The sequence below is a fragment of the Rhinatrema bivittatum genome, chromosome 6 (assembly GCF_901001135.1).
Source record: "Rhinatrema bivittatum chromosome 6, aRhiBiv1.1, whole genome shotgun sequence".
In the NCBI taxonomy this organism is placed as follows: Eukaryota; Metazoa; Chordata; class Amphibia; order Gymnophiona; family Rhinatrematidae; genus Rhinatrema; species Rhinatrema bivittatum.
In genome coordinates this window covers 340061698-340205876 of record NC_042620.1, presented here as the reverse complement: position 1 = coordinate 340205876, position 144179 = coordinate 340061698, and the positions used below count along the sequence as shown (strand labels likewise).

The following is a 144179-nucleotide window of genomic DNA, read 5'->3' as shown; positions in this document are numbered from 1 at the left end:
TCAGTCTCAAGCATCTCCCTTCCCCTCCTCCCGCCGATCTCTCACCTCCCATGCTCTCTTTCTTCAGCCACCGCGGGTTGGACTCCATCGGTGGATGCGGCCTCTCTCTCTCTCTCCTCTTCTTCGGCCGCTGGCGGGTTCACCTCCACCGGTGGCTCTGCGGCGTCTCCTCCTGCTGCTTGCCCGCCGCTCCTCCAGGTGTTTCCGCCCCGTGCACACACCCAGTTAACAGCTGGGTCTTCCAAACACCCTCTGGCTGAATACCTTTCACTCCCCCCAGTTACCCCAACCCTTAAAAACCCCTCAGGTATAGCTAGGTTTTTTTTGTTTTTTTTCATCTGTCACCTCATCCCCAGCAGAAGTAAACTCACGTGCCAGGGGATCTGGGCAGCACGCGCGTCTCTTGGCCACGCCCTGAAATGCCGATGTCCTGCATCCGGGCGGCTTTTAAAATCGGGTCGGCACGTACGAGCCCGGCTTGTGTGCGCACTCCCCCCCACAATTGATCTGCCGTGCTGGGCTTTTTAAAATTCCACCTTAAAAGTTTTGAAAATTCACCCCCCTTGTTTGCCGAAAAGAAATCTGAACGAAAATTTTGGGGGGGTTGGTTTGACAAATTTGTTTCGTTTCATACGAAACAAAAATGGACTCATTTAGTCTGGTGTTTTCCATTTTTTTTGTTTCAAACAAACGCACAATCCCACCGGCGACTGCGCCAGCCACGAAAACATAGGGGGGAGAGCCTCTTACCCTGCCAAAGCAGAAATGGCTTTAATCAATGGTAAAACCACTCAACGCAGAGAAGTTCATTCATAACTGCCCATTTCTTCTGCAAGCCCTCTGTGAGCGAGTGGCTGTATTCACTGCCCTGAAATAAAATGTTATGAATTACTCCGGTGCTTAGTGATTTGTCATTTATTTAATGCAGTTCTACTCCAATTTAGCAGCTTATGGGTCCCATAGGTATATTTCTGCCGTTGTCATATTGGGATTGTACCTGGATGACCAGGGCTATTGTAAATGGAAATTAGATGCTGGACTTGGGCAGGTTGTTTCATTTTCCATTGCCCAAGTGTGCCCGCCTTGGTCCACACAGTAATAACATTGCTCCTTCTACATTCTGAAATATATTTTAGTTTTGCTGTAATGAAAAAGCTGACATTAATCATGAAAATGCACCCATATCCAATTATAATACCCCGACTTTTTATTTAGAAAAAAAGTTAATGAATTGCCCTGCGTATGAGTGGAGAACTATTTATCCAGAATAGATAATGGATTTTTTTTTCCAGAGTCTTCCAATAAAATAATTTTAGGTTACGGAAGGAGTGGCCTAGTGGCTAGGGAAGTGGGCTAAAATCTATTGCCGCTCCTTCTGACAATTCACTTAACCTTCTATTGCCTCAGGTACCCACTTAGGCCTAGATTCATCATTTTGCTATAAAATTGTGAAAAATAGCACCCATGATAAAAAAAAAAGGGGTTGTGCTTAGGGTAATTTTCCAGAAACTGCATAGCTATTTTACTGCAATGCGCTCACACCTGTGATATTTTCACCTTGCAAGTTGAGAGGTGCTGAGGGAGAAAGAGAGAGAGAGTCTTTATAAGGCTCTCATATAAGGCTCTCATAAAAGTAAACTATTTATACCACTGTAAGAGGGGCAACTAGTAACTCAGGATAAGGTTCTGGTGGTGGCCTAGGTCAGGGGAGGATTGGCCTATCGGGGGATCGGACATCCCCCGGTGGGCCGATCGCTCCAGTCCCGTGGTCTGCGTGCGCGGCCGTGGCAGAGCCGCGCTCGGCAGACCACGTGATGTGTCCTGGGCGGAGCATACCCGGGCCGGTCCGACATCGTGAATCCGCCACTGGTCTAGGTTTTGGGGGGCAGTTTTACATTGCACAATCAGAGGTACAGACAGCACAGTACACATCAGTGAAGATTTGATGTAGATTGAACTCTCAACCTAGCTTGATGCGCTGCATCACTCCAAATCACATCAAATCTTCATTGATGTCTACTGTGCTGTTTGTGATTCTGACTGTGCATGTAAACTACCCCCCAAAATCTCAGCTACAACCAAAACCTCACCCCAAGTTCAGAATGGTCTCTCTTACAGTGGTATAAATAGTTGCCTAATATGTGTGCCTCCCCAGAGGCTCTCTTTCTCTCTCTCCATTACTCTCTCCTACCTTCCCCTCTCCCCCTCTTATCCCCCCCCCCCCCTCCCTTCCCAAAACAGGATTTGCAAAGTTTATTGCAAATCCCATTTCGGGCATAATGCACAGCATAACGCCAGGAAGAAAGGTTTCGTTATTTCCAGTGTTACATCCCATAATATCGTGCCTTCCCTGAGCACATCGGTTAAGGATGTGACTCTTAAAATGGTTTTTTGGTAGCAATCTGTTCAGACTTGAACATTTTGGAGGTGCAGGCCCTCTCATGGTAGGTATTAGTAGCACGGGATCTTCTTGGTGTTTGGGTAATTGCCAGGTTCTTGTGGCCTGGTTTTGGCCTCTGTTGGAAACAGGATGCTGGGCTTGATGGGCCCTTGGTCTGACCCAGCATGGCAATTTCTTATGTTCTTAAAACTGTCCAGTTAAGATGGAATGGAGACATTTTAGGCAAGAATGAAGGAACCATGCAGAGATACTGACTCCTCTATCTCTGCATGGTTCCTTCATACTTGCCTAAAATGTCTGCATTCCATCTTAACTGGACAATTTTTAGAACATAAGAAATTGCCATGCTGGGTCAGACCAAGGGTCCATCAAGCCCAGCATCCTGTTTCCAACAGAGGCCAAACTAGGCCACAAGAACCTGGCAATTACCCAGACACCAAGAAGATCCCATGCTACTGATGCAATTAATAGCAGTGGCTATTCCCTAAGTAAACTTGATTAATAGCAGTTAATGAACTCCTCCAAGAACATATCCAAGAACCCAGCTACACTAACTGCACTAATCACATCCTCTGGCAACAAATTCCAGAGCTTGTGCATTGAGTGAAAAAGAATTTTCTCTGATTAGTCTTAAATGTGCTACTTGCTAACTTCATGGAATGCCCCTAGTCCTTCTATTATCTAAAAGTGTAAATAACCGATTCACATCTACTCATTCAAGACCATATCATATCCCCCCTCAGCCGTCTCTTCTCCAAGCTGAAGAGTCCTAACCTCTTCAGCCTTTCCTCATAGGGGAGCTATCCCAACCCCTTTATCATTTTGGTTGCCCTCCTCTGTACCTTCTCCATCGCATCTATATCTTTCTTGAGATGCAGTAACCAGAATTATACACAGTATTCAAGGTACGGTCTCACCATGGAGCGATACAGAGGCATTATGACATTTTCCATTTTATTAACCATTCCCTTTCTAATAATTCCTAACATTCTGTTTGCTTTTTTGACTGCTGCAGCAGACTGAGCCGACGATTTTAAAGTATTATCCACTATGATGCCTAGATCGTTTTCCTGGGTGGTAGCTCTTAATATGGATCCTAACATCGTGTAACTATAGCAAGGGTTATTTTTCCCTATATGCAACACCTTGCACTTGTCCACATTAAATTTTATCTGCCATTTGGATGCCCAATTTTCCAGGCGTTCAAGGTCCTTCTGTAATGTATCACAATCCGCTTGTGATTTAACTACTCTGAATAATTTTGTATCATCCGCAAGTTTGATAACCTCACTCGTCGTATTTCTTTCCAGATCATTTATATATATATTGAAAAGCACCGGTCCAAGTACAGATCCCTGAGGCACTCCACTGTTTACCCTTTTCCACTGAGAAAATTGACCATTTAATCCTACTCTCTGTTTCCTGTCTTTTAGCCAGTTTGCAATCCACAAAAGGACATCGCCTCCTATCCCATGACTTTTTAATTTTCTTAGAAGACTTTCATGAGGGACATTGTAAATGCTTTCTGAAAATCCAAATATACTACATCTACCAGTTCACCTTTATCCACATGTTTATTAACCCCTTCAAAAAAATGAAGCAGATTTGATAGGCAAGACTTTTCTTGGGTGAATCCATGTTGACTGTGTTCCATTAAACCATGTCTTTCTATATGCTCTACGATTTTGATCTTTAGAATAGTTTCCACTATTTTTCCTGGCACTGAAGTCAGGCTCACTGGTCTATAATTTCCTGGATCTCCCCTGGAGCCCATTTTAAATATTGGGGTTACATTGGCCATCCTCCAGTCTTCATGTACAATGGATGATTTTAATGATAGGTTACAAATTTTAACGAATAGATCAGAAATTTCATTTTTGAGTTCCTTCAGTACCCTAGGATGCATACCATCTGGTCCAGGTAATTTGCTACTCTTTAGTTTGTCAATCTGGCCTACTACATCTTCACAGTGATTTGGTTCAGTTTGTCTGACTCATCACCCTTGAAAACCATCTCCGGAACTAGTTTCTCCCCAACATCCTCATTAGTAAACACGGAAGCAAAAATTAATTTAGTCTTCCTGCCTTCACAAGGGAGTCATGCCCGGAGCACTCTGTAGAGCTTTGTTATTTGGATGTTTGCAGGGCTGTCATCTGGTATCTACAGGTGACTAATCCAACTCCCAGGTCCCCTTGCATGCCTTTTTATTAACTTTTCTAATAATCCACACAGCCACCAAAGCTAACAAAGCCATTGTCCAAAACATTTGACCTCTCCATGCTCTTTAAAATTTGGGGGTTTGACCATGGTCAGTCTATGCAGCTTCTCCAGTGCTACCTTGGTAACCCAATGCAGTCTTGTCACCGCTCTTAGGTCTCCTTTTAAAGATCCAGTGTTAAGGTTTGTGGACCCTTGGCCCGAGATGAGAGTTGTTGCCACCTGTGGGGAGGAGTTCCACAAGTCCACATTGTCGGGAGGTGAGGTCAGGCACAGCAGGGAGCTCTGGGTGAGACTATGGAGAGGTCCCGAGGAGCCAGGAGGGATTCCCACAGTAGGTAGACAGACTGGAGGTAATACCTAGGCAGAGACTCCTAAGGGGGAAGGCACTAGGCAGGCCGCAGAGTGGGAGGTGCGAGACTGGCCGTGCAGGAGGTTTTCCGGAGAAGAAACCCTGAGGGGCGGAGCTGCGCAGCGAAGGAGGTGCAGATCCAATGACTTAGGCCAACCCGCTGAGCAACGGAGCCCAAGTCAGGTCTCCAGTGATGACTTGTGCTCAACCCTGAGGAGCAGGAAGCACTGACAGTCTCTGTAAAGCATGGAAGCACTGCCCTGGGGAACGGGACAGTCTCTCTATAGCACGTAAGCGCAACCCCGAGCAGCGGGGAAGCACGGACAGTGTCAGTATAGCACGGGAGTACTGCCCCAAGAAGCGGGGAAGCGCTGACAGTCTCTTGTATAGCACGTAGGCGCAGCCTTGAGGAGCGGGGAAGCGCTGACTGTCTTTGTACAGCACATAGGCACAACCCTGAGGAGCAGGGAAGCACTGAAGTAGAGCTCCTGAGTGGTAAAGGTGTTCCAGGGGGCAGTCCCATGGAGTGGGGAGCCTTGTAGGATAGGACTTCCAGAGGCGCAGGGCCAGCCCAAGGAGCAGGGGAGGCCAGGAGACCAAGTCCTCGTAGAGTGTGCACACTGGCCCCTGAGGAGCGGGTACCAGACAGTCCAAAGTCCAAGGAGTCCAACAGCGTAGCCACAGGAACACGGAGGCAAGAGCTTGTAAAGATGTACAGAACTCATTGCCAAGTTGGCTAGCTGGGGGCGAAGGTGGAGCTTAAATATCTTGATTAAATGACTTCATCAATCTGGGATGCCCCGAGGTTACTGCCGAAGAGACTTCAAAGGAGGGCCCAGTGGTGTGCATGCGTGCCTAGGAAGGGCCAAAATTGACTTGGGTGGCGGTGACATCTCGGCTGCCACGAGGAGCCATGGAGAACATGTGCACGCGATCCAGTATTCAAATTAGGGCCGGCGGTAAAAATAGGTAAAAAGAGGCGCTAGGGACACTAGCGCCGCTTTTTGGACAGGAGCGGCGGCTGTCAGCGGGTTTGACAGCCGATGCTCAATTTTGCCGGCGTCGGTTCTCAAACCTGCTGACAGCCACGGGTTCGGAAACCAGACGCCGGCAAAATTGAGCGTCTGGTTTTCAACCCGCGAGCCGACTTCAATTTTTTATTTTATTTTTTTAAACTTTTTTGTAACATTTGGGACCTCTGACTTAATATCGCCATGCTTCGATCCCTTACTGAATAAGGGGTAACGCTAGCACGTCGAAAATGTGCGTCCAATTGCGGGTTAACAGTGCGCTCCACCGGAGTGCACTATACTGTATCGGCCTGTATATTTGGAAACCAGTGGAATATAAGTATTTTAAATAAATGAATAAACACAAGCCCACCTCCAGTAGATAACTCCCCATACTTCCATGAGCTGCCACCATCCATCTGGTTCCCCCCTTACATTAAATCAAATCTCTGGCAAATCTAGGTTCCCCCTCCTCACCTTATCCCAAAACAGGGCTTGGTGATCTAAGACTTCCATTCCGCCCATACCTTTAAAAGAATCATTGGTGGTCCAGGGTGGGTTCAGAATGCCCCCTAGTTCTGGGCCCAGTCAGCACCATTGCCCATAATTGCATCAACCAGAATTTTTCCCTATCTTGTGGTGGGGCAAAGGCTGGTCATACTAGGATCACTCCAGACCCCCACTACACCACCAATAATTCTTTTTAAGGTATGAGGGGTCACAAGGAGTGGGACATCCCCATGCAATTCTAAGGGCTATTTTTTTTTTTTTATATTCTATGGTCTGCGCTTCCTAGAATGGCAATGGGGGTCTAACTAGACCCCTGGGTGGGACAGTCATTTTGCATGAGGGTGGTAAATTTTGGGCCTTGGGTCCTTTAAAGCATTAGTGGCACCGGCACTGGTGGGCTGCCACTACACACATAGGCCCTATTATTTATGGTGGGTTTCTCCAGTGATAAAAAATTCATGTGGTGATACTCCCACAATATGTTGTCAGTAAGGGGTAAAATATTGCTGGAACACTCCTCCCATCAGCAATATTTCGCATCCTCTCATGATAAAATATTTCAGCTTGATAAATCTTCATCTAAGTTAGGCACATAACCCAAAAGAGTATTCCTAAAATTGTCTGCCTTTTTCCCTCTGGTATCCAAAGATCTGGGGCCTTTACTATATGAAGTTTCATGTCTTTGACATGAATGGTCTCCTTCATCATTACCTCCTCCCTTTCCTCTCTCTCCTCCTTTACCTGCACTATAGTAAACTGTTGAATTCATGGAACCTTGGACGAAAGCGGAGTTGGCACAACCTGCAGGGAGGAGCCCTGCAGGTCCCCACTATCGACAGGTAGACCTGGATGAGGCAGTGGCCCAGATGGAGCTTTGCTTCTACCAGCCCATGTTCCCCTCGGGTTGAACCTTTGGGTGCCGAGGTAGGAGGCCTTAGGTGGGAGCCTCTGCTGATGGTAGAGAGATCTGTTGGGGGTCACTGAATCAGAGTACAAGTAGGTCAGACAAATCCAGAAGCAGGCAGTGGTCAGGTGGCATTCAAGAATGTCCAGGAGGCAGACAGTGGTCAGTGGCAGGAAGCATTCAAGAGAATCTAGAAATCAGGCCAAGGTCAATGCTGGGTATCTGTCAGAAGGGAAGGCAGGATAGATAGCCAGGGCAGGAAGGCAAGGAACAGCATAGAAGGCAAGGCATACTAAAGAACAGAAGAACTGAAGATACGACCACAGGAACTGATGAAAGAAGGCAAAGACCACTGGAAGTTGAGAAAGAGTTACTGGAACTAAAGAAAGACGACATTGGAACACTGGGATCAAAGACAGGGAACCTGACAATATGCACTACTCACAAGTAGTCTTGTTGCCAAGACAAGGAAGAGATGCATAGGCGGGCCTTTATAGGTCATCAGGGGGCGCCACCATGGACCCTTTAAAAGATAGGCCATCAGGACATGCATGCCCTTAGGGGGGAGCCTGGATGAGAGTCAGTGATGTCATGCTGTGCAGAACCTCAGCAGCATCCTTCTGCGTCAAGGCATGGGGTCCTGCTGCTCTGGGGAGCCAAGCAATCTGGCAGCCGAAGAGGATGACGGGTGACGCCCAGCCTGAGGGGTAAGTGCGATGATTTGCGGGAGGAGCCCATGGATCGCCAAATGCAACGTAAGCTTCCTTCTTGTAGCCTCCACTTTCTTTCTAATAATCCCCCTATCCTGCCCAGTATCCCTACCCACACTTTTACCTCTCGCACCCATTCCATAGCCATGCATAGTCCTTTGGTTCCTTCCATGCTCCATTCTCTCACTGGCCACATTGTCTCACACTACTCTTTCAAGACTCTTACGGACAGATTTTAAATGCCCTGCTCGTGTAAATCCGCCCGGATTTACGTGAGCAGGGCCCTCGCACGCCGGCGCGCCTATTTTGCATAGGCCGCCGGCGCGCGCAGAGCCCCGGGACGCGCGTAAGTCCCGGGGTTTTTTTAAGGGGGCGTGTCGGGTGGTGTCAGGGGCGGGGCCGAATGACACGGCATTTCGGGGGCGGAACGCAGCGTTTTGGGGGCGAGACCGGGGGCATGGCGCCGGCCCGGGGGCGTGGTCGAGGCCTCCAGACCAGCCCCGGGTCAGATGACGGCGCGCCAGCAGTCTGCTGGTGCGCGTAGATTTACGTCTGCTTCTAGCAGGCGTAAATCGAGGGACAAAGGTAAGGGGGGGGTTTAGATAGGGCCGGGGGGGTGGGTTAGGTAGGGGAAGGGAGGGGAAGGTGAGGGGAGGGCGAAAGAAAGTTCCCTCCGAGGCCGCTCCGATTTCGGAGCGGCCTCGGAGGGAACAGAGGCAGGCTGTGCGGCTCGGCGCGTGCAGACTACCCAAAATCGGCAGCCTTGCGCGCGCCGATCCAGGATTTTATAAAATCCAGCGTACTTTTGTTTGCGCCTGCTGCGCGAACAAAAGTACGCGATCGCGCTCTTTTTTAAAATCTACCCCTTACTAATGCATTAGACTGATGAACAAAAAAACATGCACTTACCAACAGACCTGGAACAATAGACAAAAAAAAGATAATACATAAAATTAATACAGGACACAAGTCACACAGATGTTTGTTCTTTCCTCTTCTTGATCTCTCTCCTGTATTTTAACTTCCAATCTTGGGGGTTCAGTTTCTCCCCCACTCCTCACCTCAGCACTGAAAACCAGTCCACATATGCTGGACTTTCTTTTGTACTGTTTTCAAGCAAGGAGGCAGATCCATTTAATTTAATTAAAAAGAAATTATAGCCTGTGCTATCTATAAATCTAGGTGAGTTACAAATAATATATACATAATTACATAAAATGAGCATAAAACAACACTAGAACAGCTATCATCAATATCAACAATACATAAACTATCTTGTAGATCAATATTTAGCCACTTCAGATCATGAGGAAAAGAGAACTGAACATGCTCGGTTTTGTGTGTTTGTGCTATTTTGTGGAAGTGTCCATATGCTATTTAGTGATCAACATAATAGGTTAGTGTGCACATTAATACTGCATATGTGCTATGGATGCTATATTTTAGCAGGCACGCTAACTAATGTTCATTAAGTCCCTTTATATGTAAATGCAGATTATAATGAAGCATAGAACTGATGGGCTGAAAACTACCATGACAAAACAATTAATTTTGGACTCAGAGAGCCTAACTTTCAAACGTATCCATGGTACAGTGTTCATGCGTGTAAGCCGATGTGTAGAGATTAATGCTGTGGGAACTGCACAGTTTAAATACCGCATAGTTCTACTCCAAAAGTATACGTGTATGTTGTATCGTAGTAACATAATAAACAATGATTGAAAAAGACCCAAGTGGTCCATCCAGTCTGCCAAGCCAGTTGCCTAGGGAATTGACTGCCTCTCCGTGCAGGTTACTCCAGTTAATTCAGGTTACTCTTTTCTAGGGATGTGCAGAGCAAAATTTTATGTTCATATTTTTTATGTCCGAAAGGGGGTCCCACTTGCGGCCAATATGGACATAAAAAAAATCCAATGAGTTGGGTATATGTACATATGTGCAAAAAAAAAAATTAAACCCCCTCACCCTCCTTAATCCCCCCACCAGACTTACCACAACTCCCTGGTGATCGAGCGAGGAGTGAGGACGTCATTTCTGCAATCCTTGGCGAGAAGCATGTGACGTCGGTGGCACGTCGAGTGACGCGGCGTCACGTGATTCCCGGCTCGTTCGCGCCGGACGGCTCGTTCGGCCCAAAAAGAACTTTTGGCCAGCTTGGGGGGGCCTCCTGACCCCCCCAAGCTGGCCAAAAGTTCTTTTTGGGCCGAACGAGCCGTCCGGCGCGAACGAGCCGGGAATCACGTGGCGCCGCGTCACTCAGACGCGACGTCACGTGATTCCTGGCAAGTTCGCGCCGGACGGCTCGTTCGGCCCAAAAAGAACTTTTGGCCAGCTTGGGGGGGCCTCCTGACCCCCTCAAGCTGGCCAAAAGTTCTTTTTGGGCCGAACGAGCCGTCCGGCGCGAACTTGCCGGGAATCACGTGACGTCGGCGTCACGTGATTCCCGGCTTGTTCGCGCCGAACGAGCCGTCCGGCGCGAACTTGCCGGGAATCACGTGACGTCGCGTCTGAGTGACGCGGCGCCACGTGATTCCCGGCTCGTTCGCGCCGGACGGCGCGTTCGGCCCAAAAAGAACTTTTGGCCAGCTTGGGGGGGTCAGGAGGCCCCCCCAAGCTGGCCAAAAGTTCTTTTTGGGCCGAACGAGCCGTCCGGCGCGAACGAGCCGGGAATCACGTGACGCCGGCGTCACTCGACGTGCCGCCGACGTCACATGCTTCTCGCCAAGGATTGCAGAAATGGCGTCTTCACTCCTCGCTCCATCACCAGGGAGTTGTGGTAAGTCGGGGGGGGGGATTAAGGAGGGTGAGGGGGTTTATATTTTTATTTTGGCTCAACAATCGCGATTTCCCACATATCGAACATATCTATGTTCGATATGTGGGAAATCCAATCGTTTATGTCGAATCAATTTTTTAAGTAAAAAAAAAATATGAGTTGCGTTTTACTAATGCGGTCAATCCGAATGCACACCCCTACTCTTTTCTTCATTTCATCCTTAAGCCATTAGGAATCCTCTGGGTTTATCCCATGCCCTTTTGAATTCCATTACCATTTTGGTCTTTGCTACCTCTCCCAGATGGGCATTCTATGCATCCACCAGACTTTTCATGAAGAAATATTTCCTGATGTTGTTCCTGAATCTATCCCTTTGGTGCTTCAGTCCCTTAGTTCTGAAGCTTTCCTTCTAATGGAAAAAGTTCTATTATTGCGCATCATTAATTCCCTTGTCCCTCCTCTCTTCCAGATTATAAATATTTAGGTCCTTATCTCATAACTCTTCTGGTGCAGACCCATACCTTTTTTGGTCGCCTTTCTCTGGACTACTTCCATCCATTTCCTATCCTTTTTGAGATACGGTCTCCAGAACTGTACACATTACTCCAGGTAATTATTAACTGCAGGTAATGCCTCTCTCTATGCAGCCCAGCAACCCTCTAGCTTTAGCCATGGACTCGTCACACTGCTTTGCCACCTTCAGATCATCAAACACTATCACCCTGAGGTCTCTCTCCCAGTCCGTGGATATCAATCTTTCACCCCCATCACTTAGTGCTCCTTTGGATTTCTGTGCCTCAGTTCACGACTCTGCCAAACCTTTGACCACTCCTCAAGCTTTCTTAGATCATTTGTCATTCTCTCCACTACTTCAGGTGTGACTTCTCTGTTACAGATCTTAGTGTTGTCCTCAAAAAGACAATTTTCCTTCTAACACTTCCACTATGTCGCTCACAAAGATTTTAATCCAAACTGTCCCCAGAACGGATCCTTGAGGCCCTCCGCTTATCACATTTCTCTTCTCATTTTCCACCACTTGCTGTTGTCTGTTAATCAACCAATTTGTAATAAATTCTACTGCCTTGGGAACCCCACCCCCAAGCTTTTCATTTTTATTTATGAGCCTCCTAGCTGGGAGAGTGTCAAAAGCTTTGCTCAATCCAGATTAATCATATTAAGCATTCATTCTTTATCTAATTTTCTATCTAACATAAGAACATAAGAAATTGCCATGCTGGGTCAGACCAAGGGTCCATCAAGCCCAGCATCCTGTTTCCAACAGAGGCCAAACCAGGCCACAAGAACCTGGCAATTACCCAAACACTAAGAAGATCCCATGCTACTGATGCAATTAATAGCAGTGGCTATTCCCTAAGTAAACTTGATTAATAGCCGTTAATGGACTTCTCCTCCAAGAACTTATCCAAACCTTCTTTTGAACCCAGCTACACTAACTGCACTAACCACATCCTCTGGCAACAAATTCCAGAGCTTTATTGTGCGTTGAGTGAAAAAGAATTTTCTCCGATTAGTCTTAAATGTGTTACTTGCTAACTTCATGGAATGCCCCCTAGTCCTTCTATTATTCGAAAGTGTAAATAACCGAGTCACATCTACTCGTTCAAGACCTCTCATGATCTTAAAGACCTCTATCATATCCCTCCTCAGCCATTTCTTCTCCAAGCTGAACAGCCCTAATCTCTTCAACATAACATAAGAACATAAGAAAATGCCATACTGGGTCAGACCAAGGGTCCATCAAGCCCAGCATCCTGTTTCCAACAGTGGCCAATCCAGGCCATAAGAACCTGGCAAGTACCCAAAAAAAGTCTATTCCATGTTACCATTGCTAATGGCAGTGGCTATTTTCTAAGTGAACTTAATAGCAGGTAATGGACTTCTCCTCCAAGAACTTATCCAATCCTTTTTGAAACACAGCTATACTAACTGCACTAACCACATCCTCTGGCAACAAATTCCAGAATTTAATTGTGCGTTGAGTAAAAAAGAACTTTCTCCGATTAGTTTTAAATGTGCCCCATGCTAACTTCATGGAGTGCCCCCTAGTCTTTCTACTATCCAAAAGAGTAAATAACTGATTCACATCTACCCGTTCTAGACCTCTCATGATTTTAAACACCTCTATCATATCCCCCCTCAGTTGTCTCTTCTCCAAGCTGAAAAGTCCTAACCTCTTTAGTCTTTCCTCATAGCCTCTGCTATTTCCTCATAGCCACTGCTATTAATTAGGGATGTGAATCGTTTTTTGACGATTTAAAATATCGTCCGATATATTTTAAATCGTCAAAAAATTGTTAGGGCCACGATACAATACCAATTCCCCCGATTTATCGTTAAAAAATCGTAAATCGGGGGAAGGGGGAGGGCAGGAAAACCGGCACACTAAAACCCCCCTAAAACCCACCCCGACCCTTTAAATTAAATCCCCCACCCTCCCGAACCCCCCCCCCCCCCAAATGCTTTAAATTACCTGGGGATCCGGCGGTGGTCCAGAACGGCGGCGGTCCGGAACGGCCCCCTCAATAGAATCGTGTTGTCTTCAGCCGGTGCCATTTTTCAAAATGGCCGCCGCAAAATGGCGGCGGCCATAGACAAAAACGATTCGACGGAGGAGGTCGTTCCGGACCCCCGCTGGACTTTTGGCAAGTCTTGTGGGGCTCAGGAGGCCCCCCCAAGCTGGCCAAAAGTTTCCTGGGAGTCCAGCGGGGTTCCGGGAGCGATTTCTTGCCGCGAATCGTTTTCGTACGGAAAATGGCGCCGGCAGGAGATCGACTGCAGGAGGTCGTTCAGCGGGGGTTCCGGACCGCCGCTGAACGACCTCCTGCACTCGATCTCCTGCCGGCGCCATTTTCCATAGGAAAACAATTCGCGGCAAGAAATCGCTCCCGGAACCCCGCTGGACTCCCAGGAAACTTTTGGCCAGCTTGGGGGGGCCTCCTGACCCCCACAAGACTTGCCAAAAGTCCAGCGGGGGTCCGGAACGACCTCCTCCGTCGAATCGTTTTTGTCTATGGCTGCTGCCATTTTGCGGCGGCCATTTTGAAAAATGGCACCGGCTGAAGACAACACGATTCTATTGAGGGGGCCGTTCCGGACCGCCGCCGTTCTGGACCACCGCCGGATCCCCAGGTAATTTAAAGCATTTGGGGGGGGGGGGTTCGGGAGGGTGGGGGATTTAATTTAAAGGGTCGGGGTGGGTTTTAGGGGGGTTTAGTGTGCCGGCTCACGATTTTAACGATGTTTCACGATAGTTTACACACCCAAACGGCAACAATACGATTCCCTCCCCCTCCCAGCCGAAATCGATCGTTAAGACGATCGAGGACACGATTCACATCTCTACTATTAATTGCATCAGTAGCATGGGATCTTCTTAGTGTTTGGGTAATTGCCAGGTTCTTGTGGCCTGGTTTTGGCCTCTGTTGGAAACAGGATGCTGGGCTTGATGGACCCTTGGTCTGACCCAGCATGGCAATTTCTTATGTTCTTATGTTCCTTGTTCAATTCCCTACTAGCTCCACACTGTCTTGTTTAATGTAACTTTGTTCTCCTTCTGATTATAAATTGCTGTTCCTTTTGTTACAGTTCTCTATTCCCCGTTCGATGTAAACCAATCTGATATGGTATTTAACCATGAAGGTCAGTATAGAAAAATGCTAAATAAATAAATAAATAGCTTTGCTTCCCCATAGACTTTAATGAGACCAAACTGAATGAGCCAAAATGGATTCAGATTTTTTGAGGACTGCACCCACTTGTTTCGGCCTAGCCAAACAGAACAAAAAAAAATTGACTCATTCAACTCAAATTTAACCCTTTGTTCATCTGATTGTTTATCCCTAGTTTTTGGTCACTAGAGATTTCCCTGTAGTTTCGGGAACCTTGCAGTTCACCTCTGAGTGACTCAGTCTGATGGACTCAACACCATCATACATACATATTTTAGGAGGACAGAGCAGCCAGTCAGTGCCACTTGAGAGGAAAAAGCTTCCGTGCTTGCCAGCAGAGAAAAATCAGAGTCGGTGCCAACACCGCACACTGAAAAGGAGAGGAAAGAAGAACATCTACAAGGATTAAGCAGTGGATTCCAGGTACAAAGAGTAATCCTTGTCCTATGGAAGGAACCTTAAGCCCAAAAAATCAAGAGGGAACCACAGGGAGTGATGTAGGGAAGCACAGATTCACCTATTGAATGTTTCAGTTTACTAATATGGGTGTCACCCCAGATATGAAGCATTCTTCATTAAAGAAGTGCCTCAGTAAAGTTTGTTATGTTGGGACACCACACCTGGGTGCAGGTTAATTATCAGGACAAAAGAATTAAGGAATATGTCAAAATCTTGAGCTCTGAAGGAAAATCCTGACTCTCCCAGCCTACCCCCCACTCATTGGAGAATCCTTCTTTCCTTAGGATGGTTGCATTGGGGAGGGGGAGGGGAAGAGGACTTGGATTCAGAGGATCACCAACAGAGGCCCTGACTTTTATGGTCTGGGGTACTGATACACAGACATAAGGAAAAAAGCACAGGACTGCTTCTATGGCTAAGTTCTTACTGAATTTTCAAGAAGGCTCATCACCCAGTAAAAATGTTGCTAGTGGTAAATTTTTTATGGATTATCATTGTTGGGGAGGTGGACCCTTGGCCCAAGGTGGAGTTGACCCTTCCCATGGGGGAACCCACACGGATCCCCACCGTCGGGAGGCAGAGCAGACCGGGAAGCGGAGGCCGACTGGAGCTTTGCCAATACCAGCCCTCGTCCCCCGCTGGTTGAGCCCTTGGGTACCAGGGCCGGCTGGTCTTAGGCGGGCCTTCGGGTAGTTGATCCCAAGGAAGGTGTTCAGAATAGGGAGCCAGGAAGCAGCTGAGACACAGAGTCTGAAGGAACTGAGTGTAAGACAAGGCCCGGATCCAAAAGCCCGGCCAGGCTGAGGCAGGCTAGAGGACAAATATAAGTTAAGTCCGGGCTTGTAAGTAGGCCGAAGCCTAAAAGAGGCCAAGTCCACATAATCTGCTGGAGGCAGAGACAGGTCCAAGAGCTGGAGTCGGGACAGGCGGCTGGTGACAGAGTCAGGGGCTGACTGAAGTTAGGGCAGGCAGCTGGAGACAAGGTCAAGGTACAAGCACAGGTCAGAGTCTGGAATGTGTCCAAAAGCGTAGTCAGGAGTAGCAAGGGTCAAAGCCAGGAATCCATCCAAAAGGATAGTCAAGCATAGCAAGGGTCAAGCTAGGAATCCATCCGAAGTAATCAGGAACAAGGTAACAGGTACTGGAACTCAGGAACTGGAAACAGGAATGCAGGACTGGAACAAACGAGCACAGGAGAAGGAACAGGAACAAAGGAGTAGCAACTAAGTACACGACAAATGTGGAGACCTGTTGCCAAGGCAAAGACCAAGTGACGGGGCCTGCCTTAAATAGCAGGGCCCGGCAACATTATCATCTGGGGCCGCGGGAAGGTTTCCCGTCGCGGCCCCTTTAAAGATGAGAGAGGCGCGTGCACGACTAAGACAAATGGCAGGAATTACGAGGTGGCGGCATCTCCACTCCGAACAGGTGGGGAGACTCGACTGGGACCAGAGGAGGCCGCGGAGCAGCCAGAGGAACCTGGGGACGTGGTAGGAGCACAGGCGCATAGGCAGCTGCCTACCATTGCTAGATAGGAAGGGCCAGGACTGGGACCCGGGACCCGGGGGTGAGTAGAGCCAGTCACGGGCCTGCTATGGCCGGGACACGCAACAATCATAAGGCTTGGGAATAACTGCACGGAACACGGGGGTAACCTGCACAGTGTGGCAGATACTACCATAGGAAGCTTGCTGGGCAGACTGGATGGCCCATTTGGTCCTTTTCTGCTGCATTACAATGTTAGTATGTCAGGAAGGGGTTACACATGTTTTTGGCATAAGCATGAAGAAATCAACTTTAAACTGGTTTTGAATCCCTGGACTAGAGTAGGATGGACCCATGTAATACTTAAGTTGTTCGAATATACATTTTGTTACAATTTTGTGCTAACTTTAACCCAATTCTTACAATTACTGTGGCAGATCATCAGATTTTTATTTTCTAGCCAGAAAATCCCATTAAAATCCATAAGCTTTCTGGGGACTCCTGAACTTACTGTAAATGGCATTTCTAAAATGGAAGATCAGTATTTGAACTTACTATCATCAGTAAACATAATTAACATTTGTGAAAAATGCTGCAAACCTCAGCTCAGACTGAACTGAGACATAAGCAGGCACCAAATACGAACCACAAATAAGATGAGCCTTCTCTTAATTAAATGGTCTTTTCTTGGTCTGGGATATGCAAGAACGGAGCGGAAGATGGATTGGTATTTATTTGGGTAGGAACAGAGAAAGGATTTAGAGTGAATCTGAAAATATTTGTCTATCCCTGAATTAGATCAATTTCTATATAATAATATACATCTAAGAAGATGTATCTATACATTCTCATGAAGAGATATTAATGCTTATAGTTCATCCTTTGAATAGAGAACCCATGGAGGTAAACAATTACATTTAAGAAATAATCATACAGCTAAATATGCTGAATGGAAAACACTGGCCTTATTGAACATGAAATGCTACAGCTCACGAGCATTGCTCAATTTTGTTGACAATATTAAGTTTAAACCCACATTTTAAAATGGCTATTCTCTAAAGAACGAGCACGGCAATATGATTTATATTTACAAAAGAAGATGATGCTTTCTTACAGCAAATCCTTTAGAAACTGCACTATGCAATCATTTGTTCTGCACAGCGCCATTCTGGTTTGAGGACTACAGTGTTATTGCCAATTCTAATCCCATAGTGCTCTCTACTGGTAATAAATTATGTTAAATCCATCAAATATCTATATAAGGTCCCAGAAAGAGAAAGAGGACAATTTTCGGAGCCATTAATCCAAGTAAATAGTCCTGTCTGAAATCGACCCTCCTCTGCTTGGCTACAGTGTGCCCAGTTTCTATAGGAGGTGTCCTTTAAAGCAGGATTGAGTGGAGACTTTTCCAGATGTGGGGAGAAGGTGGTCTCGGGTCATTTTTCTGCCTTCGCTTATTGAGAGAGCAAAACTCACCGATCTCCTAGGCAATTTTACCTGCTCCGTTTCCTTTTGAAAATCAGCTGCAAGGCCCACAGCCTCAAAGTACTTGTGGACTTTGAAGCTAAACAAGATCTCTGAAAACCGGCCCTCAGACTATCCCTGGCCCAGTATGAAATGAGAATGTTCACTGCTAATCAAGAAATGAAGATCCTGCATGCATCTGATGAATTAGAAATTACTGCGAATTATAAATGCATTCTTCTGTGCTGCATTTGACTGAATACAGGAAAATCTATTAAAGCGACAAGAACAATATTCCCATAGTCAGACAAATGGGAAATGCGGGCAGCAACAGGATGACCATACTGCAGCAGTAGGCAGGCGTGTAGAAAGCAGCTGGACAGCACCTTCAGACACCAAGAAGAAAAATCCAAATAGAAGACCAATTAGTTTTTTGAGATGAAGGCATCATCTATTGATCCAGCTGGGAAACAAAAGATTATTCTTCACGGTGTCCCTTCTTGCTAGTTGACCATGTACTCTGACATGTTTGAAAAGACAGCATGCTGAGTCCCATTTGCAAGTCATATCAGCATCTGTAGCAGAATGAAACTGATATTTTCAACAAGACCAGTGATAAAGAGCAATTATACATTTTCAAGGTGTCCTATGATGAATTGTTTTTTTGTACTGTGGTATAATATGGAGCAAGCATCTACTAATTTATTCAGTTTCTTTTTTGTCCTAATAGATATTGTCCATAAACTTCTGGTTTCAGTGAAAACATCAATGTAGTAGCCATGCAAACAGACCTTATTTGAAGGTAGAGAATGATCTACTGCTTTGAAAAAGATTCTATTTATTTGGGTGGTACTGATGCCAGCCAAGACAGTGAGAAAGGGAGACATCAAAGAGGAATTAAGTACATTCTTAGCGCGCAATAAACTATCCAAGCATGACTGCAGAGATAGCAGATGATGCATTCTCCTGGTCTGCATGTTCACTTCCCTTGATACGAAGCTCTTAGATTAAGCATTTAGCAAAGGCTTTCAACTTACATTGCTTATATTTTTACTGCTTGCACCACCGAACTGCATTCTATTTTGTCCAAACCTCAATTACCACAACAAAATATATTCCTTAAATCTAATTGCTTAGTTAGAAAAGGCTCGGTTTTGAAGAGAGCTTTATCAGAGACACAAGATGGGAGAAACCCTTTATAAAAAGAGCCTGTAATGTACCATTTAATTAAAACAGCAGACTGAGAGGCTGTGACTTCATATTTCAGACAGGCCCAGTCATTTTGGTTTTAGGAACCTGCCCCAGCTGGAAGTGTTTGGATCTTACTACTGTGAGTCAGGGAGCGCTGGACTGATGACAGGGTACTGAGGCAAAGATCTTTCCAAACCTCTAATTATCAGAGGCCACTATAATCACTTCCTCTTCCATTCTGCCTCACAGAACAATTTGAACAATAAAATCTGCTGAAGAAAGGCAGTTACATTGACTCTTCTAGAGTAAATGATCATTCCAGTTACTTTCAAAGGAGCCATACGAACAGACCTAATAGACACGAGGTGGTGAATTTTAAAAGCCCGTGTGCATTCGTTAAGGGACGCGTGAAGAAGTCAGGCTCGGCGCACCTAACGGATTTTGAAAGCCTCCAAGATGCACGCCTATCTCCAGCAATGCGCATAAGCTTGTTTTCAGAAAGGGAAGGCATGGAGAGGTTCGGGTGGAGCATAGGCTTTTCAAGGTGTGACCCTAAGATGTGCACGTAAATACTGTCATGACCCGGAGCGCGGCAAGGCCCCCCCCCCCCGCTATGTAACTGTACTTCTGCTATGGATGCCATGTAAGTTAATATATAAAGAAAACTAGGTAGATCTGGGGGGTTTTAAGAGTCAGCGCTATCTTTGGAGGGTGAAGGTTATTAAACAAAGGGGCATTGGAGGACCTATTTCTGGACAAACAGGGGATGAACTGGTAAAACTGAGAATGGCATCGGTGCATGCCTCTTTTAAAATATCCTGATTGACGAGGTAGAAGTGGGATTTCCGCACACATGCGGGCGCCTTCTTAAAATTTGCTGTGCATGTGCACACCTATGTTATAAAATTCCTGCATACCTGTGCATGGGCTGAAGTATGCGTGCAAATGTGCACATGTGCATTGGTTTGAAAGTTACTGTCTAGGGGTGTGCATTCTTTTTCAAATGAAATTTAAAAAAGCATGTTGAAAAACTCTATTTTGTTTTCTTTGCAAATAAAATGAAAAAAAAAACAAAAACAAAACCTACTGTCAAAAGTCAATTTTTTTCATTGACTTTCATTTCAGAAAGTCAGTGAAAAAAACATTAAGAGCCACCATCATTTTTTAATGTATTTATTTTATTTAAAATCATTTATATTCTGGGGGAAATAAAGATGGTGCCCTGAGGGAAGTTGCATTTGGTGAAGCTCCATCTCCCTTACCATTTTCTTTGGATTTTCCTCAGTTATTTACCTGTAAGTTTGGTTTTCGTGCCTGGTAAGAAGAGGAAGAGTTGACAGGGGATTTCCTCTGCAGCCCTGACTTCTGCCCTGGTGAGAGATACAATGGATCCCTTCCTGGTGCGCTCTGGTGAAGAACTGTGGGAAAGATCGCTGGGGAGTTTGCAAAGGAAGTCTTGCCTGCTTCCTCCCCTAACCTTAGCATTTTGCTGAGTCCCATTTAGAGAACCACTCCTGTTCATCCGATGTTTCGGTGCCTGCCAGGCATGCTGTTTTGAATGATGTCAACAGCCTGAACCCAGAGGCCATGGGGGGAAAAGGCATTGTTGGTGGAAGATAAGTAAGGGGCAGGAACTGTTGGAAGATCTCCGCAGAGTTCACCTCTTTTTGGCGGAGGTAGAATGGATGAACCATAAATCTCTATTGAGACTGGGGAGGCATTTCAACAACGAGGTAAGAAAGGTACTTTTCATGTACAGAAACCTGATTATTTTACCTAGGAAATTTGGAAGGCAATAGTGGGATTGGGTCAATCTCTCAGAACACAAATTTCCTCTATAATTTCGAGACTTCTTTGGCACAGGTTCAAGAGGAGACGAGAAGAATGGACATGCTCAAGTTAGATGCTTGTAAATTGGAGATGGTAAAAGAAGCCCTAGTCAATTCTTGGATGAATATCAAGTTGGAGAATCTATTTCGGCATATATTTCATTCATTTCCCAGGAATATAAATGGTTTCTACTCTTGAGATGTTTAAAAGATATTAAAGGTACCAGAGATATCCGTCCCACCAGTTGCATGAATTTACTATATTCCACCATTTAAGAAAAAAGATTTGGAACAGCCATATCTAATGATACATTTAAATTTGACTAGATTTCTGGACGCTTCTGACGATAAGTTAGTGGAACCAGTGTCTTTAGCTCTGGACCCAGATTAGGGATTGGCTTTTAAAGTTATTCTTCAGACACCGGGATGAGCTCTTTCTGAAAATAAAAGTCAGGGTTTCTCCAGCCACATAAAGAACATGTAAGCAATTTTTATTGTTGAAACCAAACGTTCTTCAGATGGGGACATCCTGAATTTCTCATTCATATATAGAATTGTATTTTTTAAACTGAGCCAATTCTCTTTTTTTTATTAATAAAATTGTTTAGGATATTTTGGTTAATGACCTTCACTCTCTGTCTCTCTTAATGCTCTCTTAGCATGTTCTTTTAAGATATTTGTGACACCTCTGTGGCTTGATTTTTTTTGTTCAGTTCTGAAAATGACCTGGGATTATGGTTTATTTCCCTCTTTTTTGAGGATTGAGTGTGGCTATGTATGTTTATATTTCATTTCTATTTTCTTTGTTATGATAATTAGTACTTAGAGAAGATAAGGCCATCACGGAAAGATTAAATGATTTCTTTGCTTTGGTGTTTACTGAAGAGGATCTTGGGGAGGTTTTCATGGGTAATGATTCAGATGGACTAAACCAAAACACGGTGAACCTAGAAGATGTGGTAGACCTGATTGACAAACTGAAGAGTAGTAAATCACCTGGACCGGATGGTATACACCTCAGAGTTCTGAAGGAATTAAAAAATGAAATTTCAGACCTATTAGTAAACATTTGTAACCTATCATTAAAATCATCCATTGTACCTGAAGACTGGAGGATAGCAAATGTAACCCCAATATTTAAAAAGGGCTCCAGGGGCGATCCGGGAAATTACAGACCGGTTAGCCTGACTTCAGTGCCAGGAAAAATAGTGGAAAGTGTTCTAAACATCAAAATCACAGAACATATAGAAAGACATGGTTTAATGGAACAAAGTCAGCATGGCTTTACCCAAGGCAAGTCTTGCCTCACAAATCTGCTTCACTTTTTTGAAGGAGTTAATAAACATGTGGATAAAGGTGAACCGGTAGATGTAGTGTACTTGGATTTTCAGAAGGCGTTTGACAAAGTTCCTCATGAGAGGCTTCTAGGAAAAGTAAAAAGTCATGGGATAGGTGGCGATGTCCTTTCGTGGATTACAAACTGGCTAAAAGACAGGAAATGGAGAGTAGGATTAAATGGGCAATTTTCTCAGTGGAAGGGAGTGGACAGTGGAGTGCCTCAGGGATCTGTATTGGGACCCTTACTTTTCAATATATTTATAAATGATCTGGAAAGAAATATGACGAGTGAGAAAGTCAAATTTGCAGATGATACAAAATTGTTCAGAATAGTTAAATCACAAGCAGATTGTGATAGATTGCAGGAAGACCTTGTGAGTGGAAAATTGGGCATCAAAATGGCAGATGAAATTTAATGTGGATAAGTGCAAGGTGATGCATACAGGGAAAAATAACCCATGCTATAATTACACAATGTTAGGTTCCATATTAGGTGCTACAACCCAAGAACGAGATCTAGGTGTCATAGCGGATAACACATTGAAATCGTCGGTGCAGTGTGCTGCGGCAGTCAAAAAAGCAAACAGAATGTTGGGAATTATTAGAAAGGGAATGGTGAATAAAACGGAAAATGTCATAATGCCTCTATATCGCTCCATGGTGAGACCGCACCTTGAATATTGTGTACAATTCTGGTCGCCACATCTCAAAAAAGATATAATTGCGATGGAGAAGGTACAGAGAAGGGCTACCAAAATGATAAGAGGAATGGAACAGCTCTCCTATGAGGAAAGACTAAATAGGTTTGGACTTTACAGCTTGGAGAAGAGATGGCTGAGGGGGGATATGATAGAGATGTTTAAGATCATGAGAGGTCTTGAACGAGTAGATGTGACTCAGTTATTTTCTCTTTCGGATATTAGAAAGACTAGGGAGCACACCACGAAGTTAGCATTTGGCACATTTAAAACTAATCGGAGAAAGTTCTTTTTCACTCAACGCACAATTAAACTCTGAAATTTGTTGCCAGAGGATGTGGTTAGTGCAGTTAGTATAGCTGTGTTTAAAAAAGGATTGGATAAGTTCTTGGAGGAGAAGTCCATTTCCTGCTATTAATTAAGTTCACTGAGGGGTAGATTTTCAAACGAGCGCGAACAGCCTACTTTTGTTTGCGCTCCAGGCGCAAACAAAAGTACACTGGATTTTAGTAGATACGCGCATAGTCGCGCGTATCGGCTAAAATCCTGGATCGGCGCGCGCAAGGCTATCGATTTCGTATAGCCTGCGCGCGCCGAGCCGCGCAGCCTACCCCCGTTCCCTCCTAGGCCGCTCCGAAATCGGAGCGGCCTAGAAGGGAACTTTCCTTTGCCCTCCCCTCACCTTCCCCTCCCTTCCCCTACCTAACCCACCCGCCCGGCCCTGTCTAAACCCCGATCCTACCTTTGTCGGGGGATTTACGCCTCCCAGAGGGAGGCGTAAATCCCCGCGCGCGAGCGGGACCCCTGCGCGCCGGGCCGCGACCTGGGGGCGGGTACGGAGGGCGAGGCCACGCCCCCGGACCGCCCCGGGGCGTAGCCACGCCCCCGTACCCGCCCCCAAAACGCTGCCGGCACGCCCCCGAAACGCCGCGCAATCCGGCCCCGCCCCCCGACACGCCTCCCGACACGCCCACTCCGAAAACCCCGGGACTTACGCGAGTCCCGGGGTTGTGCGCGCGCCGGTGAGCCTATGTAAAATAGGCTCACCGGCGCGCAGGGCCCTGCTCGCGTAAATCCGCCCGGTTTTGGGCGGATTTAGGCGAGCAGGGCTCTGAAAATCTACCCCTTAGAGAATAGCCACTGCTATTACTAGCAATGGTTACATGGAATAGACTTAGTTTTTGGGTACTTGCCAGGTTCTTATGGCCTGGATTGGCCACTGTTGGAAACAGGATGCTGGGCTTGACGGACCCTTGGTCTGACCCAGTATGGCATGTTCTTATGTTCTTTTCTTCTCATCTTGAGCTTTACATTTGGAAAAAAATAAAAAGCAAATTAAAAACAATATGGTGTAGATTTAAAAAAAAAAAACGCACACGTCTATGTGGTGCACTACCCGGTGCGCGCACATGGACTTGTGATTTTATAACATGCGTGCGCCGCTGCACACGTGTTATAAAATCGCGGACGGTGCGCACAAGGGGGGGGTTAGACATAGGCCATAATCACATGGCAATGCATCGTCTGGCTTCCCCAGTTCCCTCCCAGTCCGTTCCAATTAAGGAGTGGACTGGGAGGGAACTTCCCTACCCCCTACCCTAACCTCCCTTCCCCTATCCTAGGCTCCCCCCCCAGTTTTTTACCTTATTTTTTGCTCTTGCAAAGGAGCTGTAGCGAGTTGCCTGTGCGTGATCCCCCAGCACAGCGGCAAATGGCCGCTGTACCTGGCACCTCTAGCCCCACCCCCCGGACAACCCCTCTGCCGAGGCCCGACTCTTGTCCTGTGTTTTACATGTGCGGGCCATTAAAAATCCGGCAGTATATCTTTTATATTCTGCCATACTCAGATAAGATGTTAACTCCTTTCAACAGGCAGTAGCTTACCCCATCCATGGGGGGTCCTATAGGCACATATGGGGTAGAAGTGATCCCAGTCACTCCTGCCCTGCTAAGCCTCTGTTGCAAAGTGGCAATGGCCAGCCCTGAGGCCAGCACACTATTTTGTTTTACAGCCTTGCAACAGAACGGTGCCAGGCTCAAGACTGGTTGGTGCCATTTTGAAACTGAGATCTGGTGGGGTAGGAATGAATAGCAATTTTCTTTTTTTTAAATTGTGGCAGTGCTGGGGATGAGGATGATTTGGTAGGAACCATTTCCTTTTCTTTCATTTTTTTTAGGTAAATTTTGTTTCAGCTTTGTGAAATGAAATAAACCCAAATAAAGAAAAAAAAATGAACGAAGAAAATTTTTTTTTTTTTTTGTGCGCAGTAAAATATAAAAGTGTTTTGTGTGCGTGAGCTAAAAATGTAGCATGCATGCAAAAAAAGGCATGGGAAGGGTCATTTTCAATCAACCTGCATAGACTAAAGTCTGGGGGTGCTTTCTACTCACAGACTTTAGTCAGCATTTTAAATGGCGCTTTCTGAGCATAAGAAGGATGTGCATTTGTTTTGAAGGTATACATTTTTTCATAATGAAAAAGTCAATTTTTGTTTCATTCTGAGGGAAATGAATTGAAAATAGACATTTATTTATTTAAAATATTTCTATCCCACCTACTTAGGCAGGTTACAAACAGAACATTCATGTTAACATACATAGACAGGTAAGATAACTTTCAAACAAGTTCATAGGGCAGCATATTCGCCGCGTAGCTTCCCCATAGTATTTTATAACCCACGGGTATGAAACAGTTGTAATTTATAAAACATGCATATCTCTACCCCGCAGCATACGCGCATTTGTATGCTTATATGTGAAGACATGCAATGCTTTGGAACTGCGCACATCAATCCATTGAACGCACATATGTTTCCCACCTATTTTAAAGATGCATGTTTGGATATTTTCGTAGCGTATCGCCACGCGATGGCTAGTTCGGGGCGGAGTTGGCCCTGGAAGAGGAGGAGTCGGGGCGGACGCAGCGGAAACTTTGCTGGCGGCGAAAAGGTAAGAACCCTTTTCGCTGCCAGTAGCGCGCCCAATAGCACCACCATTTACGATGGCGCTATCGGGTGCGAAAGCCGGCAGCGATCGCACCGCGGAGGTGCGATCGCTGCCGGCTATCGCAGGCCCACCCCTCGCTTCGTCCCCCTCCCCCCGTTACCGCCAGATTCTCTAAGGTCTGCGACCTTAGAAAATCCAGGCCTTAGTCCCGATTTATGTGCATCAGCCAATTTTAAAACATGCGTGGGCAGAAGAAAATAACCAGTTTACCATTTAGTCCAGCAGATCTCCTGGTCCTTCTCCAAGTCATCAAGACCTTCTTGGTTTTTCAGCCTGAGCCTCCCGAGTTCACCCAGTGAGTACTGCACAGTAAACACATTTAATAAAGCTTACACCAGATAACTAGCAGATGTAAACATACGCAAGTAAGTTGGAAAATATACATGTATGTCTTTGAAATTGGCAATTTATATGCCCTGGAATGCCCCAGACTGCCCCTTCTGTACATGTGTATATGTTTACATGAAAGCGAAAATCCGCACATATTTTTTGAAACATTTCATTATTATCCAGCTGGCAAGTCGGGATAAAAATCAGTGAGCTGCAACAACAATATGAAGGCTGGTTGGTAAAGGGCAGTAAACGCCACACCAGCAAGTTACCCTCATGTTCTCTTTTCCTCATTATCCCATGTCCCTTTGAAATCTTTCATCATTTTTGTCTTCACCACCTTCTCTGGAAGGGCATTCCAGGCAACATTGGTTCTCTGTCATCCTTCCTGGAGTTTCATTTCATGACCCCTAGCTCTACTGATTTCTTTCCAACAGAGGTGGTTTATTGAACGTGCATCATTAAAACCTTTCAAGTATCTGAAGGTCTGTATCATATCTCACCTGCACCTCCTCTCTTCCAGGGTATATATATTTAGGTCCTTAGCCTCTCCTTATAAGTCATTTGATGGAGACACCCTACCATTTTGGTTGCCCTTCTCTGGACCACCTCCATCCTGTCTCTGTCCCTTTTAAGATACGGTCTCCAACATTGAAATTATCGGATCAATGTGTGGTGGCAGTTAAAAAAGTAAATAGAATGTTAGGAATTATAAGGAAGGGAATGGTGAAGAAAATGAAAAATGTAATAATGCCTCTATATTGCTCCATGGAGAGACCGCATCTTGAAAATGGTGTACAATTCTGGTCGCCGCATCTCAAAAAAGATATAGTTGCGATGGAGAAGGTACAGAGAAGGGCAACCAAAATGATAAAAGGGATGGAACAGCTGTTCAGCTTGGAGAAGAGACGGCTGAGGGGGGATATGATAGAGGTTTTTAAAATCATGAGAGGTCTTGAATGAGTAGATGTGAATTGGTTATTTACACTTTCGGATAATAGAAGGACTAGGGGGCACCCCATGAAGTTAGCAAGTAGCACATTTAAGACTAATCGGAGAAAATTCTTTTTCACTCAATGCACAATTAAGCTCTGGGAATTTGTTGCCAGAGGTGGGTAGTGCAGTTAGTGTAGCTGGGTTCAAAAAAGGTTTGGATACGTTTTTGGAGGAGAAGTCCATTAACGGCTATTAATCAAGTTGACTTAGGGAATAGCCACTGCTATTAATTGCATCAGTAGCATGGGATCTTCTTGGTGTTTGGGTAATTGCCAGGTTCTTATGGCCTAGTTTGGCCTCTGTTAGAAACAGGATGCTGGGCTTGATGGACCCTTGGTCTGACCCAGCATGGCAATTTCTTATGTTCTTATATTCCAGATCTACTGGAGAAAACAAATGTCCCTGCTGACTCTCAGGTCACTTAGCTCAAAATCCCATGCAGGCAGGTTTTCAGGTCCAAGTTCCTCAGCCAATCTTTGTTGCTGCAGACTCATCCTTCCCACTTCGATTCTCAGGATCCTCAGAAACAGGGACAAAAGGCTCTCTTCCCTCCTTTTCTCTCTTTCTCTGCTGCCCAGGAGATCCAAAGCTTGGGTTCAGAGATTCTCCACCTCCTACTGGTATCTGGGGGTCAGCTGACTTCTTGCTATTTGTGCAGCTCCTCCCCTCCCTTCCAGCTTGAATCTTTTTGCCTGTTGACCCTTTCCGGGTGAGTTCCGTAGACTGCAGCTCAAAGCTAAGAAAACAGTTGTTTTAGTTACAGATGTTTTTCCTTCAGCCAGGATGGTGCACGCACAGCCTTCAGTTCTCACCCAACTCCTTTTTCTCTCTCTAATACTATGGCAATTAGAGACCCCAGGCTAAGCAAAACAATTCTGAAACACTAGCTTGGCTTCTTGTCCCAGGTCCTCCTCCTAGTATTTCATAAACTCAGAGGGACAAGGAGGCAACCTTTTGAAAACGGGCTCACATGTTTTTATTTTTCACATTCAGTGCTAGCTCTATCATATCTATTACATGAATGAGACATTGTAAAGCCTCATTAATATTAGACAAAAGAGGCAAAAAGAACTGTATGTTATCAGCATGCCATTTATAACCCAGAGTAAGAGCTGCTAATATCCTGCAAATGGGATGCATATATATTTATTACATAGAACAATTGGTAACATATTTGGTTAACAGAAGAATAATTACATGGTAGCATCTATGATTAACAGAAGAATAATTACATTGTAATACATAATTAACTAGTTAAGTAATACGTAAAAATAAAATGTTAAGAGAAAGGCGTTAACATATGTAAGTTGAACTAATTACAGTTGGTAGCATGTATAGCTAACAGTAAGATAATTAGGTAAGTCAGTCAGTAAGTAATGATGAAGAGTTAAGAGAATATCGATAGCACAAGAGAGTCAGACAGATTTGTGATAGTGTTAAGAGAATGGCCATAGCCTATGTTGGTTTAAAATATGGAAGATTGGGTGGCTGAGGTGTAGGGTTCGGTTTACGTGAGTGACTACTTGGTGGACTACATGATCGGTGATAGATGTTAGTCAAATGCTTGTTTGAAAAGCCATGTTTTTATTTTTTTCTTGAAGGTCTGTGTGGATGGTTCTGTGCGGAGGTCGGGAGGCATGGCGTTCCAGATTGATGGTCCTGCTATCGAGAATGTTTGATCTCTTGTAGAGGAGAGGTATGTGAGTTTGGGGGAGGGTGTGTGGATGGTTCCTTGGTATGCAGATCTGGTGGGTCTGTTGGATGTATGGAAACGTGCAACCAGTGTATGTCTTCATTGAATAGTAGGTCTTTTAGTATGGGGGTGATATGGTCTTTCTTTCGTGTATTGGTGAATATTCTGGCTGTGGCATTCTGTAGCAATTGTAGGGGTTTGATGGTGGAGGCTGGGAGGCCTAAGAGGAGGGGGTTGCAATAGTGAATTTTGGAGAAGATGATGGTCTGCAGAACAGTTCGAAATTCATTGACATGTAGGAGGGGTCTTAATTTCTTTAATACATGTAGTTTGAAATAGCAGTCTTTTAACGTGGATTTAATGAAAGTTTTTAGGTTCAGATGGTTGTCGAATGTGACGCCTAGGTTTCGTGCTTGTGTTGTGAAAGGTATGGGGGTGGGCGAAGCGTTGTAGTTTGTGTTACAAATGGTGGGGGCATTAGGAGATATGACGAGGATTAATGTTTTGGTGGTGTTTAGCACTAAGTTCGTGTTTGTGAAAAGTTGAAAAGTTTTCACAACTATATGTTGAAAAGTGAGGACAGGCCTTACACTGACATGTTTCAGTTGGATTGGAAGGCGACCCTCAGAAAAAGAGAGGTTCTGAGGTAAAGCTTTTGCAAAATTTTTGTGCAGGGCCAATCACTGAGCAGGAGTCTAATGTACATGTTGAGCTATTCATAGTGAAATTAACTCCTTTATCTTAGGGCTTGAAAACTCCGTGAAGCATTCACATTCACGGCTTAAAGGTCTACTTGAGGATAGGTTCACATCCGCTGAGGAGGAGCAGGCTGTCTCTGGACGTCTGAAAAAATCTGAAAATTTTTTAGATATGCTAGTTTGTTTTGAAAAAAATCAAAGAGGCCCCTTCAGGACCCTCACTGCTGCCTCAGGGCCTTCTTGGGCCCTTCTATTCCTCCCCCACCTTCACCTATAACCTGTGGCCAGGGCATCCCCAGCCTGGGGGGAACTAAACTCAGCCAGGGCATGCCTGGGCCTCTTGACCCTCATGTTTCCCTCTAATAAAACAGGGCTGAAGCCTCTCCAGGCCCCAACTTACACTTTTCATGGGGAGTCTTCATTCTAGAAAGGGGCAGGAATGATTGATGCCTAGTCATTCGCACCCTGCTGACTTCCCTTTAAAAATGGCCCAGCCAAATTTGACATCTACAAAATGACCCTGGTCTCCAGGCCAGCTGACATTATTTTATTGTACAACCATGCAAACATAGAAACATAGAAATGACGGCAGAAAAAGACCAATTGGCCCATCCGGTCTGCCCAGCAAACTCCCATACTTATTTTCCCATACTTATCTGTTTCATCGACCACCAAGTTCAGGGCCCTTGTTGGTAACTGTTTGTTTCAAATTTCCTGCTACCCCCTGCCATTGATGCAGAGTAATGTTGGAGTTGCATCAAAGGTGAGCATAAGGTTTAATGGTTAAGGGTAGTAACCGCCGAATCAAGCAATGCTTGTTTACCCAGACTGCACAGATCAATGCCTTGTTGGATGCTGTCTGAATGTAAATCCTCTTTTCCACATTTCCCCCTGCCGTTGAAGCGGAGAGCAAAGCTGTATATGCGTTCAAAGTGAAGTATCAGGCTTAATTGGTTTAGGGTAGTAACCGCCGCAATAAGCAAGCTACCCCCATGCTTATTTGTTTACCCAGACTGTATAGTTCAGTCCTTGTTATTGTCTGAATGCAAATCCTCTTTTCCACATTTCTCCTTGCGTTGAAGCAGAGAGCAATGTTGGAGTTGCATTAACCATGTGAAGGCTTATTGAGTAAGAGTAGTAATCACCAGGTATTAGCCACCATTCCAGAAAGCGACCCCCATGGGTCTTCTCTTCATTCCCATCCTCTAGCCTTTATGGATCCAGTGTATATCCTATGCCCCTTTGAAATCCTTCACAGTTTTAGTCTTCACCACTTCCTCCAGAAGGGTATTCAAGGCATCCACCACCCTCTCCGTGAAGAAATACTTCCTGACATTGGTTCTGAGTCTTCCTTCCTGGAGTTTCAAATCATGACCCCTAGTTCTACTGATTCTTTTCCAACACAAAAGGTTTATTGATGACCATGGATCATTAAAACCTTTCAAGTATCTGAAAGTCTGTATAATATCACCCCTGCTCCTCCTCTCCTCCAGGGTATACATATTTAGGTTCTTCAGTCTCTCCTCATAAGCCATTTTATGAAGACCATCTACCTTTTTGGTCGCCCTTCTCTGGACCGCCTCCATCCTGTCTCTGTCCCTTTGGAGATACTAGCACAGTCATACACCCTATGGGAAGGCAGAGCCTCAGCCTCCTTCTTTGAGAACACATCAGAGTATGGTACTGGGAGCCCAATCAGGTCAGCTGCAATGAACCCCAGTCACCAGGGCAAGCCCAGCACGATGGAATGTACCGTATTGTTGTTGATATGAAAGACCATGATCTCAATGTGTAACAAGCCGCTGCTTAGGTGCAAGGGTGCCGTAGTTTGGGTGATCCGGCCAAGGAGAGGATCCCCATGAATCGAGGAGAGGACTAGAGGAATCTCTCTGGTAACCATGGAAAGCTGCAAGTGGTCATTGAGGGCTTTCATTATGAAATTCCCCCTGGCATCTAAGTCCAATAGGGCCTAAGTAGGAAATTATAGATTATTGCCAGTGATAGTCACTGGGAGCAGTAGTTGAGGAGCAGGAGTCATTAAGCCTAGGATTGCATCCCCACCAGATCCTAGTCTCGTTAGTTTTCCAGCCTCAGTGGACAACGCACCAACTGGTATCCAACCTCTGCACAGTAGAAGCATAGTCCCAGCTGACATTGACAGAGCTTTTCTTCAGGGGTGAAGTGCCCCTGGCTAAGCTCCTCCTCCAGGTGCTTGGGCTTGTGGTACCATCCGTATGTATGGCCCACTTGAGTGAAGTCAGAGAGCGAGAGCTATCACAATAGCAGGACCCAAATTATGGACTACATTACCGTTGGAGCTGAGGATGCAGGCAGATTTTATGATTTTTAAATAAACTTTAAAAACTTGGCTATTTAAGAAAGCATTCATAGAAACATAGAAACATAGAAACATAGAAATGACGGCAGAAGAAGACCAAACGGCCCATCCAGTCTGCCCAGCAAGCTTCACACACTTTTTTCTCTCATACTTATCTGTTTCTCTTAGCTCTTGGTTCTATTTCCCTTCCACCCCCACCATTAATGTAGAAAGCAGTGGTATCAGAATGATCAAGATTGTGGCTGGATCCCTTAAGGCATTTTATTTAATTGATTTTTTTAATGTTAATTTTAATAATTTATTTTCTTATATTATACATTTATTTTATTTTATGATTTTATATTATTTATTTTATTTTCATAAATCTTTGTTAACCATCATGATTGAAACCAGAATGTCAGTATATAAAAGTTTTAAATAAATAAATACATACAAATAAAACAGTAGAGAGGGGATGCAGACTGGGGTCTATTATATCCTGCTACCTCCTGGCACATCCCCAACAAGACTGGGGTCAGACTGAGCTTACTTCCTCCTGACATGTCTCTATCAACAATATCGGGGCCTGTGACATCCTGCTTCCTCCTGATACATCCCCATCAGCAACACTGGATTTTGTCACATCATACTACCTTCTATCATATCATTGGGGCCTGTCAAATCCTGCAGCCTCTGAATACATTGCCATCAACAACACTTGGGCATGTCACTTCCTGATGCCTCCTGACACATCCCCAACAAGACTGGGGTCTGTCACATCCTGATGCCTCATGACGTCCTCAACAACAAGACTGTGGTTGGATTCAGCTTACTTCCTTCTGTCACATCCCCATCAACAGCACCGGGGCTTCACTCCTCCTCCTCCTCCTCCTATATACTGATATGTGCCTTTCAACAACACTGGGCCTGTCACACACTGCTACCTTCTGTCACGTCCACATCAATAACACTGGACTTAACTTCTCTTCCTACCTACTGACACTTCCCAACAATAACACTGAGGTTTCACTCCTCCTCCTACCTCCTGACATGTCCCTATCAACAACACTGGGGCTTCCATTTCCTGTTTCCTCTGGACAAGTGTCCAACAACAACACTGGGGCCTGTCACTACAAGGGTCTAGCAGAATATCCAACAGCAGCCTTACACTGCTATACTCCTAAACCAACGGTGCAGGAGTCTGACAGCACATCCAGCAGCAATATACATTGCCATAAACCTCACACATCCTCAGGGGTCTGATATATCCTTCTTCTGCCTGCCTTGTTCCAAGCAACATAGCAGGGTCATAACTCCACTGAGTTCCTCTGCCTGCTTTTCCCAAATCACCACCACTGAGGCATAACTCCACTGAGTTCCTCTGCCTGCTTTTCCCAAATCACCACCACTGAGGCATAACTCCACTGAGTTCTTCTGCCTGCTATGTTCCAAGCACCATCGCAGGGTCATGACTCCACTGAGTTCTTCTACCTGCTATGTTCCAAACATATGTACATATGTAACTGTACAATACAATCGACTGACCAGCACCATTTTGTTGACTTGAAACTTGGCGCCAGTCGGAGGACTAGCTGACGTCCTTTTTAAAAAGGAAGCCGGAGGGGCAGGAGTAACTTCTACCCCTTTCTAGGATGAAGTACCCCCTCGGAAGGGATAGGTGTGGGCTGGGGAAGGCCCCAACCCGGGAAGGGGGGGGGGGGGGCACAAGAGGTGCCATGGCCAGGCTTGGCTCAGCCCAGAAGGCCCTGTACATGGTTATGGATGGATGGATGGTTGGGGAGCCTATGGAGGCCCCAGGATCTGAGGCAGCAGTGGTGAGGCCCGTTTTGATTTTATCTTTTGGTGGGGTTTATTTAATGTTCATTTCAGTTTGGCAAATCAACCGAATCAAAGTAAACATTAGCAAACAAAAAAAATAAACTCCCCACCTTCCAAATGAAAAAATGAATTGAAACAACCTTTTTCTTCCTGCTCATCGCTAATGCATAAATTCTGCTTTGAACATGTGCAGATAACGAGCCCGGACGTACACTCACAAGGTTTGCACTTACTCAGGAGCAGGTGGAGCTTTGTGCAAATATATTTACTGTCCCTACCCATCTATGCCTCCCAGAATGAATGAACCCCTTTAATAGCCAATGCACAACATTTTAGCTTACAACTGCATTAAAAAAAAAAAAAAACGTCTTGGAAGGGATTATACATTATCAGTAGGCACGTTTGCCATAAAAATGTAGCATCTGTGTGGTAATAATGTCTAAGTAATAAATAGCATGAGACTCAGTGTGTGCAAACTAAACTTAGCATGTGTAGCCTTCTTTTCCTCAAGGCCCCTTGCTGGAAACCTGTATAGACGTAAGCCTGGCACATGGGACTGCTTGTAGGCATTGAAAACAAAAAAAAAACAGTGGAGCATCTAAATTGCACAGGAAGAGGTAAAAGAAAAGCCTTCCTCCAGGAGAGGGAAAAACCAGATCGCAGCACAGACCTCAGATGTCTGCCAAAGCGGGTAGGACGTGGTAACAGAAGGGGCCTCAGCCGGGCACATCCATTCCATTAACACCAGGGAGGGAAATCTGCCAGCCTAGCATCCAACCATCCATTTTGTGTGAGCAATGGCACACAGTACCAGAGTAAATGAGGGCAGTTAAAGACCCAATTGGTCCATCCAGTCTGATCTTTCTGAAATTTGTTTTTGACTCCTTGCTTTATATCTCTTTGACAGTCTTTTTTTTTCCACTTGAGATTTTGTCATCATGATTTCGTTCCTTGTCTCATTCAGCTTTTCCAGATATTCTTCCCCGTGGTTCCTCTTTTTCTGGATCCTTTGTACTTTTTAAATGCTGATCTTTTAGCCTTCATTTTTTTTCAGCCATCTCTTTGGAGAACCATATTGGTTTCTTTTTCCTCTTATTTTTATTTACTTTTCTTACATAAAGGTTGGTTACCTTTAGTATAGCTCTTTTGTGTTTAGCCCACTTTTGTTCCACTTCAGCTGTCTTCTCCCAGCCATCCAACTCCTTCTGAAGGTATTTCCCCCATTTTACGGAAGTGTGCATTTTTGAAGTCCAGAACTTTGAACGTCACATGACTTGTCTCTGTCTCGGGCAGTTATATCGTGCAATCTTTGAGCGGTGAGTGCTCAGGTGGGCACAAACCTGGGCATTTGAGATACGGTCTCCATTCGCGTGTATCAGATCCATTCCTTCTCTTTGAATTCCATCGCCGTTTGTTTGGGCTTGGCCGCTCGGAGGTCATCCCCAATCTCTCTACTTCTTACAGATTCTTTAGAAGGGATACACCAATCCACATCCGGCAGATTAAAATCTCCAATGATCAATGCCTTTCCCTTTCCATCCCACATTCTGGATGTCTTTGGCCAGATCTCTGTCCAGTTTCTCTCTCTCTCTCTGAGTCAGAGGCCTGCAGACTACTCCAGTGTAAATGGAAGTGCCATTGGCTTTTTTTTTTAAAGACAACCCACAGTGCTGCTTCTTTTCCCCACAAATTCTACACTTCAGTTGCTTGGATCTTGTTTTTGGCATGATGAGCTACTCTTCCCCCTTTTCTGTCATCTCTGTCCTTCCTGAATCGGTTATAAGCCTATTCATGAGATTCAGTGAGCCATGTCTTTGTAATAACAGCAATATTCAATCCTGCCTCCACTATTAGGGCCCGCAGACCTGGAACTTTATTGCCCAAAGTTTGAGCATTTCTATTCATTGCTCTCTCTCTCTCTCTTTCTTTCTCTGTACCATTATGATTGGTTCTTGGCCTTTTGGCTAAGTTCAAGTATAGCAATAATCAAAGGTGGACAAAACAGAAACACACTACATTCAAATAAAAAATGCATGAAATGATAATCTGAAAGATCAGTGCAAAATCTAGATAACTGAGGAGTATTCCAAAAATATATATTCGCAACATAAAAATAATCATAATCCATATATCATCCTAGAGTACCCCAACACAGCCCGTGTTTCGTTATGGGGCTGTGTCAGGGACAAAGAATCCTAAGATGAAATAAAGGCATGTATTAATGGACAGATCAGAGAAAAAAAGATATATATATATACGGTATGTACCAAAGACTGCAAAAAAGCATATGCAAATCACCTAATGCCGAACAATTTCAATACAGCAGTATCTCAGGTAAATATGAAGGCTAAACAAGCTCTATCATAGTTAGGGAGCAGAGTCCTTTTAACCCTGAGAGTTTATGAAAGGCACCAACAAGGGCTCCCACTTGATCTAACATGGCCAACTGAAACAAGTCCAAGTCCCAAAGCAATACACATAAAATGAGAAACAAACAAAAGCAGTCAAAGTGTATAGTGATAATAGTCTCACAACAAAAATGAGAAGTGCCATATATAAACATAATGCGATCGATCCTGCACTGTAAAAAGGCAGAGCACTCAATCTCATGGATAAGATCATAAGGATGAAGAGACTGTAATCTAAAGATCCAGCATTGTTCTCATTGAACCCAAATTGTCCCCCACTCAACTGCCATGATACCTGACCAATGATAAAAAAAAAACCCCCGAAGGTTAGTAATCTCATATGCACGGCAATGCATTGGGGCCTTCCCCAGTTCCCTCCCAGTCTGCTCTAATTAAGGAGTGGACTGGGAGGGAACTTCCCAACCCCCTAGCCTAACCTCCTTTCCCTTTCCCCTATCCCTATCCTAAATCCCCCCAAATTTCTTGTCCTACCTTATGCTCCTGCTTCTGAGCAGGAGCAAATTGCGCGCGCCGGCACCCTGCTGGAGCGCGATCACCCGGTACAGCAGCAAATGGCCGTTGTGCCGGGTGCCTCTAGCTCCACCCCGCCCCATCCCCGGACTGCCCCTTTCACTAACCCCGGGACTTACACGCGTCCCGGGGGTTTACGTGCGTGGTCGGGCCCTTTGAAATTTGGTCCGGCACGCATAAAGCCCGGCCACACGTGTAAACCCCTAAGTTTCACGTGCGTAAGTCTTTTAAAACCCGCCCTTATGGGTCACTGGAACATTTCCAGCTCTCCAGTAGAACAAAATGAAAAAAACATGCTCTTCACACATCATAAGAACATAAGAACATAAGAAAATGCCATACTGGGTCAGACCAAGGGTCCATCAAGCACAGCATCCTGCTTCCAACAGTGGCCAATCCAGGCCATAAGAACCTGGCAAGTACCCAAAAACTAAGTCTATTCCATGTTACCATTGCTAATGGCAGTGGCTATTCTCTAAGGGGCGGATTTTAAGAGCCCTGCTCGCCTAAATCCGTCCAAATCCGGGCGGATTTAGGCGAGCAGGGCCCTGCGCGCCGGTGAGCCTATTTTACATAGGCCTACCGGCGTGCGCAGAGCCCCGGGACTCGTGTAAGTCCCGGGGTTTTCGGAGGGGGGCGTGTTGGGGGCGGGCCCGAACCGCGCAGCGTTTTGGGGGCGTGTCGGGAGCGTTCCGGGGGCGGGCCCGGGGGCGTGGCCGCGCCCTCTAGACCCGCCCCCAGGTCGCGTCCTGGCGCGCTAGTGGCCCGCTGGCGCGCGGGGATTTACATCTCCCTCCGGGAGGCGTAAATCCCCCGACAACGGTAAGGGGGGGGTTTAGACGGGGCCGGGCAGGTGGGTTAGGTAGGGGAAGGGAGGGGAAGGTGAGGGGAGGGAATGGAGGTAGGCTGCGCGGCTCGGCGCGCGCCGGCTATACATAATCGATAGCCTTGCGCGCACCGATCCAGGATTTTAGCGGCTATGCGCGTATCTACTAAAATCCCGCATACTTTTGCTTGTGCCTGATGCGCCAGCAAAAGTACGCCTATTCGCGGTATTTGAAAATCTACCCCTAAGTGAATCCAACCTATGCAGTCTATGAGGAAAAAGCCATGCAAAAATGGCAAAAGTTACTTTCTACATTTACCAAAGAATAAACAGTCATGCATCAGAATCTTCCCTCTCCTACCTCTTCTGCAGAGGAAAACATATATTTGGCCTAGAACAAATCTCATAGATCACCCTCATTTCAATACAGGAGGCGATGCTCCCCAGAAGACCTTAACAACCAGTTGGATTCACAGCTCCCTCTATTAGATCTCACCGACCCGAACACTGCCATTCGTTCATGGAACAACATAACAGAAAATATAGCTAACAAGCTCTGCCCTTCAACTACAAAAAAAGCTCACACCAATGCCTCCAACAGACAACCATGGTTCACCAAAGAACTTAGAAAACTAAAACAAAGCTTAAGAAAGAAAGAAGTGACTTGGCGTAAAACCCCTTGTGACATTACCATTTCTTCATACAAATCCACTCTATATCAGTACAAAGCCCTCACCTCAAAATCAAAAAAAGATTATTTTGCATCTAAGATTCACAACCTGGTCTTTGATGCAAAAGCTCTTTTCGCTTATGTCTCCAGCCTCACTCAAACCATACCGCGAGAAATCCCCGGCGACATGGCACAGTCTAAAGCTGATGAACTCGCTCAGTTTTTCCAAGATAAAATCAACAATCTTTTAACTCAACTGCCTTCCAATACTGCTGAGGCCCTTCCAACATGTCAACATTCGACCTTCAAAAACTCCAGCCTAAACACTTTTGAACCCGTCTCTTCCACCGAGATACAATCCATCTTGAGAAGAATGAAACCTTCGTCTCATCCTGCAGACCACATCCCTACCAAACTTCTTCTATCTATTCCAGACACAATAACCACATCATTGACTAACATCATCAACTGCTCTCTAGCCCAAGGATCCTTCCCAGATGATCTCAAAATGGCTTCAATCTCACCCCTCCTAAAGAAGCCTAACCTTGATCCGAAAGACCCCAACAATTTCCGCCCCATAGCTAACCTTCCATTCATCGCCAAGATCATGGAAAAACTAGTCAACACTCAACTCTCAAACTACATCGAAGACAACAATCTCCTCTTCGCCCCACAACACGGATTCCGAAAAAATCGAGGCACAGAATCCCTCCTTATCTCTTTGACAGACCATATCTTACTGGGCCTTGACAAAGGAAATTCATACCTGTTGATCTTGCTAGACCTTTCCGCAGCGTTCGACACGGTCAACCACGCCATCCTCCTAAACCAGTTGTCATCCATAGGAATCAGCGGCACCGTCCTTTCCTGGTTTAAAACCTTTCTCAACAATAGAGGTTACAAAGTTAAACTCCAAAATAAGGAATCCTCTAGATTTAACTCTACCTTAGGAGTCCCACAAGGTTCGTCTTTATCTCCGACTCTTTTCAATATTTACCTACTTCCTCTCTGCCAACTTCTCACCGACCTCAATCTAAAGTTTTTCCTATACGCAGATGACATTCAAATCATCATCCCTATCAAAGACACATACTCTAACACTCTTGACTACTGGGAATCATGCCACAAAAAAATCAAACAACTACTCAACAGTCTACATCTCATCTTAAACTCCTCTAAGACTGAAATCCTACTCATCTCTCCGGAGAACACCTCCAACAGTACTCTTCCCACAAATCTGCCTACCACTCAAGCTAGAGACCTAGGAGTAATAATTGACAACCGGCTTAACTTCAAGGCACACATTAACAAAACAACCAAAGACTGCTTCTTTAAACTCCAGGTTTTGAAAAGGATAAGACCTCTGTTCCACGCTCAAGACTTCAGAACGATCATCCAAGCAGTTATCTTTTCGAAACTGGACTACTGCAATTCCCTATTGCTAGGTCTACCTTCATCATACTCCAAACCCCTACAGATGGTTCAAAATTCTGCAGCCCGAATTTTGTCAGGCGCAAGGAAAAGAGACCACATATCCCCCGTCCTGAAAGAGCTTCACTGGTTACCCGTATACTTCCGCATCATGTATAAAGCCATAACTACCACCTACAAAACTATACATCAACTCACCACTCTCGATCTTCAATTCCCCCTCCTAGTACATAATTCTACTAGACCTACTAGAGATGCTTATAGAGGCTCCCTCCAAGTTCCCCCAGCGAAAACGACCAGACACATTACCACAAGAGATCGCGCCACCTCCACAGCTGGCCCTCTTCTGTGGAATTCCATTCCCACAGACCTCAGACAGGAGCCCTGCCTCCTAACTTTTAGGAAAAAACTCAAGACTTGGTTATTCAAGCAAGCTTTTCCGGACACAACCCAATGACACAATCCAATGACTCCAAAAACACCATTCTCTTGTATTTAACATCTATTTTGTATATTAGTTTGTACACTATATTTAATTTGTATATTGTTTAACTATTTCTCTTCTCTCCTTTCTCTTCCTTCTCCAAGTTCGGCTTCCCTTGTTAAATGTAACTGTACCTTCCGTCACCACAGTTCTAGTTTTTGTATATAATGCACTCCTGTTCTATGTAAACCAGCAAGATATGTCTTCATGATTGCCGGTATATAAAAATCCTAAATAAAATAAATAAAATAAATAAAATAAAATCTATCATGTTGCACTCACCGACCGTGGATCCCCTAGGCCAGCTCCTCCTGCCCTTCAGCGCTTCCTTGCTGTGCCACCAGTCCCCAGGTCCTTAGCTGCAGTGGCTTGTCTCCTCTGTTCGGCTCCACTCACTCTCTCTGTTGCCGGGGCCTGCCCGGCCTCGCCAACACATGGAACACCGCCGGCTTCTGGCCTTACCCAGGGTTCCCCTATACATGCGGCTCTGGCCGCGATTTAAAGGGCCAACGGCGGGAAACCAATGCCAGCCCCGGAGGATGACATCATCGACCCGGGCCTATTTAAGGTTCTTCTGGGCTGACCACAGATGGCTTGGCAATGAGTCTCCGTGTGCTGCTTTCTCTTGGGATCCTGTGCTGCTTCCTAGAAGTACTCCAGTTCCTGACTCCTGTTCCAGTTCTTTGCTCCTCGTGCCTTTTCCCTCGGATGGATCTCTCTGGCTACTGACCCTCGGACTGGACTTCACCTCGCCTGCTAGCCACCTGCCACCGAACCTTGGACTGGGCATCACCCTGCCTGCTAGCTGTCTGCCTCTGACCCTCGTCACACTGATCTTACTGTAGAACATCTCCACAGGGGCCCACTTAAGACCAGCCGGCCCCGGTACCCAAGGGCTCAACCTGTGTGGAATGAGGGCTGGTAGTGGCGAAGCTCCAGCTGGCCCTTGTCTTTCTCCTGCCTCGCCTCCTGATGCTGATGACCTGCGGGGGGGGGGGGGGGGGGGGGGGGTGGGTACCCCTCTCGGGTAGCGACAACACCAACTCAGGCCAAGGGTCCACAGTCTACATTGAGGTCGCAAAAGATTGCCAAGCCTATGGACCCAGTGGAGGCCTCTGCCCTGCAGGCCATACTGGGCCTATCCCAGAAAATCTTTGAGCAGCAGAAGGTGCTGGAGTCTCTCGCCTCAGCTAGCGCTTGGATTCCATGATTCATGCGGGTGCGTCAGTTCCTCCAGCGGTGTATTTCCCCACTATCTTGCCTACTGCACGACCCACTCTGCTACTCCTGACTCCTCCACGCTTCACTGGGGATCCCCAGCACAGCCACAGCTTCTTGAATCAGTGCAACATGCACTTTTGTCTCCAGTCCGTACTCTTCCCTGATGACCTCACCAAGACCAGTTACATTCTCTCCCTTCTGAAAAGTAAGGCCTTGGCTTGGGCCTCTCCCCTTTGGGAGCACTCCAATCCAGTGTTGCAAGACCTACAAGGGTTCCTCACACTTTTCCGCACCGTCTTCGATGATCCCGGGTGGCTGACGATTTCTAGTTCCTCTTTGCTTTACCTGCACCAAGGGTCCCGTTCTCTAAAGGACTATGTAATTGAGTTTTGCACCTTGGCATCGGAATTTCATTGGGGCGAGGACTGCCTACGCTCTATCTTCTTGGATGGTCTGACATCCCGGATTAAAGACGAGCTGGCGGCTCATGAACTACCCACCTCCCTGGATGCCCTCATAGATTTGGCCGGCCACATAGATCGCAGACTCCAGGAGTGGTCCTGGGAGCTACACTCTTCTAAAAGACTTCTACTGGCTTCCCGATCTTCCCAGCATTTTCCCTCTCCCAAGCAGGGTCCCGGGCCTACTACTTCCGAAGAACCCATGCAGTTGGGCCACGGTCGATTGACCCCCGAGGAATGCCTCCGGCACCGATTCTCCGGGCTCTGCCTATACTATGGGAAGCATCTTTTGGCTCACTGCCCAATGCGTCTGAGAAACTCTCAGGCCTAGGTCGCGCTGGGGGACTACTTCTAGGCCTGACATTTCCAGCTCCCCTGCTCACTCTTCCAGTATCCCTTTTCATGGGTGAACACGACTTTCACACCCTGGCTCTTGTGGACTCCGTGACAGGGGGCAACTTCACCCTCAAATAGCTGGTCCTCCGGATTTCCACCTGTCTTGCCCTGTTGCCGCTCATGCTCTCCTTCATTTCCGGTGAGGCCCTGCTGGGCAAAGCCACCCACACCACCATTCCTATCACACTTTGCACCGGTGCCCTACATGAGGAGGCTTTAGCATTTCATGTCATAGACCGGGCCATCCATCCCATTGTGCTCGGCTTGCCTTGGCACCAGAAGCACTCCCCTCAATTCGATTGGGCATCCTTGCAGTTGTCTCAATGGGGACTCTCCTGCCATGCCTCTTGCCTGAAACTGCTGACCACCCAACGCTGCCTCACTACCATGCTCATCCCCGCCAGACTGCCGTCCCACTATGCATCCTACGTGGAGGTTTTTTCTAAGCAGGGAGCGGACACTCTACCACCGCACCATCAATACGACTGTGCCATCAATCTTCTGCCCAACATGGAGCCCTCCACCCCACCCCCGGGGCCAGGTCTATCCATTATCTCTCACTGAGACCAGGGCCATGTCCGAGTATGTGCAGGAGAATTTGGCCAAGGACTTCATCAGCAGGTCCACGTCCTCTGCTGGGGCTGGCTTCTTTTTCGTGGCCAAGAAAGACGGGTCTCTCCGCCCCTGTAATGATTACAGGGGCTTGAATGCCATAACCCAAAAGGATCACTATCCCCTGCCTCTTATTGTGGAATTGTTTGGTCGCCTGCAAGGAGCCAGAATCTTCTCCAAATTTGATCTTCATGGGGCCTATAACCTGATTCGCATCCGGGAAGGAGACGAATGGAAGATGTCCTTTAACACTCGTGACAGCCACTAAGAGTACCTAGTGATGCCGTTTGGATTCTGCAATGCCATGGCCGTCTTCCAAAATATGATGAATGAGGTCTTCCATGACTTGTTATACAAATGCATTGTTGTCTACTTGGATGACATTTTAGTCTTCTCCAAGTATCTTCAGACCCATTGCCCGGATGTCGCCCGAGTGCTCCAACATCTCCGACACAACCAGCTGTTCACCAAACTTGAAAAATGCTCCTTCAATAAGGAAAGCCTGCTGTTTCTAGGCTACATGGTCTCTCGACATGGATTCTGTATGGACCCAGAGAAACTCAAGACTATCCAGGATTGGCCACAGCCTATGGGCCTTACAACGATTTCTTCAGTTCGCCAACTATTACCGTACCTTTATCTCCAGTTATGCCAAGCTAGTGACTCCACTCACAGTCCTGACTCACAAAGGAGCGAACCTCAAACAATGACCTCTTGAGGCCGTAGTAGTGTTCCAGAACTTAAAGGCTGCATTTCTCCAGGAACCTTGTCTCCGGCGCCCCAATCCACTACGTCCCTTCGTGGTAGAAGTTGACGCCTCCTCCGAGGGGTTAGGAGCAGTACTGAGCCAGCATTCCTTCACCGGCACCCTCCACCTGTGTTCCATTTTCTCCAAACAGTTCGCTCCCACAGAACATAACTATGGGATCGGCGATAAGGAGCTCCTGGTGATCAAATTCACCTTCAAAGAATGGCACCCCTGGCTTGAGGGGGCACAACACCCCATCACCGTATACATGGACCATAAAAACCTAGAATACTTACACCAAGCCCAGCAGCTGAACCCACGTCAGGCCCGCTGGGCCGTCTTCTTCACCTGCTTCAATTTCATGCTTCACTATTGTCCCGTAGCCAAGAATCTCAAGGCGGACACTCTTTCCTGCTCTTTCATCGCTGAGGATGTCAACGAACCTCCGTGACACATCATAGACCCTGCACGAGTCTTACTTTCCACCGTCATGGCCATTCCTCTGGGGAAGACAGTTGTTCCTCGCAGGCTCCGCAACAAGATCCTACACTGGGCCCATGACTCCCGCATTGCGGGTCACCCCGGTAGAGCTCGCACCCTCGCCTCTGTCCAACGCTTTTACTGGTGGCCCACGATGAGAAGGGATATCCAAGACTACGTAGATTCATGTCATGTCTGCGCTCAGCAAAAACCCCTGGCGGATCGAATGTGGGCCTTATTACAACTGCTACCAGTGCCCATGGAACCATGGTCACACATCGCCACTGATTTCATCGTGGATCTACCACCATCTGAAGGCAAAATGGTCAACTGGATAGTGGTCGACCACTTCTCTAAGATGGTGCACATTGTCGCCCTGCCCAGCCTTCCCTCTGCTCCTCAGTTGGCACAACCTTTTGTCCAACACATCTTCCATCTCCATGGCCTCCCTAAACATGTGGTGTTGGATCGCAGGACCCAATTTACAGTCAAATACTGGCGGGTTCTCTGCAAAACATTTGACATCACCCTAGATTTCACTGCAGCCTATCACCCGCAAGCGAATGGTCAAGCGGAGAGGACCAATTGGACCACTTAAGCAGTTCCTCCATAGCTAGGTCAACATATGACAGAATGACTGGGCGTTTCTCCTTCCCTGGGCAGAATTCGCATTGAACTCTCATTCCTCCTCCGCCACCAAATCCTCGCCCTTTCAGCTTGTCTATGGCAGGCAACTTCTTCCTCTGCTGCCCATACCTCTGACGGTACCCTCTCCAGCAGCCCAGTTGATGGTGCGGGAACTGCACCTCCTTTGGGGGCACACTCAACTTCTCCTCCAGGAAGCCGGTTGGAGAGCCAAGAAGACCGCTGATGCCCACCAGAGACCAGCTCTGCAATTCAGACCTGGCGAGAAGGTCTGGCTCAGCACCTGATATATTTGCCTCAAACTTCTGTCCATGCGCTTAGCTCCACACTATATTAGACCTTTCCCAGTGCTCCGTTGACTGGGACTCATCACCTACCAGCTTCGTCTATCTCCATCCTTAAGGATCCACAACTCCTTCCACACCTCCTTCTTAAAACCGCTGGTGCTATCATGGCCACCAAGAACTCAACCCAAACCTCAACCATTAACCTCAGAGAATGACGCCACCTACCAGGTACTTGACATACTGGATGTGAGAAAAAGAGGTTGAAGGTGTGAATACTTACTCGCCTGGGAGGGCTTTGGCCCAGAAGAGCATTCCTGAGAGCCCACCGCCAACATACTTGATAAGGACCTGATAAAGCAGTTCCATACCGCCCATCTTAGAAAGCCCAAACCTCTGCTGGGGAGACCCTAGAGGAGGGGGTACTGTTTCACTCACTGACCGTGGAACCCTTAGGCCACCTCTTCTTGCCCTTCAACGCCTCCCTGCCGTGCCAGCAGTCCCCAGGTCCTTAGCTGCAGCGGCTTGTCTCCGCTATACGGCTCCACTCACTCTCTCTGTTGCCAGGGCCTTTCTGGCCTTGCCGGCACATGGAATGCTGCCGCCTTCCAGCCCTGCCCAGGGTTTCCCTGTGCACGTGGCTCCGGCCATGATTTAAAGGGCCAATGGCGGGAAACCAACACCAGATCTGGAGGATGACATCATCAAACCGGGCCTATTTAAGACTCTTCCGGGCTGACCACAGACGGCTTGGCAACGAGTCTCCGTGTTTTTGTTTTTTTTTTGGGATCCTACGCTGCTTCCTCAAAGTACTCCAGTTCCTGACTCCTGTTCCAGTTCTTTGCTCCTCGTGTCTTCTCCCCTCAGTCTGGCTACTGACCCTCAGACTGGATTTCACTTCACCTGCTAGCTGTCTGCCATTGGACTGTACTTCACCTCACCTACTAGCTGCCTGCCACCAAACCTCGGACTGGACTTCACCTTGCCTGCTAGCCACCTTCCTCTGACCCTCGGACACACAGATTGTACTGCAGAGCATCTCTGCAGGGACCCACTTAAGACCAATTGGCCCCAGTACCCAAGGGCTCAACCTGCGGGGAACGAGGGCTGGTAGTGGCAAAGCTCCAGCTGGCCCCTGTCTTCCTCCGGCCTCGCCTCCTGACATTGGTGACCTGCAGGGGGTACTCCTCTCGGGTAGTAACAACACCAACCCAGGCCAAGGGTCCACAGTCTAAGTTGAGGTGGCAACATATCAGGGGAAATATTCGAAACAAGCCATTTGGATGGATAACTTGTGAGTTACCTGTCTAAATGGTTTTGAATATTGTCCTCTTCATGCATTCTCTTTTCTTTATTTTGCTCCTCTTTTGACTCAAGGGACAGGCTGCAGATCTGTAAAATTGACCTCAATGCTGCTAATCCTTTCAACATTATTTGTCTTATACTATCAGTTTATCTCCACGTCTAATCCCTTCCCAGTGTATCTTGTGCATTGTTTCCCACGATCCCCACGCCTTCATTGGTTTTGCCCCACCGGACATCATCTTCCAGCATTGTCAGCCCTATTCATCTATTGTTTTATAATATGATGTATTATAGTAATGTGTCATTGTATGCTGGTCATCTTTGATGTATCATAGAATTGTGACATTGTATGCTGTTTTTTGCTTTTTTACAGTTTGTTGCTCTCAGGAAGAGCTTAATATTTATCTGTTCCCATTCTGATCCCAGTTACCTATACCCTTTGTTCGATGTAATGCATTCTCCTATGCTTTTTTTCGTTTTGCTGTAAACTGATCTGATATGTTCTTTTGCACATGAATGTCGGTATATAAAAGCTCCAAATAAATAAATGTAAAATATAAAGGGATCTGTGACAAAGCATAACCTATTTATGATTTTAAAAAGCTCATTTGCCTTATAGCATGATATAATTTTCAAATGTATGTTTAAGTGTTTCAGTTGTGGAGCAATAATAGTTCCTACTTAAAAGTGTAAATTCAATGGTAACAGACTAAATACTACACAAATGCAAACCTTAAAAAGTGCGCTGCCAAACCAATCAGATGACTACTCTCTGTTGCTTGAAAGCAGTGAATTTATGGTAAATTATGCTCATTTTAGTCTTTAATCAAGGAGCAATTTAAATTTCTAAGATTTTTTCTGCATATGGCTGCTTTCGAGAGAAATCCCAGAATGGAATAAATAGCTGGCATTCCAAACGCTCGTATACCTCGGTAAGTCAGCAGGCGCCAGCCACGGCTTGATCTGAAAGAACGTCGACGGTTCTTAGAGACGCAGCACCCCGCCAAAGCCATGCAAAGAAAGGACAGTGCATCAGGCATCCTGAAACAACCTCATTGTTACGTCGGCAAAACATGACTTTATACTGGGGATAAAACCAAAGCCCACTGTTTCTGCAAATAAAATGCACTGTTGCAAAAAATGAAAGTAGAAAACGTCGTGAAATTATTTCTGTAAGCAAAACTATTTTTCTTGGGTAACTTTCTTACAATATGCAGTTCAGCGCATAATAAAAGTGATAGATGCCTAAAACCAATAGCCAAATGTTGGCATATTACAATGGCATTGTCTTGATTCTCTACAGGCAGATGTCATGTCAGCTGCTGTTCACAGACCTCTGCTAGAAATGCTGCTTCAAAGAGCCAAATTATCAAGGAGATGACTACTTATTTCATGCCATCATCTGAGCTCACTGTGGTAATTTTTTTTTTTTCTATCAGTGCTCTTGCTGTTAAGCTTTTAAAATATAAAAATATGAAGTCTCTCCCTCTCTCTATATATATTTAATTAATGTTTGTAATAGCGTCACAGTTTTTTTCGAGGGTGTGCAAGCCCAAAAAACTTTTCATTTTGTTTTGTTTTGTTGGGAGAAGGTTCTCAAACGAATTCTGTTTTGTTGGGGGCTTTTTGGGGGAGTTTCCCATTTTGATCTGTTTTCTTTTGTTTCAGCAAATAGTGTGCACTATTTCTAAATAGCGTGCACTGTTTGCCAATAGTGCAGCTATTCAGAAATAGTGGGATAGATTTTTAAATTTATGCGCGGGCGTAGATTTGTTCGCACAATCCGGCATTAAGAAATCTACGCCCAATTTTATAACATGCACCCGCTGCCGCGTGCATGGTATAAAATCCAGGGTCGGCGCGCGTAGGGGGGGTGCACAATTGTGCAACCTGCGCGCGCCGAGCCGCCTGCCTTTTTTCAGGCCCCACCCCCTACCTTCCCCTCCCGGCCCCCCCCCACCTTCCCCTCCCTTCCTCTACCTAACCCATCCCCCAGCCCTAACTAAATCCCCCCCACACCTTTGTTCAGAAAGTTACGCCTGCCTGAGGCAGGCGTAACTTGCGCGCACCGGCCAGCTACAGGCGCGCCATTCCCCGGTCCAGGGGTTGGTTCGGAGGCCTCGACCACGCCCCTGGAATGCCCCTGGGCCGGCTCCACGTCCCCGGCCCTGCCCCCGAATGCCGCACCGCCCCAACACGCCCTCCCCCCAAGCAAAGCCCCGGGACTTACGTGCATCCCGGGGCTTTGCGCAGGCCGGCGGCCTATGCAACATAGGCGCACCGGCACATAAGTCCTCTGCGCGCGTAAATCTGGCTGGATTTACATGCACAGGGCTTTTAAAAATCTGCTCCAGTGTGTGGTAAAAATAATACATTTAAAAAACAAAATGAAATGGTCTAAACTATGTCGTTGATATTGTCTATGGCACTTCAAAGAGAAACACAACCCTAGTTTCATCCCACTCCTTTGGGCCTCCAGCGAACATCAGAGTTGGGTTACAGTGCCATGAGCCTTCATTTGCAACTACCTGGTTCTTTCTTATTTTTAAATGCCTCTCCCAGCTAAGCCAAGCCATCCCAGCAACAGTCCTCAGTCGGGAGCTGCAAGTTGCAGAGCTGAAATCTGGTCTCTCTGTGCTGCAATCGAGTGACGACAGAGGGTTCCCCTGCAAGTGGTGCATAGATTTCATCCCTAACCCCAGGCTGGCTCTTGGAGCAGAGGACCTGACCTGGCAACTGAATCCAGGTCTCTTGCATGGCAGGGCACAGCAGTAACATGGAACCACCTGGCCAGGCCTATATATATTTATTTTTAGGTATGATATAAAATGTTACAAACATGCTTATGCCTTAAAGCTCCACATCTGGTTTACATCATGAATGCAGTCAAAACAAAAACAAATATTTAAATATATGTATATTTTTTTTATCTAACATAATTAATATCAGTATATTTGTACAGCTCTGTTTTTTCAATTATGTGTTAGGTCAGGGGAGGCCAAATATAGTCTCTGGGAGCCACAAACAGGTCTGGTTTTCAGGATATCCACAATGAATATGCATGACATGGATTTGCAAATTAAAAAGCACTAACAAAAATCTAATAAAAGCATTTGAAGTCCCATCATGGACTACATTTCTGGCTGTGGCAAACAGAGAGATTTCATGCACGGTGTTTATTGTGCAAATTCAATTTTCTCCATTACGATCAATTGCCCAATGTAACTGTACAAAACAAACATATGCAGATTGATACTCATGCCTTCTATACAACATAAAAATAAAAAGGATAACACATTACTTATTAAAAATATAATAGTATTGATCTCTACTATCTAAACAAGATGACACATAGCTGAAATAATGAAATGGAAAGGAGTAGATATCAAGAGGTATTGACAAATCTACTTACCATAAATCAGAGCAAAAATTGAGAGAAGTGAGACCATTAATACTGGATTTACCAGATATAATACTTAGGGCAGGCATTTTTTTTTAAAACTACATGGGGCTGGCAGATCCACAAACACTGCAGAAAATTGTGGGCTGGTGGGGACTATGGGAACAATTAAATCCCAATGCATACTTAGTTTTCTCTACCTAATGCTCTGTTTTTGTATTTGGGGGAAAATATGCACCCAGTGGTGCAGCACATGTACTTTTATTTGCTCTTGTAGGGGGAAAAGATGCAATTTTCAAAACCATTCTTATATGAGTAAGCACAGCTTTACCCACAGAAAACCTTTAAAAGTAATACTCTATATCTATAGCATCATCAGCAAGTATCATCAATAGAGAAATATTCTACATTATGTATTTGTTATAGGGGTCTATGCACTTAAATTTGTGCTAAAAAAATTTTCACTTGTGAATGTGTGCTAAAAAATAAGCATGCTAAAAGATGATTACCATCTTATGCATTAAATTTTAGTTCAAACCTACAAAACATTATCCCCAGAGTGGTCACATGCTATCAGTGTGCATGCTAACTCAGAAAACTGTAGCATCTCTGTGCTTATAGCATGTATACTATGAAGCTTCTACAAAAATAGGAGTGAATTTTCTAAGGTGTTACACTTACAAAAACATTATCCCCATACATATCATAGCATATATATCAAAACAATTTTCAAAAGTCCATTTACACGCATAAAACATGAAATTTCAAAGGAATTAAAAGGTAGATTTTTAAACTGGTGTGCAGGACAGAACTGAGAGGAGAGGATCAATTTACTGGTAGTTGGAAAAAATCAGTAAGTACTGCTTGGAGACATTTTAAAAACTTAAAAATATTGAGGAGAAGTAAACTATTGGGGTATATTATTTAGTGTTTGTGTGTTTTGTTTTAAACAGGTAGTCAGAAAGTCAGGCAACAAACAGAAGTTTGTATTTTTGTTTTAAATAGTCAGAAAGGCAGACAACAAACAGAAGTTTGTGTGTTTTGCTTTAAATAGGTAGTTAGAAAGGCAGGTAAACAGAAATTTGTGTGTTTGTATTTCCCAACCCTCTCAACCCTCTCCCATGCACCCCTAGCTCATCCATTAATTTCTAGGCAGGTGTCACTTTCACACTTTAATTTTTTTTTTTTAAATCAGTCTTTTAACTTAAACTCAGATATTCCCCACACCTTATCAAGAGTTTGATCATTCCCCTGTAGGTCACTTCCAGATATATAGTGAATACACTAATACATTTAAAGGACCCTAATTGTACTCATTCCTACTCCCATAGCAACCTAAAACTTAACTAGGAACTGATGAAATTCCATCTGTGCATCAAGCGCATTTGTTCTTTACTAGGGAGACATCGTTTTCAATTGCTGCCCCAACTTTATGGAATATCATCCCATTTGAATTGTGTGCCTTAGACAACTTGAAAAAATGTAAATGTCTATTAAAAGATTTCCCACTTCACCAGCCTTTAGTGTATTCTAAAGCTTATGAGTTCAGATGTCTAATATATCCTATGGGGCAGATTTTCCAAGGGTTACGTGCGTAACTTACACGCATAACCCCAAGAAAGTGCCCCTGCATGCGCCGAGCCTATTTTGCATAAGCTCGGCAATGCTCGCAAGCCCCAGGATGCATGTATGTCCCGGGGCTTTGAAAAAGGGGTGGGAAGGGTGCGGGGAGTGGGTGGGGTGCTGGTCCGGGGGCGATCTGAGGGTGGGACCGAGGCTTCCAGCACGGCAGCCAGCCAGCGTGCACAGATTACGCCTGCCAGAGGCAGGCATAATGAAGACAACAAAGGTAGAGGGGGATTTAGGTAGGGTTGGGGGGCGGGTTAGATAGGGGAAGGGAGGGGAAGTTGGGGGGGGAGTGGAAGGAAAGTTCCCTCCGAGGCCGCTCCGATTTCGGAGCGGCCTCAGAGGGAATGTGGAAAGCCATTGGGGCTCCCCTAGGGCTCGGCGCGTGCAATGTGCACAAGTGTGCACCCCCTTCCGTGCGCAGACCCCAGATTTTATAACATGCGCATGCATGTTATAAAATCCGGGGTCGGCGCACGGAAATCCAGGGGTCCAGGACCTCCCGCTCCCGGACCCCCGCTGGACCAACAGGGGCTTTTGGCAAGTCTTGGGGGACCCTCCTGATCCCCACAAGACTTGCCAAAAGTCCAGCGGGGGTCCGGGAGTGACCTCCTGCACTCGGACCATCGACTGCCAGTATTCAAAATGGCGCCGATAGCCTTTGCCCTTACTATGTCACAGGGGCTACAGGTGCCATTGGTCTGCCCCTGTCACATGGTAGGAGCACAAGATGGCGCCAGCCATCCAGTGCTCCTACCATGTGACAGGATCCGGCCAATGGCACGGATACCCTGTCACATGGTAAAGGCAAAGGGGCATCGGCGCCAATTTGATTAGTGGCAGCCAATGGCCCGGGAGCGGGAGGACGGCCTGGAGCAGGAAATCGCTCCCGGGACCCCCACTGGACCACCAGGTACCTGTAAAAAGTTTTTTTGGGGGGGGTCGGGAGGGTGGGGGAAGCTAAGGGGTTACTTTTAAAGGGTCGGGTGGGTTTTTTGTTTATTGGCTGGGGCGCAGCCGATAAACAAAACCGCGATTGGGCCCGATGGAAAAAGCCCACATGTGAATCGGAACCGGAATCCGAACCAATTCCGATTCACATCTCTAATATATATATATGTGCCCTATTGTAAACTGTTATGATGGTAAATAACTTAATGACGGTATGTAAAACTTTTAAAATAAATAAATACATTTCTGACCATGCATCTACCAACAGATAGCAGGCATTATAAATAGGAAATTGACTACAGTTTGCTGTCAGGGCTCAATCTAATTTTTCTTTGCAAGCACATTGGATAGCAACTTGCTGGGATAGATCCACTACAGTATTACAATGATATTCTAATTCATCAGTTGTATCTTGATGGTTGGGTGAACAGGCATGGAAATGCACTAGTTTTCATGAAAATAGTTTGGATGGGAGCTAGCAGTAGGAGGAGTGCACATGGAGGGAGGTTTAAACTAAATATTTTGGAAGGTTCAGGCTATTGTGCTTAAAAGTACTGAGATTTTATTAATGTTCTGTTGAAAAGTAGTTTGAATTTATCAGTGCCTGTTGTATTAGTCTACTACAGCCAACAAGATTTAATCTTTGTTCTTTATAAAGACCCACTCAAAAAAAACATTTTTTTTTTGGAAGAAGCCTTTGATAAATGCTGCTTTCGTTCACATTGTAAATTTAATCTGAAATTAACTCTTCAAAAGCTTTTCAATTTTTCTATAAAGGAGCCACTGCTACTGTCATTACCAGCTGAAAACACTTCACCAGCAATTGATGGCTGTTGAATACCGTAGTGTTCTTTGAACATGTTGAGTTAGGTATCACTTGGATTTGGATTTAATTACTCACCTTTCCAAATACGGGCTTTAGATGAGTTAAACTACAAATGCAATAGGTATTTCCTTGCCTCAGTGGGCTCACAGTCTAAGGGCAAGATTCATTAATGCTCTTCTCCCATTTTGTGTCCATGGGAAAAATCCTCATAGATGAATTTTGAAAGCCCGGCATACGCCAAAACCAGGAGATATGTGAGTAAATCCGGCTGGCATTCTCCGAACGAATTTTAAAAGCTGCCCATGTACGTGTGTATCTCCTGGCATGTAAACAAGTAAGAAAGCCCTAAAAAGGGGCAGACAGGGGCATGGTCTGGGTGGGGTAAGGGTGGGACATGGGTGTTCTTGGACTTTAACATGGAATTTGCACATATTTATGCATATAAGCAAGAGCTGGGGTCCCCTGCCATGTGACTTTACTACTGCTATGGATGGCGTGTAACTAATAAAACAAAAACTACTAGGCAATAAATGTGCAATCCGCAACCCATAAGTCCCTGTTCGCTTGATTCGTGGGTTCGCAAAAAGCATGGCGATCCCCCACGAATAAAACATATCATATTAGTTTCATTCTTTTGGTTCGCAGTGATTTCTTAGCGGCCATTTGAAATAGAAGAAGGCCATGTGGGAGTATCCATAACAAAAACCAGCCCTTTCCTGTGAGTCATAAGTGACCTCACAGCCCTGTCATAGAGTGGGTCAGACAGATTGGCAAGGAGACGAGAATGCAACCTATCAGAGCTAGTCACAATGCGAAAATTCAGCTGTGAAAAGAGATTCTTTGAAAAGTGTATGGCACAACCATCATAAATAGCCTCAGAATGCTTGTGGCTTATATTGTGAAGCCCATGATGCTCTGGGCTTGTCTAATCATAGGTAGTGAGAACACTTGTTGTGCAGATACTGTAAAAATTCAATAACTAGTGTGTGCACTTATCTTGATCCACGTGAAGTTAGATGGCAAACAGTCCTGAAGTGCGGGGCCACAGGTCAGGCTCAGCTTAGGACACACAACACAGATCTTTTATTAACAGTATTGAGGAACCACCAGAGGTGGCAGTAGTGAGCAGAGATGAAGCCCGGCTGGGCTTGTAGTCCCTCAGGGCTCTGGAACAGCGATCCCACAATGGCTGTGCTGTAGAGAAACTGAGTACAATGAAGTATATGCAGGGTTCTGGAATAGAGCCTCGTTGGTTGAGTACTCACACAGCAGTTTCTCTCGGTAGGAATCACAGGAGCTGAAATTGAGGCAGGCCCTCAAGGAGCGAGTACCTGGTTCCAGGGAACAGCTCTGAGAGAAGTAGATGGAAACTCACTGATGGTGTAGGCAGCGGTATCTTCCAGGCAGAAGTGAAGTCCAGGTGGCGAGTCCGGGAACATGGGCCCTCGAGGAGTGAGTACTGGTTCCAGACAGCGACCTGAAAGAGAAGAGAGAGGCCCCCGAGGAGCGGGTACCCCAAATAGAGTAAGTCCAATAATGGAGAGGCAGAGTAGCTAGGTACGGAGAGCGAATCCCATCCGTAAGGAGTTCACCAGTATGAATACCTGTTGCTAACTTGATTAGCTAGTAGTAGTGTAGGCTTTTTGTATCCGGGATGTGTGATGTCATCACAGGGGGACGCCCCTGAGGTTCACGTCAAAGAAAGTATTTGAAGCAGGGCCGCACGGCGCACACGCCCTAAGGCAGCTGGACAGCATGGCAGGAGGCAGCGCCCAAGCCGGACCGGGGACGCCAGAGAGGACAGCAGGCAGACGCCGCAGCAGCCAAATGTCCGTCAACCGTGGTAGGAGTCACCAGAGAGGTAAGGAGGGCGGAGTGGAGATGTCGGGCAGCAACAGTCGTAACATGCACACCTTGTAGTGAAGTCAGCTCTGGGGTTGGAGTCCAATCACCAAGAGAATGAATACCTGCATACGTTAATACACAAGTGAAGGAACATAGCAGTGCAATGCCACAGAAGTGTGAAGGCGGGGCAGGTTCTTCGACAAAAGCAGATTGATTTGGAGATGCCACACAAGCGTCTCATTCAAGACATTGCCACCCGGTGGAATTCTACCTATATGATGCTGCAGAGGTTAGTGGAGCAGCAGACACCTTTTCATGACCTTTCTCTGAAAATGGAGATAGGTATGCATAGTCCCCTAGGGCATCATGATTGGTTAGTCATGAGTCAGCTGGTAAACATCCTGCAGCCCTTCAAGGATGCCATGGAGGAGCTGAGTTCCAGAAGCGCCACCTTGGCTGACATCATCCCTTTAGTTAATTTTCTGGAGGAAAATTTGGAGGGCTTTAAACAGGAAGAGGGAATGACAGCAGAGATGCTGCAATGTCCCTCATGAGAAACTTCTTAGGAAATTTAAAAATCATGGGATGTGGGCGGTGTTCTACTATGGATTGCAAACTGGTATAAAGACAGAAAACAGCGCTTGCGGGCCTTAAATTAAACTTAGATACATCTGAAGCAATGATGATAGACAAGTTTCCTTTGAGATGGGCGGGGAATAAAATCAAGTACCTAGGGATATGGCTTACACAGAATATCTCTAAGATGTATGATGTTAATATCCCAAAGACACAAGAGAAAACAGACCTGCTAATCTCATCCTGGTTACATCTTCCCCTATCCTTAATAGGTCATATAAATCTACTCAAAATGATGGTGGATTTATGTATTAGGAGTCCTCCCAATTAAGATATCGAATGCCTCTTTAAAGAAATACTATAAACTGATAACTCAATTTCTGTGGCAGAGAAAGAGGCCACACTTAGCTTTAAAGGTTCTAATGAATCCAATTAGCAAGAGGTGCCTAGGTTTGCCTGATCTTAAGAAGTACAGCCATGCCATTATCCTAAAAGATATAGGGGGCTGGCTCATGCACACGTCTTACTTCTCTGACATATACCTTGAGGCACAATTGGTCTCCCCCTATCCTTAGGATATGTGCTTCAAGTACCATATTCGTTAGTGTCACCCCATGTGCGACCAAACATTCTGCTATTTGGCATTGGTTATTGGCCAAAGCAGCACTGCCATGAGGGGGTTCTCCCTTCTTTCCATTTCGAGGAAATAGGGCCTTTCCTCCAGGGATGAGCTTCTCTATTTTTCACCGGTGGGAGAATATCCCAGGTATTTAATGATGATGGTACTATTATGACTTTTGAAAATGTATGTGCTCATTTTCATTTATCCCCTAAGGATCAATTTTATTATCTTCAGGCACGTCATTATGTTAAATCTCTTCCACAAACAGACTTACAGAATCCAAATTGGAAATTCTTAGTGGACTGGTTCGGTGTGGAAGAACCTGCTCGTCACTCCATTTCTTTCTATTAAAAGTACTTGGGACATACTTACAGGAAGTGGCTGTTGGAAGCGGCATGGTCCAAATGGCAACAAGAACTCCAATGTTCTTTTCCATTAGAAGCTTATACTTTCTCCATGCTATGTACTACAAATATCACTTGCAACACGAATCTCAGGGAAACCAGATATAAAGTATTTCATTGGACGTATCTTTCCCAGCGCTGAGCATACCTAGCCAAGGTTGCAGATACAGACAAATTCTTGAAATGCAAAACAGAAATGTCACATTTGGGGCACTCCCTTTGGAGCTGCACCACACTTCAACCCTATTGGATGAAAGTATTTCAATTCGCTGGCAAGGTTCTGGGCTTCAAGATTCCATTTACCCCGGCGTTTGCACTATTTAGTCTCTTTCCACACACTTTCCCAGGAACCTTAGAGCATAAACTTTGGCTTTCGAAAATTCTTCTTTTGGCAATCAACAATATTTTAAACGACTGGCCTCAAATGGAAGGTCCTTTGATTCAATATTGGCCCACCTCAATCATGCACTAATTAACCATGGAAGAAAATAATCAAAGTGTGGATGCCCTATCTCATGCACATGAGGAACAAAAAAGAAAGTAGCCGGAAGTCCTTCGAAACTCTAGGCCTGAGTTTCGCCTAAAAAAGACTGCTTCAGGGGCTGAACAAACTTTAAAATAGCTTATTCATAAGTCAGCTTGATCGGTTGGGTTACATCACAGGCTTCTTTGAATATCTCCAATGAACTTAGAGATTTATTCTATTCGTTGATTCAAGCCAATGTTATATATCCATCCATCAATCGAGATCTCCTCGATTGTGGTCTAGAGCAGTTTAAAAATTCAATATGCGTCTGGAATCACACAAAGTTGAACCTTTTGTGTGATTCCAGACGCATATTGAATTTTTAAACTGCTCTAGACCACAATCGAGGAGATCCCGATTGATGGATGGATATATAACATTGGCTTGAATCAACGAATAGAGCCATTTTAAAGTTTGTTCAGCCCCTGAAGCAGCCTTTTTTAGGCGATACTCAGGCCTAGAGTCGGGCAACCAATAAAGAATTTTCGAAGGACTTCTGGCTACTTTCTTTTTTGTTCCTCACGGCTTTTCTAGACCGCCTTCCTCTTTGTTTTCTGGGCCTATCTCATGCACATACCACATGCATCCCGGAGTTTGATCATGAATTGTATGGACTTAGTAAATCGTTTTCTATGATGTACATGGGTATCTCAATGTGGTGAAAGATTCAGACCATTTCATATTTCTGTTCATTATTACTTTACCTGGTACTATATGCTTTCCTAGCCTGTTAGCCTCTCAGCAAGGGGGGGAGAGAAGGGGGGGGGGAGAATCTTTTGGGGGATGAGGATGGGTTATTAAGCAAACCTATTTTCACATTCTGTTTACAATCCATGCGGTATGTAACAGAGACCATTATGTATCATGTGGCACTTTGGAATTGCTTTGTTCAATGAAGTGAAATAAAAAGATTGAACATAAAAAGACAGAAAACAGAGACTAGGGCTGAAAGGTAAATTTCCTAATGAAGACAGGTGAATCGTGGAGTGCCCCAGGGATCTGTTCTGGCACCACTGCTTTTTAATACATTTATAAATGACTTGGAAATGTTAGCAATGAGTGAGGTGATCAAATTTGCCAATGACAAAAAATTATTCAAAGTTGTTAAATCATAAGAGGACTGCGAGAAAGTGCAAGAGAGCATTGCAAAACTGGAGACTGGGCATGCAAATGGCAAATGAAATTTAATGTGGGCAAGTGTAAAGTGATGCACTTACAGGTGAATTTTAAAAGCCCAATGCACGCCAAAATTAGGGGATGCACGAATAGGTTGGGCCAGCCCGCACAAAGCAGATTTTTAAAGCCGGCCGCATATGTGCGTACTTGCTGCTATGCGCACAAATAAAGTTTTTAAAAGGGGCAAGATATGGGTGTGGTCTGGGTGGGACATGGGTGTTCCGGTATTGTAACCTAAATTTGCGCATAGTTACGCACACTGGCATGCGCCGGGCTCCCTGCCTTGTAACTTTATTTCTGCTATGGATGGCGTGTAAGTTTTAAAACAAAAAAATGGTGGCAAGTTAGCGGAGTTTTAAGGGTTGGGGCTAACAGGGGGGAAGGGAGGCTATTAAACTAAGGGGATTTGGAAGTCCTATCCCTTAACTGGGTGAACCGAGAAAGAACTGGAAAAACGGCAAATGGAATTGGTGCGCATCCCTTATTACATTTCCCCACTTATGTGATAGATATGGGATTTGCACACACGTGCACGCGTCCGTTTAAAATTGAGAGCAGATGTGGGTGCAGGCCAATGAACACTAGCACGTGTGCACCTGCTCGCTGCTTTCAAAGTTACTGTCCCTGAGAAGAGTAACCCACATTATAGCCACACAATGCAGGGTTCCACATTAGGAGTCACCACCCAGGAAAAGGATCTGGGCGTTATTGTTGAATATATGTTGAAATCTTCTGCTCGGTGTGCAGCAGCAGCCAAGAAAGCAAATAGAATACTTGGAATTATCAGGAAAGGAATGGAGAATAAAACATAGAATATCATAATGCTTCTGTATCACTCCATGGTGCGACCTCATTTGAGTACTGGGTTCAGTTCTGATCACCACATCTCAAGAAAGATATAGTAGAATTAGAAAAGGTACAGAGAAGGGAGACCAAAATGGTAAAGGAGATGGAACAATATCCCTATGAGGAAAGGCTAAAGAGGTTAGAACTCTTTATGTGGAGAAGAGAGGGCTTAGGGGACATATAACAGAGGTCTATAAAATAATGGGCCAGATTTTAAAAGCCCTGCATGCGTAAATCCGGCTGGATTTCTGCGCGTAGGGCACTCGCGCCGGTGCACCTATTTTGCATAGGCCGCCAGCGTGCGCATAGCCCCAGGACGAGCGTAAGTCCTGGGGCTATGCGCACAGATTTACGCCTACCTCGGGCAGGCGTAAATCTGCCAACAAAGGTAGGGGGGTTTAGAGAGGGCCGGGGGGGGGGGGGGGGAAGGGAGGGGAAGGTGAGGGGAGGCGAAAGGAAAGTTACAGGCTTGGCGCACACAGGTTGCATAAATGTGCACCCCCTTGCGCTCGCCGACCCCGGATTTTAGAAGATACCCACGGCTATGCGCGTATCTTATAAAATCCAGCGTACTTTTGTTTGCGCATTGTTTTTGAAAATGTACCCCAATGAGTGGAATGGAATTAGTAAATGTTAATCGGTTGTTTACTCATTCAAAAAGTACGAAGACTAGGGAACATAAAATGAAGTTAATGGGTAATACATTTAAAACTAATAAGGGAAAATATTTTTTTACTCAATGCATAATTAAGCTCTGAAATTCATTGCCAGAGGATGTGGTGAAAGTTATTAGTGTAGCTGCATTTAAAAAAAGGTTTGGACAAGTTCCTGGAGGAAAAGTCCACAAACCATTATTAAAGTGGAGCCAGAAAAATCTACTTCTTATCCCTGGGATACGCAGCTTGGAATCTGTCTACCCCTTGGGATGCTTCAAGGTACTTGTGACCTGAATTGGCCACTGCTGGAAACAGAATACTGAGCTTGATGGACCTTTAATCTGACCCAGTATAGCAAGTCTTATGTTCTTATGACCTTCAACAAGGTTTCAGAGGAAGATTGATGTTATTTCTTAACACTGAGAGATAAACTTTAGGGCTAGAAGGTACTCTCGAAAATAGAAATTGAAATAAAAATTGTGTGAGAATACTATAGGATTTACTAAAACGTTTAGAGTATTATGTAGTGGATATGCAGGACTTGGAGCTGGGAGCTAAAAATTCAAGCTTTCTGTTTACGTTTTTTTTTTTTTAAATTCAAGAATTACTCTTTCTTTCCTGAGGAAGAAATTCTGAGCTATCAAAAGAAACCTCTCTTGACAATAGTCATCATTAATATCCAAGAACAGAAATGAAAGCCAGAAATGTTCCTAGCTCAGACTTCTTGGCTTCAGGCACACTAATCTGAATGTTGACAGTTGACCTTTTCAGTGGAAGCCACACAGGATCTTCTCTTATTACAATGTGAAAGGAATTGCCACTGGGATTAAGTCATTTTGAGCAGTGTGTTGATAATTCATACTGCTGTTCAAATCATTTAAATGAAAAATCAACTTTTATCTGAATTGTAAATTGTGCAAATTAAGAAAAGCTACCCTAATCAAAAGCAAGACACTATTTGGTGTACTTTACATACTACCATGTCACATTCTTAATTATTTTCTAAATATTTAATGTAGTTTTACAACTCAACAATGTCTCGGCTGATCAGACTGTGCTCGGCTCGGCTGTGCTATTTGGCAAATTGAAAATTTCAAAGTTCATAATACAATCCTCCCTCCCCAGATTTCAGATACTGTGTGGATGTGAATTCATGAGAGAATTAAAAGACTGCTACTTACTAAGGGCTGCATTTATCATGCAATTTTCAATGGATATAGTGTGGAAAAAGACCCCCCCAATAAATCAGACCCTAATTAATCTCAGATGCACAAAGTATTGGTCCAAATGTTATCTGAAATGTCCAATGTTATATCTGTTGCACGCACTTCGGAACCAAGCCTATTGGAACTCAAGTATTTTCAAACTAGAACCATCTTCAACCTCCAAATCTTTTTTTTTTTAAATTTTTTATTTATGATATTATTACACTTAACAATCAGAATAAACATGACTGAACAGGAAACAAAAAGTTAGCCTTTCTCCATATTTCAATATTATAACAAACACAAAAATTCCATCCAAATTACCGGCTAACATCGTAGTTCTCAAGATAGGGGGATCCAATTCTCATGAGAGCTCATTCATAATATAACACAACCTCCAAATCTACTGTGACGTTGTAACCCTAACTTTTTGTAACATGCTTTGACCTCTCCCGTTGGAAAGCATGATATAAATAAATGATGATGATTATGACAATGATATGTAAACAAGGTACTAAAGAGCTACCAAGAGATCTGATTTCTAGAAGAAGACTTTAAGGCTTTCTTGTTTTTTGTTTTTTTTTGGGGGGGGGGGGGGTTTGCATTATGGCATTTGCTTCTTGCTTCTTCCATTTAAAAATCAATAAACCACAAAAAGGGTGTCAAAAAGCCAGGACCAGTCTAAAATCTCACATCTGATACCAGATCATTTGTACTGTTACAGAAAAGCTTAGGCTCCTTGTTTCAATAAGACACTGGTTTTCTGACAATATTAATGAATCACTGCTTTAATCATAGAAAAATAGAAATGATGGCAGAAAAAGATCAAATGGTCCATCCAGTCTGTCCAGCAAGCTTAAGGTAGTATCTGGTGCGCCCTGTAGGTTACCCCCATGCTTATCAGTTTCCCAGACCATCAGAGTCATGGCCCTTGTTGGTTGCTGTTTGGGTCCAATTCTCTGTTACCCCCTCGCCATTGAACCAGAGAGCAATGTTGGAGCATCAAAGTACTTATTGGTTAAGAGTAGTAACCACCATATCCGCAAGTTACCCCCCATAATTGTTTCACCAAACCGTAAAATTTGGGACCCTCATTGGTTTCTATATAAATCCTATTCCCCTTTCCCCCCTGTTGTTGAAGCAGAGCAAGTTGTTGAAGCAGAGCAAGTTTTCTGATGTTTCTTCTGAGATGCCCTCCCTGGAGTTTAATTTCGTGACCCTTCGTTCTACTGGTTTCTTTCCAATAGAAAAGGTTTGATGTTTTTCTACATCATTATTATGCTGTCTCCAACCCCGACACATAAACACACAAACTAATTTCCCAAAACATATTATTGACAGCTCAGAACTTCATTACACACACACAAAAGCATTAATGAACTATTATAGTTGGACAGATGTAATCTCGATGTAAAATATAGGCATTCATTCTTATTATAGTTGAGGATAAATGTAAAGCACAGTGGGTTATTTGTACTGACATGGATTTACATGGCTTACCTATGAACTTGACCCTAAAGTCTCACATTCAAAGGTAATTTCAGAAAGATAAAGACTGAGAGAAAGAGAGATCATCATGTTTGAAATAGAATCACAAACTGTTGCATGTGCTGGCCGCAGCAGGCCCGCGGTCAGGCCCACTTACCCCTGTTTGCCTGCTCCAGTGCCTGGTTCCAACTCCCTTGCAGTCGTAGGCAGCCGCCTCCATGCTCAGGCTGCCTCCGTTGCTCCCAGCTCTGCGGCGGAGAGACGCCATCGTCTTGCGCCACGCCTCTCCCTAGGCGAATGCGCGCACAACTGGTCTACCTTTAAAGGGGCCGCGGCAGGAAACCACCCCGTGGCCCCGGATGATGACATCACAGGGTCCCAGTATACAAGGCTGACCTACTATGTCACAGGAGCTACCGGTGCCATTGGTCAGCCCCTGTCACATGGTAGGAGCAATGGATGGCTGGCATCCCTCAGACAGAACATCGCCATCAGACATCTCCTCTGCTGGTTGGGATCATTATCCATCTCTGCTCAGGAGCTAGCCTATTGCTGCAAGTCCCCGCAGGGCTCTGCCCTGTGGGAGGTGCCATCTCTTGCAGCGACCAAGGGCCCACGCTTCAATGTCCAAAGTACAACACCTGGTATCCATTCCTCTTCCTGAGTTCCATGTCTACCCTGCTTGTCTCGCTACTTATACCTGGCTTGATCTCTGCTTCGTCTGACTATGCTACTGACTGATACCCGGCTTGATCTCTGCTTCATCTGACTATGCTACTGATTGATACCCGGCTTGACCTCTGCTTTGTCTGACTACGCTACTGATTGATACCCGGCTTGACCTCTGCTTTGTTTGACTACGCTACTGATTGATACCCGGCTTGACCTCTGCTTTGTCTGACTACGCTATTGATTGATACCTGGCTTGACCTCCGCTTTGTCTGACTACGCTACTGATTGATACCCGGCTTGACCTCTGCTTTGTTTGACTACGCTACTGATTGATACCCGGCTTGACCTCTGCTTTGTCTGACTACGCTATTGATTGATACCCGGCTTGACCTCCGCTTTGTCTGACTACATTCCTGCTTGATTCCTGGTTTGACTTTTTGCCTTGCCTGACAATCCTCTGATTGACTCCTGGTTTGACCCGTGTCCATTTCGCCACTTCTCCTTGCCTGCTGCCTGCCCTGATCTCAGCCTGCTCACCCATGCTTCTGCTGAATCTACTCTGGATTTGGCCTCTCAGGCTTCGGCCTGTTCTTACTTGGGCGCTCCCTGTCTTGCTCCCAGTTCTCCTTGGTGCCCAGGTCTCTGGGACTCTGTTTCGTCTAGACTTCTCTGATCTCAGTCACCGTTGCTGGCCCCTGGCTGATTCTCACATCACTTCTGGGAAGACCTCGGATGGAGGCCCACCTAAGACCAGCCAGCCCCGGTACCCAAGGGCTCAACCTGCGGGGAACGAGGGCTGGTATTGGCGAAGCTCCAGCCGGCCTCCATCAATCAGCCAGATCTCCCTGCCGATGGTGGGGACCCATACGGCTCACCCTGCAGGTAGCATCAATCCCACCTTGGCCCAAGTGTCCACCTCCTGCACAACACAAATTATACTACATATATCACATATTATACAAGACAATCAGATACCACAGCATGAAATGTAATTTTTTACTTCATCCCAAATACAAATATTCTCGAGGGGATGGAACTGGTAGATTTTAAAGCATTGCTTGCGCAAAAACGGCCCTATACATGCATATGTGGACCATGTGCGAACAACGCAAATTTTAAGAAGCCAAGAAGTATGTGCAAACAAACTTATGTGCTCATCAAGAATAAGGAGGGAGAAAAGGGGCATGGCTGTTCCACACACAGAACTCCAAAATATTTGACATGTTACCTGTGTAACTTTACTACTTGTCCTGATAAGGCACAAGTCTGGAGATTTCGGGCCAGAGGGATCTTGAACACTGGGGGTGGGAGGGGGAAAAGGGAGAGAGAGACAATCTGACACTCTATATATAATAGGGATGTGCAAAGGGATGTCATACATTGCATTTGGGATTCGTAATCATTGGGGGGCAGATACATTGCATTTGGCAAGGGGGACCCCCCGATACGTTTATACGTTAATTCCTATTTGTTTCCCCAGGAGCGACTTCCTTCACCCGGCCGTCGGCTGCCAGTAATCAAAATGGCGCCGATAGCCTTTGCCCTTACTATGTCACAGGGGCTTCCAGTGCCATTGGTCAGCCCCTGTCACATGGTAGGAGCACAAGATGGCGCTGATGGCCATGTGACTGGGGCTGACCAATGGCACCAGTAGCCCCTGTGACATAGTAGGTCAAAGGCTATCAGCACCATTTTGAAACTGGCAGCCAAGGGTGTGAGTGCAGGAGATCACTCCCGGACCCCCGCTGGACCACCAGGGACTTTTGGCAAGAATAATTCGGTGAAGATTCGTTGTATTTGTGGGGAATCACGATATGTTTCGCTTCCCCATGAATACAACGAATAGGGCCCTATATGTTGCAGATTCCCAATTTGTAGGGAACGAATGCATACCCCTAATATATAATCTCCCACTATAAGAGGGGCACTTTCAACTCAGGGTGGGTTTTGAGGGAGTGGTGTTGCATTGGCCTGCCTAGGGCGCAAGGGTCTACAAACTCTTGCAACACACTGCTTCCCATAAAAATAAAACGCCCTGAGTTGAAAGTGCCCCTCTTACATTGGGAGATATATAGAGTATCAGATTGTCTCTTTCTCTCCCCCCCCCCCCCCCCCAAATTGTTAGTATGCACGTAAAGGCTCCACACATACATGGTGGTAGGGATATTTTAAATGATATACATGATGCAATTAAACGAGGGACTCGACAGGGATGCCAGCTCTCCCCCCCTATTGTTTGCTCTCTTCCTAGAACCTTTCACCACAAGGATTCGGGGGGCTGCTGAAATACGAGGCATCCTTAAGGGGACCACCCATTTTAAAATCTCACTGTTTGCTGATGATGTCATGCTTACCCTTATGGAACAAGAACTCTCTCTATGGGGAATTATGGGGGAATTAGGATGGTTTATGAAAAATCGGAAATATTTATTTATTTATTTATTTATTTATTTAGAGTTTTTATATACCGACATTCTCGATATACATATCAAATCAAGTTGGTTTCCATAGAACAAACTGTCGCCGGTAAGGCGTTACATTAAACAATAGAGTATTAAACAGATAACGTGCGGTGTTACATTAAACAATCAACATATTATTGAACAAAAGAACATAAATCAATAAATATTAAATATATAAATCAATAAATATTAAAATAAATGTGAAAGATATATAAAATAGACAGTAAAAATTTGTCAAATAACATGAATGAGATAAGATAACTACAGGTAATAGGTAAGTAAGGTTGAGATGTATCGGTGGGGTATACAGATGGCAGTGTTCTATGTGAGGCAAGGTAAGGTTAAATACTTAACCTTACCTTGCCTCACACGAATGTACAAGCTCTCTGCCAGAAATTCCTATTTAAATGGGCCACTACCTCACTTAAATATCTAGGAGTACGATTAGGCTCTCACACCAAACAACTGTTTGACTTGAATTATCAACCACTTCTCACCTCCATAAAAGCAAATTTGGAAAAATGCCTGCAACATACTCATTCTTGGCTGGGGATACTGGCAATTATTAGAGATGTGAATCGTGTGCCAGATCGTCTTAACGATCAGATTCGGCTGGGGGGGGGGGGGGGGGGGAAATCTGATCGTTAAGATATGTGAATTGGAATCGTTTCCAATTCCAATTCACATCGCTAATTTTTTTTTTAGGGAGGCCTGCGCCGCTAAAAAAAAACAACCCACCCGACCCTTTAAATTGACCCCCCCAAAACCTTTTAAAATTACCTGGTGGTCCAGGGGGGCCTTGGGGGGCCTCGGGGAGAGATCCAGGGGGGCCTCGGGGAGAGATCCAGGGGGGCCCCTATTATAGAGTATAGTATAATAGGGGCTGATGAGTAAAGGTGGCCAGCGCCATCTTTAAAGATGGCGCCGGCCATCCAGTGCTCCTACCATGTGACAGGGGCCGGCCAATGGCACGGATACCCTGTCACATGGTAAGGGCAAAGGGGCATCGGCGCCATTTTTTTTTAGAACAGCTGATGCCTGGGAACGGGAAATCTCTCCCCGAGGCCCCCATGGACCACCAGGTAATTTTAAAAGGTTTTGGGGAGGTCGGGAGGGGGGGGGGGTCGATTTAAAGGGTTGGATGGGGTTTTTTTTTTAGCGGCGCAGGCCTCCCTTAAAAAAAAAAGGGTCGGGAGGGTGGGGGGTCGATTTAAAGGGTCGGGTGGGTTGTTTTTTTTTTTATCGGGCCATCGGCGCCATTTTAATTAGTGGCAGCCAAAATGGCGCCAATGGCCCGAGAGCAGGAGATCGCGCCGGGACCCCCCCCCCCCCCACTGGACTTTAACTGGTAACTTAACATTTTGGGGGGGTTCGGGAGGGTGGGGGAGGGTAAGGAATTGGTTTTAAAGGGTCGGGGTGGGTTTAGGGGTTGTTTTGGTGTGCTGGTTTTCCCGCCCTCCCCCAAATAATTCCCTTGCCCTATTTAACGATACAATACAAATGCCCCTGACGATAAATCGGGGGCATTTGTAGTGTATCATGCACTCTAACGATTTAGAACGATTTTAAAATTATCTGACGATAATTTTAATCGTTCAAAAATGATTCACATCCCTAGCAATTATTAAGATGAATGTCCTTCCCCGTCTCTTATATTTTTTCACTCCGATTCCCATAAATATTCCATCGTTCACACTAAAAAATTGGCAGCAAATTATCTGTGGGTTCATCTGGCGTAAGAGGCCTCCATGTGTTGCTAGAGCCATGTTATATCAACCAAACAACAGAGGGGGCCTACAACTGCCCAGTTTGACTTGGTACTATTGTGCGGCACAGCTTCAAGCATTAGTAGCGCTTCATCGCAAGCACGATGTACCCCAATGGGTACAGTTAGAACAGGAACTGTTGGGGAATTTACCAATATCAGCAACCCAATGGCAACCTAAATCCACGAGGGGAAGTTTCACACATTTTCCCTACACCTTGAATACTACCCTTCAAGTTTGGCAGCAGTGGAAGTCACTACTAGTGGGGCAAGAACCATATTCGCTAATGACCCATTTGTTTACTAACACAGTCATACCCGTTTCTGCTCCCTCCAAACCCTCTAAATTATGGGCTGCAGCTGGTATCCAGAGACTGGAACATGTCTTACAACAGAGTGCTATTCTCTCCAGGGCCCAGCTTAGAGCTAACTATTCACTTGATGACATTGACTTTCTACTGTAAGCTAAAGGTTATCACTTCACTCATAAGGGAATTCGGGTGGGTACTATTAGAACAAATGGTACGCTGTTTGAAAACTTTTGTAAACATGCTTCCACACTTAGGGGCATTATATCAAAAATCTATGCCCTTCTTAATGGTAAAAGGCTTGGTGTGCATAAATATCGAACACAATGAGAAACTGATTTTCAGGTCCCCTTGGAGGATCAGGAGTGGGATCTTATCTACACAATGGCTCATAAATGCTCTATATCTGCTGGGTTGCAAGAAAACTGCTACAAATTACTCTATCGCTGGCATTACACCCCAGTATCATTACACATAGGTTTACCCCAACGATTCTGGACACATGTTGGAGGGGATGTATTATCATATTTGATGGACATGCCCTAAGATTATCCTTTTCTGGCAAGTGGTAATTAAGTGGATTTCTCAGGTCCTTCACGTGAACATGGAAGCCAAGCCTTGGCATACACTCCTAGGTCTACCTATACCAGATCATAAGAAGGAAACACATCGATTTGTTCTGCAAGTCTTTATTGCAGCTAGGGCAGAGATAGCATTGCATTGGAAACACTCAAACACTCCAAGTATGGCCAACCTTCACCAAAGATTACATTCTTATTATCAACTGGGCAGGCTTACCGCAGTGCATCAAGACCGATTGGCTACATTTCAAAGTACATGGACACCCTATAAATTATGGTTGGAAACGCAGCAACAGATGTAACACAGCCATAGGACACAATCAGCTGGACTATTATATTATATGATAGTATAAGCTGCACATACCTAATGTTCTTGCTAAACATTGATGCACAGTTGGACTTATGGTCTATATTACTCTCATTCTTTTTCTTATGTTTTTCATCTCTCTTCATTCTTAACGGCGTGAATCCGGTTGTGTGTGTGTATGTGTGTGGGGAGGGAGGGGGGGGGGTGTTGGGGATAGTTTCTACATATATACCACAATGGTCAATCATCTTGTATTAGTGTTTTTTGTAACACTTGTGTTCTAATAATGCTGTAATGTTATCTTGTTGTTACTGTTATGATGTGTATAAATATGATGATATAACTATGATGATATAACTATGATGATGTTCATTGTAAACCGCTAACTTGAAGCGATAGTTACTGTTCATTGTAAACCGGGGTGATATGTATATTATACAGGAACCTCCGGTATATAAATCCTTAAATAAATAAATAAAAATAAATGATATATATAACTATGAATTGACAATAAAAAATTGTTTAAACACAAAAAACACTAAAAAAAAATGCATTCTTTCTTTTGGAATGGGCAGGAGGAGAGGATCTTTCCCTTTCACTCAGTTTATCCTTTGTTGTAGACTTCTTTCTTCACAGTCCTGTGCACAGGTGAAGAAAACTGATGTAAATGTCATCAAGCTCTAGAGCTATAGAAAAATAGACATGAATAAATATCTGTGCAACTAGAGAGAACTGTTGTGTTTCTCTTTGTGATCTGCATTTGTTCCTACTAGACCTGAGCCTCTGTTCACTGGGACCAGGTCTTGGACATTACTGCAGGATCTAATGCGGTGAAATAAGTGATCAAAACATTTCAAATGGCAAGAATTTAAAAAAAAAAAAATGCCACCGAGGCAATCAGGGCGATAAAAAGTAAAACCAAGACCAGGCTGAAAAGAAAATATGTTCCTATTGTGCCATCTTGTGGCTGCTCACAAATGTTTAGTTTCATCATAGGAAGGTAGAATGTCAGGTATGAACATTTAAAAACAGAAACTGGATACATTTCAAAGTGATTTACAAGGATCCAAAGCATTTTACTCATGTCACTCAGATTGGCCGTCTGAAAATGGCCCTCCTTCAATGAGACTAAAAGTCTTTTTTAAAGGAGCCAGTCTCGGGAGTGGGAGGAGCAGGGCTATATTTAGGTTGGGAGAGGGACATGCGTTCATAAGTTGCTTTTTAATGTCTGTGCATGTATTTTTTTCAGCAAATTTCTACACATACCGAAAGCAAGTACAAGTGACCTACATTGCTTTTTTGTCTATGGCAATTTTCAAATTGATAGTGTATGTGCACACTTTTGCTTCAAGAATCAGTGCCAAGCCTGTAAGTAAAAAGGAATGCATGGTCTTTGTCCCAGTAAGGACAGTCTTGACAAGGGCTTGTCATGGAAAAATCGTTGGAAGTGCTTCCAACGATTTTTCCATGTTCTGAACCTCTGGGAGGACACCTTTCAGGCTAATAGACCCAAATTGTCATACCTCCATATCCCTCCTCAATCTCATTCCCTATCTTCTCTCTCACCTCCCAGCCTCCCCTCTTCCTCTTCAATCCTCCTCTCACATCTTCAGCAACTAAGAACATAAGATATTAACATAACTAGGTCAGACCAAGGATCCATCAAGCCCAGCATCCTGTTTCCAGCAGTGGCAAATCCAAGAAACAAGTCCCTGGCAAGTACCAAAACACTAAATAGATCCCATGCTACTAATGCCAGTAATAGCAGTGGCTATTCTCTAAGACAACTTGATGAATAGCAGTTAATGGACTTCTCCTCCAAGAACTTATCCAAAAGTTTTTTTAAACCCAGCTACAGTAACTGCATTAACCACATCCTCTGGCAACAAATTCCACAGCTTAATTGTGTGTTAAGTGAAAAAGAATTTTCTCCAATTAGTTTTAAATGTGCTACTAGCTAATAGAGATGTGATTCGGCCGAACCTTTTGGTTCGGCCTTTCTTATCGGCCTGCTGCAGGAAAGTTCGTTTTCCCGCAGTTTGGGCCAATTTTTTTCGGCCACCCCGAAAAATGAATTTTCCCGAAATTTTGGGAAAATCCACTTTGTACATCGCTATAATCCCCCCTCCCGACCCCCCCCCCAAGACTGACTGAAAGTCCCTGGTGGTCCAGTGGGGGTCCCAGGAGTGATCTCCCCCTCTCGGGCCATAGGCTGCCAGTAATCAAAATGGTGCCGGTGGCACTTTGCCCTTACCATGTGACAGGGGCTAGATGGCGTGAGCCATCCATTACTCCTAACATGTGACAGGGGCTGACCAATGACACTGGTAGCCCCTGTCACATGGTAAGGGCAAAGGGCCACCAGCACCATTTTGATTACTGGCAGCCTATGGCCCGAGAGGAGGAGATCACTCCTGGGACCCCCGCTGGACCACCAGGGACTTTTGGTAAGTCTTGTGGGGGTTTGTAATTAATTTAATTTGAAGGATTGGGGTGAGTTTGGGGGGGTTGTTTTTTTTAATGTGCCCTTTCTCCCCCCCCCCAAAAAAAGATAGGAAAACCACACAAAATTTCGTGGGTTTTCCTTTCGTTTTGTCAGCCCCCCCGAAATGCAACGAAATAGGAAATATTATCTTTATTTCCTATTTCGTTGCAAACGAATGCACATCCCTACTTGTTAACTTCATGCAGTGTTACTAGACCTTCTATTATCCGAAAGAGTAAATAACGAATTCACGTTTATCTATTCTAGACCTCTCATGATTTTAAACACCCCTATCATATCCCCCCTCAGCCGTCTCTTCTCCAAACTTCCCCATGAATACAACGAATATGGCCCTATATGTTGCGGATTGCCAATACGTTGCAAACGAATGCATTCCCCTAATGGTATCCTAATATATGTCATTCCAGATCTTCCTGAGGTTCACCCAATCAACACAGCAATTTCTAGCTTTTCCTTCATTTTCTCCCAGTTAAGAGTAATCTGCGCTTTTTGCATGCTTTCTTGGATAATGAGGTGGGGTTACCATATTGGGATAATTTAGTGTGGTTACCATGTTAGTTCATGTCAATGCTTGGAAATAAAGGTCAATAAGCTATATACATACATCTATATTTATTTTTATATCCCACCAATGTCAGAAGTCCTAGGTGGTGAAAAACAAATACATAATAAGAAAAAAACAAAAAACTTAAAAAAAACAAACAAAAAAATATAATTATTTGATATATGGTGATACCATTTTATTGGACTAAGTTAATACATTTATGGGTAGATTTTCAAAAAGTCGCGCGCCTTAAAAACGGGGGTTTTGCGCATGGCTGGGCCTTGCGCGTGCTGCGCGCGTCTTCAAGAGGCTAAGCCACGCGCGTAAGCCCCGTTATGCGCCAATGTGCCGGGCCCAGATAAAGGGGTGGTCCGGGGGGGGGGGGGGGGGGGGGGGCGCGGGGAGAGGAGGGGCTGGAGGCAGTCAGTAGAGCAGCCATTTGCCACTGTACCGGGGAAGGGAATGCCGGCTCGCACAAGTTGCTACTGCTCCATTGGAGCAGTAAGCCACAAAACAAAATAATATTAAGGTAGGAGACTGGGAGGGATCTGAAAATTGTATAGTTCCACCCCCCCCCCCCCTTGCACACGTGCACGTGGATTATAAAATCCGGGGTGCATGTATTAAAATCTACCCCTTATTGAATAGTTTATGGAAGCTGTAATCTCTTCATCAGGTCTAAACAAAATGAGCAAGTTGGAGGAAAAGATGAGATTGCCAGAGCAATCAAGGGAACCATAGACTACATTACAATGGTGGGGTGAAAGGGAAGGGAGAAAGGTGGAGAGGGATGATGTGTTTGCAGATTGATAAGGAGGTAACAGAGAGACAGCAGAACTATTTCTGGAAGCATGTTGCAAAACTCAACTTTCTGTTAAGTTTTCTTTTTATGTCGGTTCTGAAGTGTTTAATCATTTTAACTTCAAATGCCTCATGCTCCACCTCATCTGAAGCAAAAGCTAGTAAGCTGCAAGCTTCTAGGAGAAAGAAGAAAATGGCGCACATTCCTATAATATACCAAGCTGCAAACATTGCCAGCGCATCTCAAAGGATCCCGAGATGGGAAAGGCTTTCATCATAAAGGAACTCTATTCATATTACTTCTCTATTGGAGAATTATATTATTCAATGGAGAAAATATCATTGGCAAAAATTGGCCAGAAATGTAAAGCTAAGACTGAACCATAACCGACACAAGGCTACACATCACAAAGGCAACACCCCCATGGAAGAAAGCTGTTCATGACCAGGCCAATTCCATGACAACCTTGTGATCAAGGTACTGTATTAAAAGATAAATTCAGAACAGTCCAGGAACATGTGACATTTCAAGTTAAAATGATCAAACACTTATTAGGGTAACCTGCACGGAGCGGCAGTTACTACCCTTAACAGAATGCATGGGGATAACCTGCACGGAGCGGCAGTTACTACCCTTAACAGAAGGCATGGGGATAACCTGCAGGGAGCAGCAGTTACTGCCTTTAACAGAATGCATGGGGATAACCTGCAGGAGCGGCATTTACTACCCTAAATAGAATGCATGGGGTAATATGCACGGAGTGGCAGTTACTACCCTAACAGAATGCATGAAGTAACCTTCATGGAGCGGCAGTTACTACCCTAAACAGAAAGCATGGGGTAACCTGCACGGAGTGGCAGTTACTACCTAAAAGAGAATGCATGGGGTAACTTGCACGAAGTGGCAATTACTACCCTAAACAGAATGCATGGGGTAACCTGCACGGAGCGGCAGTTACTACCCTAAACAGAATGCCTGAAGTAACCTGCACGGAGCAGCAGTTACTACCCTAAACAGAATGCCTGAAGTAACCTGCACGGAGCAGCAGTTACTACCCTAAACAGAATGCCTGAAGTAACCTGCACGGACAGCAGTTACTACCCTAAACAGAATGCCTGAAGTAACCTGCACGGAGCAGCAGTTACTACCCTAAACAGAATGCCTGAAGTAACCTGCACGGACAGCAGTTACTACCATAAACAGAATGCCTGAAGTAACCTGCACGGAGCAGCAGTTACTACCCTAAACAGAAGGCATGGCATAACCTGCATGGAGTGGTGGTTACTAACCTAAACAGAATGGGTGTGTGTAACTTGCGCCTGCCCAGAGGCAGGCGCAAAAGGTAAGATAAAGGACAGGGGGAGGGTATGGGGGAAGGCAGCGAGGCTCGGCGCACGCAAGGTGCACAATTGTACATCCCCTTGCGTGCGCCGACCCGATTTTATAACATGCGCGCATGTTATAAAATCGGGCATACATGTGCACGTGCCGGGTAGCGCGCGCACATGTAGGTCACGCACGCTTCTTTTAAAATCTACCCCAATGCATGTAGTAACCTGCCTGGAGCGGCAGTTACTACCCTAAACAGAATGTATGGGGTAACCTGCCTGGAGCGGCAGTTACTACCCTAAACAGAATGTATGGGGTAACCTGCACGGAGCAGTTAGTACCATAAGCAAATTGCCGAGTAGACTAGATAGACCATTTGGTCTTTATCTGCCATCATCACTGTGTTATTTCAGAAACGATGCAAAAGAACTTAGCAGAGATTTGGGTTTTATAACTTGCTACCAAACCACTTGACTGTCTGTCACCTTTTTATGACTCTGCATACACATCAGCCCCACCTTCTTCATATCACCTTTGTTAATGCAATCTACGAGCAATATCAGGGGTGTGCACAGGCTTTCCCTTCATTTATTCTTTTTTTGGTTCGGTTCATTTCTTTTCACTTAGTTTAAATGAAAAAAAAAATATAAAACAACAAACAAAATTAACAGCCAAGAGGAAAAACCAAAAATAAAAAATGTCAGCTCCATTGGAGAAGAAACCAAGATTACTCCATGCCACGTCCCCACCCCCCACTCCCCTATTTTTCTTTCTGCACGGGGTAGGCGCGATGGCTCCTGACCCCACTGGTGGCGTGATTAGAAAATGGCACTGGCAGAATGAGGCCGGCTCCTTTATTACTTTCTTCCTTACAAAACGGAGCTGGCCTGTGTCCGGGAATGGCTGGTCTTTCGTTTCGTTTTGAAAATGAACTGAAACGAAACAGGAGATTTTGTTAACAAGTCCCATTTCATTTCAGACCAAATGCACCATCCTAGGCAACACCATATTTTGCTCTGACCTGCTCATTCTGTTGTGGCCTCATGAAGTGAGTGTTAGCTCCTGAAAACTAATCAAGAAATGTATTATTAGTCCAATTAAAAAAAAAAATAAAAAAGTATCACCTTATAGATATGTTGACCTTCATTTCTGGCCGTGCTTTCTTGAATTCTGAATATAATTCTTGCCTTCCCTTCCTCTGCTGGAAGGCTGTTTCATGCCTATAACAGCGTTTCCCACGTGGTGTGCCGTGGCTGCAGAGCCCATCCTGCAACTCGCCCTTCTCCGAAATAAAAAAGTATTTTGGAAAAAAAAAAAATCAAATCATTGCCACTCCAATAGTGCCTGACCCGCGGTTACGGTGCGCATGTGCCCTGCCGCCGCGGGCCATGTGGGTCCACGTGCGCGGCAGGAAACAGACTCATGGCCACCGAGTGTGCAAGCAGGAGAGGGGGGAGGTAAAAAGAGAGAGAGCGTTGTAAGAGGGAGAATATGACTGTATATATATCTACCAGCCTAAGAGGGGCAGATTCAACACAGGGTGGGATTTAGGGGGGCAGTGTTAAATTGGTCTGCCTAGGGCGCTAAAGACCCTAGCACCTGCCCTGCTGCTGGTGGCAACTGGAGGAGGCTAAGAGCAGGGCAGCACACAGTAGAGCTCACAACCTGCCCAAAAGTAAGTGAATGCTACTTAATGGAAAGGGGGCCAGGAAGGAAGCAGTTGTAAGTCTCTGCGATGTGCTTGTAAGGCATGAAATCCTTCCTCTCTCTCTCTCTCTGCCCCTCCCTGTATCAAACCCAATCTACAGAGCTCTTCTGTTGCCCCATCCACAGCCTTTCCCCCTTGATCATCGCGCTCTTCCCCTTTTCCATCCACGGAATGGGGCAATGGAACTGAGGGCCACAGGTTTAAGCAAACAAGAAAGGTACAGTAAAAAATCGAGTTCATTTTTGGTTTTTATTATTAATAATGCGCTGGGGCCAATGAGATGTGTGTGGTGTGGAGGGGAAGGACGAGGAGTGGGACTTGCCATGAATTTTAGCAACCAATAGAAAGTAATTTCATAAAAATGCAACAAATGTCTGTTACTCAGGCTTCATATTTACTCCTTTAAGTGCAAACATTCCACAATGCATTTTGCGTGAGATTTTGCTTGCACGATTTATTCTAGGAATTATGTTTGATCCAAGTTTCCGCCTGCTTCTTTGTGCTTCCGGCTCAATCAGAACCGGGACTGGAATCCGGAGCCATGAGCCTTCAATCGCAACTACCTGGAGGTATTTTTCCCTTTTTTGTGTATTACCTTCCAACTTAGTCCAGTCACTCAATGTAGCGACAGACGTGGCTGGGGGCCATGCGCCAGCACCCCTTCTAGAGCACTGCCACAAGGTGGCACCATTGCATGCTGACTATGACCTCCCCCACCCCACCCACCCACGAACACACTCCCCAGGCAGGAACTGAAGCCACGTCCCTCCCTATGGCAGTGCATTTTACTGCCAATGAGCCACTGGGCTGGCCCTGCACTTCCCTGGAAATTGCAGGGAGTGAAAGCCTTGAGCAAAAGATATGCTATTTCATAACTGTGCAAGCAACTTAACTTGTAAACCTTTTGCACCATTTTTGTCCTAATGTTTCCTTTCTCATCCTACCTTTTCGATCAGAGTTGTGAATACTTACAAGCTGCTAGAAAGTTTTCTGTGACTGATATTTTGTGATTAAAAAATGCTGACTCATAATGCACAATTTTGTTTTTTTTATGGATGCTAATAAATCTCCAAAGCTACTTGTGCTTTAGAGTCCATAAGGACATGAACACGGTCAATTTGCAGATTGTTATACAACCACTCATCCATGGAAACAAAGAAATGGCTTTGCATTAAATCAAAGGAATTCCTCATACTAGCTGGATTTCTTGGGGGTGTGTATACTGTTGCACAAACAACAAAGTTCTGCTGTATTATATCTGATTTGTCGCCCGATATGTTGGGTATCACTGGGGTTTGCGATGCATGCTTAACATCTTACAACCTTTTTGGATATATAGATGGCAAATTTGCCATCCATATATCACAGACTGAAGCACGCAAGAATAATTGCTGGATCATCATTATGCTTTCGCACTAGAATTCATAATTGAAGGTGAAACATTTGTAGCATGGTTAGGTCTACATAAACGTTGGTCAAACTGAAGGCAATAGTTTCCTCTTTTAAAGATAGAAAACTAGTCATGCGTATTTATCTTGGAAGATTTTTTTTATGGGTATCTAGGGAGAGACTGCAAGTTGATCTTCTCGTTTAGGTAAGCCACCTGTAGAAATAATAAAAAATAAATCAGTAAGTAGCATTCCAGCTGTCGTTGTTCCTAATGACCTTCACATGTTGTACAGATATCAGCTATACTCCCCAAACACAGAATAAATCATGAAGATATGGATAGTTCTTGTGCTGCTTGTGCTAAATCTAAACTCTAGTAAGAGAACATGGGGTAGATATTCAGAAGCCAGACGGATAACTGAACAATTATCCATCTAAATGTCTTAGCCGCAATATCTGGCAACTTATCCAGCTAGAATTTAGCAAAATATGTACCTGGGGTGGGTGCGTGGAAAGCGTTCTGGGGAGGAACAGGTTTAGCCGGTGAACCTAACCAGCTAACTCTGGCCATGCCGTAGAGAGTTGTAAAGTTAGCCAGATATACCTAACTGGCTGACTTTTAAGATAGCTGGGTATATTCAGTGGGGCTGAGACGCCGCTGAATACCCTGATTAAATTACCAAGATAGGCGTATCCGGCTAACTTAACTAGCCGCTCAGCGGCTGAATATCAGCCCCCAGAATATACACAAGGCTACAAATGCAGAATCCTAGTGGCACACAATATTTCTGTCTCAAGAATTACAACGCTTTTATAATTATGCTTCAAAAGATTTTGTTGTTTTTAGAAATCGTTTTGCAACATTGAAGCAATCAGACAGGGAGATTATTTCAAGCAACGTAAAGAAAGGGAGAACATCCTCAAGTACCAAAAGTTGCACTCAGTCATCAAGAAAATGAGGCATAAAGAGATTCAGAAATAGTCCCAACTGTATTGGGCCTCACAGGCCTTATTAAAAAGAACTTACAGAGGCATCTAGATATGTTCTCTGTCTGTCTGTCTGTTTCTCTCTCTCTCTCTCTATATATATATATATATTGCATTCTATGTACTCCAGAAGAAAGCTCTCGTTGGTACAACGCAAGTACTGAAGCAGGTACTAGCAGTACATTAGCGAGACTGAGTTCATATCTTATCGAGCATACCCTGGCTCATGAGTGCGGGTCATTCCTGTCATGGTGTATGCAAAACAAACCCAACTGGAGAAACTAAACCCTGAAAAGGACCTTGTCGACCAATCTCAGCCCACGTGCATCCCCCAATGTAGGTTCTGGAAAAGGCAGGGCTGGCCAGTCAGACCCTTCAAATACTTTCCATCTGTGAAACATTATAGGAGATGCACACGGGCAGAGAAAATGTGACTTGGTCCCGCAATGACAAATTGAGCAATGACATATTGGACCAATAAGAAGACAACTTTCAGATACTCCACTCCCCATTGGCCTACAAGCTTATTTGCAAAGGGAAATTTCATAGGTAGTTTACCTTTGAAAATGTTGTGGCAGTGGAGACCATGGGTACATAAATACCTACAAATTCCCCATCAAAATGTATGCACAGGGAGTTTAAAACAAACTGTGTACATACTTTGCCAGGATGGCCCTGGTCCTGTTCCTTTTCCCCTTGGGGGATGGGCAATTTTGAAAGGCTCTTTCTTATGGAAAATCCCTTTCAAAATAGCATGCTAAAAAGAAAAAAAAAACTAAAACTATGAACCTATAGGCCGTGGAAGTTCACAATACTGAAATAATGTGTGTCTTCATTTCTGGATTTGTAAGTTATGAATGTCTTGGGCATTAGCTCACACTTACTCATACTCAGACTCCTTTTCACCCAATTGGTGAAAAGAATTATTTCTTGTTCATTTACTGGACCACTAAGGAGTGGTACCATACCTAGGGTAGGCAGGGGGAGCACAGGGTGCCTGGATCTGTGAGTCAAGGGGTTCCTATCAGTTGTACAGTACAATAGAAAATGTCTACATGAGCAGAGGAGTGCAACCTGAGCTATGGAAGGGCAAACGTTTGGTCAGATCCCATTCAGTGAGCACGGACAAATATGAAACAGCTCTTAGCTGAGGAAACTGGTGATGCTTGCCAAGCAATCACCCACTGAAGCAGCTGCCAATATAACCCTGCAGCAGACTGACAAGTGGGAGGGATTTCCCTGCTGGTCAACAAAACAGAAAGGAGTTGGTTCTACCATGTGTTGGCTACAGAATGAAGACATCGGTGTGGCCTCCATTTCTCACTACCTATTAACAACAGAAGTGGCTAGTGTGGCCCTCCTTCCCAGTCAATAAGACAAGAAGAGGTCAGTTTATCCCTGCAGTGGCCAAGAAGTTAAGAGGAGCCAGTGTGGCTCTATGCTGACCAGCAGGTGAAGGAGTCATGTAGGTGGCAGCATGGCTGCCAACTGACCAAGGACAGAAGGAGTTGCTGCTAGTATAACACTGCCAATGGAGTTGATGCACATGTGGTTGTGACTCAAGAGGAGGGATTGGGGTGAGAAGGCACATGAGAGAAGGAAGGGGACAGAGAGGAGATTGTAATAAAGAAAGACAGATTTTAGAGAAATTAGAGGCGAGAGACAGAGTTGGAAAAAAGAGGTGGGAGGGAGTTGGGCAAGATGGCTGAAATATGGACGATGAGGACTTGGGGAAGAGATGGAGAAAGAGAGGAGAGGAAATATGGAGAAAAAGGACTGAGGTGTGCGGGGAAGCAGAAAACCTGGCAGGATGTAAGAGACAAAGATGGTGGAGGAGGGCTTTGAGCAGGCTCGGAGATGAAGTGCTGGGAACTGAAGGACTGGATGAAGATAAGATAGAGGGAGGAAAGGATTGTGAGCTAGAAGGGGTTAATGTGTTATTGATGGAAAGATTTGAATGCCAACGACTATGATCATGACATAAACGGCCTTGACATATCACTGCGAGGGACCACTGTAACCACCACTGGATCACTAGGGGAAAGGCTTGTGAAACATACTGTGGGAGATCCTTTCCCCCAGATTTTACGGAGTTTGGAGTCTATGGGACCGGGGAGGGAATTTTTCTTGGCCCACCTTGGACGGCTGGAGAGGAGTATGGAATTTCCACTACCTGATCCCACCGTGCTCTCCCCACTATGAAAATTAGTGGTAATAAGTGTATCTCATTTCCTCGGGAAAGAGTAGTGGATTTGGGCTGAAGGAGGAAATATCTCCTGGTCCTTGCTCATCTCTCCTTGTTAACAAGTAGATATAGTGGTTCTGTCATGCCTGTGCATATTTTCTTTGTGTGGGCCCAGAGGAATTTCTTGGATTAAAATTCCGCAGTGCATCATGATCAACTGCTACTTTTTGGGATGATTCCATTTAGAAAATTATCCATAAACTGCTAATCAAGTGGATTGAACTTTTCAGATCACAGAATTTGACTCAGCCTGTAACAAAGGAGTACATTCTATAGCTGATAACATTGAATTTCCTGTTCCACAATATTTTTTATTTAATAGCTCCTTCACTAGCTTGTTTCCTTCTATAAAACTGGTTAGCCATACTGCTTTATTATTTAAAAATACAAAGTATTATAGGGAAAACAGAAATATATTTAGCAGAAAATGCAAGGCAGCATCTTTTAGCTGATCATTCAGTAGAGGGAGATTTACTGTATTGCTATATTTGATCAATAGAGGGGCGAACTATCGCGGGGGGCAGGGGGGGGGCCCATACCTGCGATATTGGACCCCCTCCTGGTAAAATATTGTAGCCATTTCCCCGCAATATTTTTTTATCTTGGGAAAAAACGGTGATAAAAAATATCATGGGGGAAAAAAATGCACCATTTGTGGCCCACTTTGCCTGGGACCACCATCTTGCTAAGGGGCCACACAGTCTAAAAATAAGGCCCCCCCCCCCTTCCACTGTGCCAAAATCCCCCTGGGGGTCTGCATAGACACCTGCACATTGTTTCCACTACCTGCTGAGGCAGTCCCACAATATAAAAATATATAAAAAATACAATCTTGTAATGCTGTGTGGTGATGCCCACCCTCTTCCCAAACCCCTTCCCCTTGAAATAAACATTCCCCCCAGGCTCCACCTTCCTCACAAGATATCCTGCCGCCCATCATTAGAAGTAGTCCCTAAAGTCTGGTTGCCCCCAGTCCCCTCCTTCCCTTGAAATAAGTCCTTGGTGTCTAATGACCCTCCCACCTTAGCCCATCCCACAGACCTCTCCCAATACCTTTAGAAGAAAACCCTGGTGTCTAGAAGGTCCAGAGCAATCCCCTCATGTAATGGGCCAAAGGACAGCCAGCGCCATTTTGAAAAATGGCGTCAACCAACCAGGAGCCTAGGGGGCTTCTCTAGGCCCCACTTGAAACCAAGGCTTTCTTATCAAGATATAAGGGGTCTGGGAGTGGGCTAATGTGCGGGGTCTACTAGTCCCCAGGGAGTTATTTCAAGGAAGGACAGTGTCAGGGATGGGCTTGGGGGGGGGGGCCACTTGACACCAGGACTACTTCTACTGTTGGGGAGCAGGGCAGGGGGACAGGATGCTTTGTGGGAGGGGAGAGGCTGGAATCCAGAGGGGGAATATTTATTTAAAGGGGAGGGAGTGTCGCCAGGTGGCATTTGGGGGCATTGCTGCAAGTTATTACAAGTTTTTACTTTTTTTTTTTTTTTACTGTGGGGCCTTCTCGCTAGGAAGCAGTAGGGTGGGCAGGGGTCTCACCGGACCCCAAAGAGGGGATTTTTACACTGGGGGGGGGGGGGGGGAGGGGTGTCTGGGCCACTTGGCTCTTTAATTTTATCATGGGAGCATAGGGATGTTCATTAAGATCCCAATATTCCCACTGAATAATGATTTACAATTCTTGACAAATAATGCAGCTCTGGTAAGCCTTGTTATTTTATTAGCCTAGGATTACCTATGCATTAGCTGCTGTGCATGCACTAGTACATTTTATGCATTGAAATGCATTTAATTTAAATAGTGGGCAGAGTTTTAATCTAAATATTGTGCAATATTTCCACAATATGCTATTAATGTGTGATAAACAGTGCTTTAACTTGTGATAAATGCTGGTTGGTTTTTTTTTGTGCAGTAATCACTTATCTCAGCTTAGTAAATCTACCTCTACTACTTCAGCTTCTGATGTTGTACAACTTTATTACTAAAACAGGACCCATTCAAGAAAAGCTGCACTTGTCGAGCAATTCCTGCATGCATCACTCCCACGCCACATAAACACCTTCCTACAAGGAATGGACAATTCAGCATCTAAAGAAGCTATTTCAAGCATTTCCGGCACTCTTCATTGTCTGTGACAGCATCATGGGCCCGTTTACCAGGCAGGTCTTCCCATAGGCACAGAATGAAAGAAGAATTAAACCAGGCCATTTGTGGTGTTTTTCAGATATAAGGGTGATTCGTATAATGTTATCATTATTCCTTGTGAACACAGAAATGTTTTGATGGAAATGTACATATTGGAGGTAATTTTCAAAAGATTTTACATGCATAAATGGGCCTTTGAAAATCATTACGTTTACGTTGCATAACTCCTTTGGAAATTCATTCCACAGACCTGAATTTTCAAACTATTTTACGCATGCAAATGGACTTTACGCATGTATAATGGGCTTTTGAAAATTGCTACGATATATGCGACTTCTACGTGTGTAACTCCTTTGAAAATTCACTTCTATGTTGTTGTTTTCTTGGCCTGGCAGTTTTCTACTACTCCACTGGGCTTCCAGCGCAATCAGAACCAGTCTCTAATGGACCACAGCACCCTTGAACCTTCATTTGCAACTGCTCAGGGACTTTTTCCCTATTTAAGTTCTACTCCCAACTCGCTTAGCCCAGTTATCATAGCAACAGTTCTTGACCAAGAGGGCCCGTGCACCAGGGCAGCTTCTGGAACCCTAAAACCCATGGGCCCTAAATTCAACCACTGGGTGGCACTGTTGTGCAATAACTGGAACCGCCTCCTCTTCAGGAGCTGTGAACACTGCCTCCACGGCAACCTCAAGGAGCAGAAGGTGGTCCCGTCCCGGGTATCGAATCGAAGGCCTCTGCATGGCAGTGGGCAGCACTACTGCAGCGCCATTGGGCCAGACGGGTTCATGACCTGCGAGATCAGGAAACGAATTGTGATAAAAGGATTAAAGCTAATGAAGGAGATTAATGATCTTGCCTGGACCTGGGTTTCAAAAGATAAGGGGTCCAGCATCAACAATGTAGGGCTGAGGTCTGAAAGAAACAATAGTTAATCTGAACGATTAGATAAGCTCTCGGATAAAATGTATACCTTCAGTCCTTTGCTTGCGGCTTTCAGCATCTTCTTTAATTAAATCCAGTATGTAACCGCCAATATTTTCTTTTCTCTCTATTTCTTGTTGCCGAATTTTGCCTACTTCTTCATTTTCTTTTTTAAGAGGATTTGCACATGTGCTGCAATATAATAAAATGACAAGTGAAATCGCCTGTATCTCCCCCCCATCAAGTGTAACAATTGAAAGGCTCAGTTGCCAAGCTTTTCTCAGAACAGTTTAGAGAGAGACTGGAGACCAGGGTAATATTCTGATTTCGGAAAATAATTAAGACTCCATACGGCAAGCACGAAGGCCCAAGAAAAAATTGGGCCTTCGTGTGCAGGATTGTGAAGGACCAAGAAGAAATTGTGAGGGGAGACCTTAGAAATGGATGGCCCCGTTCTTTACCTGGGGAAGGGGCGGGACTAATGGTTACGGATACAGCAAGGTCCGTACTAACGTACAACGCTGTTGGCAGTCCCCCTCCCCACATAGCTCCAGAAAAATAGACACATCGGGTTTTAAAAAAGGCTTGCTCGTTGTGTTGAAACATAAGATTTTGGAAGACCTTTGGAGCCCAGATCATTTACACTTATGTTCTTTGCACAACACAACAAAAGTGAATGTCTCATTATAGAAACTCTCCAGGAAACATTCTTACAACCCATTAAAAAAGAAAAAAAATGATCAAGTATGGCTATATAACTACAAGAAAGCAAACAGGTTTCTATATATAAACAGTCCCATCGCAACTTCTAGTACCTTCTCACGGTAGAAATAAGATGTTTAAATTCTAGTGGCGGGGGCTGGGGTCATGATAATTGGAGGTCGAGTCAGCACAGTAGCATTATGGGTAAAATATGTTTTTTTTAAAAATCATTTAGAACAAAGGTGGAAGGCCAAATCACTAATGTGGTACCAAAGATACATAAAGATTTGGCAACAAATCCTAATGTCCAAAAGTGCTGGTGAAAGTTCATAGTTAATTTATTGCTTCAAAGCTTTATTAGTGGCATTTTACTCATAGCTTTGTGATATTTACAGCTGAATTCACAGTCCCCCCGACACGGACCGTGTTTCCTATACTGCGTCGGGAAGGGCCAAGTCTGCAAGGAAGAAATTACAGTGAGTGGGGACATCCATACGGGCAACCCAAAATATATTAAACAAATTCTATAAGTGAATCTAAACAGCAGTGCAAATTCAAACACTAACACAGTCTCACCTTGTAAGCGGCAGTCACATATGTACTCAGCAGCACTCCCGGAGATCAGGGTTTATTACAATGAATGGATATCTCCATTCACTTAACTTGGGCACGACGTAGCTTCCTGCCATCCCATCCCATCCCACCCCTGCCCCCTACAATGTCCATAACGCTCTTTATTGAGTGGATAAACAGCCACAGCCATACAAGCATGAACTTAAACATCAACATACAGAACTACTTTATGCAAACTGAACATCAACCTTTATAAGACCGGCCTACACCCCCCCCCCCCCCACCGGCTAAAATTGCATGCTGTTACCCCCCCCCCCCCCCCCCCCCCACTCGCTGCCACTGTCCCAGTGAAGTTGCAGTCCTCTACCTTCTACTCTGTGAAGGTGGTACCCACTGGCATCCCACTCTGTGAATGCTGCTTTGGCCACTAGAGATGTGAATCGGAACCGGAATCGGTTCCGATTCCGATTCACATCGTTAATTTTTTTTTGTGCGGCCCGATCGAGGTTTTATCGGCTGTGCCCGAGCCCATAAACAAAAAAACCCAACCGACCTTTTAAAACTGTTTCCTTAGCTTTCCCCACCCTCCCGAACCCCCCCAAAACTTTTTACAAGTACCTGGAGGTCCAGTGGAAGTCCCGGGAGCGATCTCCCGCTCTCGGCGCCGTCGGCTGCCACTAATAAAAATAGCGCCGATGGCCCTTTGCCCTTACCATGTGACAGGGTATCCGTGCCATTGGCCAGGCCCTGTCACATGGTAGGAGTAATGGACGGCCGGTGCCATCTTTAAAAATGGCGCGGGCCATCCAGAAAAGGCAAGTGTCCACAGCTTGATTTCAAAAGTGTCCCAACCAGCTGGGGGAGCTCACTCACTAAAGCCTGTAAAACAGAAGGTATAATAGGCTTTCTATTGTCGGCCCTAGCATGCTCTTGCCTCTGGCCAAACCTCTATCAACCTTTTAATCAAAAAGGAGTTGCTGATGCAATTGTTGCCCCACAACTTAGCCACCAATCCAATAGCTGCTAGGTGCTGCCTCACCTGCACTCTGGAGATGCTGGAGTCCCTAAGGTGAATTAAAAACTTAGTCACTGTTCTTTCTGTAATTTGCTTTGGATAGGAGATGCCCTCCGATTGACCAAAACTTTGGAATAAAGCCCATTCCTTTACTCTCCATGTAATCTTCGCCAGTGCTGGACTCAACATGGAGGCAAATCCAGGCACCCCCAGATGCAAGGTGGGATCCATGATAGCTGTGCCTCCACCTCTAGGGCCAGGAACCCAAAACGAGACCAATGAAAATATGAAAGTGTGTCAGCAATGCTGATCTCATCCCCAGGTACATGTTTAGCCTTGAAGACGAGGTTAATGCACAGGTAGAGCAATACCAGCTCCCGTAAAAGCCTCAGGGCCCTGGTAGAGTGAGTTGTGAGTGAATTGATAACCTATACAACCATTACTGGACCAGAAGACCAATCTCTTATTCCGGAATTGGGGCATCCAGATGCGTTTGGCCACCACAATGGGGAATAATTTGAGAAAGGTGATATCCCGGTGAACGCCCAAAGTCTCCCAATGTGAAGGCCGTGGTTCTGGTTCTGCACACCATCTCCCTGCCAAGTAGGCCCCAAATCCCAGGCCATCCGCCATATTGGTGTAAAGCTGCAATTCCTGATTGGTCACTAAGGGGTCTCTCCATCAGGTCCTCCCATTATACTCCCACAAAAAGGTCTGCCAGACTCTCAGGTCATCTCTTAGGCCCTGGGTGATTCTAATAAAATGATGACCCTTCTGGATACCTGCTGTAGACTGTGACAATCCTTTAATGAAAGTGCAACCCATAGGAATAATTTTAGAAGCAAAACTAAGATGGCCCATGAGGGACTGCATTTGTTTTAGTGTGATCTTTTTGGTCCTTGTGGAGACATAGATGACCTTCCTCAGAGCTTCTAGCTTCTTGCATGGAAGTCATGTCACCATTTGCTGTGTGCTGATCTCAATGCTGAGAAAGGACAGTATTTGGGCCGGCCCTTCTGTTTTATGGTGAGCTAGGGGAATGCCTGCCTTCCTGACAAATGCCTGAAGTGCCAGGGCACATGCATTTGTATCCCGGTGGCCAGAGAATAAAAAATCATCCAGATAACGGATAATCTTTCCTTAACCAATGTCCTGCTCCACAGCCCATTGCACAAACAGGCTGAACTTTTTGAAGTAATCGCATGATATGAAGCAGCCCATTGGCAGGCATTTATCAAAGCAGTACTTGTTTTGAAATTGAAACCCTAACAAATGGAAACAACTAGGACGTACTGGGAGAAGACGGAAAGCTGAATTAATGTCTGTCTTGGCCACCCAGACCCCCTTGCCCTCAGCGCCTCATCACATACAATGCCTGGTCAAATGATGCATATGAAACAGAGCAGGCTTCTGGATCCAGATAACCCTTCACCGACCCTTCTTCTGGGAAGGATCGAGGATGGATCATTCTGAATTCGCTTGGCTCACTTTTAGATACCACTTCCAGGAGTGAAAGCCTGAACTTAGGCAGTGGCTTTTTCTCAAATGGCCCTACAACCCTATCTAATGCTCATTCTTTTTTTATTTTCTGTGCAATGACATCCCCAATGTCCCTTGCCGAGAGAGATTAGCAGCTTATGTTGAGGTTTCTGGCCCCTCTTAAGGGAATTAGAAACCCTCTGCGAGACCAGCATAAAGCCAGCTCACTATCTTAGGCTGATAATCCTTTAATAGGCTCCTTAGCTTGGGCAAGTTGATTGGCGTTGGAGCTCTGAAAAGCTCAGCTACCATCTCCCAACTTCAACTAGGGCTGCTCTGTGCGTTGGCTGCCCACAGTGCACCCAGCTTGTGGATGACCTGCCCCACACATAGTGCATGGTGCCTGTATTTGATTGCCCCTGCATTTCTACAGTAGCTGGCGTTATATAACAGACATGAAGGTTGTCTTGGTTGCTTGCTCCTCCACCCCCCCCCCCCCCCCCCCCGAATCTCAAGGCTTGAAGTAAGCAACTTCCCAGGGCGAAAAGGCAGCCTCCCTGAAAAGCCTGGGTGGTTGGTAAGTGTTGCCTGAAAAACAAGATATGACCTCCTGCACCGGCCTATAGGGGGTGATCTTGGAGAGCCACAGGTCAATATCCTTTCGATCTCAATCCAAGCTGAGGTTAAGCGCCATATTGCACCTGAACTGTTCATCGTACTCTAACTATGCAGTACTACCATATGTGCAGTACGTACCACAGATCACATCTTGGTATTTGAACAGGGCACAACATTTCTCCAGATGTTTTCTCCCCAATTATGCTTGAAAGGATTCTATAGGCAGCTGACCAATTTGCTAAGGTCCTTGCTATGATAGGTTTGTCTTTAGCCGCCAACTTGCAAGACTCAGTGCATTTTGGTTCAACTCCTTCCTGATCCCTCCTCAACAATTCAAAGATGTCAACATATTTATTATGACAAATTTTAACTTTTACAGCTTCTGAAATATGCGCGGTGAGTGAGCCCACCATACATATATAATGTGCCACATTAGGAGCAGGGATATTTCCTGGTGTGGTCACCATAGCCAAGGATCCAGGTGTGGGCTCATGCCTTGCGAGCCCAGTCTGTGTCTCTGATGTCCCCACTGCCACAGCAATGGGCGTGGGGTCTGCCCCACCTTGTGCTGCTGCCAGGCTGAATGCCCCTCCAGTCATTTTTGTCTGTTGACCCCTGTCCACTCTGTGGACCCTGCATGAGTGTCCCGGGGGGGGGGGGGGGGGCAACCCGGATAGGGATTTTCCTTGCCTGGCAAGGCTCTCAAAGATAGCCTTCAAGATGGCAAACATATCTGGTCCCACCTCTTGCGACTACTGTCACTGTTGTTTGTTAGGTGGCAATTGCAGAGGGCAAATAATTTGTCCTTGAGGAACCTGCATGTTCACCTGGCCCACATTTAAATTAGCATACTCACAACTCTGTCCTTGCCCTGAGCATGGACTTGGCTCTGGAGCTGCTGATTGATGCATTGGAATCTGGCCACCTGCACCTGCTGCTGCCAAATGATGCAGGCCACCTGCTGCTGCAGAATTATGTGGTAGGACCCAGTTGTCACTCTGCAGTGACCCCGTAAGCAGCGGCATTACTCTGTCGGCGCCGTGGACCACTGCTGCTATCGCCTGCTCAGTGAGGAGTCTCAGTCCATTGTTGGATGATGCGCACCCCTCGGCGGACATCGCTGTGGGAACCTGCTGTGGTGGAGATGTGATCGAGTGGGCCACGCCTTCAAGCGGGCTGGGAATCGGGTGATGCTCTGGCACATTGCAGCCCATAAAGCTGATGAGGGGGCGCATGGTGCTTGGGTCCCACTTTCCATGCCTTGTTTCTCTGGGGCCTGGGGTTGCATTTTTTTGGACTCAGCAGCATCCTACGGGATAGCTGCTAGGGATGTGCAGAGGGACGCCATATGTTGCATTCGGGATTCGTATTCGTCGGGGGGCAGATACTTTGCATTCGGCAAGGGGAGCCCCCGATACATTTATATGTTAATTCTTATTCGTCCCGGATAAAATTAGATTAACTACAACCCCTCCCCACCCTCTTGACCACCCCCCCCCCCCCCCCCAAGACTTACCAAAACTCCCTGGTGGTCCAGCGGGGGGTCCGGGAGCCATCTGCACTCACATCCTCGACTGCTGGTTTCAAAATGGCACCGAGAGCCTTTGATCTACTATGTCACAGGGTCTACCGGTGCCATCTTGTGCTCCTACCATGTGACAGGTGCTGACCAATGGCACCGGTAGCCCCTGTGACATAGTAAGGGCAAAGGCTATCAGTACCATTTTGATTACTGGCAGCTGACGACCCGAGTGCAGGAGATCGCTCCCGGACCCCCGCTGGACCACCAGGGACTTTTGGCAAGTCTTGGGGGACCCTCCTGTCCCCCACAAGACTTACCAAAAGTCCAGCGGGGGTCCGGGAGTGATCTCCTGCACTCGGACTGTCGGCTGTCAGTATTCAAAATGGCGCCGATAGCCTTCGCCCTCACTATGTCTCAGGGGCCGACGGTCAGCCCCTGTGACATAGTGAGGGCAAAGGCTATCGGTGCCAGTAGTTTCTGGCCTGCTTCTTCTGCCCAGGAGTGCTGGAAGCCGTGTCAGAAAATGTGTTACAAAAAGTGTTTCTTTTCAGCCGTGCATGTACAGTGTAGTCAGTCATATCACGTTAATATTGAAGCACAAGAATTGCTTTTCCATACGCCCTGCACTTTTCCACTAGAAAAGGGCCTCAAGTGGGATGCCTTCCAACTTTAGACACCCGTGTCCTTGGAGGCGCAAAAGTATAAGAAACTTAGCTTTCTTATAGATAGGAGTACAGATTAGCCCCCACCTGGCTAACCTTGTCATCTTTGTCCTCGGGGGGGCTTCAAAATGATACAAAATTTAACTTTTCTTAGCCCCCCACCTGGCTATTCTGTCTATTTAAACCCCTGATAAGGACAGTACAGGGGAGAGGAGTAAGACAAACCCTGACTGACCGCACGAGAGAGACATTAACGGGCTAATCACTTCATGATATTGGTAAGCATCTGATTATAAGATATTTCTGCATACGAGAACCCTAGCTAGTATAATTAAACCCTAGCTAGTATTAGACAATCATGTACTAGAAAAAATTTATTTTACAAGCAAATGTCTTTAGTAGATATTTTTCTGATTGCTATAATTTCAGTAACTATTCTTATCATACTTATAGCTATGTACTGTTTGATTAAGATTTGAGAAATATAATGCTTCATAAGCTAATCACATTCCTTAAAAGATTATAACTGTTATCTAAATAAAGAGACTGTTATTTTCATACATTTAGACTGAATTATTTCTCTAAACAACTCTATTGGGGAACCCTCATCTCTAAATAATAAACTCCTTCCCTAAGGGCTGGAGGGTCTTGTGAAAAGGTAGGATAGGAGGGGAGCTTATCCTGACTTTCACTGACAGCCGCAAGTGGAAGGTGAGTTGCTTGCTCTCTTGTCCTTCGTCGGCTAATGTGCAGCCACTCCCTCTCCCCCACTTATTGTTCCTGAGCCCTTCTACCCCTCCTTTCTTATTGGCTCCAGGCTCGGTTTAAAATCAGCCAGGGAGCCCTATTGGCTGCATATTTCCCACCCTTTCCCCCCTCGAGCTGGCTGCAGCACGCCTGTCCAGTTATGAGGCCCCTGCCTTAATCGGCTGGGCCTCCTGTAATTTCTTCCTTGCAGACTTGGCCCTTCCCGACGCAGCATACGAAACACGGTCCATGTCAAGTGACCATGAATTCAGCTGTAAATCCCACTGATAAAGCTATGAAGCAATAAATTATCTATGAATTTTCACAAATACTTCTGGACATTAGAATTTTTTCCCAAATCTTTATGTATCTTTGGTACCACATTGGTGATCTGGCCTTCCGTCTTCGTTCTATATGATTTTTTTTAAAAACACGCGTACATCTGTGCACAAACCTGTGGCAGCTTCAGCGCACCTTATTATATTGGCCTCCCATGAAGCAGAAGACTTGAGCTAGGAATCAAACCATCAGGCTGGGCTAGACATATTTTTAACAATAACATTTTGTCTTTTTAATATGCTTCCAGTCTTCCACTTTTTGTGTGTGTGTCTTTTCTTTCTGGGCAGTGCCTTTGTTTTCTAATTGGGACCTAGTTCAACTCAAAATATTCTTTGCTGAAGCTCCAATGAGGCAAGGGCACAATGTGACATTATCAGGCTTCAATAAACTACCCTCCCATTAGTCAGTGCTCATGATGATGGAATGCAGTCGTATGATCCTGCTGGATACATCACAATGCTCAGTTATTCTCAACTCTAATGAAGATGTGCATGTTTTTATTCAATTTTGCTTTTTAGTATGAACTTTTTTTTAGTGCATAATATTTTGATAGGGAAGGTAAACTTTAAAACATGCGTGAACGCCCATATAATATATGCAGATAAATGGATGTGCGCGTGTCTGCACGTATATTTTATATTGTGTGTGCAAATGAGTGCATACAATATAGAATACACATAAATCAACCCATGTTTACATATCAAAAAATACATGGCATGCATTTTAAACATGGCTGAATAAGTTTTGATTATCCAGCTAAGTGACGACAAAAGTCTGACTAAATATTGCTGTGGCGACTTATCTGGCTAAGTAGGATTGTTTAAGATTTATTTGGCTAAGACAGATGGATAACAAGCATTTAAAAAAATATATGGCTATCTTACTTATCCAGCTAAGCAGCGCTTTTTAAGATATATCTGGCTATGCCGGATAAGTAAAAATGTATTTCAATAAGAGACTGACATCTGTTATGCTAGCATATTTGTGCTCCTAAGTTTAATCATTTACACAAGAAGTGTAACTCCTGTATTTTCCTTAGCATTTTTTGGCTTTTACGTAGGTAAATTATCAAATTTTATAACATGCGAATGTGAAGGAAATTATCAGTTTTACCAATTAATTCCACCAGTTTGCCCAGTCTCTATGTCAGCAAGACATAAGAACATAAGAAAATGCCATACTGGGTCAGACCAAGGGTCCATCAAGCCCAGCATCCTGTTTCCAACAGTGGCCAATCCAGGCCATAAGAACCTGGCAAGTACCCAAAAACTAAGTCTATTCCATGTTACCATTGCTAATGGCAGTGGCTATTCTCTAAGGGGCGGATTTTAAGAGCCCTGCTCGCCTAAATCCGCCCAAATCCGGGCGGATTTAGGCGAGCAGGGCCCTGCGCGCCGGTAGGCCTATTTTACATAGGCCTACCGGCGCGCGCAGAGCCCCGGGACTCGCGTAAGTCCCGAGATTTTCGGAGGGGGGCGTGTCGGGGGCGGGGCCGAGCGTGTCAGCAGCGTTTTGGGGGCGGGCCCAGGGGCGTGGTTACGGCCCAGGGCGGTCCGGGGGCGTAGCTGCGCCCTCCGTACCCGCCCTCAGGTCGCGTCCCGGCGCGCTAGCGGCCCACTGGCGCGCGGGGATTTACGCCTCCCTCTGGGAGGCGTAAATCCCCCGACAAAGGTAAGGGTGGGGTTTAGACAGGGCCAGGCGGGTGGGTTAGGTAGGGGAAGGGAGGGAAGGTGAGGGGAGGGAACAGAGGTAGGCTGCGCGGCTCGGCGCGCGCCGGCTATACAGAATCCATAGCCTTGCGCGCGCCGATCCCGGATTTTAGCGGATACGCGCGGCTCCGCGCGTATCCGCTAAAATCCAGCGTACTTTTGCTTGCGCCTGATGCGCCAGCAAAAGTAGGCCAAATCGCACGGTTTGAAAATCTACCCCTTAGTGAACTTAATAGCAGGTAATGGACTTCTCCTCCAAGAACTTATCCAATCCTTTTTTAAACACAGCTACACTAACTACACTAACCACATCCCCTGGCAACAAATTCCAGAGTTTAATTGTGCATTGGGTAAAAAAGAACTTTCTCCAATTAGTTTTAAATGTGCCGCATGCTAACTTCATGGAGTGCCCCCTAGTCTTTCTACTATCCGAAAGAGTAAATAACCGAGTCACATCTACCCGTTCTAGACCTCTCATGATTTTAAAATCATGAGAACCCCCCTGGTTCTTCAGTTTATCCAGACCCCTCACCCAGTCAATACTGATTATAAAGAATTCTATCCTGACTTACACCGAATAATTAGCAGGTGTAAATATGCGCAGGTAGCAGTCTTATGCACATTGCATTTGCAGGTTATAAAATAGCACCATATAAGTGTAAATGTTGGCTCCACCCTGGAGTACCCCAGGCCCGTCCCTTTTTTTGTCTGAGCAAACTTATTCATGCACCATAAATAGAAACATAGAAACATAGAAACATAGAAATGACGGCAGAAGAAGACCGAATGGCCCATCCAGTCTGCCCAGCAAGCCTCACACATTTTTTCTCTCATTCTTATCTGTTACTCTTAGCTCCTTGTTCTATTCCCCTTCCACCCCCACCATTAATGTAGAGAGCAGTGATGGAGCTGCATGCAAGTGAAATATCTAGCTTGATTAGTTAGGGGTAGTAGGGGCAGTAACCGCCGCGATAAGCAAGCTACACCCATGCTTATTTGTTTTACCTAGACTATGTTGTACAGCTCTTGTTGGTTTTTTTTTTCTTCTCCCCTGCTGTAGAAGCAGAGAGCCATGCTGGATATGCATTGAAAGTGAAGTATCAGGCACATTTGGTTGGGGTAGTAACCGCCGTAACAAGCCAGCTACTCCTCGCTTTGTGATTGCGAATCCTTTTTTTTCTTCACCCCTGTCGTTGAAGCTATGTAGGATATGCGTGAAGCATCAGTTTTTTGTTTTTGTTTTTGTTGTTTTGTTTTTTTTCCCCTGTCGTTGAAGCTATGTAGGATATGCGTGAAGCATCAGTTTTTTGTTTTTGTTTTTGTTGTTTTGTTTTTTTTCCCCCTGCCGTTGAAGCAGAGAGCTATGCTGGAAATGCGTGATGTATCAGTCTTTCTCCCATGCCGATGCAGCAGAGAACCATGCTGGATATGCATGGAAAGTGAAGTATCAGGCACATTTGGTTTGGGGTAGTAACTGCCGTAACAAGCCAGCTACTCCCCGCGTTTTGAGTGTGAACCCTTTTTCTTCTCCTTTGCCGTTGTAGCAGAGAGCTCTGCTGGATGTGTGAAGTATCAGTTATTCTTCTCCCCTGTCATTGAAGCAGAGAGCTATGCTGTATATGCATTGAAAGTGAAGTATCAGGCATATTTGGTTTGGGGTAGTAACCGCCGTAACAAGCCAGCTACTCCCCTCTTTATGAGTGCAAATCCTTTTTTCCATTACCTCTTGCTGTTGAAGCTTAGAGCGATGTAGGAGTCACAGTAAGCATGTGTATGTTTATTTAATAAGGGTATTGTGTCAATAGCCATCATTCTGGCGAGTCACCCACTCTTCATTGGTGGCCTCTTGACTTTATGGATCCGCAGTGTTTATCCTGCGATCTGAGGGAAAGAGTTTTTGTTTTTTGAGGTTTTTTTATTACCATTTTTTGTGTTTGTTTCTCTTTTGAATGTTTTGTATAATGATTATATTTTTAATTTAAAAATATTTTTCAAAATTTTGGAAATTGAAAAGGAAACAAAACCCGGTATAAATGCTAATAAGAGCGCCATTAGTGGATATGTGAGAAATAAATGATTAATGGAATCACATAAGTTTCCAACCATGTAACTGCCATGTGTTCATGGATGGCACCAAGGGGTAGGGCCGCATGTACAGCCTCCTTCTGACCCTTTCTTCACCTTATTGCGTATGTATGTTTAAGGTTTATAAAATAGTACTTGGACGAATAGGCGCTATATGTGTGCACGTACTCATTTTTATCTGCGCAACTCGGAAAATTCACCTTTTAGTGCACACTATTTCAATTTAGTGCGCACTAAATCAAAATAATGACACTAATAAAAAATCAAAACTGAACAAAAATTAATGCAAAAACAAACTAAATAAAAAAAATAAAACAAACCCAAAAAGAAAATTAATTTTTTTCTGCCCTCACATATCTAACTATTAACAGGTATTTCTATTAAATGTTTTGGTCTCATTCATCATGTGTGAGAAGAGATGTATGGAGAAGCCACTATCCCCTGAATTATGAACATTGAAAAGTGAATTTTAAAAGTCAAGTCGGGTGTGCACCAAAATCAGGAGATGAACGCGCATATAGCACACATGCTCATGTGCACCGATTTTATAAGCCACCCGCATGTGTGTACAAGTCCTGATGCATGAATATCTCGCAGCGGAGAAGAAAAGGGCAGAATGTAGATGTGGTGTGAGCGGGATGTGGGTGTTCTGGGGCAGGGCTAAGAGACAGGTGTGCAAGATCCAAAGCGTGCACCCAGGTAGAGTTGATCATAAAGTAACTTCTGTTATGCAGGAGGTGAAAGTCTCAATAAAAACATTTCCAGGCATTAAGGAAGTGTTTGAGGGGTCTGGGATAACTTGGGGGTTTTGGAGTACATAGCTATAGACTGGGCAAACTGATGAAAGTGGTCACTGCTTGGACGTGTACTTGCTGTAAAATTTCCTCGCTTGTGTAGTTCAAAGCCGACATTACGGGGCTTTGCGCGCACACTTGTAAAATTAGGAGCACACATATGTGCATCAGGGAGATTTTATAGTATGTGCGCACAGGAAGTGAAATTGCCACATATTTAGTCGCTCGTCCTTCTACACATGTACATCTGTGCCCATTCACCCATTTGAAAGCTACTGTTTGAGAATTAATTTAACTAATATTCAATCGATATTTTGTGTGCAAAATCTCTTATTTTTCTCTAGAAACAGACTTGACAGTTGCTCAAATATTTTAATATGATGGTTTAGGATGCTGCATATGATTTACATCTTTACATTTTATGGAATATGTACTTACCACCCTTGTAGACAATAACAACATAAAACAGGAATGCACCCAAGCACTGCCAGTCCGGCTAGGCCAATCATAGAAATTCGGAAAGCCCACCGAGCATCTGTTGGTTTAATCACACAGAATGCAATAATTGCATCATCAAGATGAGATATGAAGAGACGAGCCACTTTCAAAACCTTTAAGCAGAACCAAGCTTTCAAGTCGCTGTAATCCAAACATGAACTTTTTGATTCCCCCAGATTCCTTTGAAGGACAAAAAAAAAGCCAAAAAACGGAACTGTAGTAGTCTGTTTGTTTTTTGGATTTTTCTTTTTCTTTTTTTTTTACTGTACATTGTCTTGAGCTTTTGGGTTACCGTAGGCGATAGATAAATGTGAATAAATAAATACATGAAAACAAGCGATCATTAATCAACCATCCTAGCTAAAATAAAAATGGCTACATATTAAATTTAAGGGGGCACATAAATATAGAAAGATGAAAGGTTCAGTTAGACATCAGAAAATAGCATTAAATATACTTACTATCTCTAATTGGTTTGTAGCATCGTATATACTCCTTAGCTGGACAGCATTCTTTGATCAAACACATCGTTTCATTAGTTTCCTGATCTGTATTGCAAGCTTTTCGTATAGTATTTCTTGTGGTACATGCTTTCAAAGACAAAATATACCAGAATATTTTAGATCTGGAGGTAAACAATGTTTTCCTTACTATAAGACAAATTCTTACAGATGGAGCTGGATGAATTTTTGGCTTGGCCCAGACATATATAGCTTTTCATGGTAGAACAGTTGTGATAAAGTTTTCATCTTAACTGTCCATGTTACACCTGGTTCTGTGGATAAATGGAGAGCACGAGTTTCCAATTGAACTTCTGGTGCTGTAAATTTGTATCACTTTGTGAGTACTATTAAGAAAGTGATGTTAATTACCTAAAAAAAGTTGCTATTTGAAGACAGGATAATCACTAATCTCACATAGGGGTGACATCATCATCATTCAGCACTGACTAGACTTTTTCCAGAGCTTTTTAGGAAATGTTTAGAAACATTTTTGGGCATGTGCTGCATTTTCTGCACTCACATGGCCTTGCAGGGTGCCTCAGTTCAAATCTAAAGGTAAACGTTCAACTCCTGAAGGTAAAGAGAGAGAGAACGTGTGTGGCTGGTGATTCCCCTGTTGGAAACAGAATGCTTGGCTCAATAAATGTTTGTCTGATTCAGTACGGCATTTCTTATGTTATTATGGCACGCCCTTGTTCAGAAGGACTTGGTTCTATTTGGACTTAAAGGTCCATTGGGCAGGTCTCATACGGAGACGTGCCATCAATATAAAATATACAGTTGAAACCATAAGGCCTGATATCTTCAACATAGATTAGGTTGATGTCTATTGTCTATGTATGATACCCTCCACTGCAGACACTACATCCAAGGTCCTGCTGACAGGTAGGAAAAGCCATGGCTTCAGTTATGTCTAGTAAATGACCCTTGAATTCCAGTTGTGGTGTCATATACAGATTGGATTTGAGTTAGTTGATAATGAACCTTATGTAACTCTAGAACACGGATGATATTGCGCATGGATTGATCTGCCCCCACCTGATACATTGCCTTATCCAGTCAATCATCCATGTAGGGAAACACATGAACCCCTAGCTTGGTTAGAAATGCTTTGATGACATGTAGACATTTTGTGAAAACTTGCAGAGCTATTGCTAAGCCAAAAGGCAGCATGAGATACTGGAGATGATATTTCTTTACCTCAAATCCAAGTTACTTCTTGTGATTTGGATATATTTGAGATTATGGCTTCTTCAAATTCAGTCTTCTGAAAGAGTAAGGTGGTTTGGAGGTTTATCAAAGAATGTCTAAATTATAGTGAGGTGGTTTTTCAAAAGAGGCGCTGTCTCCTTGATCTTATCTCTAGTTATGGCACATTCATGAGGTTTTCCTATCAATCCTCATGGAGACCAGATGATTGTAGTATTGAGAGTCTGTGTTCATCTATAGCCATGGTAAATAAAGACAATTGATGCTGTCTCAAAACCATCATAGGCCAAGCAAACTAGATATTTTTCACACTCCCTATTTTCTTGCAACAGTGAAAAAAATTCACTCTGATCCTTTTGAGGTATGAAAATAAAGCTTAACACAGAAAAAACAAAAATGTATAAGTGGTCAAACATGGCAGCTACACTACTTTACCTCTTGAGGGAGGCAGTTAGTGAATTTCAGTGTCCTTTTGAAGGTGGAATGCAAATATTGGACAATGGTGGTTGGATAGGATGCTATGCACCACTGTTGAACAACATTCAGGCAATGTTTCTTCCCAAATGGTCCAAGATTTGACACTTATGCCCTCTTCAGAGTGGATTCAACCACCACAGATTAGTGTGACAACTGGGATTGGTCAAAGCCCTTAGCCATCTGGAAATAATAGTTGGTTTCTGTCTGAAAGTACAAAGTGTGGTGTTTCCCACAATTTTTTTTTTGCATACATCCTGATGAAATAGCTGAATGGGCATTGCCACCAGCTCCTTAGTAGCTTGCATAAATAGAAGATCAAACAATATGGCTTTAGCCATCATCTGCACAAAATCTAAGGATAGGCCTTCAGATGGAAGAACTTTTCCTTGCCTGTAAAGGAGAAAGTTCTGAGGGGAAGTTAGATAATATTTATTTTCAGATCCATATTCTTATGTAGGGAGAAATTCAAGACTAGTCAGGCTCACTCTCAGAAAAAGGGGAGATAAGAACTGAATATATGCCAACCCGTGAGTTGACTGGCTCTTGACACTGAAGGTCAATTTATGGGGCTGTAGGGCTGATCAGTTCTTCAGAAGGGGAGAAGCTTCCTTCTACAAGCACACAGCTCTGATTTGGAGTACTTGGTGTTCAACCAGACTTTCTGGACCAAGGAGTAGTAGTAGTAGTAGTAGTAGTAGTAGTAGTAGTAAGTGAGTCGATTGATGCGCCAAATAGGGTGAAGCTAGTTGATGCCTGCAGCTTTAGTCTTTACATGCTGAGCAGCTACCTCGGCCATTCTCCTTCAAAGTTTCTCTATGAAGATTGTTGAGTCAAAGATGTGATGGGCCTCAATTAGTGGACTAACTTTCTCTGTAGTCTTTCAATGGATGCCAAAAGCCTGTTTCCTAGGGATGTGCAGAAGGAAATGATGCGTTGCAATTCGGTATTCGTTGCACCAGGACCCAAATCCGTTGCACATCTCTAATAAGAACTATACCAATAATTTAGAACTGAGACTCAAAAAACTATCTGTTGCGCACCCCGTCTGCATCCAGCCCACGCCTCTTACCTCTCTGGTTCCACGGCAGGTCCCGGGTTGGCCTCCCTGGCGGCAGCTGTGAGCCCTTCCAGGCCCCAGCGTCCCGTGGTGGTGGTCGCCGGGCCTTCCACTGCGCACTAGGCCTCACGTCGGAGGTGCGTAGTGGAAGGCATCTAGAGGTGTGCTGTACCACAGCCAATACTGCCAAAGAAGAGAGCTCTGTGCTGGAGCCACTGCCACCGGTAGTTAAGTTGGGGGAGAAGGGGGTGAATTACCAAAAGTTCGCTAGGGCACCAAATATGCTTGAACCAGCCATGTATAAATGGCCTAACAGAGATAACATATGGTATTTGAAATACTGCATATTATTTCCCCCCTAAAAGTCTTTGTGCAACAGGAATTTAAATGAGCTGATTTGCATACAAATGCATGCAAATAAGTTCATGAACAGTTGATCCCATAGTAATCAAATAACATGGCTACCTCAATATTCACAAGCTGTATCATTTGACAATTTAGCTGTACCTCAAGATATGTCCCTAACCCCAGGAGCATTGGGACTCTAACACATGTCCCCATTGCTCCCAGAACTGTCATTTAAAAAGCCCAAACAGCACCCTGAAGTATTCCAAAAACCCTTGGGATCTCGAGACATTTCCTCTCCAACCATCGCACAACCCCAACTCCTTGCCGCCACCGAGGTGGCCAAAGTAAAAATTCTAACAAACATTTTTACTTTGTTGTGGGAAAAATACCACAGGATTCATTAAGCTATGAGACACAGTACTGCGGTTTAGGGCATCTTGTGGAATATTCCACTATGGGGAGAATTCTATGGCTTAGTAAATAGACCCTTATATATTGTAAGCCCTTTGGGGACAGGGAAGTACCTGTTGTTCTGAATGTAAGTCGCTTTTGTTATGACCCCGCTGCCCGCGGGCCCTCCTGCGAGCAGACTCACTCACCATGCCGCCTTGCTTCACCCGACGCGGCAGGACGCCGCCGTCGGGCCTCCCACGCGGTCGGAGCCGCGGACTGTTTTGCCTACGTGGCCCGGAGGCCGCCTCGGATATCCTCCTTCCTGCTCCTCTTTGCGGCCTGGAGCCGCCCCGGGCCAACCTCGCGGCAGGGAGCCACGACACCATCAAGGGGGTCCTCGTGGGACAGCCTGGAGGCTGCTCTGAAGCCTGCCTGCCCATTTCCTGCTCTCCCTGTGCTGTACGTCGGTGCAGGCCACTGTCTGCCGTCCTGCACAGCTTCCTGCCTGCTTCTTAGGCGCCGGCGCGCGCTTTCTGCTTGATTTGAAGGGCCAGGCACAGGAAGTGTGCTGGCCCCACCTAGGGAGTGGACTTCTTGTTTCAGCCCTATAAAAGGGCTGCTCCGTCAGTCTGTCTTTGCCTTGCATCGGAGTGACATCCTTCTGGAGGTTCCTGCCTGCCAAAGCTCCATCAGGTCTTCTCGTCTTCTCCATGGAGTTCCTATTGTCTCACCATGTCAAGTCTTGTCTTCGTTGCCTGAGGTCCCTGTCCAGATGTCCCGTCCAGATATCCTGCTGTTCCAGTCCTGACCCTCCTAGTCCTGATGTTCTGCCATGATCGTCCTTCGTCCTGATGCCCTGCCATGATCTTCTTCGTCTTGATGTTCCTGCCTTCCCAGATGTTCTTTCCTGCGTCTTCGTATGTGCTCCTAGCCTTCTGACCTGCTGTGCCTAGGAGTGGCCCACAGGGGGGTTCCGTCCCTGTGCTCTGGAGCTTCAGTTCCTGCCAGCCATCGGAGCTTCGGATGTCATTGGTTCCGACATCGGAGTTTCTCTTCGCCTGGATCTTCCCTGCGCACGTCCCGCTCTCCTCGTGGTCCATGACCAGCCTTCGGGCTGTGTAGGGCGCGCAGTGGGACAGGGTGGTCCGCGACTCAGTCCCGTGGGTGGGCTGAGTAGGGCGCCCTGAGAGACTGTGCAATTGTGCTTCAGCCCAAGTGTCTTCGTCCATGATGCGGTTGCATCAACCCAAGTGTCTTCGTCCTCTGGGATGCGGTTGCATCAACCCAAGTGTCTTCGTCCTCTGGAATGCCGTTGCATCAACCCAAGTGTCTTTGTCTTCTGTGATGCCGTGCTTCAGCCCAAGTGTCTCGTCTGTGATGCCGTTGCATCCACCTATGTTTGTCTTCGTGTCAAGGCCTCTGACTGCCCTCAACCTCAGGCCAGGCCTGTTGCTCCATGCTGTTCCATGCAGCAGGTCCGAAAGGGCTCGGAATGGTCGGAGCACCATTCACTTCCCAACAACTCCTTGTTGTTGGCCTTGGGAGCCTGCAGGCCTGGTAGAGGGTAGCCCGCCAGCCATGCTGGAATTCACCGTCAACCCTTGGGTCAGCCCTGGGTGCGCATGGGGTCGGGATGAGGCCCAAGGGCACATTAAACCCATCCTGCAACAGATTGCAAGGCCCTCGGCCCTCTGTAACAGTACGCAAGGCCTTTGAGACCATAACAGAATGCAAGACCATGTGCTCGACTGTGCTTCAGCGATGGATTTGCCTTGCTTGGACTCTTGCCTGTGTTCCTGGACTGTTGGGACCAAAAAAATTTTTTGGGACTGTTCTTGCTTGCTTACGACCTGCTGGAGGCGCCAGCTGTCTGGATTTCCTTTTTGAAACGACCTACAGGAGGCGCCTGTATCCAGACCCTTTTTTATTATCCTGTTACCAGGTTGGGGTTTTACGACCTGCAGGAGGCACCTGCACCCCTACTGGTTTACTGGTTTTTCCTTGCTCCCTGAGCTTCTTGATGTTCCTTGGTGTTTCTTGTTGCTTCTCGCTAATTGCTCGTTTGTCCTGTTCTTGTCTTGTTCCTTGCTTGTCTTGTTTCCTGCCTGTGTGCTCCTTGCTCCCATGTTCCATTCCCTCGTTTCCCGTTTCTCGTTCTGTCGCTTTTCGCCCTTCGCTCTTTCGCTCGTCCGCTCTCTCACTTTGCTCTTTCGCTCCTTTGAGTCCCTTGCTCTCAGTTCCCTTGCTCGCTGCTCTCTTGCTCTCTGCTCCCTTGTTCGCTGCTCCCTTGCTCCTCACTCCCTTGCTCCCTCTTTTGTGTTTTTTATGTTGTCGGTTGCGCGGTCACCGTTCGCTCAGTCGCTGCTCGCGTGGTCACCGTTCGCTCGGTCGCTGCTCCCGCGGTCACCGTTCGCCCGGTCCCGTGTTTTCCTTGGTCTTCTTTGCTCTTGGTCTCGTGCTCTTGGTCTCTCGTCGCTTCTTCATGTTTTTGTGGTTTTCTGCTGCTTTGCCTTGTTTCATGCTGTCCCCAGTTTTATATTTTTTGGACCCTTGAGTACCTCCATTCGGTATGGACTGTTACCCTTCTCCTCGGAATTGCTGATTGGACATTTGAGGAGGGGGGGCCTTGAGGAGGAGGGGGTACTGTTATGAACTGCTGCCCGCGGGCCCTCCCGCGAGCAGACTCACTCACCATGCCGCCTTGCTTCACCCAACGCGCCAGGACGCCGCCGTTGGGCCTCTCACGCGGCCGGAGCCGTGGACTGTTTTGCCTACGCGGCCCGGAGACCGCCTCGGATATCTTCCTTCCTGCTCCTCTTCGTGGCCTGGAGCTGCCAAGGGCCAACCTTGCGGCAGGGAGCCACGATGCCATCAAGAGGGTCCTCGTGGGACAGCCTGGAGGCTGCCCCGAAGCCTGCCTGCCTGTTTCCTGCTCTCCCTGTGCTCTACGTCGGTGCAGGCCGCTGTCCGCGGTCCTGCACAGCTTCCTGCCTGTTTCTTAGGCGCCGGCGCATGCCTTTCTGCTTGATTTGAAGGGCCAGGCACAGGAAGTGTGCTGGCCCCACCTAGGGAGTGGACTTCCTGTTTCAGCCCTATAAATGGGCTGCTCTGTCAGTCTGTCTTTGCCTTGCATCGGAGTGACATCCTTCTGGAGGTTCCTGCCTGCCAGAGCTCCGTCAGGTCTTCTCGTCTTTTCCATGGAGTTCCTGTTGTCTCTCCTTGTCAAGTCTTGTCTTCGTTGCCTGAGGTCCCTGTCCAGATGTCCCGTCCAGATATCCTGATGTTCCCGTCCTGACCCTCCTAGTCCTGATGTTCTGCCACGATCTTCTTCATCTTGATGTTCCTGCCTTCACGGATGTTCTTTCCTGCGTCTTCGTATGTGCTCCTAGCCTTCTGACCTGCTATGCCTAGGAGTGGCCAACAGGGGGGTTCCCTGTGCTCTGGAGCTTCTGTTCCTGCCAGCCGTCGGAGCTTCGGATGTCATTGGTCCCGACATCGGAGATCCTCTTCGCCTGGATCTTCCCTGCACACGTCCTGCTCTCCTCGTGGTCCGTGACCAGCCTTCGGGCTGTGTAGGGCGTGCAGTGGGACAGGGTGGTCCGGGACTGCAGAGGCCTGGTGGAGGGTAGCCCGCCAGCTATGCTGGAATTCACCGTCAACCCTTGGGTCAGCCCTGGGTGTGCCTGGGGTCGGGCTGAGGCCCAGGGGCACACTAAATCCATCCTGCAACAGATTGCAAGGCCCGAGGCCCTCCGTAACAGTATGCAAGGCCTTTGAGGCCATAACAGCTTTGCGCTATCTGTGAAGAAGCATGAGACTAAACTAAAATAAATTAAAAAAAAAAAATAGAAAAATTATCAGGATCATGAAAAAATCCAAGTCACACTGAGCTGAGACATCCAAAACGGAGAAAACAAGAGACTGCAAATGTGCTGTAATAAAGCAGGGGAACAGGAGCTCTCAAGGGGAAAAAAATGTTCACATTACCAGGCAGAGAAAATAAAACAAAATTACTGAGGCATGCTGCAGGGAAGTGCCACACATGACCAGAAGGGTTTCTGAACATTTCCTAGAAAGTAAAAAAAAAAAAAAAAAAAGGTTTGACTGGCACCAAGTGACAATGATGTCACCCATATGTGTGACTGGTGATTTCGCTTAGCATCAGAAATCCATCCAAATGCATTTTTCCAGTTGCTTCAAGAAAGCACAAAGAGCTATGTAACCTGCCAAACCTGTAACAAACAAGTTAGTTAAGGTAAGGAGTTAAGGGTCTCAATCTTGCAACTTTACTAAAGCATTAAGATTCACATCTGTGTGCACAGTGTTACCATCCTTTTGTGATCAGGGGCACTAGGAATCAGAGTATCCCCTCTGTTCTATCCTTGCTCCATGGTTTTTGTTGTGTTGCAGGACAGATAGTTAATCTCTGATCCAACTCTAGATATTCAGATTGGCTCACTTCTAAACTTTCAGAACATTTATTACAGAGCAATTAATAAACAGTGGACTTACCGTAAGATGAAATTCAAAAAATAAAAAAAAAATAATTGCGCAGATTCATTGAATTGCCACAGCTGGGATGAGTATTTTCTGGTACAGTATGTCCCTCTGCTTTTGACAGACAATTACTTTAGATAACAATGTGTTATTTTGGCGATTCACTTTATTGACTTTGCCTCATCAAAAAGAGTGTTATAGTCAGCACATTAAACTTGTTTTTTGTTTGTTCCCGCAGAGATTGTGACCACACATTTATTTAGCTTTTTCTGTTTTATATTTTATTGTTTGTATTGTTTGTCATTTTAATATAATATGAGTCAGTATGTCCAGGTTTTAATTTTGTTTTGTCTGCATCAGCTTCAGTCAATTTTAAAAGCCTCACCCTTTTTTTTAATGCACAGTTGTTTTAGACACAAGGTGTCAGCCTTTTTGTAACATAGGCTCAGTTCTTAAGTGTTTTTTTAGTCAGAAAAATAATGGTGTCAGTCCCCCACACATGGGTTTTCAGTCGAGTATATGACAATATGCCCAAAATTTAAAAAAAAAATGTAGTTTTTGTTATTTTTAAACCTCAGATTTTAGTATTTATTTATATTTTTATCCAAATTACATTTTTAGTTTCATAGCAAGGAATTTGTATGGACATCTAATGGACTACCTCCAGCTTTTTCAAAAACTTGCTTAAACAGGTAAATATAGTCACCCTTCAATCTGCTGATTTTAGATGTTGACACATAAGCTATGGTTAGTCCCTAAGTTTATTATATAGCCCACAAGCGCCACAAAAAATGTTTTCAGTCCATATAATGATTTAATTATGCTGAATCTTTCTATATTAAGCATGGAGCAGAGATCCATCCATTTTTTATTTTGTTTTTTAATTGGTTTGTATTTTTCTTTTGTATCCATTTTTATTGGTTTTAATCTAGTTCAGAGCTTTTTAAGATGTATTCTTGGCCATTATTTTTATAAGACCTTTTTTATTGTTGTTTTAGCCTTGTTTTTAAGAGCTATTTAATACAATATATGGAATATAAGGACCTTACATCCGTATGAGGTGCTGTATACAGGCAAACACTGCTTTCATTATTCAGCAGGTAGTTATTAATTAATTAATTTATTTATTTTTACCTTGGGTTTATTTTATATGGGTACCGGTTGTGAATTCCTTAAATGGGAGTATAATGCTTAACATATGAATTTATGTGGAATAATGGGAGTTCATTTCTTTACACTAATTAGGAAACATACTAAACCCCTGTTTTAGCTCCAATAGCTCAATGATACACAGTAAATTACATGATTATTAATCAATTCTATACTCTTACTAACCCCTGTTTTGGTACACAATTGTTCTTTTATAATATACAAGCCATTAAGCTCGTAACAACAGGCTACATTAAAAAAAAATTTTCGGTCCATTTTCGAACACAGCACCCTTCTACACTTTTTCTCCCTCACTCCCCCTTCCCCTCGCTCATTCACTTGGTCACTCTTCCTCCTCCCCCCCCCCCCTCGGTCACTCACCCCTTCCCTCCCCTCCCCTCAGTCTTACTCACCCTCTGTCTCCCACTCCTCCCTCCCCTTCTCTCAGTCACTCCCCACCCTCTCTCAATCCCCATCCCTCAATCTCATCCCCTCCAATCCCCTCTCAGCTCATCCACAACTCCTTCCCTCTCCCTCAGCCCTCCTCCACTCCCTCTTTTTCTCTTCTCCACAACTTCTTACCCTTCCCACTTACTCACCCACATCCCTCTGTCTCCCACTGCCCTCCTCCCCTCCCCTCCCCCTCATTCTCCCTCCCCCTGCATTCTCCCCCTCATTCTCACTTCCACTCCCTTCTCCTCATTCTCCCTCCACTCATTCTCCTTCCCACTCCCTCCCCCTCATTCTCCCTCCCTTCATTCTCCCTTCCACCTCCCCTTCCCATTCTCCCTCTCACCTCTATTCTCCCTCTCATCTCCCCCCCTCTCATCTTCCCCCTCACTCCCCCTCTTCTTAATCCATCCCCTCCCCTCTCAGCTCAGCTCATCCACAACGCCTTCCCTCTGATGGTGCAGACGGAAGATCTCAGGGGGGGGGAGGGGGTCAGTCCCTCCCTCGCGCGTGCCGCCAATGCTCCTCCCAGCGCCATTTTTTTTCAGGCACGCTCTGCTCTGACCGACATGCTCGCCCGCGCATGCGCGGTAGAGCTGCTCTCTACTGCGCATTTGCGGCACATCGGTCAGGGCTCCTTTATCTAGTAGTTGACCACTATTTACTTTATCTTTCAATCATAGGCAAAGTTTGAATCAATTCTGTTCCTTTCATCTGACCATAACAATTAATTTGATGGGTAACATTTATGTGTGTTCCTTTATTGTTTAGTCTTATCCATTACTGTTTGCAAAGGTTTTGATTTTTTAATCTTTTATAATGTTATGCATGGTTATTATATATGTGTTTATAAGTTGATACATTTGCATATTTTGTTTCATTTGTGTCTAGGTAGCCCCTGAAGCAGCTCAATTGAGCGAAACCCGGCCCGAGTCGGGCTTTTTACTACGAAACATTAATACATTCCTTGGTGTTTACCGATCTTCTTCTTCGTGTGGTGGCTAATTGAGTTAAACTAGTGAAATGATTTTTCACAAAGTATAGATGATTGAGACTGATCATGTCTGCCAAATTGCAGGATAAACAGGCCTTGTTTATTGACATGCCAGCCAAGTTTACATTACAGATTAATAGAGACATGTCATTAGAACCAAAGCCAAGGTAGCACTCACTACCATAAAACATTTGGAGCAGAACACTACCTGAAATGTACTTGTTCAAACCAAGTTATAATATGTATATAGGAATGCTGGAATCAAACAGTGGCATCTACTTACTCTTTGGATTGAAGAAACGAAGTATTCCTGTTAATCCCAGCTCTGTATCTTTTTCATCATCTTCAAAGTTTTCTTGTCTTTTTATTCTTAAGACTTTTTCTGTTGGTGTTGCAAAACCTGGGAGGACTCATAATGATGAAACTCTTGTGGTAAACCGTACATTACTTTAATAATCCCAAAATGTATTTACATGCATCTGTGATCCTGACGACTTTTAGGAATAGCTGTCATTTATCAACTTTCATTCAGATTAGCTTTACAAATACTATCTGATCAGGGTCCATATATTAGACTTCCACAGATGGCTCTAAAATCAAAATTGCATTAATTAAAAGCAATATGCTGAGACACGCCATTATTTACTTTCTTCCACTGAGAAAACTGACCATTTACTCTGTTTCCTGTCTTCTAACCAGTTTGCAAACTACAATAGGACTGTGAGGAAGGAAGTCTACAGGAAACTCCCTCAGACTACCTTAAAGGAGCGGGCCCAGCTGTCTCGCCTGACCCCAGGTGGAATACTGGGTGAAGGGAGGAGCCCCTCCATCAGAGGATAAGATAGAAGGGTTAAACAAGCCCAGGGGAGCAGGAAAGAAGCCACTGTTGAGAAAACCTGCTATGTCTACTGTCTCTGTGTTACCTGAACTCCTAAGGTGAGCTGAATCATTGTTTATTTTGCTTTGCATTTTTTCTTCACTGTAAATAAATTGCACAAAAGGAAAAACAGCCACAGCCTGCCTCCTCATTCCATCTTGCTGTTTTCAGTATAGTGACAACAGTGGGATCTTTTACCTAAGCAGGAAGCACGGGCAGGAGCCAATAGCTGCTGCAGCAGCAGCAGAAAGAAGAAAAAAAAAAACCTGCCGAGTTTTTATGCTCTTTTTCCTTTGGCCTCCCAGTTCCACTCACCTACCTGAAGCTACCACAGGCAAAGAGGCCGATGCAAATAAAAAAAAAAAAAAAAAGTGCGCTGAAAGCGGGCACTAAGTGTTCAGCGCCCGCTTTCCTAATGCACCCCCAGGCACCTCTCCTGGGGGCGCGGTGCAATATTTAAATTAGGGCTCACGCTGTCAACGAGGCGCTAGGGATGATTGTGTGCCCCTAGTGCCTCCTGGATAGCGTGCGCCCGAGAGAAGTCCACTGTTGGCGGCTGTCCACTGGTTAAGAAAACAAACACTGAATTTATCGGTGTCCATTTCCCTAACCGGCTCACATCCACCGGTTAGAAAAACGGAGGCTGATAAATTCAGCATCCATTTTCCTAACCTGCCTACCGACACCCGCCCTGAGGGAGCTTAGGGCAGGTCAGAACAATTGAATAAATCAATAATTAAAGTGTTGTGGACTTAATATTAATTTAGTCACTCCTTCACTTATTGCCGATTGGTCCGTTCACCGTCACATGTAAGTGAAAGGACCAATCTCCTTTCAGAAGGCTGTCCTGAAAGGGGATTGGGTCATTTCCACTGACCAATGTCAGTGGAAAGGACCAATGGGCAATAAGGAAAGGAGGGAATAAATTAATATTAAGTGCCCGATACTTTAAATTGATTTATTCACTCCTTCTGACCCTCCCTAAGCTCCCTCAGGGGGAGGGAGAATAGGGCAAGTCAGACATGGCTCACTGTCAAGGAGGGAGATTTTTTTTTCCTAACTCTCTTTTGTTCCTCCCACTTAATATTGCCACGATATTAAGTCAGATGAAGTACAGAAAAGCAGTATTTTCTGCTTTTCTGTACAATTTTGTGGGGGTGCTCAGAAATGAACGCCTGCTTTGGGAGTGAATAACTAATAGCGCTCATCATCACATGCATTTGCATGTGATGATGAGCGCTATTAATTTCCCTGTGGTCTTGTGGAGGCGCTAATCCCTTTATTGCATAAGGGGATTTGGGTGCGCCTACACAACCCGTGTCCATCTGTGGGTTAAGCAGTGCACTCAGCTGAGTGCACTGTATTGCATCGGCCTCAAAGGGGGTAGGCCCACCTGTGCAATCAGGGTTCAAGCAGCGAGTCAGGGCCGGACAAGCCAGCAGGATGTTTTTGGTTTTTATCACCTTTCTTTCCCCTAGAGAGAGACATCCAGTTTGGAGGAAGCTCAGTAAGCAGGGAAGATGGAAGAAGTGAGCCAGGTTCTTGCCGCAGGGCAGCAGCAATTACAGAACATCCTGCAAACTCAAAGTGATCAGCAGCAGGCACTGGGAGAACAGGTGATGCAACGGCATATGGTGCTAACCCAGATAGCATAAGCTGTGCAAAATGCCATAACCAGTCCCCCCCTCCCTTGTCACCGACACTACATAAGATGACCCCGATTGTTTCCTGAAAACTTTGAATGATCAGCTTGACTGGCAGTTTGGCCAGAGAACAGGTAGGCTACTGATCTGGGGAATCTACTCATCGGAGTAGTCCAGATGCCTTCCAAACATTACAGACAACCAACATTACAACCAAAGCATGTAAACATGTTTTGGTTGTAATGTTGGACTACTCCGGAGTAGTCCAGATGCCTTCCAAACATTACAGACAACCAACATTACAACCAAAGCATGTAAACATGTTTTGGTTGTAATGTTGGACTACTCCGATGAGTAGATTTCCTCAGATCAGTAGCCTACCTGTTCTCTGGCCAAACTGCCATAGGATTTTTCCCGCCGTTATAGAGAATATAATTAACCTCTTATAGGTCACTGCCAGATTAACAGCAAGTACACCACATACATTTAAAGGACTCTAATTTACTCTCCCCTACTCTCTTAGCAACCTAAACTTAACTAAGAACTCAATAATATTAAGATGAAGACAGTAGTCCAGCAGAAAAATGGGGGCCTTCCAGTCTTTTGCATCAAGTGTCAGGTATATGACCTTTTACCAGTTAGTGAGAGTTGTATGTGTGCACCTGGTGCATAGAGCTCTTGGCTCTCAGAGAATTCCAATCTCTAAAGGCTAGAGTAGCAGACCTGGAGGAGCTGAGGCAGACATAGTTATATAGAGGAGACCTTCAGGACATAGTAGCAAAGTCCAAAATCCAAACTCCAGTCTGGCAGCCCGGGGAACTTCCATGGAGAAGGAAAGACACTTGGTCAGAAATCATCACCCTGATGTAGAAGGAAGTGATCCGGTAGAAACGATCTGCTGTCCAGGTGATGCATTATCCTCTTGCACCAAAGATGAGACTCACAGGCTTACTGCTCAGGAGATAAAGGTTAGGGTGACTGTCAAAGATGGTGATTTGATTATTAGGAATGTAAATAGCTGGTTGGCTGTTGGACATGAAGATTACTTGGTAATTTGCCTGCCTGAAGCAAAGATGGCAGCTGTTTCATTACTTTGGAAATGAACAGGGTTCCTGATCTATCAGGGTCTCCTTAAGCAGCCCAAATTGTGAAAAAAACCTTTATTAGGGCTGCCACCACCATCTGGGTCTTCATATTCTGTAGTGATATTGCCTCTGGATATCTTGTAAACACCCAATATTCACTCGGTAAACTATTTATTCATTTACTTACTGGAGATGATTTACCGCTTAACCATACAGCAACTCTAGATATTAAAGAAATCACTACTGTGTTTAATAAAATAATTGAGGATGATGGGTGATCGTTTCATATATTTCAAGACACCATCCAGGTGTCAATTTGTGGTGTAATCATTAACAACCAACCACCTTCCAAATTTTACTACTAACTTTATTATGTATTTTTTATTTTCATGCTAAAATTGCTGTAATGATATTCGGAAATCTTCCCATACGCGGGAAGATTTCCGAATATCATTACAGCAATTTTAGCATGAAAATAAAAAATACATAATAAAGTTAGTAGTAAAATTTGGAAGGTGGTTGGTTGTTAATGATTACACCACAAATTGACACCTGGATGGTGTCTTGAAATATATGAAACGATCACCCATCATCCTCAATTATTTTATTAAACACAGTAGTGGTTTCTTTAATATCTAGAGTTGCTGTATGGTTAAGCGGTAAATCGTCTCCAGTAAGTAAATGAATAAATAGTTTACCGAGTGAATATTGGGTGTTTAGTAGATAGTACTCACTTGGGAGGATCTTTTGTGATATTATCTGGATATCTTGTGGCATAGTCCAGAATGGTGAGGTGTGGGACCAGGCGCTGATCCCCTGACACAAACCTGGACCGACTCCAGCCTCCCTTAAAACACTTTATCTTTATTTGCCACTATAACACATACACATCAGTACCTTCAGAACAGTGTACTCCAATTACTCACAGTTCAGTACCACTTTCCTCAGTACTCATACAGTTTTGTTCCAGCTCAGTGTTAGGACAGTTAGGAGCTGCCTTCCTCCTGGAGACTTGGTCTGACTAACACACCTGGATCCCAGCTCTTATTTCTCCCCTGTTGGACCCCACCCACAAAGCTCTTTCTTACAAGGGGAATTAAAGGGCACCAGGCACCTAGCCTGGTCCTGCACTGGTTTAAGGGGGAATATAGGGGCATTGCAACACATACCCCCCCCCTCAGCTTGAACCCATTGTTCCAAGTGCTTTTACTCCCCCCCCCCCCCCCCCCCATAGATCTCATCTCCCCAGCCCCTTTTATCTGGTCAACCACAATTAGGCTTGGGGGTTAGGGTTCTTGGGTTATGCTCACTTCCACCTCCTACAGTAAACCTAGACCACATTACTACCAGCCAATGTACCACCTTGTTCCCCCAGTCCTTTAACCAAGTCTCTTGCTGGCTCCAAGTTCAAATTCCACCCCAACAGACCTTCTTGGACTGGCTGTGGTGTCTCCATCAGTGATTCCTCTGATATCCATTCAGTACTCTCTGGCCACTCACCCATGCCAGTCACTGGCTTCTGCTCAGCCTCACTCACTGGGATCTCTGCAGTGCCCCATTCTGGGCTCTCTGTGGTTCCTTCCTCTAAGTTCTACTCTGCAGCCTGAGTTGCTGGGGTTTCCGCAGTGTCACCCTCTGGGATCTCTGTGGTTTTTTTCCCTCTGGGTTATCTTTCATAGCCTTACTCACTGGGATCTCCACAGCACCCCCCTTTGGACTCTCCGTGGCATCTCTCACATGCCTTCCAATGCTCCCTCTCTCTGGGCTTCTCACAGGAGTTGTCTCTGGATCCCTGGTAGCGTTTGGGCACCATACAGGGTCTTCTTCAGGACCTCCCATAATGCCAAGTTCCAACTTCTCAATTCTGCCTCCTCCTGGGAAGTCTATGTTGCCCTCCCCTGAGAAATCTGTGACACCTCTCTCGGGGTCCTTCACACAGCCCCCTTCTCTGGACTTCTCATGGGAGTAGCTCTGGACTCCTGATAATGTTTGGGCACCCTACAGGGTATTCCTCAGGACCGCCTGTAGCACCAATCTCAAAATGTTGCCATGACTCAGTCACCACATGGGATATCTCTGCCAGCAATTCATCCAGCTCCTCCAGGAATTGGTGGCCCACCCTCCCAGCCAGTCTAAGTATGTACTCGCTTGCCTGGCCTGGACTCTTGGGAGTGGACTCTCTCACTCCATTACTCCTTGCACTGCAGTGTAGTTTTCTTGCTGGAAGAGGGACCTGCCCTGTTCCCATTTACTACACACAGCCCACTCTGGCAGCTTTTCCAGGGCCATACCCTGCTTAGCACAGGCTTGCTGCACCAGTGGTTCACTCTCTTTTCTTTTCAAAGAAAAAAAAGGTAAAAGAAAACCCCTGCATAACCAGCATTAACTTGCTTATTATTAAATCCCTATCTACCTTCAGCAGAGCTTCTCTTCAAACTTACCACTTTCTGGCTATCCCTGCAACCAGGCTGACTCACAGTTTCCTCTCTACCTGAAACATTTTTTCTATGGTGCAACCTCCACTGTGCCTGCCTGTCTTGCCCCTATCAATACCAGAGGGGCCTATCTACTTCCACTGTGCCTGCCTGTCTTGCCCCTATCAACACCAAAGGGGCCTGTCTACCTCCACTGTGCCTGCCTGTCTTGCCCCTATCAACACCAGAGGCGCCTGTCTACCTCCACTGTGCCTACCTGTCATGCCCCTATCAACACCAGAGGGGCCTGTCTACCTCCACTGTGCCTGCCTGTCATGCCCCTATCAACACCAGAGGGGCTGTCTACTTCCACTGTGCCTGCCTGTCTTGCCCTTATCAACACCAGAGGGGCCTGACTACCTACACCTGTATTGCCCCTCTCAACACCACAGGGACCTGACTACCTCCACTGTGCCAACCTGTCTTGCCCCTTTCAACTTTCTGCCACTCTGTCTTGCTGCCAAACACCAGATGATTCTTCTCCTTGTGGTGTTCTTGCCACTATCATGGTTCCTCAGTGTGTTGATGCTAGTCTTTCTGCTGCTTTGTCCCTTTATCGGTGCCTCGGGGTTTTTTCTGACCCCCTTTCTGCTTGCTATGTTCCCCCTTCATTGTGCTGTAGGATGTTGATGCCACTTGTGCCATTTTGCCTCTCATGCTGCCTTCAAGGATTCATGCATCTGTTATCTGTGCCTTCTTTTGAAGCTGTGGGGTGTTTTTGACACTCTCGCTGCTGCTTTGCACCTCTGTTAAAGAACTCTTGACACTCCTGGTATCCTTTTGCCCCTTTACGGTGCCTTAGGCTATTTGTGCCACTTTGGTGCCACTTTGCCACAGTCTAAGTATCTTAGAGCTCTTTTCCCCTTCTGATGATTGCTCCCCAGAAGTTTCATCCGAATTGATAAGAAAACTCCAATTCTGCAGCCAAAAATAGGCGGCAATACTTCCCCCATTGACTTTAATGGCAAACGAAAAACGAATCAGACTAACAAACAAATATTTTTTTTTGCTTTGAAATTAATGAAATGAATTGGGGTCCCAACAAAATGAATAAACAAACCAAAACAAATGTTTTTCTTCTGCACAGCCCTACAGTTTTTATTCAGAATGGCATACAGTTCAACCGGATAAAGATCTTGCAGGAGAATAAATGCACAGTAGAATCTTTATCGGTAGAAACTCCTTGTGTGTTGGAGGAAGAGTATAGCAATAGGGATATACTTTCATCCATCTTGCCAAAATGATAAGATAGATGATAAAATGCTAAGAGAAATTAGAGAAGCTAACAAATTTGGCAGAATAATAATAATGGGAGGTTTCAATTACTCCAATATTGACTGAGTAAATGTAACATAAGGTCATGCTAAAGAGGTAAAATTCCTGGATGGAATAAATGATTGTTTCATTAAGTAATTGGTTCAGGAATTGACACGAGGGGGAGCCATTTTAGATCGAATGCTTAGTACAACTGAGGATTTGGTGCAAGAGGTAATGATAGTGTGGGCCTCCTTAGCAATAGTGATCAAATTTGACTTAATGACTAGAAGGGGTACAATAAGTAAATCTCCAGCTCTAGCCCTAAACTTTCAAAAGGGAGACTTTGATAAAATGAAGAAAATAGAAAAAAACAAAAAGGTGCAGCTACAAAGGTTAAGAGTATACAACAGGTGTGGACATTATTTAAAAATACCATTTTAGATGTGCAGGCGAGATATATTCCTCACATTAAAAAAGTTGGAAAGAAGGCCAAAGAATTGCCAGCATGGTTAAAAGGTGAGGTAAAAGAGGCTATTTTAGCCAAAGTTCTTCCTTCAAAAATTAGAAGAAGGATCCAGCTGAAGAAAAGAGGAAACAACATAAGCATTGGCAAGTTAAATGTAAAACATTGATAAGACAGATTAAGATAGAACTTGTAACGAAGCTGGCCAAAGCGGAAAAAACTCATAATAAAAACATTTTGAAATATATCCAAAGCAGGAAGCCTGTGAGGGAGTTGGTTAGACCGTTAGATGACTGAGGTCCATCATGGTAAGACTAAACAAATTCTTTGCTTTGGTGTTTACTAATAAAGATGTTGGGAAGATACTTATTCCAGAAGTATTTTTCAAGGGTGATGATTCAGATAAATGGAACCAAATCATGGTGAACCTGGAAGATGTAATAGGCCAGATTGACAAACTTAAGAAACTGGGGTTAACAAATTGTACAAAAACTCAAAGATGCCCTGAAAACCTATCTTTTCAGGCTGGCTTATAACTAATATAGTCCCATTTTTAATGTAATTTATTATAGAGTTTGAGTGGTAGTCACTCTGTTTTGGTTGTTTCTTATGTTTTGCATATATTAGATTGTGTATGTAACTTTGTAAGCTACCTAGAGCCATTGACATTGGCAGGATCTAAGTAGAAATAAATAAGTAAATGAAAAGTAGCAAATCACCTGGACCAGATGATATACACACCAAGGTTCTGAAAACTAAAAAATGAAATTTCAGATATAACTAGTAATTTGAAACCTATCAATAAAATAGTCCATTGTATCTGGCCAATGTAACTCTAATATTTAAAAAGGGCTCTAGGGGTGATCCAGGATACTATAGACCAGCGAGCCTGACCTCAGAACCAGGAAAAATCATAGAAACTATTCTAAAGAACAAAATCACAGAACATATAGAGATGGTATAATGAGACACAGTCAGCATAGATTTAAACAAAGGAAATCTTGCTTTACCAATCTGCACTATTTTTTTAAGGGTTTAATAAACAAGTGCGTAATGGTGAGCAGGTAGATGTAGTGTATTTGTATTTTCAGAAGGCATTTGACAGTGTCCCATGAGAGACTCCTGAGAAAACTAAAGAGTCATGGGATAGGAGGCAATGTCATATTTTGGATTGCAAACTTATAAGATAGGAAACAGGACTAAATGGCCAGTTTTCTCAGTGGATCTGTACTGGTACCAGTGCTTTTTAATATATTTATAAATAATCTGGAAAAGGAAACAAATTTGCGGATGTTACATAATTATTTTGAGCTGTTAAATCACACTCGGATTGTGAAAATTGAAAAAGGATCTTGCAAGACTGGAAAACTGGGCATTCAGGTAACAGAAGAAATTTAATGTGGACAAGTGTAAAGTGATACACATGGGGAAAAGCAGCCCACACTGTATTTACATGATGTTAGATTCCATATTAGGAGTTACCATGCAGGAAAAGGTTCTGGGCATCATAGTAGACAATACTTTGAAATCCTTAGCTCAGTGTGTGGAGGCAGTCAAAAAAGCAAAAAATGTTGGGAATTATTAGGAGGAATGTAGAATGAAATGGAGAATGACATAGAGCTTTTGTATTGCTCCATGGAGAAGTCACAACTGAAGTACTATGCACAGTCTTCATTGCCACATCTCAAAAAATATATATAATTGCATTGGAAAAGGTACAGAGAAGTACTACTACTACTACTTAACATTTCTATAGCACTACACAATATACTCAACGCTGTACCAATATACAAAAAGACAGTCCCTGCTCAATAGATCTTACAATCTAATAAGACAAACATACAGGACAAGAGACTTGGGGTATTTCATGAAGCAAGACAATGATTAAAAAGAAAAGAAAATTAGTTAACAAGACTAAAAGCAGACAATTGGGCATACGATTTAAAAGCAGTTTCATAAAGGTGGGCCTTTAGATGGGATTCAAACATGGCAAGAAAGGGAGCATGACGCAGCAGTTCAGGAAGACTATTCCAAGTACATGGCACAGCCTGGTAGAAAGCACAAAGTCGGGAATTGGCAGTAGAGGAGAAGGGCACGGATAGGAGTGATTTATCCAATGAGCGGAGTGCATGAGGAGAGGTGTAGAAAGAGATAAGAGAGGAGAGGTAGTGAGGTGCTGCAGAGTTGAGGCATTTGTAGGTGAGAAAGAGGAGCTTGCACTGTATGTGGGAGCAGATAGGGAGCCAATGCTATGACTTCAGAAGAGGGATTATGTGAGCATAGTGACTTTGGGGAAAGATAAGCTATACAGATGAATTTAGGGAAGATTGCAGTGGAGAGAGATGGCTTGCTGGGAGACCTGTGAGGAGCAGATTGCAATAGTCTAAGCGGGAGAAAATGAGAGAGTGGATAAGGGTCCTAGTAGTGTGTCCAGAAAGGAAAGGACAGATTTTGGCAGTGTTATAAAGAAAGAAATGGCAGTGTTTTGGATATGATTAAAGAACGAGAGAGAGGAGTCAAAGAGGACTCCAATGTTACGAGCTGATGGGACAGGGATTATGATCATGTTATCCAAAGAAATAGAGAAAGGAGGGAGGTTGGCTTGGGGGGAAAGAAAAGGAGGTCCATTTTGGCCATGTTGAGTTTAAGGTGGCAGCGAGACATCCAGGTGGCAATGTCAGACAAACAGGCTGAGATCTGGGAGTGGATTTATGGTGAAAGTTTTGGTGCACAAAGGTAGATCCAAGAGTCTTTAGCATAAAAATGGTATTGAAAGCCATGAGAGGAAATCAGAGCACCAAGGGAATTAGTATATAGTGAGAAGAGAAAAGAAGAGGGCCCAGTACAGAACCCTGGGGCACATCAATTGATAGTAGAATGGAAGTAGAGGAGGAACCACCAGAGGAAATGCTAAAAGTGTGATGTGAGAGGTAAGAAGGGAACCAAGATAGGACAGAGTCCCAAAATCTAACGGAGATCAGAGTATCAAGGAGTAGGTGGTGATCAATAGTGTCAAAAGCAGCAGACAGGTCAAGGAGGATAAGGACAGATTAAAGACCTTTAGCTTTAGCCAAAAACAAATCACTGGAAACTAGCAAGGGCTGTTTCAGTTGAATATAGAGGGATCAAGAATGGCTTGAGATGTAAGAAAGTCAAGACAGCAGCAGTGAACAGCACATTCAAGTAGTTTGGAAGCAAAAGGGAGAAGAGAGATGAGACGATAGTTGGCAGGACAGGTAGGATCCAGTGAGGGTTTTTTAAGGAGTGGTATGATTATAGCACGTTCTTAGGCAGCAGGAACAGTAGCAGTGGAGAGTGATAGATTGAGGATGTGACAGATAGAAAAGATGACTGCAATGGAGATGGAGCTGAGGAATCAGGATGGGGACAGGGTCAGAGGAACAAGTAGTGAGTTTACAGGAATAGAGAAGATGAGCAGTTTCCTCCACTGTGACTTTGGGAAAGAAGGAGAGCATGGCGGAGTCTAGGGGAAGGGTAGAGGAAAGAAGTGGGGGAGAGGCAGGTAAAGTTTAAATAGTTAAGAATAATTTTGTGAATCTTGTCATGAAACAGCCATAGTCTGAGCAGAGAGAGAAGGGCAGGAGGGAGGCAAGTGAAGTTTGAGGAAAAGAGATGGCAAGGGTTGATTTAAGAGTTTGTCATATGGATATAGTGGTCTTGTTTGGCAGTGCAATAGCATACTGGAAAGTGGTCAGATGAATTTGATGAATATGAAGCATGCTTGGGCACAGGATTTTAGCTAGAGACGTTCTGCACGGTAGGTGCAGGAATGTAGGTAGCGAATTCTGGAGGTGAGCCAAGGCTGGGGTTTAGTGCACCTTACAGGATGAATAAGAGAAGGGGCAAAAGTGTCTAAGGCTGAAGAGAATATAATGCTGTAAGAAGAAACTGTTTCATTAACAGATTCAGACAAAGTTGTGGAGGAAAGGAGAAGATGAAAGAGCAGTGGAAAAGATGAAAGGGTGAACAGCTTAAAGATTCCTAAAGATGTAAGTGATGACTGGATGAGTCTGTGGGGGAGGTTTAATATGAAAGTTATCAGGTGATGGCCTGGGAGTGGAAGAACTGAGGTGGTGAAGTCTGAGAGATAGTAGTTGGAAGCAAAGTCTAGGTCAAGGCAGTGGCCATGCTGGTGAGTAGAGGTGGTAGAGCAGAACCAGAGATCAAATGAAGAGGTTAAAGAAAGGAGTTTTAAGACATAAGAGTTAGAGGCGTAAACAACATGGAGGTTAAAGTCACCAAGGATAATTGAAGGGGAAGATGGGTCAATGAAGAAGGGAAGCCAGGAATCAAAGTCAGTGAGAAAGGAAGAGGAAGATTTATCAGGGGATTAATAGATGACAGCTAATTGGAAAGATAGTGAAGTGAATAGGCAGATGGGGTGGGCTTCAAAAGAAGAAAAAGAGTGGGATAGAGGTGGGAGAAGGGATTGAAATCTGCAGGAGGGAGAGCAGCAGTCCAACACCACCACACGGCCTACCGGCCCTCCATGACAGAGAGCAGCAACTGAAGCAGTGTCCTCAGGGAAAAGCCAGGTCTCAGTTAAGGCAAGGAGATGGAGAACTAGAGATAAATAGGTCATGAATAAAGGCAAGCTTCTTGGAGATAAAGTTTGCATTCCACAGGGAGCAAGAGAAAAGAAGAGAAGGGGGAATAGTGATAAATTGGAGGGGTTATGGGTTGATATGGGATGATGGGGTGAAAATTGCCTTGAAGGGCCAGGATTGGGATTGATATCCCCAGCTGAAAGTAAAAGGAGGAGAAGGAGAACACGGAGACGATAGACAGAGGTGTGTCGATAGCGACAACAATGAGATGGTGTCAGGGATGGTGTAAAAGGCAGGATGAGGGGAAGAAAAGCTTGAAGTTCAAAAGCTGTGGACAGTGCAGATGACAGAATGATGACAGAGTGACCAACATGATAAAGGAGATGGAAAGGCTACCCTATAAGAAAAGGTAAAAATGTTAGGGCTCTTCAGCTTGGAGAAAAGATGGCTGAGAGGGAATACAAGAAAGGTCTATAAAAACATGAGGGGAATAGCATGGATAAACTGGTTATTTACTCTTTAAAAAAAAAAAATCAAAGAATTTAATAAGTAGTACATACAAAACAAATTGGAGAAAATTCTTTTTCACACAATGCACAATTAAGCTATGGAATTCATTGTCAGAGGATGTGGTTAAGGCAGTTAGCATAGCTGGGTTTAAAAAAGGTTTGGATAGGTTCCTAGAATAAACAGTCCAGGAACTTACTATTAACTAAGTAGACAGGGATGGTACCTTTCAAATAGGTGCATGGGAGCACATATACATGTGAATATAAGTGTGGCCAGATATGTGGCAATTTTATATCCTGCATGCACATTATAAAATAGCCTTGGCGCATGTATGTGTGCTCCTAATTTTATAAGTGTGCGCACACAGCAACATAATGTTGGCTTTGAGCCGTGCAAGTGAGGGAATTTTATAACAGGTGCGCGTCCATGCCATGACCACTTTCGCCAGTTTGTCTACTATTTGCCCAAACCCCCCTAGTTCTTTAACCTGTACTCACCCCCCCCCCCCCCCCAGTTAATCTAGACTGCTCAAACACTTCCAAGATGCCTGGAAATAGTTTTATTGAAACTTATACCTCCTCCAGGGCAGAAGTAAGTTTATACTCAGCTATATCTGCCAGGTACTTGTGACCTGGATTGGCCACAGTTAGAAACAGGACCCTGAGCTTGATGGCACCTCAGTCTGACCCAGTATGGGAATTCTTGTGTTCTAGACTATGAACGGAAGGAGAAATTGATCTTATGCACATTCTCCATCGATAAGCAAGGCTGTATTAGCAATGACAAGTGGGTGACATCATTCGACGGCACTAAACAAACCCTACTCTCTATACTTGTAGAGCTTTTCCTCTTCTGAGCATGTGCAGGAATTCCCATGTGGGTATTGCCTCATGACCCCCCCCCCCCCCCCTCAGCCTTTTCAACCGAATGCCAGCATGAATGTAAAACTTATTTCTCTACAATTTGTTTCTTCAATTTTCTGTACAAGTCTTAATTTCTCTTTTTTTTCCAAAGTTGCCTTGCTATCACAGTAGCCTCCATGCAGCACTTTTCAGTGCTATTTAAAATAAATAAATAAATAAATAAATAAATAAAAAGAGAGAAAGAAACAAAATTTTTCTTCAAGATGCCCAGCAAGAAAAAGCACACTATCTTTAAGGACTGTGTATGTGGTAAGAAAATATCCATTACAAATGGACATGAACTTTGCTACCTCTGCTTTGGACTGAATCACAGTCAGTCTAATTTTACCATTGTGTCTGGATGTCTCCGCATTCTCAAAGATTGAGGCCTGGAAAATGGAGGAACTGCATAAGTCTCTCAGAAGCCACAGTTGGTCTTTTTCCCAAAGTGCAGACTCATCTGTCTCCCTGAGTATTGAGTTGAGCAGGAGCTCCTAAAAAATATCTCCTCCTTTGGCAGAGCAAGCCGAATCATTGGAAGTTGAGCAAGCATAAAATGTCACGGAACATGTCGAAGAAGTGCCACTCAGCAGAGTTGCTGGCAAAGTTGGTGCTGAGAAAACCCTGAGTTATGGGACCACTGGTGCACCTGATGCACCATTCTCTGATGCACCAACTCTCTCTATATAGTGAATTGGTAGTGTCGACACACAAATCCCTGGCGCCGATGAAACTCAATGTCCTTGGCAATATTGAGGTTAAGTCCTCAACACATCGAGCCCCAGAGCATGAAATGCTTTGATCCTTAACACGATTGGTCATTAGGCCATCAGAACAGACTGTTCTATCATTGATGTATCATGCAACAGTACTTCCAACACAGCTATATACTGACCTGCCTAGATTTTTCTCAGGTGTGGAAGGGAATGTGAGTCACCTGCCATACCAGTTCCCAGAGCAGTTACACCAAAATAGTTAATAAAACAAGAGCTATATCTGGAGATGCAAGACCCCATTTACTCTGGTATCTCTCACAACTAATTGGCTTCCAGCACAAATTCTACAGAGCCCAGTAGAAGTGCAAGATTCCATTCTAGTATCAGAAGAGGATGTTCCACCAACCATGCCAGGACAGAGTGTATGTCAGCCCTTTGACCAAGTGATGGATTTATAGAAGGATTTCTTTACCACCATAGATGTTAAAGATAAGGATACTTCCAACCTCTCCAGAATATCAGATTTACTACCTCAAGAAGAAATCCCAGTATTTCCAATACATACTGATATTCCATCAGATCCCCCACAAGGTAGTTCTAGCCAACAACTCTCCCTTGCAGAAGAGTCTGGCCAGTCAGAGGTTGTATACCAGGAATATACCCCTCTAAGGTGACCAAGAATGCTTCTTCAGTCACCTTGTTCATTATTGGAATCCTGGACTAGTGTTCCCTCACCATCAGGCTCTGAGGAAGTTTCAATGGGAATACCCTCTGATCCCCTTCCAGAGCCTCCAGAACATTCATCTCCAAGGAAATATCTTACCTTTGGATTTTTGGACAAGTTGGGGCAAGCACTTGGAGTTAATGTATGTAAGGACAAAGATCCTCAGGCAAACAGGTATTCGGCCTCTGCCAGATTTTTAAAAACACCAGTGGAGTAGCAATCCCAATCCATGATATCCTGCAAAAATTGCACACGAGAATGTGGGAAAACCTTATTTCCTAAGTTCCAATTGCATGGAAACTAGACCTCAAATACAGAATGCAGAAGTCCCCTGGATTTGAATAGTGCAACTTCCACATCAATCAATTGTAGTAGAATCAGCAAAGAAAACAAGAATATACTCAAATATTTACCAGGGAAGAATATCAAACTACTGGGCAATTTTGGAAGAAAGATATTCCAAAGCTCCATGCTTAATGCACAGATTTCTGCTCACAAATTCTACATGGATCAATTCTTACACAATTGCATACAAAAACTAAAGCCTTTCCTTCCACCCAGTGAAAGCGGATCTGCATATCCTCAACCACTCTTGGATGCCAAAGAGTATATACGCCATCTTATTCAATCCATTTATGAAGTGTTCAATACCATGGCATGCTCCTTGTCAGCCTACATTGGAGAATCCACATGGCTTGTTAAGAGCCAGTAGCTTATGTGATGATATCTATGAGAAGCTGGAGAATGTTCCCTGTTTGGGTGATCACCTTTAAGGAGAAAAGCTTAGAGAAATGGTAGGAACAACATGTGGCAGTCCAGTTCCTCTCTGGGGATCACAGCAAGAGTCTTTTGCAAGGTGCACGTACTATGGATGTGCAATTGTTTTTCCCGAATTAGGCAATGTCAATGAACTTGCCTAATTTGGAATGGTTCAGAAGAACCAAAAAACGATTGAATTTTTTCCAAAATTTCGGGAAAAATTCACGTTTGAGTTAATGCTCGCTAATGGGAGATAGTGCGCGCTAACTCCCATTAGTGCACACTAACTCTGCCAGGTTAGTGCGCACTATCCCGAAGATTGGGGCCCCCGAAAAAAAAACCCACGAAGCACGGGAAAAATGAAATTTTCATGGGAGGGGGCCCAAAACAAAGTCCGACACAAAATTTTTACCCAAAGCACATCTCTAGCCCTTACTACACTTTTAAAAGATGGTATTTCCAGAGATGCCTCTTCTGGAAGTTCCAGTGTTACCAGATCATGCCTCTACTTCTGCGACAGCTCTAACTTCCAGCTTGTGCTAGGCAATGTGAGTGCCATCAACCAAAAGCAATGCACCAGGTCCAGCCCAAGCCTGGACCAAGTTTTTGACCAAGCAACTATCCTTTCCAGTTTGGGGAGAATCCAACACTATCTAGAAGAGTGGCACAAGATCACCAAAACATTGCTGAGTTCTTTTTTTTTTTTTTTTAATTTTGTATTTATCAATCTTTTACATTATTTGTCAAGCAAAACCACTTGAGATGCAAAAAAACATGTGATCAAGCAAAATTACATCAAAGTGGTAATCTTTTAAAGAAACAAATAATTCACATGTTACATCTTAGACCACAATACGGACCAATCGTGCTCCTGATATTCACAATCTAGAAGTAATGCTCAAGAAATGTAGCAGTAATGGGTCAATTACATTAATTAGAGATCAATTGTGCTCCATAAAACTCCCTTAGCCAGAAACTGGGAACTAACCCAAACCTTCCCCCTTATTACTAAGAAAATGAATTAACTGGGAAGGAAGAAAAAATTGATATGAAACCCCTTGGTATTTTAACAAGCATTTACATAGAAATTTAAGAACATATAAAGCTCCCAATTGTAATGCTCTAGTTCTTAGTAGCAAGAATTGGCGCCTGCGCCTCCGTGTTTGCCTGGAAAGATCAGGGAACATCTGTATTTTACAATTCAAAAAAAAGTTCCTTCCAGTGTTGAAAATAATTTTTAAAGATCCACTCCTTGTCTGAATCGAGTAGGAACCTGACAGTCAACTTAGTTGGCACTGCTAGATCTTCATCCAAATTTTCCAATATATCAGAAATACTCATCTTTGGTGCTTCTTTCACTTGAAACTCTTTTTCTTCTTTAGTTAGAACGTTCTTTATTTGTGATATATAATACACTTTAGTTACTATAGGAAGTGTTTCTTCTGGAATCTTCAATGATTCAATTAGGTACCTTTTCCAGATATCCTTAGGAGAGGTATATGGAATCTTCGGAACATTTATACAACGAATATTCTTTGCATGAGCTAGGTTTTCCAAGTTTTCCAACTTAAAATTGATGCATTATTTTCCTTGATAATTTCTTGCTGGGTAAGAATAAGACTTTCAAGTTTTGTAGTATATAAGTCCTGAATCTTTTTACTTTCACCCATATCTTTTTCTACTAATTCCAATCTCCTATCCACATCTTGAACTGCTTTGGAAATATTATTAACTTGTAATGAAACATTTATATTTAAAGTATTAATGGCTTCCCAAATTGTTTCGAGACTAAACTGCTGAGGCCTCACCAACTCTGTTATCTGAAATGGGGGACATTTGGATTCTGTCCCATAACCCTGGATTAGGGCAGTTGGAGCCACATTTTTGCATGGATAAAAGGGGGCCTCTCCTTCCAATAGTGGGGAGAATCCAGCGGAGGCCCGACCCCAGTATCCACTGATACTAGTGTCGGGTGCTGGATTCTCAAGCGATGTTCTGTTTACCGGAGACAGCATTGTATCAACTCAGGGGAGGTTGCAGGCTCCTCTTACCCCCCCCCCCCCCCCACTCCACTCCCAGCGAGCCCTCCATGGCTTTTTCTGTGACCTGAAATACGTGGGCGTCCATCGGCCACACCAAGACTTGTGGCGAGGATGTCTCTGGAGCTAGACGCTCCCTCGCCCTGCATTTGCAGGCCGAATGCGGCATAATCCGCGAGGAAAGGATCAGGTAAAAAGAGACCAGATGCCCAGATGACTCACTAAACTGCCATTTTGGGTCACGTGGCCTCTAGTTGACATTGCTGGGTTCTTAAAATTGTGGAGTCTGGATATTGCTCGCATTTCTCCTGGCTTCCCATGCTTCCCATAAATGGCGCGGGCCATCCAGTGCTCCTACCATGTGACAGGGGCCGGCCAATGGCACGGATACCCTGTCACATGGTAAGGGCAAAGGGCCATCAGCGCCATTTTGATTAGTGGCAGCCGACGGCCTGGGAGCGGGAGATCGCTCCCGGGACCCCCACTGGACCACCAGGTACCTGTAAAAAGTTTTTTTTGGGGGGGTCGGGAGGGTGGGGGAAGCTAAGGGATTCGTTTTAAAGGGTTGGGGTGGGTTTAGGGGTTATTTGTGTGTGCTGTTTTTCCCGCCCTCCCCCAAAACGATAAGAGAACCCCCACGAACAATATCGTGGGGTTTTCCTATCGTTTTGGGGGAGCCCCCGATTTCTGACGATTTTGAAAATATCGTACGATATTTTCAATCGTCCGAAATCTGATTCACATCCCTAATAGTCTACGTGAACAAGCAGAGACACACAGGGTCATGTACTCTCTGCCAAAAGGCAATAAAGATATGGGCATGCAAACATTAAGCTATTCTGCTAGTGACTTTCCATCCAGGGATCTCCAACATGCATTAGCAGATCATCTCAGCAGAGATTTTTGTCTACATGAATGGTCCCTGCAACAGTCAGACTGTTCAGTCTATAGGGGGTTTCCAGCAAGTGTATTCTTGCGATGAGACAGGGTCCTGGTCACCCCGATACCACAACCTCTCACTTGTGGCACCACAGATCAGATAAAATCATCAATCCAGAATAAAACAGTAATGAACCCTTTTACTAGTATTGTGCAGGTAGACAGTAAATCCAATCAGAATATTAAATGGGAAAAATAGAGTAGTGAAATATAATATAAACTTGCAGTTTTATTTTATATCAAGCAGTGCAAAAATAACACTGGGTATGGCCTGTTAACCAAGGCAACCAACGTACTCATATGGATAGTAAAAAATTAGGGAACACAAATAGAGAAAGGTGTGGGAAGGGGGAGGCAGTGAAATACACAACTTTCAAAATTTGTCTTTATCCCTGAGTACTCAAAAAAAAAGTGTGTGGTGGGGGGGGGGGGGGGGGGGAGGGAGAGACAGATCCAACCCAATGTCAACAGTTTCTAAAGGGTGCACCCTGTCCCAAACACGAAACTGTGTGAAAAACTCCCCCCAAATAATCAGGAAAATGAAGAAGTCCCTCTTGATGGTGGATCTGGCTAGATGACAAACCAAATAGATGAGCACTGCAGTTTGTGGAAGGTCTCTCTCTCCTGGGGAGCATCCCCAAATGGTTTACTTGGTATTAAACAGAAAGAGCCTGATATTAAAAAGCATTTACTCATGTAAAACTGGGTTTTACGCAAGTAAATGGACTTTTGAAAATTCCTACACTTGCGTAAGTGCACTTTACTTGAGTAAATGGCTTTTGAAAATTGTTAAACTAGTAATTACATTTATGTGCATAACTCCTTTTGAAAATTACCCCAAAGCGGGACTGGTTTCAATCTGTTACAGAAAGACGATGGTCCATCAGCTTCTCATGTGGCTGTACTTGCCAGCTAGAGTTTATGCTTGACTTTGGCTGAAAGGCTGAAGCAGTTAAGATGAGATACTGAATTTGTGACAAAAGGCAAGGAAATAAACCTTCTCCCCTCCTCTGCTAAGATACTATCTGAGCAAAATTTAGATTACTTAACTCCATCTCATATGAGGGTGATCCAGCCATGTGCTCCTGGGCTTGGATATCTCTGGAAAGGAAGTGTGTCTCAGCTCCTGGCTCCCCATCCCCTGCTGGAACCCCACATGCATCTCGCCTATGAAGCAAGAACAGCTCAGAGGCAGACCTCTGTCTCTTCCCCTTGATAATTAGCTCTTCAGCTTAATAACTGATTACAGGGCTGCCATATGTACTCCTCTCTTCCTGGCTCCAACTCCTGGCTGTCCCCATTCCCCACACACAGAGAGCATCAGCCAAATTATGCCTTTTCTATCATAAATATTCTCCCAGCATTCCTTTGGCTTCCTCCTCTGCAGGCTATGTAGTGCTGTTCTCCAGGCAGGCTAAACATTACAACCCTTTTCCCAACTTGTTAACACTGAGTGCACTGAATGTTGGTTCTTGCAGAACATTTGCCATTCAAAGGAAAGCACACAGGGGTTTTTGATATATTTTTTATATTCCTTCACTTTGGCTGTGGAGGCTTGTTGAAAACCCCTTTTTGACAAATTCAAAATACATCACTCAGATCCAGACACAACTTGGTCCACATTGTAAGGCTCCAACACATGATAAGCTCATGGCACAGGAATCTGGTTTATAGTAGCTTGCTACAAGAACAAAACAGAAAACTGGAAAGGTTTTGCTCCATTCTTTCTAGCAAACTTAGATCCTCTCAGGATATAAGAACAAAAGATTTGCCATACTGAGTCACATCAAAGGTCCATCAAAACCATAAACCTGTTTCCGACAATGGCCAATCCAAGTCATAAGTATCTGGCAGGATCCCAAAAGTTAAATAGATTCCATGCTGCTTATTCCAGGGATAAGCAGTGGATTTCCCCAAGTCATCCAAACCTTTTTTAGATCCAGCTATACTAACCCAGCTTTTCTGCTTGACTGGAATATATTTCTCATGTATGCTTTTCCATCAATTTTAATGATAGCTAGAATACTGCAAAAAGTTCTTGAAGACTGGTCCTCTCTGATCCTTGTAGCTTGTGTGGCCTAGGCAAGTTTGTTTTAGTTACCTGGTACAGCTGTCCAGCACTCCTCCGATACCTCTTAGGTCTGAACCATCCTTATGAAGAGGGACATTTGTTTCATCTGAACCTTCCCTTCCTCAGCTTGACAGCTTGGATGTTGAGAGCTCAGTGATTGCTGAATTGTCCTTACTCAATCAAGGATATTGGGGATATAATAGTGTCTACCAGGAAACCATCAACTAGGAGACCCTACAATTTTTAATGGAAATAGTTCTTCACATGATGTCAACAGAATTCCTTTTACTGAGAGCTATTTGCTCTCTCTTCCTTCTTTAGGTCTTGGCACCACATCAGTAAGAGTACATCTCATGCTGAAATCAAGGGTAAGACTATCTTCTCTCATCCATTAGTTTCCAAGTTCATGAAAAGCTTATGGCATACTAAACCTCCAGTTGGGAAGCCACCTGTTCCATGGGACTTAAACATTCTGTCACAACTGATGAAGCCACCATTTGAACCACTGTAGTCTGCTTCGCTAAAGTTTCTAATATGGAAAATAATATTCTTTGTAGCAGTCATATCAGCTAGAAGAATCAGAGAACTTCAGGTTTTGGTTCATTATCCTCCTTATATGCAACTCTTCAACAACAGGATAGTTTCTCTGCCCCCATTCGGAGTATCTACTGAAAAAAGTATTAGCTTTCCATATTAATCAACCATGTTACCTATGTTCTTTCCCAAGGCCACATGCACATGATGGTTAGAAAGTGCTTAGACTGTAAAAAAAAGTCTTAACTTATTACAGAAAAACTCAGCCACATCATCAGACTTTGCAACTGTTCATCTCTTACGATTCTAATAGACTGGACATAGCAGTGGCCAAGCGTACATTGTCCAACTGGCTAGCAGACCATACCACGCGTTGCTATGGCTAGCAGGCTTACAAGTTACATACACCATCAAGGCTCATAAAATTAAAGCCATGGCTGCATCAGTGGCTCAATCTGTGAGCCATATCTTGAGACATCTGAAAAGATGCAACATGGACATTAGTAAATACCTTTGCATCCCATTACTGTGGACAATCTCTTAAAGAATGAAAGCAGATTCAGACAGTTTCATGTAGTCTGCTTACCCAGTATACTACTTTCCATGGTGGGGTCCAGGTGGCGTATTCAGTAAACGCTCAACTACAATCTTCACATGGGGCTCTTCACATGTCATGGCTAATTCAGCCCTGCTTGTCAATGGAGAAAATAAGTTTGTTTACTGTAAACAGTATTTTCTATAGACAGCAGGATGAATTAGCCATGCTAAATATCTGCCTACCTCCTTCAAGAATTGACTACCTAGCTAGAATTAGCACCAAAAGGGCTCATGAGGCAACACTCTTGCAGGAATCTTTGCACATGCTCAGTAGAACAAAAGATCTATGTACTGAGAGAGAACAGTCCATTGAGTGCCGTCTGATGTTACCCACAGGTCATGGCTAATTCATCCTGTCTAAGGAGAACACTATTTATGGTAAGTAAACTTGCTATTCTATCATTATAAATATGTTACCACCTATTCTGACAATGAAAAGATATAAATGATAACCCTCTTATAAAAGTTTTTACATTCAGCCATCATTTTCATTTTTATTACAGAGGGAAATGTTTCCCATTCTCCATATGCTGTTGTGATGTCATTGATATGTATATGAAATCCTCACAAATAAATAAGAGAATATCACATCACCTTGGTTTATAATTATAAAAATTATTTCCTTCAGCTATACTCACTTGAATTGAAGCATAGAAAAAATATTAAAGTCATGCAGATCCTCAGTAGCTGAATTCGTAAATCCATTACTGAAAACAAAGTTAGGTATATTTTAATATAGTACACCTTTTGTAACTTATAGCCAAGGAACAAGGAATAATATACATATATATTACAAGGAATGAAAATACAGCTCCAGCAATCATAATGACTGGCTGTTCTGGGATGTCAAAAGAAAGCTATGAAAATTTATGCTAAAATCAAAAAATGTACCTTAGTAAGGCACAAACCCAACCATACCAGTATACAGTGCACAACAGAGTAACCAAATTCTGAATCCCTTTTGGCTGCACAAAAACACTAACAGTGGTCATAAAAAAATGTCTTAAAATGTACATCCAGGCATTAAAAACCCCATGAGTGTGTTACATTATTTACACATGTGAAATCTATTTCCAAGATACTTTGAAACAAGCGCCATGAAGAATCAGGAATTTGAATACATCTAGGACACATGGCACATGTTTCTCTTATTCTACTATATATATATATCTCTGAGGAAACTCCCACAGACATCCTTAAGGAACCGGCCACAGCTATCTGGTCAGGTCCTCCTTAAGTCCCAACCCAGCAAGAAATTCTGGGCCCAGGGAGGATCCCTTCAGCCTAGCATAAGAAGGCAGGGCTCAGAAGGCTTAGAGAAGCCTCAGGGTGCAAACAGGAACCCATTTTATACAAAGACCTGCTGCTATGTATGATGTCTGTATACTACCTGAATTAAGGTAAGCTGAATTTGTTTGTTTGACTTTTCTTTCTCTGTAAATAAGTTGCACATAAAGGAAACAGCCAGAGTCTGCCTCCTTATTCCTTCTGGCTGTTTCTCAAGCTGCTATCACCAAATTACCACATATAGTGGCAGTAGTGGGATCTCTTGCCTAAGCGAAAAGCACAGGCAAAAGCCCACAGCTGCAACAGCAGAAAAACCCCCCAAAACAAACAAACCTTTGCAGAATTTTTTTCCCCAGTTCCACTCACCCAGCCTTCACACAACAGACCAAGGGGGCTAGCCCCACCTGTGTAGTCAAGGGTCAATCAGTGAGAAAAGGTCAGACAAGCCAGCAGGTTTTATTTTGTTTTCCCACAAGGTTTTAGAGCAGTGGTTCCCAACCCTGTCCTGGGGATCCCCCAGCCAGTCAGGTTTTCAGGATATCCACAGTGAATATGCATGAGAGAAAATGTGCATGCACTGCTTCCATAACATGCAAATTTTCTCTTATGCATATTCATTGTGGATATCCTGAAAACCTGATTGACTGGGGAATCCCCAGGACAGGGTTGGGAACCACAGTTTTAGAGGCAGCTCAGTAAGCAGGGAAGATGGAGCAGGTGGTCCAGATCTTTACTACAGGACAGCAACAATTACAGATTGATCAGCAGCAGGCATTGTGAGAGCAGATGATGCAGCAGCATATGGTGCTAACCCACTAGCACAAGCTGTGCAAACCGCTGTAATCAATCAGTCCATCTCCCGTGTCACCGTCACTACTTAAGATGACCCTGATAGATTCCTCTGATGACCCAGACTAGATTCTTCTAGTCTGTACTAATTCCTTTACTGCTGGCTGACAAGTTGCTCAGGATTACGAACAGTCCAGCAATTGCAGGAATCAGCAACAGCTGAAGAGAGAGCGAAGTGGAAAGCTGCAGGCTGTACATTTACTAAAAATGTAGGCTGGGTGCATCCAGCAGGAACTTTGTGTTGTGCTTTGAATGTTTTAAATCTGATGTTACATGAAGTTCATTGGCCTCTACATAACAGTTCCAATACAATGTATATTAATTTGTCTCAAAGTATATGGGCTCCAAATTTACAAAGCCTTTGTTCGCAATTTGTGACCAGATGTCCCTGCTGGTATACAAGAGAGAGAAGGATTCACCCTGGCAGTCTGACAGTGATTTTGGTGGGGAGTTCTGCAGGCTGGAGAAAACCCAAGGAAACTATCCCACAGACTTAAAGATGTTGCTTGGACGTGGCTGCACCCAGAAAGGAAGACTGGGGTGGAGATAGCCAAAGCGGTTTTGCTGAAATAGACAGCCTAGAGTAATCTATGTGGCAGTGGGTCTGCAGACACCCAAACCTTATGGTTGAAAAAGCTCTGGAAGCAGCGGAGGTCTATTATCAGGCCCAGACTATGGCTAAATAACCATACTTCCCAGAGAAGCCACTCAACCCATGTACAGGATGACAGAGTCCTATGAGCTAGAAGCTCCAACAACCAGTTGCACAATTCTGGCTGGACTTTTCACTTCAACTGCAACCCTCAGCTAGACCGCTATGTATCAGCTGTGGAGAAAGGGGCCATTTTACCAGAGTCTGTTCCCATAGGGAAGATGAACTCAAAGACATTAAAGCTGTGGCTCATACTTTTGCAATTTTGTGGATGTCCCAAGCCAGGGAGCCTCTACTTTTGTGATTATGGTTGAGCTAGATGGTGTTCCAGCCCAAGCATTAGTGGAAATGCTCATTCGAAGAGAGTGGTGAGTCCAGATTGACTCCGTCAGTGTAGTGATCCTGGCATACATATACAGGGACCAATGGCAGTATCCAACGAGCTGGGTAAAACTGAAGACTCTGATTGGCCAAGACAAAACTGAGGTTGTTATTCTTCCTTGGCTACCCTACTCCATCATCATAGGATGTGATTGTCCAAACTTTAAGAACCTCTGGGAATCAGCTCACCGTGGACTTGTCCAGCCACAACAATGAAGAATTGGAGTTTCCAGAACTCTTTCCCTTGGACAATACAGATCTCCATCATAAAGACTTCAAGAATCCTAAGTCCTAGAGGCAGTGATGACAGGACAAATAAATTTATGCTGCTAATTTAGAGGCAGCTGGAGAAGAGGGATTGGAGTCAGGGTAAGGACAGCAACCCACCCAGAATATCTTACCTGGCCCCTTTTATTGGGAAAGAGAGAATGACTTGGGAAGCTTCAGGTGGGCCCAGAGTGAGGATGAGTCTTTTAAGTGGGTCCAGGAGCATATACAGGGGGTTGACGGAAAGCTAGTCCCTACAGCGCAGCTTACAGACCCTATCCCTCCTTATTTTGTGATGAAAGGAGATCTACTTTTCCAAGTTACAAAGGGAAGTGTGGAGGGGACTTGGTAGAACAGCTCCTAGTTTCCAAACTGTATCATCAGAAGGTCATGCAACTAGCACACGACCACCTTCTAGGGGCTCACCTGGGTGAGAAAATATTAGCACAATTCTATTGGCTAGATCTACATAAACAGGTCCAGTTGTATTGCTGGTCCTGCCCTACCTACCAACTAACAAAGCCTGCTGGTGTATGGGAGGCACCTCTCATACCAATGTCCATAATTAAGACCCCTTTAGAAAGGATGGGCATGGATCTTGTGGGGCCACTAGAGAGATCTACTAGAGGAAATACATACATCCTTATCATTCTGGACTACACTTGAGGCAGTACCACTACAGAAAATGAAGACCCTGAAGGTGGTGACCACCCTAATGGAGATTTTTTCATAACTTGAGGTGCCCAAGGAGATCTTGATGTATCAGGGAACCCTGTTTGTGTCCAAGGTAATGAAACAACTCTGAACCTTGTTCAAGGTAAAATCTTTGCATACTTTGGTGTATCATCTACAGACCAATGTCCTCATTGTGTGCTTAAATCAGATGCTCAAACAAATGCTGAGGAAATTTGTGGATGAAGATGGAAATAATTGGGATGCATTTTTACCCTATGTGCTGTTTGCAATCTGCAAAGTGCCACAGAGCTTGAAAGGGTTTTCCCCTTTTGAGTTGCTGTATGGAAGGACATAGCTAGCAAGTCTTGGGAAGACAAAAGGAACCCCAGGCAGAACCCTGTTGACTACGTTCCCCATGTACAGGATCACCTGAAAAAAGACTGAGGAGGTGAGTCAGGTTACCAAAGCCCAAGATTACAAAGAGTATTCCAGCTGGGGACTGTGTCTCCAATCTTCAGAAAACAAGTTGTTAGCCCATTGGCAAGGACCTTGTGAGATTTTGGAGAAAACAGGGTCCATGGATTACAAAATAACCCAACCAGATTAACGAAAGAAAACTCAAATATACTGCATAAACCTCTTAAAGAAGTGGGTTGTACAAGAGTGTTGAGAGATACAAGGAGGAGAGTTTGGTTCCAAGGTCAGACCTGAAATGGAACAAGCACAGGTTCAATTTGGAGAGCAGCTGTCCACTGACTTAAAGCAGCTGGTACAGCAAAACAAAATGATCTTCTAAAACCTGCCACTTGGTGCAGCATGGCATCATTATGACTACTGGAGTTGTGGTACGCCAACATTCCTATTGGATTCCCAAGGCCAGGCATCATATCATTGACTCAGAAGTGAAGGAGATGCCCTGGCTCAGGGTTGTAGAGAACGCTAACAGTGATTAGTCCTCGATCATAGTGTTGGTGCCAAAGCCAGATAAGAGCATAATGTTCTGCATTGACTTTAAAAAGGTAAACAAGGTCTCAAAAGTCGACTCGTACCCAATGCCACAAGTGGATGAATTGATTGAGCATCTGTGATCAGCCCAATTCATCTTTACCCTGGACCTTACAAAAGGGTATTGGCAGGTTCTTGTCATGCCAATGGTGAATGAAAAGACTGTGTTCTCAATATCAGGTGGACTTTTCCAGTTCACCGTTCTCCCTTTTGGACAAAATGGCATCCCAGCAACATTTCAATGCTTGACCGACTGCCTTGTCCACCCACATCAAGGGTAGGCAGTCACCTATTTGGATGACATCAGGGTGTACAGCCCTGATTGGAAGTCACATCTAAGCCAACTTCAGGCCATGCTAACCAGTCTGAAGAAAGCAGGACTAATGGCTAACCCCAATAAGTACTTGCTGGAAGGACAAGAGGTTCAGTATCTTGGCTATACCTTGGGGAAGGGCAAGGTCCATCCACAAACCTGGAAGATCAAGGCAATCACCTGGGTTCCAGTTCCACAAACAAAAGCAAAAGTGAGAGCAATCATGGCCTTATGGGATACTATAGAATGTTTATCCCCAATTACTCAGAGAAGATAGAATCTCTCACAAGGCTGTTGGTAAAGAAAGCACCAGAGAAAGTACAGTTTTCAGCTTAAGGAGAAAAGTTCTTCGGGGCTCTTTAAGAGGAAATATGTTCCAAATCAGTCCAATCTAAGTCCAAGAGAAGGATGAAGTATTCTGTGGCATACATTAGCCAAAAGCTGATGTCTCAGGAGAGGCATAATTCTACAGTCGAGGAGGCGGCTTTGGCAGTCAAATAGGCCTTATAGACCTTGCTCTACTACCTGCTGGGATAGCAGTTCATGCTTGTAATGGACCAGCAACCATTTCCATATATAAATAGAAATAAGGAGTCCAATACGAGGGTGATGAGATATTTACTGGCTCTACAGCCCTTCAATATAAGATCCAACATAGGACAGAAAAGGAGAATGCCAATGCAGATTTCCTGTCCAGAGAGGTGTCCTTGATACAGGCAGGCCCTCATCCCAAGGGAGTCTACAGGAAACTCCCTCAGACTACCTTAAAGGACCGGCCACAGCTATCTGGTCTGGTCCTCCTTAAGTCCCAACCCAGCAAGGAATTCTGGGCCCAGGAAGGATCCCTTCAGCCTAGTAAAAGAAGGCGGGACCAAGAAGGGTTAGAGAGGCCCCAGAGTGCAGACAGGAACCCATTCTATGCAAAGACCCGCTATGTGCGATGTCTGTGTGCTATCTGAACTTAAGGTGAGCTGCATTTGTTTGACTTTTCACTGTAAATAAATTGCACATAAAGGAAACAACCAGAGTCTGCCTCCTTCTTCCTTCTGGCTGTTTCCCAAGCTGGTATCTCCAAGTTACCACAATATCCTCTTTTTGAGGGCAAGTATGGAAAAAGGAAGTCAATATTTTCTAGAACCTTCTCTAAAACATGAAAAGCACTTTATTGTAGCCCATGAATAATAAAATATGAGTCCATGCAAGTTTCTTATTTATTTAAAATACTTAATTGCATCCTTGATCACCTGAGGCGGTGTACAACAAAACCATGCATAATCCACATCAAAACATATAAAACAATTAATAACAAATGAAACATTAAAATGAAAACAATCACTTTTGCTGCTGCATGATAATCATCGCTGTCATATCATATAACTTCTTTAGACCTGCCTAGCTTTACCCCTGCAAAAATAAACATGTTTTCAGCTTTTTTCAAAACACTAAATAACCTTGCTCAAATCTAATATCAGTAGGCACTAAATTCCAGAGGATAGGTGTCACATCCACAAATGCCTTATGCCTCTGAACAAAGGCATTACCAATAAGGTCCCTTGACTCAAAATTAATTGTTGCCTAGGAAGGTACCATTCCAGCTTCTTGCAAAGGTAATCAGGGCCCACTCCTCTTAATATATGAAATATTAAAACTAAAATCTTAAATTGAGCTCACACTTTAATAGGAAGTCTATTAAGTTAAATTAAAACTGGAAAAATAGAGGTTTTAACCCCCATAATTAATGAGCAACCATAGTTTGGACTACTTGTAGACTGTGTAAGAATCTTTCTGAAAGACAAACACAGGCCATTAGAGTAATCCAAGTAAGAAGTAACTATGGCAATGCCTGGATTACTGCTGAGGTTTCCCAAAAAAGGTTGACGTTTCTTAAACAATTTCAATTTATAATATGCAGTGCAAATCACTTGGAATACCTGTCTTTAAGACCAGAATCTAAATTGACTGCTGGGTCCTTCATCATTGCTGAAAATATTAGTATTCTGACCCTACCTCATTCGCCACTGGAGAAAACTCAACTCCGGGACCTCCAATCCCCAATATTTCAGGGAGGGGTTTGTATGCAAAATCAATTTGTTATTCGCAAACCAATTAGCAAACAAAGCTTTATTAATAGTACCTAATATTAGATCAGCACATCTGAATGAGGTGAGAGACCGCGCCTTATCAATCACCGGACCCAGACTATGGAACCTATTACCAACAGAATTAAGGCTACAACAAGATAGAAAGAGATTCAGGAAGGAACTAAAAACATTTTTGTTCTGCCAGGCATATGAGAGTGAGGCCAAATAAGGGAAACGTTAAACCTTTTATTATTGATAGAAATATTTGTTTTTAGTTGTATTTTTAAATTTTTATTACTGTTGTATTAAGTCATAATTAATAATGCAAGCTTAATTGTAAGGTGTTTGTACTAACCTATGTTTTAAATTTTGTGAACCGTAGCGATGGAATATTACTGTGCAACGGTATATAAAAATTGTATAACGAAAATAAATAAAATAAGATTTCCAGAAAACTTGTCTTCAGCTCAGATAGAACCTCTGATCTATCTGGAACTAATGGAACTGTTTTGTCACAAACCTGTTCTTCTTGGCACTTGCATATTTGACAATAATTTGTCATCTGTATACATATATTCTTATAATTTGAGTGTCCGAAAAGGTGCTCCTAATGCTTGTAAAATATATTGAAGGGGAGAGAGCAAGAATTTCTGTGGGACATTGCAATTTAACATTATTGGGTTAGAAAAAAAAATCTCACATAGACCTTAAGGCTCCTATTTTCTCCAAAGAATTGAGATCCAGTTCAAGGCATTGCCAATTAAACTTAACTGAGAACATCTATCCAAAAGGACTGAATAGTTGACCAGATCGAAAGCAGAGGTTAAATCCAGCAGGATCAAAAGGCATGATTAACGTATATATATATTTTTTGGTTAAGGATATTGTATTTATTGTTTCAGTTCTGAGTGACTGCATTCTAAGTGACTGATTTATTAAAGTATACCACCACTAAAATCACATTAATAGTAAATAGGCTCCATTAGAAATAATGGGAGCTGCAGTAAATGTGCATTTTCGCATCTCAGTGCACTCAACCTCTATAGGATATAGAGTGCTATGACTGAAAACGCATTTTTCAGTAGATTTTCTGATAATGGAAAATATAAATAATGAAATCTAACTGCAGTTCATATTATTTCACATACCTAAACCTTTTAAGCTACTTCATCTTTTATTTATTTCCCTCTTTCTAATTTGCTTACTGTATAATACAGTATTTTTCATTTATCTGGAAAAGCTGATGACCCCAGAAAACTCCCATTATCACATCATCATTTTCCAGAATGGCCTCTGTTCCAAACTATTCCGGATAAACTGTACTCTACTGTACTCTATCCCTGCTGCCCCCAGTATCCATGTCTTGATTTTCTTCTTCCTGACCCTCGCTTGAAATTCTGTTTAACTGAGTTCTTTATAGAAACTCAAAACTTATATGGTCTTTACTACTGCATTATATTCCATTTCTTTCATACCACACCAAACGTTTTGGAAGTCGGTGAACCCTGGATAAGAAGCTCCAACATAGTCCCTTAGTCCATTCTCTCTCTCTGTCCCTCTGAATGTACTCTCAATCCCAGCTAACAAAACTATTTTTGTTTGCTGTAGTCTAGAATGCTGGTGGCTGAAATTTTTTTGTTGCTAGGCAGTGACACATCAATTACTTGCTATTTCTTCTGGTTACCATAGCAGCTCTATAGCAAAAGCAGTAAAGAGAGGATTTCTCCTGTTTTGTATTTAACAGAAAAATATTTATGAATATTGTCCTAAATACAGTAGTGTAGTATAGGTGCTGCAAAACATTCAGGTGATGGATAAAGAGAATACAAGAAAAAATGTGTTTTTAACCTGCTAATTTACTTTGAGTCTTATGAGACCAATCCAAATGCTCACCTACAAGTAGACTGAGACAGAGAACAACTACATTGGATGCAGGGAACCATAAACCCAATAATAATCCAGTATTTCTGTAACAAAGCAATGAAAATCTTTCCACTACCCTGGCGAGCAGAGGAATTGTTAAACTCACTAACCAAGATTAATTCCCACCAACAATGGGGAATTAAGGTCCAAAACACTAAACATTTGAGCCTGAATTTTAAAAGTGCTGTGCGCGGTAAAATCAGGGTTTACGCGCGTGGCCGGGCCTTGCACGTACCGCATGCATTTTAGAACAGGCCCGGCCACGCGCATAAACTCCGGTATGCACAGATGAAATGGGCGTGGCAGGGGCAGGCCAGGACAGTGCCATTAGATGCTGTCCTGGGAAAGCATGTGCTGGCAGCTGGCCAGCACTCTGAGTTTACTTCTGCTCCAGAGGAACATGTGTGCGCGCCGGGTATCACGCATACATGTACGCCCACGTGCAACCTTTTAAAATCTACCCCAATATTTCTTAACGTGAATAGCAATGGGGTGAAAGACGACCAATTCACATATGGGCCAAAAACTGAGGAAACCACATCAAGCAGGTAGAAAGCTTCAGCCAGATGTCATCAAGAGTGACCCTTCCATCAGGATAGGCATAAAGAATATTGAACTGTTTATATTTGAATTAGAAGTCATTGAATCATTGGACCACAGCTTGAAGCACCAGCCAGCAGGCTCATGGACATTTGACACAGTGATTGAAGCATGCAGGACATTACAGATTGACTCCTTCACTTGACAGATGGCTGGAAACTTACAGAAATCACCTCATTCCTTAAGGGTAAGATTAACATGGAGAGCAGTGAACATGTTGGCAAAGTTAGTCACAGTCACAGGCATTTTGGTGCAAAGCCAGCTCTAAGTGAGATGGTGGAATGCAACAGCTGGATGGCTTGATTATGACATTGGTAAAGATGAAGATCAGAGGAATCAGCAGGCAATAGAAATAGAATCAGAAATATAGACAACATCTTGACCATGGACCTTGATCTTACAGCAAGCTGAGACAGCACCTAGGCCACAAAAAGTCCCTCCTCTGGAACACTTTATAATAAAGTCACCAGGTTAAACATTGGGGAGAACTTGGTTAGAAGGACTCTGAAGCACTGGAGCAACTTTCTGGTGAATCTTCATGACTTGCTAAGGTAGTTATAAAACAAAATGCAAAATCAGTTCATCTTGAACAAAGTCCATGTCAACTGGGAGACTGTGCATAGAAGGCATGGGTTATCGGGGCAGCCTATGAGTATTTCGTGGGGAATGAGACCATGTTTACGATTGGGCATTCTCATGAGAATACGTAGAGTGGCAATTCAAAGAGGTCTTGTGATTTTGGCCAATTTATTCTTCAGGACAATTTAAAAGTTCAATGGAGTTTTACCCTCAACACCTTTGAATTGTCTCTGGGATTCCAAAGTAAGGTATGATTTCAGTTAACAGTTTCTTTGCAACAGCAATGGCATCATCCTTAATTACAGGAAACACCTTGGTCCACCTAGTAAATCTACAAAAAACATGTAAAATATCTCCAATTTAACAGTAAGGGCAACATAGTAAAGTCTATTTATTTTATTTATCGAGTTTTATATACCGTCGTTCGGTTTTGCCATCACAACGGTTTATAATTTTCGATGGGCTACATAAGTTAAGGAGTTAACATATACATTAAGAACGAAATAATAGTGTGGCATACCATAGATAAGGAGTTAACATATACATTAGGAATGGAATAACAGTTCATGCATTATTGGGTTAGTTGTACATATTTGCTGTAAGTATTACAGTTTGAGAGGGTTGCTAGGAAACTTTTAGGAGAGAGATCATGTGGAGGGCTGTGGTATGTTTTTGTTCAGCTTGATGAACAATATCGTTTTCTAGGTTTGCTTGGAAGAGGGGTGAGCGTGGTGGGGGCCAGTGAGGTGGTGTGAGGTTCAGGGGATGGATAGAAGTCAGAGGATGTTAAGGTAGGTTTTAGTGAAGAGCCATGTTTTCAATTCTTTCCTGAAGGTTTTTAGGTTCAATTGGGTTCTTTGTTCAGGTGGAAGAGTATTCCAGAGTTTAGGGCTTCCGATGGTTAAGGCTCTTTCACGAGTTGTGGTTAATTGTGTGGATTGGGCGGGTGGAACTTTTAGGAGACCTTTGTTGGTTGAGTGGAGGTTTCGTTGAGGTGCGTGGAGTTCTATCACTTTGCCTAGCCAGTCTGTTTGATGTCCATGGATAAGTTTGTGAAGTATGGTTAGTATTTTGTAGTCTATTCAATATTTTATTGGGAGCCAGTGGAGGGATATGAGAGTTGGAGTAATATGTTTGTGTTTTTTTGCTCGTGTTAGTATTCTGGCTTCTGTGTTTTGTAGGATTTGGAGTGGGCGTATGGTGTTGAGTAGTAATCCGAATAATAGGGAATTGCAGTAGTCGAGGTTGGAAAAGATTAGTTGTTGTAGGATTGTTATGAAGTTGTCTGGGGACAGGAAGGGTTTGAGTCGACGAAGTGTTAGTAATTTGTGGTATCCTTCCTTGATTTTGTTGGTGATGTGGGTCTTGAAGGATAGTTCTTTGTCGATGATTACTCCTAGGTTGAGGGCATGTGTGACTGGGGAGATTGTTGTCTTTTGGTTCTTTGTTTTGAGTGGTGGTGGGAGTGGAGTGCTGTTTGTTCGGTATAGAAAGATTATTTCTGTTTTGTCGATGTTTATTATGAGTTTCAGGTTGGTTAGTATTTGTTTAATCTCGATGAGATAAATGGATGTTTTTTTTGTAAGTTTCTTCTAAAGTATTCTGAATTGGAATTAATATTTGAATGTCATCTGCGTAGAGGACTGGTTAGTAGTTGACATATTGGGAGTAGGTAGATATTGAAGAGTGTTGCGAATAGTGCTGATCCTTTGGGGACTCCTGTATTAAGGTTTATTTTCTTTGAAAGGGTATTGTTGAGTTTTATATGGTCGCTTCTGTGTGATAGGTAAGATGAGAACCAATGTAGAGTTTTACCAGTTGCTCCTATTTCGGTTAGCCTGTCGATTAGGACTGGGTGGCTTACCGTGTTGAATGCTGCTGATAAGTCAATGAGTATCAGCAGGTAGCTTTGGTCTATTTATTTATTTATTTAAAATCTTTTCTATACCATCGCAACAGTTTACATGTAGGCTTAATTTATGTCCATCTGCTACACGCTAGGAAAACTGATGTTTCCCTTGGGGTTAAAGTTTGAAAATCATCCGTGCCAGTCTGTATTCTCTTCTTCGATGGTATTTTATTTAGCATTTGTTTATATACCGAGGTATAGCATACATTGCCTTCACTCCAGTTTACAGTACAACAACCAGATACATTTAAATTTCATAATAAAATGACAGAAAAAGAATCAGAACAATAACTTAATACAAACATTAAGATCAAGTAAATACATTGAACATTATAACATTAGATATGAGAGTATGCAATAATTGAAGTTGACAGTAAAAACCGTACATGAAAGACAGGATTCTGCGAGGCATGGAGAATGACAGAGGAGGGGATTGCAAGTGAAAAAGGAGTGTGTAGAGGATGAGATAAGGGAGTTATGTTCTGCTGTCGTTGGGAGCACAGCCATTGTAAGACTGTGAAAGAAGCCATTCTTTTAGATCTTTTTTAAATGATTTAAAATTTTCTTGAGAATTGAGGTGTTGAGGAAGTGAGTTCCATAATTTTGGGCCGATGATAGAGATGGCTCTATTTCTAGTGGAGGATAATTTGGCTTGTGGAAGTGAAGGGATATCCAGCTGAATTTTATAAGTTGATCTTGTTGTATGAGCTGAGGTGTGTAGATGTATAATATTGTTCAGGGCAGTGTAGTCTGCTTTGTGAATTGACTTGTGTAGGATAGTTAGGACTTTGTATTCTATTCTTTTTTTAACTGGAAGCCAATGTAAGTTGTAGAGTATTGTATATAATATATATATATTGTATATAATAAGCTTTTGATAAAATAGGTAATGTTTCTTCTGGGATTTTTAAAATCTCCATCATATATCTCCTCCAGCTCTCTTTTGGGGTACTATATGGCAACTTGGGGAAATTTATACATCGAAGGTTTCTTACTCTAGTTTGGTTATCTAGATTTTCATATTTTTGTTGTAGAATTTGATTCTCTTTCAGCATTTCATGTTGTAAGTTTTTTACATACTTACAACATTAACCTCCAAGGCTTGTAGTTTTTGTTGATTCCCATCTTGTTCCTTTTCTATTTTGGTCACTCGAACTTCCAATTTTTCCACTTTTTTATCAATTTGTAGAATTTGTAGAGAAATGTTTCTATTAGTTTCTTTAATAGCTTCCCAAATTGTTTCCAATGAAAAAAACTGGGGCCTTACCAGCTCAGAAATTTGTCCAAAAGTCTCGAGTCCTCCAGAAGCTTGCTCCAGTGTCTCCACTCCCTGTGGCTGCAGTTCAGCTTCAGGTGTAGCTTCTCCTCCGTCCCGTTCTAGGTGGTGCAACGCTGAAACAGTTCCCCCCGTCAACACGGGCTCTGGAGAAGAAACTTGCACGGCACTCAGTTCCAGTGCCTTTGGTTCCTCCCGCAGTTGACCAGCACGTTTCAGCGCGGGATTTAGTGGAGGCTGTCTATCCTCCGGTGATGATGACATCAAATGCTCAGGGCCGTCTCCGGACTCTTCTTCCCTCCGTTCCACGACCAACGAGCTTACAGCCGGAGTTTCTGCTCCTCGACGCAGGTGAGCATCCATAGGACCAAAGACCGCTTGAGGCGGGGGGGGGGGGGGGTGTCTCCAGAGCAAGGCGCTCCCTCGCCCTCTTCTTGCGGCCTGAGTGAGGCATGTAAAAAGGTAAAGTTAAGGAGAGACGCTCTCGTGCGTCTTACCATTCAGCCATCTACTTTGCCTTTGTTAAAGATGGGGTTAAGCATGCAGGGTAGGTCACCATACATGACATCATCGAGTCAGCCCTTTACCCTCTGGGACTTCAACTCAAGCTGCAGAATTACCAGCATTGACCATTGTACTCAGGCATGCATAAGGTAAATGTGTTAATATTTATACCAACTCCAGGTATGCATGGGGAGTGGTACTTGTGGAAGGACAGAGGATTTCTCATCTCTGCAGGCACCCCATTTGCCATGGCCCACTCATTTCGGTACTCCTGGATGCAGTTTACGTCCTGATTCTGTTGCTATTGTTAAATGTGCTGCTCATACAAATATATAAGAAGAAGTGTCAAGGGGAAATGCCTATGTTGATGCCACCACAAAACAAAAAAAAAAAGCTGCCCTGAAGGCAAGCCCTCCTCTCACTTTGGCAAGCCATTGCCTCTTTTGTGGCAGAAGATGTTATTAATCTGCAGGAAGCTGCTCCTAATGAAGAAAAATGGTACTGGATGAATAACTGTAAGTTACATGCAGATGGAGTATGGCACCATCATGATGGTCACTCAGTTACCCCCCACTCTTTGTTACCTTCTCTTCTCCTATGTATCACACTATGGCACATGTAGTGAAAAATGCAAAGCTTTCTTCCTTTCGTAAAGTGTG

General features: G+C 44.4%; 1 protein-coding gene across 1 annotated transcript; it reads right to left on the bottom strand.

The window, feature by feature from the left end:
• Nucleotides 1-76339: 76339 nt before the first annotated feature.
• Nucleotides 76340-138303, bottom strand: LOC115093318. Its single transcript, XM_029604957.1, has 7 exons — nt 138210-138303; nt 129858-129926; nt 107345-107461; nt 96446-96574; nt 95925-96021; nt 83291-83433; nt 76340-77148 (listed from the first exon to the last, which is right to left on the bottom strand). Exons 1-7 carry the CDS (start codon nt 138253-138255, stop codon nt 77105-77107), a joined length of 645 nt encoding a protein of 214 aa, XP_029460817.1. The 5' UTR covers nt 138256-138303; the 3' UTR covers nt 76340-77104.
• Between the last annotated feature and the right edge of the window lie 5876 nt (nt 138304-144179).

What these genes read in the sequence shown, in the direction of transcription:
- LOC115093318 (XM_029604957.1), bottom strand. Translation starts at nt 138,255, where the DNA reads ATGTTGGAGCTTCTTATCCAGGGTTCACCGACTTCCAAAACGTTTG. An exon ending in TCGTTTCTTCAATCCAAAGA is followed by an intron (nt 96,575 to 107,344) that starts GTAAGTAGATGC and finishes TGTCTTTGAAAG; the next exon opens with CATGTACCACAAGAAATACT. An exon ending in CCGCAAGCAAAGGACTGAAG is followed by an intron (nt 77,149 to 83,290) that starts GTATACATTTTA and finishes TTATTTCTACAG; the next exon opens with GTGGCTTACCTAAACGAGAA.